General features: G+C 40.9%; 2 protein-coding genes across 3 annotated transcripts; one reads left to right on the forward strand and one right to left on the reverse strand.

The window, feature by feature from the left end:
• Positions 1–1,128: 1,128 nt before the first annotated feature.
• Positions 1,129–8,507, forward strand: zgc:91890 (solute carrier family 52, riboflavin transporter, member 3-B). 2 transcript variants are annotated; one of them, XM_040118690.1, is made up of 4 exons: positions 1,129–1,238; positions 5,237–6,317; positions 6,604–6,727; positions 7,906–8,507. In XM_040118690.1, exons 2-4 carry the CDS (start codon positions 5,284–5,286, stop codon positions 8,116–8,118), a joined length of 1,371 nt encoding a protein of 456 aa, XP_039974624.1. In that variant the 5' UTR covers positions 1,129–1,238; positions 5,237–5,283; the 3' UTR covers positions 8,119–8,507. The 2 variants fall into 2 exon arrangements, with proteins under 2 accessions (XP_039974624.1, XP_039974625.1); XM_040118691.1 differs by lacking the exon at positions 1,129–1,238 and adding an exon at positions 2,924–3,195.
• A 13,071-nt stretch (positions 8,508–21,578) lies between these two features.
• LOC120784675 (nuclear factor of activated T-cells, cytoplasmic 1-like) lies at positions 21,579–80,897 on the reverse strand. Its single transcript, XM_040118657.1, is given in 11 exon segments — positions 21,579–22,357; positions 41,320–41,985; positions 48,625–48,757; positions 50,756–50,811; positions 60,295–60,435; positions 61,549–61,721; positions 64,933–65,135; positions 73,920–74,079; positions 75,950–77,054; positions 80,337–80,398; positions 80,400–80,897. Coding segments are annotated over 11 exon segments (2,805 nt in total). The 5' UTR covers positions 80,450–80,897; the 3' UTR covers positions 21,579–22,301.
• Positions 80,898–106,746: the final 25,849 nt, after the last annotated feature.

Below are 106,746 nucleotides of genomic sequence, written 5' to 3' on the forward strand. Positions count from 1 at the left end.
CAGTCATGAAAACTATGGGAAAATACAGCACTAACAATATCATCAAGTAAGCAATCTGGGGCCCTTTTTGTGGCCAAACTGCAGACCCCAAAATACATACTTTATAAATCCTGAGAACTAGTGCAACTATGTCAGTGAAAATGAGCTGAACATACTGAACAATTAATCTAACTTTAAAGAGTTGTGTGTGACAGCTGCCATATATTAGCCACTTGAACAAAGAGTACACTGAAGTGAGTTGCATTTCTCCAAAGTGACAAAATACAACAGAATCTGTGAGAATTTAAAGCAGCTGCAAAGGTGGCAGATTGTCCTTTTCAGTAGGTTTGCAGTTTTGTTTAGTTTTGTGAAGGACACTGGAGTAGTTAACAAAATAAACCAGGTTGTGTATATCGAATTACTTTGCTAAACGTGATGTATAACTTAAAACATGACAAAGGCCAAATTGCAAACAACATAACAGAATATTTTTGATATTTGGCAGCAACAAATTTGCCTTAATCCCGCAACTAGGAAAGCTCCTTTCATTTTTATTTACTGTATCAAAAGTCATTTGCTTCATCACAATTTCACAAGCCTGAGCAGCCTAAGAAAGACTTTGTTGTTGTGATTCAGGGAGGGAACATGTAGTACCAGTCAATGCAGAGGTGGGTGCAAGGGCACTCAAATAAAATACCATCCAGTGAAGTTACTGCCCAACAGGGGTATCCCTTTGAGCTGGAATTTGGGCTGAACAAAAGCCAGGCTGACCCCGACCAAACACCCACTCAGAAATCCAAGAAAGCTGTCCAAAGTCATCTTCTGGTTGGCTAAGCTGCCCTCACTAAAATTCTACCAAAATGGGGACAACCCTCATGTTCATGTAGTAGAGTTACATAGCAGATTCAGTCTTTTCCTGCACTATCTTCTACTATTTCCCCAACATTTTCCAAGCTCCCCCTCTTCCATCCTTCTGCTCTCCTTTCTTCCTTCCTTATGTCCTCGTTCCCTTCCTCCACCCACCCCTGCTGCCGAGAACTTTGGTTCCCGAACTGGACCCCTGGCTCAGCCCTCAGTAGTCACATGATACAAGTCCAGAGATTTAGACTGGTAAAGTACAAAGCATTCAACTCAATGTTTTCTCCCCCCTTACGAACTGGAACATCAGAAGGCCACTGTGTTTTCACACATCTGAGAAATCTCTGGCGCGGTTTCCACTGCACTTGTGTAACTGACTGCACTTTTATTCTCACAAGCAGGTAGGTGGTATCTTGTGTAATTCGGAATGATGAACAGACGTAATTTATAAGGTTAAAAGCAGTTCAGACAGTTTAATTGCGTTATCTTATAATGACGAAATTTGTCACAATATTTAGTATTTTAGAAACACAATAAAAGACTACATTTTTTCGCTTTTAACAGCTAACGAATGGTTTGGCAGATTTCCCACTACACTGTCTTTCAGAATTTAGCTTGACCATAGCAAGTGTCTCTCATCTAACCCAGTGTTATACGATTTTTATCTGTATATGTGCAGTATGCGTTTTTGATGCTTTTGTATTTCAATCATATTCTAGGACACAAAAAAAAAGCATAATTTGACAATGCGTATTCAGTTTTATCATACAACTTTAACTTCAGTTATTTGATTATCTTTGATTTGTTTAATTGCATGATGGAATTGAGGCAACATAATTTAATATGCTTCAAAAGGACTAAAGTCAACATACAGTCCGTCAAGAGAAGAATATTTTAGTGCAACCCTAAATAATCCTTTAAATACATATTGCTCTGTAGCAGTCTGGTATATAACATGGTTCCTACATTCTCAACCTTGTCCAGGCAGCTCCTAATGCTCCAATTTGATGTGGGCAACCTTGAAAAAAGGTACTGCTTTGACTAGGGGCAACATTATCACAGGTTCAAGTGAACCTGCAGAACAGACTCTTGCTGACTCCTTAAGACAGCGCAGTATAGTAAGAATAGAAATGACTTGTTCAAAATGGAAACTTCTGACCTGATGAGGGTGCTACATAAAGAGGATAAAGGATAACCAATAAGGGGACAATAGTTGTCTTTTCACTCAAACTCAAGTTGTGTCCACCCCATGGTGGCACTGGGGGAAAAGTCATCAGAATTCATCATCTGGGAATCATGAATGTCTCAAAAAACAACAGTTTTTGAGATTTTCAGTCCGGACCAACATTGCCATCACTGGAGCCACGCCGCTACCATGGCTAAAAAACACAGACAATGTGCTCCCTTTCAGCCAGGCTAATGGTCATCTTAGCCTGTGCTGCAGTGATGACGGGAACCACGGAATCACCTCTATCACCGCCATATATCATTTTAACTATGTTTAAAAACACTCCGTACCTTAACTAATAATAAATCTGTATTGAATAAGTTATGGCCCTTTTATTTGGCATGTTCAGAATGGTTAAAACTACCTTACTAAACGTTATGACTTTTTCCAATTTAAACCATTTTAAATTGGAACCATAAACTGCAATGTCATGCCTTGGCTGTTGGAGTCGACAGACTCGTTTTTACAGTTGAGTAACTGTAATTACCAAAGGGGATTGTGAAACTAGAGAGGGCAAACCAACCTGCAACAAGATGGCTTTTGCAAAAGACCTGCTTGGACAGGGAGAATCCAATAGAGGCTCTGCAGGTCATAATACATTTGTTAGGGCAGGGATAGGGGAACAGAAGGAGAGTCAGTGTGGTATTTCTAATTTATAGTACATAACTTGGCATAAATGGCTTTACTCTTCTCAGTAGCACTGCAGCCTGTGTGTTTAAATGAGGGCAGACCACAAGGTCATATGCTGGTTGGGGGAGGGAACAGGAACAGGAGGAGCTATTCTCTCGTCCTTCCTATTGGTGAGCTCCCAGGGACAGAGAGAGAGCACATGGCTGTCTGATTTTGAAACCAACCTCCAATAGAAAGACGATCCAAGTATCATGGAGGTAGAGGACATGTGCGCCTGTGTAGTCCCTCCCCTGCCAAGTGCAATGCAGACACGGAAGCAGATTTTAAGCCTGTGGGCACTCAGTGTGTGTGTAGAAGAAAAGGGGGAGGGAATGCATTCACACACATACATACTTTCGGCTGATGTAACAGAAAAAAACAAAAAAACATGATCACAATACAGTGAAAGGTTTTTGAAAGAAAGAGGAGAGTGGTTTCTTCCTGGCTGTGGACTGAATGAGGTAAGATGATTTATTCTGACACCTTACAGTACAAAACTGATGTATGAAGGGAGTAAGGGGCTATTGGATCACTGGGTTATCCTAGAACCACAAGGCTCAAGTCTTTCAGTCCATCTGCTCCCTGTTCTAGTCCATCTGCTTCCAATACTATGTAACACGATGAAAAGAAATCATTGTACAGTTTTGGATTTGAGAGTTACAAGCAGTTATGAGGAAGTGTCATCATGTTTACCTCATGACATAGTCAGCACTGCTTCATTTTTTCTGAATCTGACTAATATGATGAGTTACATTTTTTAAAAGTTTGATACATGATACGTATTTTATTTTTTTTATTAGTATTTTTTATTTTGGCCAGCTTCTGGTTATTTTGAATTTAGTCCTGCAGTCCTCTTGCACCAAAAGATTGCTGTTAAAACCACTTTCCAAGTGGGAGTCTTTAAAAATGTCCTATTACAAGACATTAGAAAAAGTTTCCTTGTTTGTATAACAACATATCAACACACATGCCAATTTGTTAGTATTGCATTGTTTAAAGGATAGTTTGCTATTTGTATATGTTTTTAAATTGGACAGTATTAAAGTAGTTTTATTTCAGACCTTCACAGTCATTTCCCTTTAATGTGTTTGTTTATGTCACAACCAAATGGTACTTTTTATGGGAGCAGTGTGTCAGTGTGTGATAGGTTAGGCATCCATTGCCAGAGCAAATGAAAGGGATGAAATTAGAGGCAGAGCAAAGGGACAGACTGGGAAGGTCAATCCCAGCCACATGGGCACATGTTTGTGTTCTCATTACAAATGTGTGACATTTAATTGTGGAATGCATAGTGAAAGTGTTTATAATTTTTCTCTTATGTAGTTACCAAACATCATCCCCAAGGTACCTGTAAAGTATCTTTTGGTCTTTTAGCCATACTAGTACGGCTTTAGGGATGGCAATGTCAGTATGTTGGTCAGACTGAAATATGACACTGGTGTCCTCCTTGTATTTACTCTGAATATCTTTTAAATTTCCTTTTTCTACTGTCATCAAGTCACAATTAGTAACCAAGTCCAAAACTTTGGTTTTTGACCAATCACCTCAGCTCATCAGCTTCAATTGTACTTTGTGTTTAGCGCCAATTAGCAAATGTTAGCGTACTAAACTAAGATGGTGGACATGGTGAACATTACTATAATTTTTAAACATTAGTAATCATGCTGCTATTGGCATTTAGCTCAAAGCACCACTGTGCCTGAAGTACAGCCTTCACAGAGCTGCTAGCATTTAGGGCTGAAGGTACTTTTGTCAGTATTTTTGCTATTAAGTGCCATCTTGAAATACTATTCTCACCCCAAAGCACTTACGAAAACATATTCAGTTTCCGTCGCTTCATGGTATAAAACAGCTCTTATAGTATTACGGAACACTAAAACTCATCAGTAGGTGCATTTCCATCCACTGGTTTTAGCGCATTTTCAATTTGTGCATTATAAAACCTGACCATGAGCACCGGAAAAAAACAAAACAAAACATAGAAATACATGAAACAAACATAAATGTCACATTTACGTTAAGTTTTCCACATTGTTTTCATTCATGTGAGGTTTGACTAGAGCTCTTTTCAATACATCATTTCATTGTGCCCTGGTCCTCAGTAATGGCTTAAAGGCACCTGACTAGAGCATTACTACCACCATCTGTTAATCTCAATGTGCCCAACCCCTAATATTCACATAACAGTAGTTCATGAAATAACACATTAATTAGCAATTTATTTTGCTGATTTTCTGCAAATTCAACTTAAATTTGTGCTATATTTGAATGGAAACTAGGCTATTGTGCTATTACATCCAATTCAGGCTAAAAAACTAGTATATTACTAAGAAAGAACACACAAAATGTAAATGTAACTTATCCATGATAGAGTTGGATGAGTTGGATTAACTTTGCTTCATATGAAAAAACATTTTACTATCTATATTTTTCAGATTGTAAGGATCCCTCAAGTTTTACATTCTACTAATAGAACTGACTTATATTGTTTCTTTATTTCAGATAGTGTACGTCTACATTTCCTGATTTACCTCATTCCCGCCTCCATCATGTCGCTGCTCACTCACGTGCTGGCGTGTCTGTTTGGTATGGGCTCCTGGGTCGCCATCAATGGGATGTGGGTGGAACTCCCCCTGGTCGTACCAGAAATCCCAGAGGGGTGGTACCTACCCTCATACCTCACAGTCCTCATCCAGATGGCCAACATAGGTCCTCTCTTCATCACCCTGATGCACCGCTTCCGCCCAGGGGCGCTGGATGAGCGGCCGGTCATCTATTGCATTGTCGGTTTGGGGATCATTGCTACATTCCTGCTGGCATTCTTCTGGAGGCACACAGTGACAATAGGGGGCTCTTTGCACAGTGTGCCCCTGCTGGTGTTAAGCTTCCTGCTCTCTGTAGTAGACTGTACCTCCTCTGTTACCTTTCTGCCCTTCATGATGCGGCTGCGTCCACAGTACCTCACGACATACTTTGCAGGTGAGGGCCTCAGTGGTCTGGTGCCTGCACTGGTTGCTCTGATTCAAGGTGTTGGTGTAGTTCACTGTCAGAATGCCACTTTGGCTGGTGCAGCCAACATAACAGCTGATAATTCCACTATGGTTGGCAGTGCAGAGCTACAAGCCATTTACCAGCCGGCTAAGTTCTCCGCCCAGGTCTTCTTTGTGTTCCTCAGTGCTATGATGATCGTGTGTCTGGTAGCCTTCATCCTACTCAACCATCACCCAGCTGTGGCTCGAGAGAGGAAGAATGACCTGTACTTCAGTGACGATCTAGCTCTGGGGAAGAGAGAACCAGGTCTGTCTCTGCACACGCAGACACCAGAGCAGAAGCCAATGATCAGTCCCCTGGAGGCAGGGAGGGAACCCAGGAGCTCTTTTGGGAAGGGTACGTACAGCACTCTTGAGGTGGTGTTCATCTTTGTGGTGCTGGCCTGGGTCAATGCTCTGACAAATGCAGTGCTGCCCTCAGTGCAGTCCTACTCCTGTCTGCCTTATGGGAACAAGGCCTACCACCTAGCTGCCACCATGGCAGCCGTTGCTAACCCAGTGGCCTGCTTCATCGCCATGTTTATGCCGGTCAGGTAAGAATGATTACTGGAACCACCTCTGTACACAAAGGCTCATTTTATATAAAGACTAAGATTTTTTCACTGTCCTCTAATAATATGAAAGTCAAAAACCATGAAAGAAAAGATCAGTGATAAGTGCAGCTTCTACAGGTTACTAGAGTTTGTATAGGTTACAGCTTAAAAGTTTTGCCTTGAATGCAATATAAACTTTCATATTTTTGTGTTTTATGAATCCAAGTAGTCCAATGTGTAACAGAAAATTCACAGTTTTACCTTATGCATGAAACTTTGTTTTCAGGTCTCTCATCCTCATGGGTTTCTTGACCACATTTGGGACTGGATTTGGAGCCTACATCATGGCCATGGCTGCTCTTAGTCCCTGTCCACTGCTGGTCCACAGTGCTTCTGGAACTGCGTTCATAGTAAGACTCTTTCTCCTAATGAATTCAGACGTAAACCTTTTTTCTTTAGATTGTGAAATATTCTACATTCTACATCAAAATTCATTTTTGATCACTTGTTCTATCATTTACGCGAGGTTCATGCTACACCTTATAAAAGAATGAAAGTACTACTCACCTTTCTGTTCAGTGATTGGCAGGTTTTAAGATAAATGCATGTCAACTTAATCCCATCTGACTTGATGAAGACAATACTGTCCAACCGTGTTTGTGAAATATGCCTTATTAGCCTGAAATAGCTGCCCGGGGACGTTGCCAAGATGGCTGCCGAATGCTGAGACTTGCCTACAAGGACTTCAATTATAGTGTCAACCCCCTGTATCTGCCAGCTATGAATTTTGTCAGCATAATGAAACTCAAAGAAAAATCATGCTGCTATTAAACTGCTATAAAGGTCAATGGACAAAAATTTTTTTTTTTTAAATATAGGTTTATAGTACAGAGTTGACAACTTTAAAAAACATAGGGGAAAAATCCTAATAGCAAGTGAGCAGGGTTTCAGTTAGCATGTTTCAAACTTTGAAAACATGTTATCCCAAGAAGCTTGAAAGTCTATTTCTCTTCAGTTGGGCTTCTGACCCTACAAATCAGATTTTTTAAAATCACAAATAATAATAATGCTAACTTTATTTATACAGCACTTCTAAACAGAGTTACAGCGTGCTTTACAGTACAACAGAGTAAACAATAAAAATAGCTAAAATAATGACAACCAGAAAATTTTAAAAAATGAGTGGCATGCAAATATAATCAAACTGTTAAAAACATAGTTAAAACAAATTCAGTATGTTGTTTCAAGCACAACGCAAACAAACAAACAATCAAAAAACCTATTTGGTGTAATAATAATCATGACCCCCTAACTGCAGCCAAACAGTTCAGCAGTAGATTTTACAAACTGGTAGCACTTCAACCAGAGGGGCGGAACTATGGGAAAATCTATTCTGCTTTTGTCTAGACTGAAAACTTCCTGTTCCAACCTGTTCATGATGGCAAGACATTGAAAGCCACGGAGTTAGATAACATGTTGGGGTCAAACCAGGACACATTGCAGTCTTAGTGGTTCCTGTTTAACAGAGAACAGATGTCAATTGTGACTTTTGTTCTGATACGTAACCTTCACCTCCTCTGTGCTGCAGGTGCTAGCCTGGATCCTGTTTGTCCTGTCCCTGTCCTATGTGAAGGTCATCATCGGGGTGATTCTGCGGGATGAGGGCCACAGTGCCCTGGTGTGGTGTGGGGCAGTAGTGCAGTTGGGCTCCATGATGGGTGCTATATCCATGTTCCCACTAGTCAGTGTCTATGGACTCTTCAAGTCAGGTGATGCTTGCAACACCAAATGTCCAATGTAGACAGTAAATACATTTAAGTTAAACACTGCTGTATAAAACTGAAATACAAATTGCACTTGCCTTAGTAGCACTGAACTCGTGGTAGTTACAAGCCTTGTATTCCAACTTGTGTAGTCAAAGGTCTCTGACTGCACAAGACTGTATTACAATTCCCTCTCAATTCAGAGGTCAAAGCCATTTTACTTGAACCATTAAAGTGAAGGTATAATTCTTTGATGTTGCTTTTATAAGAACCTGTGGTACATTTGGCTTTAAAATGTGCCTTAATTTGAGTCTCTAAACTATTTATGGATTTTAGTTGTTCTACATTATAACCTGCTTTGTGTATGTTACTAGAGCGGAGAAACTGTAATACATTACCAAATAAAGCATTTCTTTTTGTTGCTGAAGAAGTGTTTTATACTGCAAATGATCTTTAACATTCCCTTTATCCTAACCCATCTGGGGAAAAAGATGCTATGCCTAGGAATAGAGAGCGGACAGGGGGCAAAAGTGGCAGAGCAGGGTCAGTGATAGATATGGCAGGATGGGGAGACTCAAACAGCATGAGCCCATCTTAAATGTCTTCTGTGGAACACATCCTTTTTTTTAGCCAAAATGTTACAGTTTGGGAAAAATGAAGTTGAAAAGGGCATTTTTGCACCAAAGATAAAAACATCCTCCCACCCACCTATGCTGAGCACACGACTGGTGTTTTTACAGGGTGCGAGGTGTGTACAGCACAAGCAAATATTAAAATAATTGACAGACAAACTATAAATGAAGGATAGGAAGGAAATTATAATAAGATCAGAGGGAAAAACAGAGAAATAAGAGACAGAAATGAAAACGTACAATTCGTCCCCCCGTGCAGTCCAGCCCTCCTCTGTTGCCACTTTTCAACTGGTAGAAAGCTGACAATTATCTATTCCTATCCTACGTATGTTATCAAAAAGTCACAGTCAAACTTTCAAATATATTTTATATCATTCATACGACATAAAATGTATATCAAGTGTAAATCTATTTAAATCATGAATGTAAATACAATTACATTTAGGATTTAACTAAATCTGGAGCTGCCTTAATAGCAATCACACAATCAGCACTTCTAAAAGGTAAAGACCATCAAGAGAGGTTTAATATATAAACTATGCAGGGGATTCCATCTTACAGTAACAGGTCCCTTAGCTGCAGTCAAGCCATAAAAAAGGACCTTCTTTTGGTAGTTTGACGGATGTCATTTAGCATGATGCTAGGTACACACTGCATTTGAACCCCAATCTGCAACATTTGCTATACAGTGGCCTCAGAAAGTATTCAGACCCCTTCAGTTCACTTTACACTTTATTGCGTTGATTTAATTTTGAATGGATAAAACTGTCACCATTCTACATTCAATAACCCATATTGACAAGGTAAAAACATGTTTTTAGAAATTTTTAAAAATCAAAAACTGAAATCTCTCATCTACAAAAGTATTCAGATCCTTAATTCAGTAGTTTGTAGAAGCCCCTTTTTCTCCATTACAGCTCCAAGTGTTCTTGTGTAAATCTCTACAAGCTTTGCACACCTGGATTTGGACAGTCTACAGTAAGTTCCTTGGATTTCATGGCTGAGTTTTTGCTTTTACACGAGGTGTGAACTGTTAGACCTTGCATACAAAAGGTCTGTGCCTTTCAAAACTATGTTCAGTCAATTCAGTTTGCCACAGGTGGACTCCAATCAAGTTCCAGACACGGCTCAAGGAAAATTAAAGCAAACAGGATGCACCTGACAACAGTTTGGAGTGCCACAGCAAAGGGTCTGAACACTTTTGTAAATGAAAGATTTCATTTTGATTTTTAATAAAATGCAAACATTTCTAACAACATGTTTTCACTTTGTCATTATGCATTATTGAGTATAGATTGATGTGCACAAATGGCAATGTTGTAGATTGCACAAATGGCAATCTACAACACCAATTGATTGAACACTTTCTGAAGCCACTGTATATTGGTCACTTGAGAGCAAAATAATGAACAGGGGCGCTTAAAAAACGTGGCTATGTATGCCAATGTGTTTTTGATTACACAAGAGCATATTGGACTTGGAACCATCTTTAAATGACTTTATACTGTCATACCGCTGGTGATTGAAAATGTATGAAATCATAGAGACATTACACCAAAACATACAATACAACAATGCAATTTCTGTGGCATTTTTTTAATTATGAAATGAGAGGTTAAAGCCACTGATTGAACTTAACATTTCAACCATGGGATGTGATGACAGTGGCTGATCCCAGCGTACTTCTTAGGTTGGCATGTCAGTGCGTAATTCTGAGTGAAACAAAAAGGTGACCCATGTAAATTTTAAGTAAAGTCGCAAATATTTTGCTTTATAAAGTCTGAAAAGGTCATGTATTCCTCAAATTTGCCACTGAGAAAAAATAATGGTTTTAGTTCCAATACATAACGATTTATCATGAAATGTTGGTGTATTTGTACGCTAGTTTATAAATTGAACAAGCAAGTATTTGTTCAAATAAATGCGCAACGTCTTTACATAACGTGCCAATAAATAGTGTAATTCATCAGCACTGGTAGCCTGCACGTCTCTAAAACCAACACTAGATGCCACTGTATGATTAAAAGATCATCAATGGGCGTCACATAGCCGCAGGCATACTTCAAGATTCAAACGCTGCTACAGTTTTGATCTGCCGCACTAAATAGCTCAAAATTGGTTTGATCAAGTCACATTAGCTAAATGAGACAGTAAGAAAATATTTAGTTCTTGCCCTTTGAATTAAACAAAATTTTAGAAACACCAAATTTGATTGAAACGCTAAACATAAATCTAAACTTCACTTCCTGTCTTAATACTGCTGCTACTTTTACTACCCCCCCCCCCCAAAAAAAAAAAGTAAGTAATTATCGCTCAACCTCACTTAAAGTGGAGGAGTGATGCATCTCTCAGGGGTGTTTGCCCAGGTCCCCTTTGTCATCTCTGCATCATATCCTCCTCACACTAAATCAGAGAGAGAGTATGTCTTATCCATATAGTTGTGTGTTTGTGTGCCTCAGTGTGTGTGTGTGTGTGTGTGTGTGTGTGTATGTGTGTGTGTGGGAGTGTGTATTCATCCTTCCCCCAGTCCACGGGGATAAATAGGAATGAGGAACTCATGGCCAGTCAGAGTCTGATTCAGATCCCGGTGGTTCCTTAGAGAACGTCTGGGGTCATCATCATCCTCTCTCATACTTTACCTCTTCTCCTTATCTCTTCCTAGTTTCTATGACTTATGGTGTGCTGAGTTTTAAAGCTGCAGACCTGTTTGGAATTATTTTAGCAATAGCTTAATATCTGTGAATGGGGAAACATTCGAGACCAGGTGCATTTTTAATATGTTTTTCTTGAATTGTCTAATAAAAAAATATGAACAGGTCCCTTTAAGTGTTATGAAATCCAAATCAGAATGCACTGAGATTCACATTGGTGGGCAGTCTTGCCAGTATGAACGCTGGTGGCCAGATGACACAAGTAAGCTAAAGAGAGCAAATGGGAGAGTGCAGTCTTCCTTATCGTTCTGCCTGCCTCTCTCTTTCTCTCCTTCAGTCCAAATATTTTGATATCTCCTTTTCCCAAAGCTCCTTGTCTTCCTCGATTCATGCATATGGCAGACTTTGTGACCATAATTTCAATTTAAAACACATGAGGGGAAATCCTAGCCCATGCTGCTCTTTAATGGGCCATCATGGGATTGGAGTATGCAGAGAATGATTGAATTTTGTGAGAAGGCCAGGAACGATCAAGTCTCGCCTGCCGTTATGCAATCGACCATTCCCCTCTCGCAACGCGACGTCTGGTAAAAGCTAGAGGGGGAGGGGAGGGGGGCTAAGGGCTGGAAACCTCAATGTCTAGACCAGAAGAGAGAAAAATATTTTTTTCTTCTAAATGACTCAAGGCTTTATAAAAGAGAAAGTAGGCTATCATATATAAAAAGAGCCAAATGAGATGTGACCCACCACATCAAACGCAGATCAGCTAAATTGGGCTGCTTTTAATGGTTTTAAATGAATCTTTTTACATTGTAATGCATGACATCCTATATTTCCTCACAGACAGAAACATATGGATCTTATACAAACCCTGCCATGCTGTTTGATGTATATGATGGTGACGTGTCTGTTTTCTCCCTTGACTCTTTCCACCTGCTCGGCCCACTTTGAGCATGTTACGATAAAAAAATCTACTGAGCCCAAGGCACTGAAATTACCACATTATCCAAACTTTTTCCCACCTACTGTGGTGGATTACTCCACCTCGCTACATCCTTTCAGTGAAGAAACAGTGACTACCTTTCCCGTTAAGTCCATTATATTCAAACCGCCCAGTGCCTTTTTCTTTTTTCTTCTTCACAACAAGACATAAAGTGATCGAAAGTTAAAAGCAAACACTCAAGGAGGCACTTAGCAAAAAAGAAAAGCTTTTATGATAAAACATTCATATACAGTACAGGAGACAGGTAATCTTTGAGGATGATAGGGTTGTCTTGTGGTCAGTTTCAGTATAGTATGGCTTGGGGAGCCTTGTAGATGAATGCTCCTAATAACATCCCCACCCACCCATCATCTAGCAGACTATCCAGGCAGAATAACTAATACCTGAGTGTATTTCTTCAGTGGTGTGAAGTATGCCTTAAAGAGCTGTTGGAGGCGGCAGTAAAGCAGGGTTCATTACCTTGACAGCCCGATGACAGCTAAAACTATCTGAGATACGCACACAAACACACACACACACACACACACACACACACACACACACACACACACACATAAACACTAAAATAAAAGCTAAATAACCTGCTATTGGTGCTTTTTGAGTCGGATTTTATATAAATCCGAGTGCCTACACTGCAGTCAAAGAGGGAAATGTTTTCCGGAGGTCTAAAATGTAAGATCACTTTCTTGCAAGTCCTTTTAGAGTTATTTGCTGAAGGCAAATCGGTTTGTGTGGACTTTTTTGGAGATACACTCATTCCTTTTTTTTTACTGATAGTTAGATGAGCAGATTAACATTATGTCTGTACGGTAATTATGTACTGTAGCTGGAGCCAGTGGCCCATTAGCTTAGCATCAAGACTGGAAACAGAGGGAAACTAGCCTGGCTCTGTTCAAAGGTTAAAAAAAAAATCCAACCATGTCTCCTAGAAGCTACGTTTATATACAGTATAGTATGGTATTACCTACCAGGTACTTATCAGGACCTGTTAGGCAAGACACTACAGGCAAAAACATTGTTTTTTTTTCGTGCACTGGCCAATTTTGAGTATTTGGGCTATTTTGCTTCCATAACATGTCTTTTGTCAGACTAGTGGAAAGAAAATGTCCAAAATACACATTTAGTTGTTTAGGTGTTTCATTTCTCAAAATGAGTTTTTTCTCATACTCTGAGCCAGAAATCTCCACTCCAGTAGCACTTACGTACACCAAACTTTCCAGTTTATTTCCTGTCTATATTCTGAAGGTTTTTTTGTGGAGGAGTTTGTTATATATCATTCACAGCCTGATTTATATAACATTTTATTTCTAAAAACATGGTGAAAATTGATTTTTTTATGGCTGGTGAAAGTATTTTTCCGATTTATGGGGTGATAAAAAGAGATATCCAAAATCCCCTCTGTAAAAACCTTTGGCTCTAACGTCATCAAAATGAAAAAGAATTTTAAACCTGGCCTTAGCCAATTTTCCGAATTATGTCCTGGAAATGTAGGCAAATTAGCACATATTTAATTATTTGCATATATTTCATTTGCATATTTCAACATACATTTTCAGAAAATTTGTAAAACAAAATATTGTTGTCTTAATCTAAGTATCAATCAACTGGGGGAGTTTCAGGGGGATATCTATTAGTTAAAATTTTTACCCTGTAGTGTCTTCCAAAGTGCAAAAACAATGAGTCGTGGTTTCATGGGGCCATTTTTTGCCACACTATTTCATGGTCGGATGAAGTGACTTCCTGCGATTTTTGAGATATAACAAGACATAATGTGTTAGTGTTGTGTTTTTATTACCTTTGGACAGAGCAAGGCTAGCTGGTGTTTCTTCGCTATGTGGAGTCTTGTCATTATCATGAAGTTGTCAGCAGTGTTGCCAGTTTAGTCATTTGCTCACTACATTTGGTACTTTTCAGACCCGCTCAGTGACTTTTTGCGGAAAAACGACTAGCAACAAATCTAGTGACTCTTTGGGCAGACTTTAACTCCTCTCCCATGAGGAGAGTTGCTAATATTTTTCTGTCAATGTGATCTCATGTGGCTGTGGCTCTCTGGAGTGACCATGTTCAGTGAGTGGCAGAGGGCAAAAGCACATTCAGTCCACAATCAGCAGCCAGACAGAAGCATGAATATAAATGTTTCTTAGCTAAGAACCGATCACTGATCCTCATTGTTTGTCCGAGGAACTACTTTGACTTTATTTTAAGTTTAAGTGAAATTTAATTTGACTACGTAAGTTTTATTTTTTTTCCAAAATACACAGTTTACTAGATTGAGTTCATTCCAGCGTTTGGATCCTCTCTATTCATAATACTTCCAGAGCAGGGCTGCCAACTCTCATTGTGCGTGAGACTCATGCAATTGACACAGATCTCATGATCTCACACTGCACATGCCTTTTATCATGCAAACTTTTTGTCTTGGCTTCCTCAGATGTAAAATGTGTGATTCTCAAGGGAAGGAAAAGTAGCGCATGCAACAACAAATCACTGCAATGCGCGCTCTGGTGGAGCCGCCATTCACAATGTTTCTTTGGTCGAGCAACTATCCCGCAGAGCATGAGTGGAACAAGGTTGGAGAGAGCCAGACCCATTATATTGAATGATTGCCCACGCCTCCAGCACAAATCTCACTTTAAGCTGAACTCAAAAGTTGGCAGCCCTGTTTTACAATCTATATACAACAGCCTATATAAAAGGGTTTTTGAAATTCGAACTATAGTCAGTTAAGTTTAGTTTGACTTCTTTCTTTATTATAATTTTCTAAAAATTTTGGATTTATGTAAATATGGTGTTTGCATCATTACATAACATCACTCATATGCAAATCAGCATCTGGCATCATCTAGTGTCATCTAGCGACTCAGAGGTGCTGGCAGGTGGTTTTTGGTACCTTTGCACAGAGCTAGGCCAGCTGTTTCTCCATTTTCAGTCTTAAAGCTAAGCTAACAGTCTGCTGGCGGTCGCTTCATATTTAATGTACCGACATGAGAGTGGTATTGATCTTCTCATTTTACTCTCTGCAAGAGAGTGAATAAGTGTATTTCCCAAAATGTCAAAATATTCTTCCAATAATTTGAGTTTAAAAGCTTTCCCAAGATCTTAGCCTCATAAACATGCTGTCTTCTTTTTTAAAAAAAAATCAATATTTACAGACCACATGGAATTTGTGGTTTGACATTTTTTAATCACAATACCTCCTTCTAGTAGCACAAATCATAACTAGCTCAGTTTAAAAAAGAAGAAAAAGATATTACAAAAGCAGCAAACTCTTGCTCCCTCATGTTGGGAAGTCAGTTTGCATGCGTTGCATGTGGGGTCAGTTTTAGGTCACACTGGGCGTCCATTAGTGGCCTTATTTAGAGTCTTATTCCTTTAAGAGGAGTGATTGGCCAGCAAAGACAAAGAATCATTACCTTTGCCCGCCCCCTCCCTGCCAGCAGTCAATAATGAAGGATCATTAAAATGAATAGATGGACATTCCCCTTTTCTCCGGATCCTTATTGCAAAATCAGTGTCAAGGGAAATGAAGATTGAGCTTGGAGAAGGCGTCTAAAAGCCTCACAGTGATTGTCGTGAACTCATCTCCAGTGCCAGGCTCCTTTATCTACTGTAAGAGTCTGCACCTGCTTGAACTCTTGACTAGCCAGGGCTTTTACTGTAGCCCATTAAGAGCATCCCTAATGTGCGCTACAGTGTACTTCACCATAAACATTCTGCATATGTACCGAAACATTTAAAGGCAAAGTTTGAGTTTAAGTTTTTTTGTTTTTTTTTTTTCATGAAGAAATAGAGCTCTCAGGCTGAACTGGAAAGGGATATTGAATACTATTGACTTTGATGCGGAGAATAGAGAACTCATGTGTTGTGATCGTATAAACACACACTTAAAGATAATTCTCAATTTTCACATTTCTTAAGCTCAAACATCTGCCCCACCACTAAATTTTATAAATCCTTGCACAACATTTCACGCATCACAAAAGAAAGAGTGAATCAAGCTGAATGATTGCAGATGGAGAGTAAAAGACGGCACAAGATTTTCCAGGCTCCATCTGGTTGCCTCTCTGAGCGTCTCTTAAAGTGTCTTTTAAAAAGGTGATTTGTCTGTGTGTCAGCAACGATGTGACCATGTCAGCATGTTGGCGGATCATCTGCTGGCTGGTGCTGTCACATGTGAACAGTCCCATGAAAGGGTCTGTGTACACCTGTGGAGCCCGACAACCCCACCCTAAACAGATTAAAAACACACATGTAAACTAGACACACATGCTCGAATCCACACACACATGGTCCTGATCTTCTTCCTTTATCATCCTAACTGATAAGACGGCCTGTTAATAGTCATCTGACACATGTTTCTGAAGAATAAAAAAAATCCCCAAATCTGTCTCAAGGGACCAAAAAAGATCAAATGTGGAACTGGCTTATGGGACACAGCTATCAAAGGTTCCTCAGTATGTTCAAGCAATTATCTCTTAAAGCATCTCTTAAAGCCACCCCTATGGTTCTCTCAACATGCCCTTCACAACACAGGTATATTGAGGATTTACTGCCTGCAGATGGCCGATGAGAGACAAGAGCAGGAACTCCAGCACTGTGCCTATGCACTCACTTTATAAAACCCCAAATCAAGGGCTCTGTGGGAATACAATTGGGGAGGAAGTGATGCTGTAAAGACACTATAAATCTGTACAATGAAACCTCTCAGTTGTGCCCTCTGCCAGGTGCTGTGTGCATGTGGACCTCGGGGATAAAAATGGCACGTGCTGCAATCCTTCTGATCGGGGACTGACTCTCACTTAGTCCAGCACTCATTCAGTCAATCTGTCTCTGTCACATCATCAGTGGATCAGTCTTCAGTCGACCATTTGGTCAGCTAATCAGTGGGATCCTTGTACAGCTGTCTTTAATGTCATAATCTTTGACACTTTATACAAACAAATATATATTTCAGTGAGTGGAAGTTTATTTTAAGCATTTTTTCCTCTTAAACATCCAGATTTCAAAATCTTTCCTCTGCAAAATCATTGAAATCCTGGAAAAAGGAAGTTATACACACACATCAAATTTCCAGCAGAAGAAATATCCATTTTCTAAGAGTTAAGAGCAGAAGACAAATCTTGCAGATAAGAAAGAAATCATTTTCATACCATATCGGTAGCTAAAGCCAAAGAGGCCCTCTAGCTACCTACAAATTTCAGATGCCAAATAAGAAAAGCCAGCATGACTATTTTTCCTAAACTGCTTGTCAGTATCAGATAAGTGCAATAAAAGACTTTTCCTGGCACACTGAAATACAAATGCTGCTGCAGAGCTATAATGTGACTATCAGTTTTAAAATGAAAACACAATGCACAGGCCAATGCAAGCTCGTTGGAGCCATCTATTTTCTAGCAAACTGTGTAAGCCAAACAAGCACATCATATGAACATATTCTTTAAAACCTAAACACAAACCAATTCTGTCAGTGTTTGAATCCTGCTTTAAACTGTAAGGCAATCCTCCAAGCTTTTAAATACACTTATTTTCTTACTTGCCCACGGTTACATGAGAAAATCAATACGACTCTCATGTTTTCTCTGTTAAATACAAACCTCTGGCCAAAGGAGGCTTAGCTTAGCATAAAGCCTGAATACAGGAAGACACAGCAAGCCTGGCTATGTGAAAGGTATAAACAAAAAAAAAAAGAAAAAAAAAGTCCAACCCTTTCTCCTAGAAATTATATATAGCCTAATTGTTTTCCCAGTAACGTTGTGGTGACAAACATAATCACTGGATTATGTTCAGAGGCAACGTTTTTTTTTGAATGAATGATGCGCTACATTTATGAACTGGACCGGACTCGCTGCTGGAACTGATGGCGGATGTAAAAGGCGCTTGTGACTGTGAGCGTTTTTTGAATTAGACCAGACCATTATCTTTCTCTAACCTTAACCAAGAGCTGTGAGCACCTAAACACAACCATTAAAACATTTAGTAATGCTGTGCTCACTAGATCAGATATTCCTGTGAAAAACAAATACGCTGTCTGTGAACATTGTCTGACAATTTCAGTATCAACTTTTTTGCGACTTGCCAATTACGTAAATTAACGGCATTGTGGTAACAGAAATGTAATGTTGTCGGCATTACGATTCCTCTAAAACGTTTTTGCTATTGCAAATTAGTTGAATATAAACATAATTTCTGGGGGACAGGGTTGAAAAAAACCTGCTTACCAACACCTCTAAAGCTCACTATCTAACACGTTATATGCTGTTATATCCTCAGGAAGTGACTTTGACTGACTAGGAAATAATAATATAATACAACAGTGTGAAGTGTGCATTGAGTGCTTTGAACAGTGTGAATATTTAAAAAAAAATAAGTTCTGTATATCTTCACAAAAAAAATATAGGTGCTGCTAATCTTTTTACAAGTATCAATAAATTCCGAAGCTGTGTTTGTGTTCATATCATGGATATTCCACTGGTTCAGTTAGTGTCCCTACTTGACTGCTGCTTTGGCAGTGGAAACAATGGCCCGGCGTCATCTCTCCACTGTATCAAAGGATACAGAGCTGTCAGAGGAGGACTAAGGTAAGAAGACCAGGGTGCCAGGAAAAAGGGGCGTGACTGCAACTGTAAATAGGGGGGCTATTTTGGGCTTACCACTGTCGTACAGGGGAGCACCGCCTAGGCCTGCCTCCTGTCACTATAGGGATGGGTGCTTCATAACTTTGCTGGATGGAAAAAGTCTGGAGGACTGGCAGGTGGTACACAGGAGTGTGGCACAGCTCCCATGGCGAAGAGCTGTTTCACTCATAACTACCCACCACTAACAATACTCACTGGAAAACACACAGGCCTCTGCTTGTACTTGGCACATCAGCAGCTCTTTGCGTTTTCGCCCGCTAAAGAACTGTGTAGGTTTGCTTGCATTTCAGTTTGAAACTGGAATAGCACGCCGTAGAGAACATTTCTCCGCCAAGGTAACAAAATAGCGAAAATTCCAGGATCTGCCCTTTTAACCGGATCTGCATCAACATTTAATGGGTTCTTCCCTGGCCCATTCCTCATCCCTTCAACAAGTTTGCTACGGCCCAGTACTTTTTTACGTAATCCTGCTGGCAAATAAAACTAACAGACACTGGCGAACATAACTTCCTTGGCAGAGTTAACAAAAGAGGAAGACATGATCAAATACCTTCTGTTGATTGATTTACAAAGTGCCCTTTTTGCTGGCAATGGCAAAAGGAAAATTTGTCAGAATTTGTAAAACTGTTGGTAGCTACCTGTTGTAAGGCACTGTTGGTAACTGTTAACCTCAAGCACTATTTCGTAGAAATCACTATAAATTAATAATAAAGGAAAACAATACCAATAGGCTTAAAAAGTAAAAAAAAAAATGCATTCAAGAATAAGTGTGCACTATTTTGTTTTTGCACTTTACTCTTGTCAATGTCCAACTGTCTCCATTTCAGGTTTTATTAGGGATAAAGATACAGGTTGGAGCAGTCTGAGGTTTATTAAGGTCAAGGTATATAAGACAAGAAAATCACACAGCCAGGTTAGAGGAAAAGCCTTAAAACTAAAGCATAGCCATATGGGCCATGCATGGATAGTCAAAGGTGTCTCTTAGCATGAACTGGGGGGAAAGAAGAGAAAAGAGACAGAAAACATTATTTAATTCAATATTTTTTGATACAGATGTATTTTTTTCTGATAAATAGAACTAGTGGAGATTCTAAAGCAAAATAATTCCCCACAGCGAAAAATAGTTTTAAAAATCTTTAAAAATGGTAGTTTTACTTCAAACAAAGAATATGAAAAGTCTCACAGAATCAGTAGTATTTGCTCAAAATCATTTGGAATAAAGAAAGTGATTCACACATTTGAAATTGCCAGTAAGAGAAATGTAAGTTTGTTTGGAGCAAAAATAAAAACACAAATCTTGCATATAATCAAGAAATGGTTTGGATACTACATCAATGGCTACTGTAAAACCAAAATGACCAAGCAGTTACTGACAAATGTCTGATGTCAAATTCCCAACAGTAAAAAAATATTCTAAAAATATTTAAAGATGTTACATTTTACTTTAAAAAAGTTGTCTGAAAAGGCTCAGAATCAGTCATTTCCTTGCTTAAATCTAAGTATAACACCAAAATGATTGAGGGCTTTTGATGTGTATGGTCACCATTATGCCATTTATTAATTAATTGCTGAGAACACATTAAATGCACTTAAAACACATTTCATTTTTCATAAATATTTCATATTAAAGAGAAATATGTTCCACCTTGTGCCTACACAGAAAAGCATTATAGAATTGCAATGATCCAAGAAAGAGAGTAAGGCACAAAAGAGAAACCTTATTCATACAGTTTATTCATGCTATTATACTATATGTCCAAAAATGTATTAGGAAGCTATATGGGAAGCTACTGTCAGCTAATTGATGCCCAAGATTAGTATGGTGAGCATGCTCTAAAAGACATAAAATGGAAAGCAGCTGTGTCAGAGAAGAGTGGATGCAGGAACATTTATGACACGACAGTGGAAATCAATCTACAATATTTGGTCTGGTGGCAAGAAAAACTGCTCTGTTTCTATGGTAAAGTGCATAATGTTTTTTTTTCTTTTCGTTTTTTTTTTTTTTTTTTGCATGGGGAACCATTCTGCGCTAAAGTCTCCGACAGAAAAAGGAAACTTGGACAATAAATTCACCAAAGATAAAATCCTTTGGTTTAATCAGATCAGCGGTAAGTAACAGTCCTGCCAACTCCTCAGTGGAATCTCCCAGATGACAAATTACACTGAGCCATGCAAACCTGCAGTGCAAGAAGTAACAGACAACTATATATTGTCCTGGGGTGTTCTCATTTAAATTCAGCAGGTAAGCATACCATTGTTCAACTACAGTATCTTACAGGTGGTGGGGGGCGGGGTGGGGTGGGGGGGGACGACTCATCTACCTGCCTTTATAAGCCCCTGCAACCAGGAACTGTTGTCATAGGATATGTATTATATATTTCTCTGATTGTCTGTGCATCGTTATGTCATGGTCTGGGTGGAAGACTGGAAGACTGGGACAGGATGATTAAAAAATAGGCACTAAGGTGAAAAGCATAATGCAGGCTAGTAGAAATGGTACAAGTCAAATCAGGGGAAGACAGATGGAAAAAAGGAAAGCTAAATAGCAAACTGCACGATAAAAGCATAAGGCATACATATTTCCAAATACATGTTTTATACAAAAGCATATCATACAATAAAATTCAGTATAAATGAACAATGGGATACTACAGAAGCAAGAAAAAAATACAATTCTACAATTCACATACTCCCTACATATTTTCTATCCTTTTACTCTGTTTCCCTGTAAACAAATAATTGAAATGATACAAAAATGTCATATAAAAACTTCCACTTCGGGTTACCATGAACCATTTGCATTTGTGTGACTGCTGCTGTTGTTTGCTGTCAATATCACTGTTGTAAGGCACCGGTTCGGTTGTTGCAGACTGCACAAACAAATGAGCCAAAGTGATGAAGCATGACACTTATTGTCCCATTAGTTTGTCCATGCATTAACATACAGATCACGCTCAAAATGAAGATTGTCATTTGTCAACAATAGAAGAGTAATTCAGTCTCATTGAGCTGTTTGGTCCACTAAAGAACATCTGCTGTGAATTATTAAGGCAAGTGTAGTCGTATACTTTGCCCCTGATATCACTTCCCTTTTTTGTAAATATAACATTCATCTGTTTATTTAAATGGAGCTTGCCAGTGATTGTCTTTGATGGCAACAATGGTCCAGTGGGAGATCCTGGTCAAAAATGTGTTCTTCATCATCTGGATCTCTAGGGTTTTTTGTCCTCTTTTTGTTTAATGATGCTGCTGTTGTGCTGTTGAGTGTGTGTGCTGCTGCTGCAGAAGACTTCTGGACGTCTATGCATGAGTATGCACGGAAATGCTGGAGAGGTCGTTCCTGATGATCTCGTTAACTGCGGAAACACAGGAGAAGTTGCAGAGCATTATTAACCAGTTGCATTGAATAATGATTCTGATCATCAAAACACAATTTCGTTTAACGTAGAGAGGCGGCGTAGAAGTTATAGATGCAAGGCATGTGATAGGAAGGGCGTTTTGAATCCCTGGCAAAGTGGGCAACTGCCCCAGGGCCCCAGAACTCCAGAGAGGAAGAGTGAATTATTGGAAGTGTATGAGGTTTTTAGTGGCATGATGAATACTAGGGGGTGAACGGTCAGGATATATTGGCCTCTGCTGCCTCAATTTTGACTATTCTTTTGTTAAATCTGCATCTAATGCCTCAGGGATGTTTTGTTGTGTTAGAAGTTTTGTGTTTTAGTTCAAATTTTTCCTCGATCCAATGACATCACATCAAATGTGGCATTTACTTTTCTTAATTCAGAACACTTAAAACTTCAACTGAAGATGATGTAACTCTTCAGTGCTTGCAGCCTGCAATAAATAACATCACGTGTCGTAATACGCCACTGAATACTTGGCACAGATATGGGTGTCAGTACTTGCAATCCAAACATATCAATGTCATTACCAGCCTTTAAAACTCATATCAGCCCCATACACCCATCTCTGTTTTTAAGTCATCGTCTTGTCTTTCCTGCACTAGTTCCTGTGCCCGCGCCTTTCCCACAGTCAGGCAGACACAGATCAGTCCCCTGCCTTTATCTGCTCTGTGTTCTTTGGCAAAACAGAGGGAAATGACTGTGAAGATGGCGAGGACCCTGAGCTCTGTGGCTTAACGCAAACAAGAAGCTCCTCAGTTAATAGAGCTTGCCGTGATAAAGCAAGCTGATGCAGACAGAGAGAGAAAGAGTCTGGTGAAACTGCCATCCGCTGTAAGGAGCCAAGACAGGAAGTCCACCCACTCCGAGGTTCAAAGTGGGCATGCAGTTTGTTATCACTAGATACTGTTTGGTGAATGAAGCATTGGCACTAACGAAGACGAAAACATCACTCAGAAAAAAAAGATGGAGTCTTTTTAATAACCAACCATTTCAATGCATTGAATGGTTATCGGTACAATGAGATATTGAAAGGCTACAGTATGGTGCTGATGAAATATGAAAAAATGCGGTTTTTCTGGTACAACAATGGTACTGATATCAGCTGAACGATCTATGGGAAGAGAAGTATAGAAATACCAGACCAATATGTACAGTTAATGCCAAGGGTGGAGACAAAAATAAATATGTAAATAAATAAACAGATTGCAGTTTTAAAAGAAGTAGGCCGCACAGCATGCCCTGCTTACTATCTGTAGTCGAATAGCCACCCACGTACACACACGCGCACACACACAGCACATGCATGTGCACACGTGCACGCACACACACGCACAGGCACACGCAAACACACATACAGGTTGGTTGGGACTCACCTCCCTAAACAGGAGGAACTCCCATTGGAAAAATCCAACCTGTGCCAACACTACTGGCTGTTTTCAACTCTATTCTGCTCCGGGCTAAACAGGCATTTACACGCTGAGGATATTTTTAGCGCTGCCATCCCCGGACATAAAGGAAGTGCGAGCACATGTAACAATTAAATGATTAAACTTTGATGTTGCTGCTTGTTTCTGTTAGCTGAGGTGAGAAAAGAGCTCCAGGAGGGGACGGGAAAACCCAACAAATGTACTCTTTATTTTTGTCTGAGGGAAAGCAGTGGCTTCCTTTCTACTTTTCAGTCACTGTAAAAGATAGTGACGTCTCCTCCACCCACGTTAACTGTGGTGTTATTTTGCTTTATCAACTAATATTTTCCATTAGCAAATTCAATTATGTTCCATTCTTAAGAAAGAAATGATAAAGTGAAGAAAGTTAAACACTAGCTCCTGTGTTTTCATCTTTGGCAATGTGTGAATCTCAGAAACAGGATGTGGCCAACTGTTAAACCACAAGACAACACCAAGATGCTATTGTTAGCTGTTTAATGGGGTAACTCTTGTCACTATTTAGTTGCAAGTTCTGGGAAATGTAGAAATTTTACAGAACAGTTGATGAAACCTCAAAGACAGATAAACACATAGACACGCAGGTAATGACTGTAACTAAATAAATGGCCTTTGTCCACAAGCTATACCACATTTTATCAAATGCATTTAGTTGAATTTGGTTAAAAAGTATTCTGTTCATTGAAGTGATTTTCAAATGTAGTTTTGTTTTAAATTCTATTTTGACAAAAAATATATGTTGATGAATATTTTTCTTTTTAAGCCAAACTCTTCCACATGACAGCATTTCATTTCTGAGTCTGTCTCACCTTCCATGAAGTGACTAGATAACCACAAATATGCAGCGCAAGGGAAGGCAGTCTCACATGCTGGGGAACATTTTGTTCAGAGTGGAATTTGGCTCTAAAAATTCACTTCCCATGCATAATGTGGAAGGGCAGGGGTATAAGTACAAGATCTCCTCTGCAAACCGGGCCTTGTAAAGCTAGTTTTACTGTTTTAAAAAGCATGCCAGGCAGTTATTTTCCACATTCATGATCTGTACATGCTATTGTAAAAAAGATTGTTATGTTATGCTACACAGTAATGATGCAAGTAATAGGTTTATTGTGAGATATGTAGATAAACGAACTCTCAGTGGCCTGGCATCCTTCTCAACAGTATTGGAAACTGGCTTTGTTTGTTCTTTTTTTCAGTTTCCCAGGTTAATAATGGAAAGCTGATACTGGGAGGGTACCCTCTCATGAATAAACAAAAACAGCGGAAAACTGAACTCCAAATATTCCCCTGCTGAAAACGAAAAACAAAACAAAACAAAACAAAAACGTGCCCTGCTCCTCTGAGCTAAGCAGAGTGACATGCTTTGTAAGCTGTAGTGCCAGTGCAATCACTAAACCACAGTCTGAACCTGTCAGGACTTGGAGCTGGGAGGTTGGGAGATCTATTTCAGGCAGGTGTGAGTGTGACGCTAAAATATGACTGTGCTTTACTGTGATGCCAGTCATGTTGAACAAGTTCAATACACAATTCAGCTCCTTTGTGAAGGCCTACCAGTGTTTTTGGCAGTGGCTTATAGGTCACACCATCGGGTGTGACTGCCGGCTGAATGATTGTTGACCTCGCCAGAATTATCTGTCTGTATCAACTGTGATGGAAAATGAGTTGCTTCTGCCTCCTAGAACGGTTGGTATAGTGCCTCCAGTGTACTTGCTGCCAGCGTGGTGCATACAGGAACAATGCAGGTAATTGCAGCTTTTATAAGATACATAATTCCGATGATCAAAACAATACAATGTAACACACAAAGATTGGCGACAATCGGCTTATTGTGTGACAGGTTGTCTAAGACTAACTATACCAGAAGGTCCAGACTAAGTGGGTGTTCAGACCAAAAATAGCACTCTAGTGCATGTGGCTGCCCTCTGCTGCTGCACTGCTATGGGTCATATCTGAAGGGAGGGACAATCCACCTATATGGTGGTTTAGGTTGGAGGACTTGTTGGTTTGAACTTGCTGTTTATAATATTATGAGCCAAGATTTTACAACTGTGGAAAGTTACTACAGCAAGAGTCATTTAAGCTTCTGTCTTGTTGATCACAAGCTGAACAGCATGTTTAGCCAGGTTTAACTTTTTTGCCAGAGACATCTATGGATGAATAAGGAGGATGTTTATGATGCAGTGCTAATGTTTAGTGCAATTTTGCAACTACAGAAAAAGAGAATTAAATACCCAGAAGTCTTTAAACATTTTTTTGGTAACTTTACAGAAGTGGAAACAAACTGTGATCACAACACTGATATAATGTATTGTCACCCTTTAATCCATGAATATCCACCCCCTTTTAGCTCTGTTTTTGGTCACCACCAAACCCTAAGGGAAATATTTGGGTCTTTGGCGGCTAAATACTCTGCTATGTTCACCAGCTAGGCTGTGAATTTCTTACTTTGTCTGTCAAAAAAAAGCCCAAAAACTGCATCAAGCAAGTGTTTATAACCTGCTGGTCTGTAATGCTGTATACAAAGGGTGGATACACCTCCAAATATCCATTAGTCCAGCTGTTTCTTGACTGATCAACAAACAGGAGACAAATAGTAGCCTGATTATCACATTCAAGTTGTTCTTTTGTTTTCACGTCATATTTCAGCCTGACATCTTGCTTATGTTAATCATTTTCTGCAGATGAGGGGTTATTTGCCCTAATTAATTAGTAGTGATTTGACAAATCAATTTGATCTGCTCATGTTTGCTCTGTTGAAGTTACTGCATTATGCTGTTAATACATACTCAACACTTCCTGTAACCATTTCAATTAAAAGCCCTCTAGCATTTCAATGCACAGAAACCCTTCATAAAAACAAAAAAAAAAAACAAAGGTGAAAATAGCACAATTGTATTGTTGAATTTATTCAATTAAAGTGGTAGAAATGTATGTTATGCTTATCTGGCATGCACATTATATGACAGGCACATGGCATTTATCCACCTTTGTTTTTTCCCTGGCCTTTATTTGGTGGCCGCCCTTTATTTGTACATGTTGACCATGTCCAAGGCCATTATCGGAGACTCGTTTTTTAATTGTCTCCTGGTTTTTATTTGAGGATTTAGGGTAGGTACTTTTGACTCTCATAAAGGAACAAAGAAGTTATGGTGTAGCAATTTTGTCCCTTTTTTATTCAGGAATCCAAGCATGGGCGTCAGTACTTCATTTGGCTACTCTGAGAGTTCAGCATTAACCTGACCTGCACTGGGGATTTAGGTAGTATTGTTAGAGGAGAGCGCTGTGCATTGGGGTTCAATAACAGGCAGGCTTCTTCTGAGAACAGAGCATGCCCTGTGGTCTGGTGAGACACAGAGCCTTGAGGCCTGAGAGCCGCTCGGAGGTTCCTGCTGTCGTAACATGATCCCCTTCTGCCAAATCAGGACTGACTGGCAATGACCTGGCAGAGAGTGACTTCACCTTCCCCTGGCTTCCCTCAGCTGAGTATCCAAAACACAACCTCTGAACTGAAGGTTGTAATGGAGGCTTCCTGCCAGGGACTTCTGTTCTCACTTGCAGTCTCTTGATACTGAAGAAGCAGAGGGCACCTTCCTGAACTTCTCTCACTTTCACTACATGAATAAACTGCAGCTGAGTTAGGGTCAAGGACCTTCACACTGTAGCAAAGGGGGTGTTTCCTCTGCTTACTTGTACCTCCTGTAGTAGCACAATCAGGTTTGTGAGAAAGAGGAGGTAGCTTCCGTCAATTGTGGCACTCAGACTCTCAGCAGCATGTCAGGAAATATGTCATAGAAGCTCTTTCATATAAACAGATAAACACTGGCATCAAATCTGTGCAGGAGCTCATACAGAGAAAAGGCTGCATAACAGTCTCAAAGTTAAACCTTATCTGAACTCAAGCTTTCTGGGGAAATTGATTTGGTGGGGAAGCTAAACTAAAGCTCAAACTTGCTGGAGAGACAATTGAATTTCCTGGTACATATTACTTTTGTTTCCCCACTATATCAAATCTTCTCTTGGCCTCAGCAGAAACACTTAATGGACAATTTGCTTCCTCCCACACACGGCTCAAACGGCTGGACATAGAGGCTTGGACAACGTCACTTATCATGTGCTAGTAACAAGCAGCATCAAAAATACGGAGAGGTCAAAGGTCAGAACACACACATATGAATACCACAGAGAGAGTGACTGAAAAGAGAATGAGCAAAACGGCGGGAGACACAATCGTTATTCCCACAGATAAATACAAATGGAAAGAGACAAAGCATTCCACTAATGCTTCATCATGATAAAGTGCTTCATAAATTCATCTGAGCCTTGCAGGTAGACAGCTTCTAATCCATCTCAGGGATCCCTTTGGGCCTAATGATGTGATGATATGTACAGACAGCATATTTTATCCCCACAGCTAGGCTGATATGTGAAGCCCTGGGCTTTCCCATGTGGAAACACTCAGTCTCCACAACTGACGGGGAGATGGAGGACAAGAAAAAAAAAAAAGTGAAAAAGATAGGGCTGCAAAGTGAGAGTTTGTTTTAGAACAAAGCTGAGGTTTTACAACTGCCCTGCAGCAGCTGTGTGGTACTGTGAAGACACTGCTGTGCCATGGGCCGCAGCCAATCACCTCCTCATGCTGCTTAGGTAAACAATAATGCCATGAAATTTATGATTTAGGTGTAGACTCATAGGAAAGAGATAACAACGTGAGAAAACAGTTGATGAGCAAGGGCATATTTTCCACTGTGGTGGAGACAGTGGAGACGTGTCCCCCTCAAAATCCTATTTTTGCCCCCTTACTTTTCAGTTTGATTTACTCTCTCTAAACTGAATCTTTTTAGTTTCCACTTGCCAAAATCCAGAAGAGAGAAGAGAGGAGCTGATTAGAATGTTTTATCATCTTTGTTTGGTGAGGGAGAAAATGACAGAGAAGAAGAGCAGTGGGACAAAGGGGGCATAGAGGGACAACGAGACTGATTAGAACAAAAAGGAGGAAATACTGTGTGTCATTGTGCGTTTGTAAACCAGCAGCAGAATTTGAAAGTTGATGCAACAGCTTAAAAGTAGCCAGAGCAAGGATGCCAAGAGAGGAGTGTCCTAATCCCCTTTTTTGGAGAGAAAGAATAAAGAAGGAAGAACAAATAAAGTATGGGGTGTAAACACTAAGTGCTCTGATGTCACTGAAGAGATTTCCAATCAATACGTCTGCTTCTGTTTTTAGAAGGCTCCTGGCTCGGTTGGATAAGAGCGTAGCAGCCTTGAGAAATAACAATGACATACTCTCTGAGCCTCATGTGGAGAGACGAAGTGGAGCTGGGCTCTACTCTCCACCTGTGAGTCTCTGATGTGCCTCACTTTTCGGAGGTCATGCTTTATGGCTCCATGTAGCCAGTTAAATCAGACCTGTTACCAAACCAAATGACCTGACCCAGGCGTTAGCCTTTAGGTGTTGTCCAGATTTACATTAACTAGAAATGCTTTGCTCCGTCCCAAATTAGAAATCTAAAGACAACAACTTTCGCTGAAAGCCCCACCACTGATGTGCTTATTTTGGCGGCAGCGGAGCGTTACCTTCAGCTTTGATCTTGCATTGTGTGCCGTGCCTCTCCCTATCTCACCTCACTCTGCCTCTCTTTGTGAGCCTGCCACTTCCCTCTCCCTCCTCCTCTTCTCATTTCCTCCCGGGCCCAGGAGGCCGCGGGTGTGCTCGCTCGAGGTCAGTCTCCAGGGAGGATGAGGGGGAGGTGTTTACACGGTTGGAGCTGCTCTCCAGTGCCCTTATCACTGACTTCTTTGAAATCGTTTCACAATTTGTACAGACTGTATTGCAAATAATAACAAATAATAAAAAAAGAAGATTTTTGACAGTGTTTGAATATACAGTGTGCTCTATGTTTACAATGGGGAAATAGAATATGAATTATACACAAAATTGCCAGCAGGCATACAAAAATCTCAATTTTTGAGTGAACTGATGTACAATTTTGTCCCACAATGCAATGCGTGATAGCAATAAAGGCTGGACAACAGTAAAAAATGTGGATGGTGCTTATAAAATAAAGAAAAAGTGCTTCTAAAGCTTAATTTCAAAGCTGAAAACTTCAAATTCATGTGAATTAGTTGACACGTTGCTATCTTATATCAAACCGGTAAAATGTAATCCTAAAATCCTAATACAGTGGCTGCCAAGAAAGTAATAATTATTGATACGTAATACTTGTGACCCATAGTTAGAGGTTATGGCCTTAGTGTGGACATGATTGGTCAGCCGTTCAACAGGATTTTTCACTTCCTTTGCAGAATGTTTCATTTCATTGTTTCTTCAGAAAAAAAATAAACTTTTTTTTTCTCTGATAGACTTATCATCTTGTGACCTCTCATACTTATATTTGGACCCCTTTGGGAGGTTTGAGCCCCAAGTTAGGAACCACTAATCTAGTATAATAACTGCAATAGGTGCACATTAACATATAGTATGTACATCTCAACAGAAAAAGAAAACGATCCTGCCCACACTTTGACTGATAAATGATGTCAGAAAGTGCAGATGCTGAATGCTCTGCACCACAACGGTGCTTTCAGTTATTTAGATTACACAGTTCAGTTTGATTGCATTGAGCTGTAACGTATTTGTTAAGTTGCAGTGGAAGAATCCCACAACAAAACTCGACAATCAAAGTTTTTATCAAAAGCAAACATAAAAGTAAGAAGCTAAAGAGCGCTTGACATGAAGTGTGTATAAGATGACTAAATACTGTGAGAAATCAAAAGCTCGGTTTCACACAACTAGTGAAGCATAACTGCGTATAGCAAACACCAGAGCCTGAAAAAACACCAAACTGAGTGAAACACACAAATCTTTGTGATTGAGATATGAAAGGAGACAGATTAAAACTTTTTGCATGGCTCATTACCAATGGGTTTATGGTAAAAATAACTCAGCCATCTGATAAATGCGCTGTGATTGATTCAGAATTAGAAACGTATGGTCCTGCTGAGGTTGATGCAGACAGCTCGAGATTTCACCGGTTTTCAAAATGGCACACAGTGAAAAAATTATGAGCATATTGAAACAATCATACTTCATTGGGTAGCAGCCGACTGAGTGAGAATTTGGCGATGCACCTGCATATAATACGATTTACAACTGCATTTGTATTGTGCTTAAATCACCTGTTGACTGTCGGTCGTAATATGGGATTTCAGAATTGTTTTCTTTCATTTATATATAGAGAAACTATGTTCTCCGTGTCCAAAGAGGCTTAAATCAGTGAAGCTTTATTGTTCACTATCCATCACAGATAGATGGCTCAGAGACACTCCTTCCTGTTTTTTTTACTGTGCATGTCTGAAGTGTGTGTGTGTGTGTGTGTGTGCGTGTGCGTATCAGCACATCATGGCCTTTGTTTAACCTGTCTGTTTGGTCATCGATTAAAAAGCATGGGTTTTGCTCTCTGTCCTCTGCTAGCAAGAGTTTTGTGCTGCAAGGATCCTGAAGCTGGTCATTTTCTCGCACAGTTGGTCTGTTAGTTCAAACTAAATTGGTTCAGTTAGGTGTAAGGAGCAACTAGGCCTCTGGGGGACCTTAGCATGGCTTTTAAACTACTCTCCTTTTTTTTTTATATATATATATCTATCAGAACTGCAACACTGGACACTTCTGAACAGTACTCTTGCTCAACCTGGCAGGTCTAGTCTCTTATGGGTTGTTTGTTTTACAGCTTTGAAAAGCATGCACTGGTGAAGGTAACATTTCCACCGATCCAGCATTGTGGAGATCTTGACAGACAGCCTTTGCAGGCTTTGTCCTAAAGTCACAGAAAAGGCACTGAATAGTACACTAAAGGTAACTAAATCTTAAAAAGCTCCTGCTGCGCACAGGAACATGGCCTCTCCCTTGTCAACATCCCCACTGAGTTCTAGCGATCTAACACTGCACTGAAGCTGAGTGGGATCTGATCGACACTCTGTCTGCTGACCTCGAGAACTGCCCTACAACTTTAAATCCTCGATGTCTGCGGGGATTCAGAGACACAGAGGAGGAGGCCACCTCAGGGCACATCATGGACTTATTCATGTAGACTTTGGAGGTGGGAGAGAGGCGATCTCGGCAAATGTTGCACTTATCTGTTTTCCAATACCTTCGACCCCACTTTGATTTTTATCGACAGACAAATTTTCATCCTTGTGAAGACTGTATAGTTGTCAAGAAACCCAGGCTGTGTCAGAGTCAACGGTGAAGACAGAGCTACTCTCACAGAGATAGTACATTAGACAGAGACATTTTCTGTCACTCGTATATCATAGAACCGCATTTTCAGCTGCTTCTGTTTCTGCTGTTTGATTTCTATCAGATTTTTTTTTATTGTTATTGTACTCTGTCATGCAGTAAATCTAACTGATCTCATTAAAATCTACATGACAGCTTAATTCACACAATGTTTAGAAGCCATGCTTTCCAACTCAAACTCAGGTGCAGATTTGACATCGCTGATTTACAACGTAAGCGTAAAGATTTGTACTGTCTTCTACTTGCGCTTCTTTTACGCCCCAATGGATTTAAGGAACGTAAAAGAAGAGTAAGTTGTTCATTTCAAGGCAGAAAATCAATGGTGCCACGTTCTAATTAGGCCCTCTTTATAAAGTGTTTATATTCTGTAATTAACGAGTATATTAATGGTTTATAAATTATTTACAAATGCTTTTTGAGCCCATATAAGCCAATCATAAATATCATATTTCACACCAATGTTGCTGTTAATTACTTATAACTTATCTATGAAGCATTGGTAAATGATTTATAAAGAATTAACAATTCCATTAGTCCTATGAAGCATTTTCAACTGATGTTACATTTGTAACCGGCGTTGCATTAACTGATAACAGTTAATGCATGACTGATAACACAGTATAACATAGTTATTTTATATTTAATGATTACACACATTGAAATCCCTACAATGTGTTATAAAACATTTATTAACTGTTTGAACACATGTAGTGATCACTCAGAGTCAAATTTAAAACTGCTTATAACTGTGTTCAAAATTCATGAGGTCATGTTGAGCTTGAAGGTTTAGTTTGACAAAGAATCCTTAACTCAAGGCCCACTCTCTACATTTCTCCTGGGGCTTTAATATGGATCTCACGGCTTTTATCAGTGGATGAAATTTGCTTAATTAAGAAAAAGTGTATACTATAAATATATAAACATTTCATCAAAAAATACTATACATATAATTATAATAAGTATGTCACTAATAACTATAATGAATAATGTGATGACTGACGATTAGTACTGTGTCATCATATTGCATTTAAAAAAAAGTCTTATTATACTGTGAATCCTTATCTCTCTGAGGAGTTTAGTTGTTGACAAATATATTAATGCATACTTAAAATCTCCTTATATCCGCTTACAACTAGATTAAAAGTGTGTTATAAAGAATATATTATGTGTTTATATACTGCTTTAAAATGCTAAATAAGGGATGTGGGTGTGGGGCTTGGGGGGTTGGTTAAACTAAAGGGTTGTACCATTACCTTGAATTAATTTGAAAAGCTAAAAAGTTAGTTAAAAGCATCTTGGCCTTACTCGAGCTAAAGCCCTTAATTTAGAGGTTTGTGTGGCGCCACTGTAGACTTTCATTATTTAATCTCTCAATGTATCTCACTCTGTAAAAAAAGGGTTAAGGAATGTAAAGGATCTTTCTATTTGTTAGCATGTTGTTTTGAGAGGAATTCAGCTCAGCTGAGTAATAATGAGAGAGTCAGGGGACCCACTGAGGTTTATAACTGCAATGGGTCATATGTCAACAGTAGGACACTTACAGTTCAGTGGTTATGATCATTCCCTCCCCTGAAGTAAACCCATTCACCCACTGCGAGGTAAGTCTCTGCACTGCAAGCGGCCACTGGTGGAAGAGGAAGAAAATGTGATCTTTAACTTCAGCAGTGTTTATCTTCCTTTGACTTTTAGTGTTTTCGTTTTAACAGCTTTAGCTACAAAAGGAGCACTTATTGTGTGTGTGTGTGTGTGTGTGTGTGTATGTGCGTGTGAAGAACAGGGGCAATGGGAGAAGCTGCCAGGGAAAATCACCAAGATTGCATGCTACTTTCTTCCACCTCATATTTTCCCCTCTTTCTCTTAGTCTGTCTGTCTCTCTCTGTCTCTGTCTCCTTTATTTCTATGGCTGACCTGCTTCTTCTCATGCTCGCTGAATATTCCTGGATGTGAGGACATGATTAGAATCTCCTGACCCAAAAATCTCAAAACCCTAAAGTACATCTCATGGCTTATGTCCCTCCATCTTAGGCCCATAAGCTATGATAAGAAATCATGTTAAAAAGGAACAAAGTGTGGCGTGAAAGCAATGGCTTATGGACGCCATGAGTATAATCTTTTTAGATAGATTGATTATTTTGGCAGTTGCATTTTATGTTAACCCGTCTTTGTTTAGAACACTAAAACAGGGGACATGTACATTTGGTTTATAGTTTTTTGACAGATTCTACCGGGACTCACACTCTTTCAAAGATTACAACCCCATCTTGATATCACACTCTCTTACACTTTCCATCCTCATGCCCCCTTCTCCTATCATTCTCTCTTCATGATTATCTCTTAAACCCTATTCTTTCTGAGGTATCTGCACATGGAGGAGACCGCAAACTCTGCCAAGAGTTGCAAAACCCAACGGCTTTCCCCATCCCTCCCGGCTGGATCAGACTTCTCTGTTGACATCCGTCGCTGCAGGATTCTATTTCACTGAGCTAACAAATTTCAGATGGGGAGCTGTTATTAAGTGGTCTGGGACGGAGACCTACTCCTGTTTACTGGTGCCGCAGGTATTTACTTCCCCTAAATAACAACCAAAAACATTGCAACTGCAAGGGGCAAGCATTTCAGTGTGGTTATTATGTTCAAATGGAGGATCCCATCTTTGAAACACATTCAACCGTCTGTGACTGGACCTAAGTGTCCTTGAGCACGACCCTTTGAGCTCCAGGGATGCTGTCCTGAAGCTGAACCTTACCTCTGACCTCAGTATAGTCAAAAAAGAAAAAAAGTGTCTTTCGGCCAATCAGTTGTCCTTGTTTGGTGTTTAGTATGTGTCTGGACTGTATGAGTTTTCCATGAGCTCATATTTTTTTAATGCCAGCAGGAAATATCCAAGATTCAAGGCAAATTTATGGTTTCTGTGACTGTGCAGCAGTTGTGGTGTTTGCAGCAAGATCAGTTATCTTCACAGAGGAACAGTGTTTTATGGTAAATGCAGTGGTGGTGTAATGTTTATGGATATTATATTGTGTTCTTTAAATCATAAACAAACCAACATAGTAACCGCCATCCAATCATAACCTCTGAAATGAATGAAAGGCCTTGCACTTGCCACAAAGACTTTTTACCTTATGAACACTGAATGCCAAAACCAGCATAAATTGACCTTTAAAATTAGAAAATGTAAGCCAGAAAGTAAGTAGATAAGAGCTTGGGTCATGCTGAAGCCACAGTTTAAATGCAACATTCACCAAGGCACAGATAACGACTTTGCAGCCTTATGGGGGAAGGAGACTTACTCACTGATCATCCTGTCAGAGTCGACCACACTGACATTTGTCGTATTATGATTCAGTAATGAGAGTGTCTGGCGTGAGGTGGTAGCTCCATGATCACAGATATACACAGGAAGATCACGGCCAAGCCACAGGCTATGTCTGAGTCCTGACCTGCTGTGATCTGTGTGGCTTTTCAACGCCGTTTCCTAAACCTCAGAATGTGAGCCACATCAACCGAGTCTCTAAACAGCTGTGTCAGGAGAAAGTGTAAGAAATACATGACGTATGATGAACTGAAGGAATATAGCCTTAATGAATATACTCAAATGTGTCTGGAGAGGAAAGCGTGTACTGCACCTTGTGGCTTCACTCTGCTATATTTGATTGAATACTTTGTTCAAATCAATTTTGCTATTGATGCCAGGTAACTGACTTCCATACAAAGTCTACATAGTGTGTCCACTTTTTACACATCTTGGAGCAATGGAAAAAATTAAGACACAAATTTTTACAGTAGCAAATCTGCGTCACACATTTCTGACATTTGGGCAAAATAAACACAAAACCCATTCAAAATCAGAATCAAAGTCTCCCATCTAAATGTGTGCATATATCAGATCCTAGACACAAAAGAAATCCAATTTTGTTTTGATAATTTAGGTGCAGTTTTTCAGCAGACGCATTCTTTCTCAGTGACTGTGGATATTATGACGGAGCGACTGAAACCAGAACAGATCCTCTGGCTCAGCTGCCAAAGTTTGGGGTGCACGCACACATGCACGTATAAAAGCCAGCACATTGCGGTAATGAATGGATTGAATTCTTGCAGATTCATCTTGCTGCACTTATCAAAACTAATAATATTCCCAATGGTTTTACAAAGAGCTAAAAATCAAAGCTCTAATACAGTGACCCCATTGCCACTGTCATATGTAACCACTTAGATCCAATTATTTGCTAAACTGCAAGCAATCTTGGACAATAGTGTCTATAATTGAGTGGCTTTCATAATATGTGATCTGATCACGACCAGGAATCTAAAGGCTCTTATGTTCAGCCAATGGGAAAGAGATAAAAGAGATGTAAGAGGAAACAGAGGGTGGTAAGGTAATCCAGAGAACTTCCACTCAACTGCAAAGGTTTTCCTCTTCTATGACGAAGATGCCACGGTATTCTCTGGGTTCCATTCTGTACTTCCATTGTAACTTCCATACTTTATATTACAAACTAATGTGTTTAAACAGACTGTTATTCACTTTACAAGAGTGACTTCACCTCTCCAACTGTGTGCTGCTACAGGGTGTGAAGATTTTTTTAAACCACAAATTTTGGCTATGCTCATCTTTTCCAATGTTATACGACTACAACTAACAAGTTTGCAAGATCAAGCAATAAGTTGGTCTTTTAGTTAAATTTTATAAGCCAATTGATCAATTAATATCATGCACAACCTCTACCCCTACCAGATCTACATAGATCTTCATATTTACTGCAGAGCAGGCTCCTTCAACTGCTTGGTAAGGACTGTAATATCTGATAATGGGTAATAAGAGCCACAGCTGTTCAGTTTGCACAGTAAAAATAATGGTTTTGAATCAAATCTATTGCTGATCCCAAAAGTGCAGTTGTTGATCCATAGTTTAGGCGGTCTTAGGCCAAACCAAGAGTGCAGCCACCTATTAATTTTTCCTGTGACTATAAAACTTCTCCTGCGAACCCAAGCTTTTACTTATACCTCACCATATCAGGGGCTGCCAGGAAAACATCTTATATGAGAACGCAGCAATAACAACAATAGTAAAAAATCCACATCCTCTTTGTAGTCATAAATAATAAAAGGGCTATCACCCTTCTTCGTGTACCCGTCAATATCACTAAGTCTAGAAGGAGACTATGTTCTTGGCATTGCACTTAACCACAAGACAGCCTTTCTTTCTGTACGCTATTAGCTGGGGCTTGACCTGCCCCCAAACGCGAGAGGGTCAGAGGTGGAGTGCTGTGAAAGCACAGGCTGTCACTGGCTCTTACAGTGCTGCCACATCTAGCTGACTCTACCAACTAAAAGAGACACGCACGCACACAAAAACATACTATCTAAACATACAGGAGCAGCTCTGCTTTAGTGAGACCCATATGAGATTTCAACCTCCACTCTAATGAACACCCTCCCCCCCAAATCCTCTCTCTGTTCTGCCCCCCTCAAATCTCAGAGCCAACCTTGCGGCACACACCAATGTTAGCGACTCAGCATGTTTTCAGTGCGGTGCGGACGTGCTCTCAATCATCATTAGGGGTTTTGCGGAGTCCTGGGGTCTGGGCAACTTGCCAGGATGTGTAAAAGTTTCCATGAGGAAAGCCTTGAGTTGCCTTCAGAAGCATTGGTGGTGGACGGAGATCCTCGGGAAGGCTAGAATGTCTCTTTTGTTATTGGAGGGAGGGAAGGAGGGAAGGAGGAATGGAGGACCGACAACAATTGTGTTTTCAGTTTGAGAAAACAAGCCTGGGAGAGTTTAAAATGCACAAACCTTGAATTGAGGAGGAAACAATCACAAGGAAAACTACCCAGTAACACGATACAATCAGAGCACATATGTCAAATGTCAGAAATCGGCAGGGGCTGCATTGCACTCTGTGTTTTTCTTATTTTGGGGAATAAGGGCCCTCTGTTTCCAAGAGAGGCAGCTGGTAGAAATCTGGCTCTCTGATTAGCACTAGTTCCTTTACTGTGTGCTGTATTCAGCTGCATTTCATGATATCACCCATCACAGGAGCAGCTAATGAGACAGGACACACGGCAGCAGCCTCACAGGACCAAACGCCTAGCCCAGCCAGCACACTGCTTCTGCTCTACACACACACTCACATTCCCCTGCAAAATACCTATAAACACCAGGAATAGGGTTCCAAGCGAAGGGTTTGTGATGCTTAATGTGGACTACATTTTCAAAAAATGTCTGTGTAAAGTCTGACATCAAAGTGTATGTATGTTTGTTTGTGTTTGTGTGTGTGTGTGTGTGTTTATAGATGGACGTGTGTCAGTGGTTGTTTGAGACAAGAGAGGGTATGATGTCACCACAATTGCTCCTTCAGACGTGACAAAGCATGCCGTCATTTTAAAATTCCTTTGTTTGGCTTAATTAGTACGGCTAACAAGGCAAACGTAATTGCTGCAGACCGTGTTTTTCATAAATTCTATCGTTACATGCACTGATGTCATTTGACTGGCGTCTTGCTCACAGTCATGCGCCTTGTAAAGTATAGATAGTGGGTTGTGAGTGAGTACGAAATGTCTGAAAACTTTGGTTTTATGTGAGCCCCACCATGCGTTGTTTATGACAGTGAGTCAACAATACAACAAGTCTTCTACGAGTGTTGGCTGTTTCTTCCTCTTCTTGCTTTGGTCCCCCGAACCATGCTGATGTTGCTTTACTTACAGGAATAAGAAGGGAGACTAAAGCAGGTAAGAGCCAACATGCCACTGAGAGAAAATGGCTGCTCTGACATAGATCTAACTGCCAACTGGATTCAGCCTACAAAACCTCATTGCAGACAACCATCACCTCATGTCTCGTACTGTAGTTAGTAAGCTTCTATCACAGTAGAGGGAAGAGTTTAGCAGATTAGAATGGAGACTGTGTATGGCAGTCAGGGGGCTTTACATCTCAGACTCACTGTACACTAACCAAGCTCCTTGTGGTACAGTAGCTCACCGTTGATAAGTTGAGTGATTTCTCAGGGGCTGCATAAAATCTGGGCCTGGCCAGAGAGACACATTTCCTCTGGCTGACGAGAGCAGGAGGCCTCAGCGTTCGAGTGTGGGAGGCACTCCACTCCTGGGGTAGATCAAGTGTGCTCCCGCAGACTCCAAATCACCAGCCCCCAATTGCTGGGGAGGAACGCTACTCTACATGGCTGGCGTTAAATCATTGCTGCTGTGGTGAGGTCATCCGCTTGTCTTCCATCTCTAATGGAGCGCTCAACTCGCTAACATACGGCAGTAATGTGTGTGGACGGGGAACGGTACGCCCTGTGAGCTGCTTTCCAATCTTATTTATTTTAGCTTAGGGCTCATTTGAGGGGTTTGAGATAGGGCTGGGCCTGGAAGCAGCAGATGCCTTAGGAGTATGCTGTTACCACCACACACTTACCAGGACTCCAGGATCTCACCACAGATGCTTGCGCAGACGTTAGGTGATGCGAAACGGCAGCACATTGAGGTTTTTCAACGGGCTGCCTCACATTCCTTGGTCAATCAATACACATTCCTGTGTGTCCCTAATGCAACTGTAATCACTGGCTGAATACATTTGGCCACCCTGCCGGAGGAAGATCGAGCCCGCTAGTGACAATGGATTGAGTAGCGGGGAAGAAAAACAAGGTTACATGAATTCCCCTTAGCATTGCTATGTACATAAGGCACGTACATTTAGTGTATCTTCATACTCTTGGTGTAAACGGACCTCTTGCCATCCTTACTGCAAAATGCAAAATAAAGCTTCAGTTTCACTTTATTTAATTAATGCTGAAATTAAAGCCTCTGCCTGCCCAAACTATTAAAAAGTGAGAGAGAATGTCAAATGAGTTCCGCCATTGCCGTTAACTCGAAGAAAGAAGACAAGAGAAAAGGAAAAAAATATAGGAAAGAGAAAAGAAAAAGCTGAAAATCACTTTATAGAGCTGATACCAGACACCCTCCCTATCTTTGTATTGTGTGTTTATGAGGTGAGGACTAATGGGACTCATCAGGACTGACAGATATGCTGACAACTGCATTTCAACTCAATTACAGTTCCACAGCAAAACTCCCCTGGTCCCCTCATGCCTATCACCCCTCTACTCCCAGAGCTGTTGAGTGAAGTGTGCACTCTCTTATGCATGAACACAAACACAAACACAAACACACACACACACACACACACACACACACACACACACACACACACACACACACACACAAAAACATCAGTTTACTGATCAAAAGGTGCACAGGAAGGGTGATATTCCTGGATTCTAGGTGGAGTTGTCTAACTCCTCATCTTTATTAGGATGCAGGGGGGTTTTAACATTTTAAACTGGCACAATGCCATTGCTGTGTTCTATGAATATATATCATAACAACAAGTGGAGCCTCTGTTAACGCAGATAACAGGTTGGTGACCTGACAGACATAATGTGAGATGGACACAGGAGGCAATAAACTTGACCATATGGTCCCTTGGGTGTGACTGGTTTCATTGCCAGAGGGAGACCAGTGACCCCACAGTCTCCCCTGATGACGACAGCCACATGCTGTCGACTCTGTGGGGAAAAGACGGGAAAACAAAAGCGTCTGCCTCCTGCCTCCCAGCATCCCTCCCAGAAATATGGGGGGGGGGAATGGCTTGGTTCAGGAAACCCCTACCCATTGTTTTGCTTCCTTCATTAGTCGTTGTGTCAACAGTTTGGTTCGCTATGCGTGTGCCACTGTTTTTGTTCTGCTGCACCCCAGCTGACCTCAGTGCTCTGATGTTTTGACAGATTGCTTCAAAATCCCATCAAGGCAATATACTGTTTAAAACCAAAGCAGCCACTTGGACAACATAAACTGGGCCACACATTACACCAAAAGCAAATAAAGTGCTGGGTCTAAAATTAAACAAATCTGACGTAAATTTTGCTGCCAGAATTTCATCAGGAAATATTGAGAGGTGCAGCAGGGTGCGGTTATGTGTGAGGGCTTGCAGATAAGCAAAAGGTGTTAAATAAATGTGCTATGTGTAATGTGCTATGTAAACAGCCATTTTTGGCATGGACAATGAACTCATAAAGAGAAACTTTAATCTAGACAAACAAAGTGGCTCTCTTTATTAAAATAATTATCAAATGGAAACTTGCAAACAATGTGTATACACCTTGTTTCTGGTAACTTACCATCATCTAAGTACATCTGGTCCAGCTCCTGTGGCTCCTGTTTGACGGTGATGGCCATCGAAGGGGGACTGGCATCCTCAGGTAGCATGTTGGGTGGGCTCCCTCTGGCCTGGGCTGAGCCAGCTTCTGCCTGAGCCTGACTGGGGCTGTAGGCCTGAACAAACGGGCTCTCTGCAGGCCCACCGGGAGTGGAAGGGTGGGATGCCGGGGAGGACGAGGGGCTGCTATTGGCATAGATAGGATGGTAACCATGGGGTCCTGGGCTGTTGAGGTGGCTGGGGCTGCCCTGGGAATGGAGCATCCCTAGGCAAGAGTTGTGGTCTGGCGAGGCTGGGTGGGCGAGGTTGGGACGGATAGGGGTCTCCTGGATGGGGGGCACCACAGGGCCTGGTGGTGCCGCATGGGTGGGGCTGCTGGGGAGGCACTTACTGTATGCCCCGGGGGATAGGTCATGCAGGGTGGGGCTGGAGCTGGGAGACGACGATGGAATGGCAGCATGGCGAGGCGGGCAGGGAGGGTACGCACCAACCAGGCAGGCATCAGGATCGGCTACAGGCATGATGGGAGTGAGCCTGGGCTGGCTGTAGTAGGGCTTTGAATGCATGGGCAACCCTGCAGTCACCAGAGAATCATATTCATCACTGGGTTCTGTCTTTATTATCGGCACTGGGAAAAAAGTAGAAAGAAAGGTGGAGATATTAAAAAACGTGCTGGGGATCCACGTGGCATAATGACTCCACGAGCAAGGCTGAGTAAAGCAGTAAGCAGGCACAATTGTGGCCACAGTATTCTCCATAATCCAAACAAACAACCACCAGTGGATATGGGCTCAGTGTCAACTTGGCCAAGTCCTCTAACAGAGAAACCTTCACGTCTTCCACTCGCCACTCCTCTTTACCACACCATGAAAAAAGCAAAAGAATGGGGGGGGAGAAAAATGGATGAGTCATCAGTGTGGAAAGCCACAGCTGGCTCTAATAATGAATAAGACCTATTTTCTTTGGACTGTTCTCCAGCTCTGATATCCAATAGAAGACTAGTTTAATGTACTGGGCTGCCGCTGCTGCTGTTGCTGCTGCTGCTGCCGTAGCCCGGGACCCCTAGGTTTCCTCTACGCTCTAGAAGTAATTGTTTCTCTCAGGACCAAACGATGGGGTAGAGAGTGAACAAAAAGGAGATGATTTGATTTTGATTACGCCGCGGGAGCTACTTAAGAGGTTGTGGAGCTGTGCCTGTGGTTTCAGGAACTTTAGGCCTCAGCTAATGCAGGAGACTGCAAAGACCCCAACTGATCATCCTGCCTCCTCACTTCTAATTTCTAATCCAGTACTGACTGTCTGTGCTATTTCCTGATTAGTTATGACTCACAGGTATCACATGCTTCCTCTTCACTGTCAAGAGTAGTTGTTGAAAACAAGAAAGGTTTTGTGTTAATTGAAAATTTCAGTCTCAGTCTAAAACTTCCACAAACTGAAATATATGGCCTGCATTGAGAGATGGGGAGGGATCCACAATAACAAGCTCACTGTTGTTATTATATAAGTTCACATGTACAGGCTGTGCCAGCAAAAATCTAATAGGGCAGTGTTAAGACACCCAGATGCATAGGAAAGGCTTCTGAGTCACAATGGACACACTGTTTTTATTTCTACACATTGTTAAAAGGTGTTAATGGGTGTGGTGAGTGTTTGATGCCAGCCATTAAGAGTTTTTGGCTAAATTTGCTCCAAGTGACATTTATTCAAAGGCATACAGATGTCAATATGAATAAGATGTCTGTCTAAACTGTGTGCTCGCATTTGTACACAATAGAACCTTTCAGTGATAGTAAAAGCAAAGGGTGCAAATGAAATGTTGAAGCGTTAGTGTGTGAAATGAAAAACAGGCTGTTTTTCAATGTGTTATTATTTTTGTGGGAGCTGGATTTAAAAAGACATTAATCGCGCCTGTAGCCTCTGGGGTGCTGAGCTGCGGCGCAGTGATAATGCAGCAGGGAGCACATTTACGTCAGCCCTGTCTGCTTTCAGAGCCCAGAGACCAGGCCTGGTGTCTGGGGGAGCATCGTAAGGCGAGTCCCATGATGCACGGGCCTCCTCTTCACAGCCTGGGGAATAACAAGCGAGTCACATGGTGAGCACTACATCCACAGTCGCTTCCTTCAGCGATTCTGTTGCTCTTCCCTGCCTTCTCTTTAGTGTGAAAGGATAGCACAGTGAAGCCATGGAGCCAACAGAGTTGTCGTCTGGAAATGTCATAACCAAATTTGATTATTTTCATATTTTAGCTTCAGTTCAGGAACTGCTTTGTCATCTGAGTTGAAGCAAATTCATGATGTTGAATAAAGTCAGAGCATTAAATTATCATCACGCTTGTTGGATCCTGAGAATGTATATACTGTAAGTGTGTAAGTTTATATATATGTAAATGTAAGGTTTTCTTGCAGCCGATAGATCAGGGAAAATATTAGAAAAAAAAGGTAATATTTTTAAAGATGTCTTGGTTTTGAGGTTGTACTTTAAATATTCCAAAGGAAGCCAGAAGTTAAGTTTGATCCTAGCAAAGCACGGTCATCTTTACAAGTCCTTCTGGTTAATTAGGATTTATACCAAAAAAAATTAAAAGGATGAACGAGGCTGATGTCAGTGACTCTAGCTTTCTCTGGGTGCCCTTTTTAAGACTCAACAAATCCGATGTTACAAGTCATAAGATTTCCTACCTGTGACCATAACCAACAGAGAACTTAATTTTGGGAATAGGGTGGAGCAGCAGTGTCTCAGAAGGGATGGGATGCGCTTGTCCTTTGCAGCTAAGAGGGTGTATTTTAAAGAGGAATTTGGTTTATTGCAGCTGAAAGTATTTTTTTTTTACAGTGAAGTAACTTGTAAACCTAATTTTCCTCTACGTCTTTTGACTGTGCACAAGACAGGCAAAATAGGAAATCAGATCACATTGGACTAATAGCCTTTCTTCAAAGTTTCAAACATTTTTTCTGAGATTCTCCCTTCTCTGCTAAAGATATAAACAGAGGTCTCCCTCCAGCTTGATCCATCTGTGTGTCTCCTTTTCACTTTGTATGTGAGCTGAAAAAACAGATTCACCAGACGAGTCCCAACTTCAGCTGGCTTCTATTTCCTCCCAACCTGTGGGTTATGGCCCGCAGACAGTTGATGCTCTGCACATGGTTTTCTCTCCAACTCTGTCTGCTCGTATTAAACTGATCAGGCGTAATCTGCATATTTTATTGGGAATTTGTTTCCTCTAAAGGGAATGATATAGGTATCATAGACATAGTTGTGTGCCTGTATCAGTGTATTTGATTAGGAAGGGCAAGCAAACAGGGCTCATATAGATTTGTAAATTATCTTCAGAAGGAGACCCTCTCTACTTGTAGCCATCGGGCAAGGGGGTTCCTGCAATATAAAAGGCTCATTTCTCATTTCTGATGCTCAGTGGCTGGGATATGACACTGTCATGCCACTGCGGAAATATCAGGGCTAGTCTTGTTGCAGAAATGCTGAACTCATCTTGTCCTAACTGCATGAATCTGCAGTGACATTTAACATTGAGCAGGTGGTAGTTCATTAACTCAAAGGTACCTGGTGCACCATGTCCTGCTGTGTATGCAATCTGGTCACCCAGCATACTGTGGGGCTTAGTGTACCATAGGTGAGTCTGACAAAGCCCAAAGCTGTAGACATGACAGAAACAGTTCAGTCTTTGTCCAATTTTTGTAAAAACATGACTGTGCAAATATTTACAATAAAAAGAACAATGTGTGGTTCATTAACTTTTCGTGTATGTGTCACAGAACATGGTTCTAGCTCTCCCCTCCCCAGCTCCAACCACAAACCAGTGCAGCAGGGGGAGTCAGCACCCGTTTGCGTTAAGAATAGAACTTGATATTACAGAGGAATCTCCAAACGGCCTGTAAAAATAAAGGGGTTCCGAGAAGTTCTTCATTCGAGCGTCGGTCACTGCCAGCATTTTTTGGCGTTTGTTGTTTAATGTGGTTGGTGAAAACTGTTTCTTATTTGAAGAGCAACACGTCACGTCTCTACTCACGCAAGAATGATTGGAAGGGAGCTTGGAAAAGCGAGGCTCATTCCGGGAGCCAGAAAAGGACACTTGTACTGTTTGCACATCTCAGCATCACAGAGAAGCACTTAGATGATGTATCTCATCTGCAAATGTCTTCTTGATCCATTCACTTTAGCTCGTATTCTGTAACTCTTGAGCAGCAAAAAAAAATCGGCTTTACTTTTTATGTATTTAACTTCATTAATTCCTTATAACTAAACCTTTTGCTTAATTTTTTTTGTTTCTTTTAAAACTAAAGGTAAAGTTCCTTTGTCCACTGAAGCACAACTAAATGATTGCTCTGTTCATAAAAACACTTGACCTATGTGCTCACTGACAAACTGTACTGCACAGTGCTAGCTCAAATTTCTAAATCCTGTTTTAACTTCACAATGCATTATTATGGCAATGTTTCAGCAGGTCTGCAGCGCCCCTCCACTCATATCACTGAAGCTTATCTTTGTCTGTCAGCTGGTAAGAGAGAGAGCAGCTATGTTTTCATTACAGACTGCATCTGATAATAATATGTTATAATTCTGAACGCAAGGCAAGGCTGAGAGAAGATAACAGGCTCCTTACATATCTGAAACAATACAGTCTCTATTGAAATAACATGTCTGATTTGAACTGAGGAGAACATACAGCGTAATGAAACTTTTATCCGAATATATTTAGTTCTTCAAATGCAGGCATCAGTGTTCAGCCACAGAGTTCAGACACATTTGCATTAGCGTCAAAGAATAACAAGGTGGTCACATGACCTGAAAGGAAAATAAAGGTGGTTTTCACTAGCATTTGTGTCCAAGAGAGTGTTTGCTTCATCCTTCCGGAGTTTCAAACAAGTCAGGTTATTTTAAGGGTTGGGTTTGCCTTTTTATAGATGAGCAGACACCAGAGTGTGAAAGAAATGTTCTCTATAAACAACGTCAGTGACCACAACTGTGCTTGAAGTTGGACAGCGGGCCGGAAGAGTGTTTTCATACGAGTGAGCAAAAAAGTGTTGACAACGGTGTGTGTGTATGTGAGTGCGTGGGTGTCTTCCTCCCCAGCCCATTCCGAGTACCTGGCCACAGTGTTGGTTGTTTCTCTCAGTGTTGACACACACACTGAAACCCTCTAAAGCAAACAGCTTCACTAGAGTTTCCTCATTCTTTTTTGCTGTATTGAAACCATGAAAGTAATACTGTCATCTGCTCTACAGACCATCTGTTTACACTCAATATAATCTTTCTTTATACAGTATTCTTTGTGAATGCTTTTCAGTCAATGAGAACTCATTAGTCACTATGCCAGCTAGCATCAATAAGAAATAAAAAAATGACATTATTGCTATGTATATTGCTATCTTCATTTATAATTGCAACCACAGCACTCAAACTCTGTAATGATACATTAGACTGATACATGTTAGGCAGAGCAAGTTGCAACTCTGCTTGGTGTGTTTTGGTGTCACCCGTGGAGTTTACCTCACTGAAATGAGATCCTGCACCCAGAGGAGTTCTGCCTCAGCTGTAATCCAGCAGAGTTGTATTAACAGACTGTGATTTAAATACTGAATTTTTGGTTCCTAGAAAGATGCTGTGTTGTATATTTTAACGTGTGTCTTCAAAAGCATGGTAAATCTCAAAATAGAACTCAATATCCTGTGATTCATGATATCTTTGGCCATAACACTTGAGTTAATTATGCTCCTTTGAGATGAGATTGGCCCTGCTTGTGTGGTCCACACTGTACTTGTGGCTTACTTGGCAGCAAAAGAGAGAACACAACAAGTCATCTTTTAATTAGAGCTGTGTTTATGCTCAGGGAAATTACTTAGAGATTCATAGTGGAGGCTGATAAGCCTCTACATCTTTCTCTTTCTTTGTGGCAGTACAGTATATGAAATTGATATTCTATATATGGCCAAAGTTAGTATTCCCCACATCGGTACAGTTACCCACAATGCACTCGTTCATCATAAAATCAGGCATCTCCAAATATGGCCCTGCTCTACTTTCTTTCAGAGCTTCATCCAGAATCCCAATCACTTATCTCCTGTGGCTATAAGTACACCTGCTGATAATCTAAATGTCACATCTTATTAACAGCTGTCGAGCTAAAACACAATGCAAGCTAACCCAGCAGCATTAGTACCCAGTAAACACTGATCAATGAAAACATGATACCTCTGTTTTGATCCAATGGATTTCACAGGTTATCACACAGAGCGAGGCCTTGTAAATGGAAGCTTCTTGTTGGAATCCTTAAAACCAGCTGGGACAATGTGGGTGGGGAAATTTCACTAAAAAGAAAAATCACTAAACCCCGCTCTAATTGTTCAGGTTCCAGAAAAAGTGTTTAAATCCTGGAGAAAGGCACTGAGTTCCTGACTGCTTGAGTAAAGCTCAACAGCCAACAGCAGAAGACTGTGGCTCCACGTAAAAATGGGAAGCATTGTTTCCTTCGCCAACCTTCTTTTGGATACGTGAATTAAAATAACAGTATCCTAGTGGGATGCTTGAAATTGATATCACAGCTGATATTTCACCTGTGTCCACTGTGAAAAGTCAATAGCTCACAATGTAATTTTCAGGCTGAACACTTCTCCAAACCCTCACCGATACATTCCTCAAATTCCAATGTGAAAGCCATCTATAAACACTGAGGCCAGGGACACATGATAAACGCACACAGAGGTATTCCTGGGTTTTCAGGTTGCTACATGAATGACAGGGCAAAGCACTGCCTAGTAGATACATGTGAGTGTGTGTGTGCGTGTGTGTGTGTGTGTGTGTGTGTGTGTGTGTGTGTGTGATTGTGTATTTGTGTGTTAATAGGTGTGCTGGTGAACCAGGGGGGCATTGTGTGAGGCAGGGTGTGAAAGTCAGTTGGCTAGGGGATTGACTTCTCTACATTAACAGCGCTCGGGGGCTCTGTCACTCAGCAGGTACACCTCATCGCTGGGGAACTCTGGTCTCACTACAGAATAAACACATCTCACATCTTCTGCGCTCACTCACAGGCTACAGCCAAGCAGTGCCAGGCATAACGTTAAAAACACTGACTGAAACCTGGGCCACAAATTTCACATGGCATGTTGACGGCTGTGGTAAACTATAGTCGATGGATGTCAAAACCTGGAGAAATACTCTACATGATGAATGCAGCATGTGCAAATTCTGAAAAGCATACATGTCTTTAGATGTCACTGCTAATAAAAAGGCGGGAAATATTAATAATGATTACCATTAGGAGGCAGGTAGGTGAAGCGCTGGCACTGGCTCCTCTTCCTCTTGCCGTTGCAGACGTAGAAGTTAACATGCACTGGGCTGGATATTCTCTGGTTTCTGTATGGTGGAATCTCCACAACAAGAGTACTCTAAAATACAAATAAGTTACAATAAGATATTTCAACTTTATGAGATAAGATAGCTGTTGATACCGTCATATAATAATGTCCATTATTTGTATTCACTCATCTGATTTCATGTCACTCTCCAAATGTAAAATTGTAGTCTGACTTCCTGCAGCTTTTTGAGCAACTGCTATGTTTATTTTGCAGCTGGCCTGCATTTAGGGAGGCTGGACTGGGATCTGGTCTAAATGAGCTCGTCTGAACTGTGTAGCAGTAGAGAGCATGAGCCTGGTCCAGTGCCTGTGTTTGTCTCTTAGGAAAACCCCAGGGCTTTAGCTATGTTCCTGTACAGCGGGAGAGGAGAGAGGTAGCCAGCTTATTTGTTTGCACAGCCATGCCTCCCTGTGGAGAGGCTCGCCTGTCCCCCTTCACCCTAGGCCAGACTTTGGCAAGTCTGGACGGATGTGAACTTTCGACTACTTACTTTCTGACAAGGGAACATGGAGAGGATTTGTCTGAGTGTTTGTGTCTAGTTCCTGGGATGGCTGTCGCTCTCGTGGGGTTATAAACAGGCCAGAATGGGGCACTAGGACAGGAAGCAGGTTTTTGTCGGTCATCGCTGTGTGTGGAGGAAGGTGGGGAGGTCGAGGGGGGTGTTGGAGCTGAGGGGTCTGCATTCTCAGCCCCAGTCTGCCCTCCAGATGACGACAAAGAAGACATGCAGGTGGCTGATTGTGTTAAGTGCGTTCATGCACATGGCTTTTCCTCTCCATCCTAACCAATGAAAGTTAGAACGCTCTGGACAGCAATAAAAACACAGTCAGGAAGGCAGCCTGGAGCACTTTAAAGCAGTCTTGTGGCAACTGAAATAAGAAGAAGGCCAGTGCTCACTTGCTGTCTCTCCTCATTTGTTTGTTATATCTACAAATACACACAATGTAGTATTTGTCTTTCATCAACCTTGCCTCCCCACACCGCTGCCCCCGGCCAAGCCTTGCATGACTGCTAATTTTCCAGCATCTGGGACTCCAGCCATAGCACATCAGCCAGCCCTACAGGCCAATTAGACATCAGAATCCATATTTACCCTTCTGATGCAACCAAGTCATTTACCTGAGTGAAATAACAGCAACAACAAGGAGACAAACACCTTCAAGTTGCAGCATTTAGATGCAAGTGGTTTATTTTAGACCCCTTGCAAGTGTAAATTTTCTCTGTTAGTTTACATAACAAAAAGGGGGAGATGGGGAGAGGATGACATGCCACTGATGAAAGGCTTCAGCATTTCAAAACATACTGTCATCACGCACAAGCAAACAGGTTCTTGCAGATCCTGTACTTTACTCTCCACACTGAAAACAAATCTAACGAACCTTGGTGAAAACTTAATTAACTCCAGAGGACAGGCAGCTTTCTGGGACACGTAGAACAACATTTGCTTCATTCCCTCTCTTGACGATTCCCTTTCGCTCCGTTTTCTATTAACACAATCTGAATGTGTGACTGAATGTCAGTAAAATGAGTGTGCTATTTTCTCATTACAGCTCTCATGAAAAGCAGCAGGTAAAGGCAAGGGTGTAATCCATTCTTGGCTGCATGATCCCAGCACAGATGAGGTGTTTAAGTCCAATTCACCACACCACAACACTCTGCTGTGAAGTAAACGTCTGGCTATGCTGGGAGGGTTATGGTGTGAGTGTGGATATACATGTGTGCATTTATACTTGTATTTTGTAATCGTCCTAGTCGTGCGTGTTTTTTTGGGGCGTGTTAAATGCAAAAACAATAGGGCAGCTTGTGTTTACCTCTGTGAGGGTACCGAGATTTTATGAAAATTCCATTCAGGATTGCATGGGCTAATCATCGCTGTCTGTGTTGCAACTTGTAATGCCTTAGCAAAGGTTACATCATTACAGGGGACAGATGAGGAGGAGATGAAGAGATGAAAGGAGAAAGTGTCAAGGGAGGGTGGGATGAAGACAGGAGCATTTCCAGTGAGTCATGTCAGTGGGGTGAACTTACAGATTTGATGGAGTCCTTGTCAACTTTGGCTTCTGTCTCCCACAGATGATGCCCATCTATTGACAAAAGAATAAAATACAAGAATTAGTGTGGCTCATTATAAACTGCATCCTTAAGCTGGACTAGAAATGGAGGGTGGCCATGATCTGCAGATGGTACTCATATTGGTACAGAAGAGGAGATGGGTTAGGTCAGTGCAGTGCTGAACAAATTCATGCTCAGCTACTTATTTGATAATTGATTAATAACATTAATGAAGCAAACATGCCAAGCATTTGCTGGTTTCAACTTCTCAAGTGTGAGGATATACTGCTTTTCTCTTTTTGACAGTGAAAACCTTTTTAAGACTAAAAAATGAAATAGTGATTTTATACACCACATTATTACTCAATTTATAAAAGTTAGTCTCCATTAAGTTCTGCACTATTTCTGTCCTTTCATTTAATCCTTCTATTTTTCTCCCTTATTTCTATTCTTCCCCTTTATTTCTATTTTTAACTCTGTTCTGTGAAATTACAAAAAAGCAGCAGCTTTCGTTTGTTCTCTCTTTCTTCTCATCTCCATCTTATTGTGGTAAGAAGGTTTCCCTTGCTGCCATGCAATAAAAGGCCTGTGAGCTACTGCAGCTGTTGGAAGCCTGCAGAAGCTCAGCTCACATTCTTTGGGTTTTCTCTGTGATTTCATGCCACACCTTAGCGAACAGACGCTCTGGGCTCTGCTAGTGCAATCAGCACTGACCAAAGTGCCATTTTTTCCCCCTTTTTTTCAGAACCGATGACTCATTAGGGCTGTCAGAAATAGAAGTGACACAGAACAGCCTTTGTGTCAGTGGCACACCATGTGAGGCAATAGCATGGGCACTGTGGCATTCCTACTGTATGATAGTGGGGCGAGCAGCAGCTGTGCCTTTATTGATACAGCAATGAAGCCTATGCTTACAGAGTCGCTGCTGAAATGCTGCACTTTGCCTCTGGGACAGGAAGCCATCAGATAAGATAATCACAGTCAGTTCCAAATAGTCCAGCAGCTCTGGAAGATGTAAAACCCTTGTTTTTTTTCCAAAGCATTATGTTTTTCACATCATGCAGCGAGCAGAAGAATAAAGGATCCAAGTCACGGTTGGCTTATTATTGGTGAGCTGTGATAGTGGGGGCGGGTGGTCAGCTTTATTATTCAGAGAGTGAACATCAGTAGATATCTCTTTCCAAAATGGCCATATTAAAAGTCATGGAAAGGGAAAACAGACGGTGAATGGATCAGATAGGCTTTTCTATTTTAACTGGGGAAAATAAGAGTTGCATATGGAGAAATTTGCCTATCTGTGATGGAGATGATGTGGATGACTGAGGAACAGAGGCAGGGTGATATGCCTATAGATCTGCCACAGGGTACAGAAATGACACTGTTCGTGTGGCAGGTGATTGAGATGCACAAATGAATGAGGCCTACGTAATGCTGTGAAGTGGCAGTCAGAGTATGGAAGGGCAATTAAAGTAAGCACAGACAGGGAGAAGGTCAGAGAAAGGGAGAGAGACAGAGACAGACAGAGATGAGCGTTCCTCATGTTACGTCTAGGGGAACCAAGAGGGAATCTCACCCGCCTCCGCTCTGGGAGACACTCCAAGAGGGAAACCTTAGACTACGACGTCAACCCCAACCTCCACTAGTAAACATGTTTTTCAAACTTTTCTTCCTCTTTTTTCTCTCTTTACCTTCCTCTTGATCTTTCCCCTCACCTTTTATGCCCTTAAATCACCTTGTTCCACTAAACCTTTCAATGATTACTCAGTTAGAAAGCAAATCTCAAACTAAGACTAAGTTGGGATGGGGCCACATGTAGCATACCTTTGCAATTCCGAGAGAGCTGTACGACTGATAACCACAGAACTTTCCATTCACTCCGTCTTCCCTGCAACATCTGCAAAATGCTTCTGTTCCCGACAACACCTCCTCCTTCACGCAGCCTCCACCCACACACACATGCACACACGCAACCACAGTATCCTCTACCTTTGTTCTGGCCATCAACTTGAATGATAACACGAAGAAGCACAAAACAATAGTTAGTGTATAGGAGCTTTGTCTGGAGAAGTCTTGGTATAATCCCGTCACGATTACACAGAGAAATGAATGGACATACGCAAGCAAATAGCCACACAGTGTGGAAACACACACGTACTCTTAGGCTTTGTGCTCAAAGGTAAGATAACAATCTGTCCCACTTGTGCAAATCCAAAAACACCAATAGAGACAACTAGGGCAACACACTCATTCATCAGGCAATTAGACACCATGTAGGGTGAGGCGTCTTGGAGTCATCTCTTCCTCAGCTCTTGAAAGCACACAAAGTTGTGTACATGGTGACAAAACAGCAACACTGTTGCTGTTATAGAAATCTCACAAAAACAAGTACTCTCATTTCTCATACTTCTCATACATTTCTCATACTGAAGTTTTATTAATGATAAAGATGGTTTGATTTCTACCACATATCGATTAGACTACTAACTTTCTTTTACAGATCCAAAGATGGTTGAGTAGTGACATCTTTGTCCTCACACTGACCTTACAGGCTTTGGCTTTTTCTCTTTTTAAAACTGACAAGCAGAGGTGAGTGTTCTGTTGTGCAAAACAGCTTCCACTGCCCAAATAGAGTTCACTTTAATATTTTTGAGCATGGAAAATATGATTCATTGCTTAATTGTGGAGGTTGTCTTGTGAAACAACCTTAGAAGTATTTTGCAGCTATGCTTCTCATCCAGAGATGATTCAGGAGTATTTTTCTCTCTTTCCTGTTTACATATGTCAAATTTATTTTCTGTTTTAGTACCACTCTGCTCCTACTACCTGGACTGAAAATGCTTCAGTAATTTCACTGTAAGAGTCACTTTACTCATATTTCAACGGTGATTACCTCGTTGTCTAATGAGGAGCAAAGCCAAAAGGCCAAAGGAGTTCCCCCATGACTGATCCCAGAGGTACAGCTGGTTTCCCCCTCTAAAGCACCTGGCCTCTGCCAATCTGAAGATTGCTGAAATTGGAGAAATGTGGGTCTGCATTGAATCGAGAGGCTTCTGTATAAATTATGGTCTGGCAGTAGATTTGAGATGGGTTTATAGTCAGGAGGTGAGTTATTATTGGTGTATAACAGGGAAAGCGTGAGCTGACTTGACCTGTGGGTGCAGGCTAAGGAGGATGGCAGCCAGTGGAGTCAGATTTCATTCTTTTATCAAGACTCCAGCTGTGTAGCATTGGAGAATCTTCCAGACTTTTACATTAGTATAATATTTGTATAGTGCATAGGGTTCACAAGGAGAATATTATGGTTGGTTGCTTTTCATGGTGTTTTGCACAGTATATCACAGCCAGGCAAGGGTCACAGCAAGACCCTTACTTACAAACCCTAAACTGAATGTACTGTGAAAAAGAGTGTAGGCATATGGTTTTTTTTTTTTGGTATTTGTGCAGGGACTCTAACTGTTTTATTTATTGTAAAATAGGTCACATAATCCCATGCAGTGAGCAACATTTCATCAAGATATATCACTATTCTTATCATAGGGTGAGGGCATTCCTTAAGACCTGCCTCAGAAAGAACAATTGTCTCTCTCTGATTTGAACCACTTATCTGTCTATAACATGTTCAGACAAGTCAGATGAAAGGGTGGAGGCCACAAGACAATCTAGACATCTTTCTCTTACACTGTTACACTCTATCTGTTATACAGCTATCGTCCAACTGATTGCTTTGATGTATATACGTGCCCAAAACCAATCTTTCTTACACAAATGGCACGCTGATGAATCATTACGTTATTAAAAAAAACACATTTAAGGGTGAGGCAAACTTTCAGTTCTATTTCACATAGGCTTCACCCTATAACAGGACCATACAGGTTTAACTTTGCATCCCCGTGGACACTGAAAATTTATATCATACAGGCTCACCTATCCAAATCATTCCTATTAAAAAGGTGGCAGCAATGTCTCCCCCTCCAATACTGTATGTTATGGTTTTCTCTTTCCCATAGGCCTGGCCTTAGGTGTGCAGTAGCTTCATTTTTTGGCAGATGGCAAAATAGGATGAGAGGTTAAGCCCCTATAACTCTGTCAAAGGGCTTCTCCTAGAACTACAATAATTATACATTATTATTGACGGTGGTTCGATATGCCATCATAATCATACTGTAACTCATATTTCTCTAATCTCTAGCCCGAAGCAGGGGTGGAAGTTGACTTTACACTGCCATAGGGCCAAAACTATGAGCAAAGATTTTGCAGGTTATTCTTGCCTAAAGCCAAAGGGCAGTCTAGACAAACCGCCAGAAGTACAATACATCGAACAGGTTGTCTGGTGTTTTGACTTGCCCAAAGTAGAAGCGTTGAACTAAGTACAAACAGACTTTGAATGAACTCTAACAGTACAGATGACAGTCTTTAAGGCCTGGGTTGCTCAAACTATGAAGGAATGGGAATCCAATATTTCAGCCTGTTGCTGAGGAGTTTTCACATGACAAGAGTAATAGCCTAGGGGTATTATTGTGGACCATACTGTCCTAATGTTACAGATTATACTGTAGCTCAGAATTCTCTTAGTCTTGGCTGTGAGCTCAACCAGCCTGAAGCAGAGGTAGAGAAGACCAGACTTCTCCCTGCTGCAGCCCAGGCTGTGTGGTGCTGCCGAGCTCCAGGCAACGCTCCAAACCGACCAGATGTAAAAACTATCCAGCTCACCAGGGAATTCCCTTACCTCCCCTCTGAGTCAGAGTGTAGGCTTTCCCCAGCTCTCTCTCTCTCTCTCTCTCTCTCTCTCTCTCTCTGTTTGTCTGTCTGTCTCTCTCTCTCTCTATTTTCCCTGCCTCTAGCACTCATTCCATCCATGGAAAGCAGGGCAAGCCAGAACACACACACTGGAATAGGTGCGCCAGGTATGTCTTCCTACACCTGTGCCAAAAAAGTGGTTTGGGCGAACCGAAACACTGACACAACCTTAACACATACATATAATAAAAATAACAGAAAAATTGAGACATGCACAACAATGCAAAAGAAGATGGAAAGTTTTATAAATGCCCACATTGTGGCTATGCGAGAGGTACAGCTCTCCGCTCTCTGCACAGGAAAAAAAAAATTATATGGCCTATTAAAAATACATGTCAACAATAATTACTGCTGAAAAGAGTATTCAAATTGTTCAACAAAAATGTGGACTTGGAGTTCTTGAGTCTATCATTGTCTAGCTATAGTCTGATTAACTTGTTCTCACTGCTTTGTGTGGCCTGAGATTAACTAAAACACTGGAAAAAGCAGTTATATCGATTAATCCACTGGTGGAATGAATAAAGTTTATCTATAACAGTGACATGAATACATAAAACCCTTTTGTTGGGACACGGAGAGATTGACCCTACACTTTCATTCATTAAACGAGAGTCAAAACTGGGTCAGGATATGATCGTTTTTATGCTCCAACATCTCAGTACACAAGGTCACAAGAAGGATTTCTAAGGAAACTCGTCTTTTCTGCCTCTCCGCTTCCTCTCCTCTTCCACTCCCTCTTCTCGCTCTCTAGCCTCTGAGGGTCTTGTCTTTTCCGTTTCACGCCTCCACAGGGAATCCCTCACGGATGACTCACTGAAAACACTTCCTACTGCACAACGCAAACAGGCCTGGAGGCTAACAGCAATAGTAGGCACAAACACACACACACACACACACACACACACACACACACACACACACACACACACACACACACACACACACACACACACACACACACAGCAACAAACATGCACATGCAGTGGATGCATAGCGTTTGCATCAGTTATCCTGTGAATGATGAAGTGGAGCAGTGGGGATAGATGTGGCTTTTGAAATGTAGAAGTAATTATTTTTCAAGTCGCGTTAAGGTCTGCTACAGTGGGAACAGCTATGAGCTCTGCTCATTTGATACAGGGGGCATCTCAGACGGGGAAGACAGACAATCAAACAACATAAAAAGAAAGATTAAAGTGGCAGCAAAAGACTGGTGGAGGGAAACTATGATTTAACAGTACATCAGGTGAAAGGAATACATGTAGATTTTTGGAAGGGACTACTACTTTCCCACAAAGAGATAACACCAAACTATTATTTGCACTGGTGAAACATGTCACTATCATAAAAAACACAACTGTATGTTCATAATAGAAATGCTAATATTAGGCATATCTATTAAGTACCTTGAACAAAGGTATGAATGAACAAACAAACAAAAACTTAAAACTCGTTTTTGTTACTAACTCTTAGGTGTAGCCAGCTCATTTGCCTTTTCATTCATTTCATTTATTTTTAGCTGTAAATAAAATCATTCATCAACCGCATTTCCAAAATTGTCCCCGGGAACTTTTTCACAAATCTTCAGTTAAGTTTACTTGATGTTTATCATTAGAATAATCTTTCTTAATAATCTTTTTTTTTCACTTATATATATCAAGATATATCCAGTGCCCCTGGTCCCTACAGCAAGTGCAAACCTATGTGATAAAATGGAGCACCAATGATTTGCAAAGGACAAGTGGATGTTTTTGGGTGTCTCTGTTATCATCTCTTAACCAGAAACTTGTTAATGGGTGAGTCCCTCAAAAAGTGATGTCATAAATCATTCACTCAATGAAACTGATATTGCGTCTCATTGTTTTCAAGCAGGCAATTCAAAAGCAGATAGTGGGCTCAGTTTATACTAAAAGCAGCCACATCATTGAGTGAGTGAAGGCAAATGGAAATAGTGAAAAAAAAAAAATGCATGCATTTATGATTTATGGCTATCTCATTTGTGTTAATAGGCTTATATGCTGTGTGTGATCTCCCTCTGACTCAACTTGGATGATTTTAACTGTATAATTATTCACACAAGTTGAATTGGGACTCGCAAAAACCGTCTGTTGCTTCTTAGGATTGTGGAATTTTCTGGAAGGTGTTTATTGGAGTCAATTTTGGAAAGTGAGCAGCCATCGTGACCTTTGATGGCAGCAACAGTAATGGCTGTCGCCATTGTGGCAAAAGCAGTGATTGGTTTTGTGCTGTACAAAGAGCTAGGCTGTACGTGTGCATGTGTGTGTCCCACCGTGTGTGTAAGCACATGTCTGTGAGTGGTAATTATTTCAGTGTGATGCTCTCTATTTCATGGGTGTATTTAGTCATGAACTTTTCCAAAGGAAAATAAAACCAAAGTTATAGAATAAATCTGTAATATAATTATAATTTTATTGGTTTCTTTTTTTCCTCATCCCAGTTTGGTCCTTCTAAATCAACAATCAGAGAAATTTTAAGTCTGAGAACCTTCATGAAACAGCAGGATTCTCTGGTTAAAATGCCAAAGGACAATATTTTGTGGGACAGAAGTACTTTTCCACACTCACACTTGCTCATAGATAGTTGCTATTAGTGATTGATGTATGTGTTCCTGTATGTGCATGTGTGCGTAGAGTGTTTGGGTCTGTCTGTAATGGACTTTTTGACTTATGGAGACCCTGGAAGTGGTGGGTCATTAAAGTTTACATAAAAGCAGACTAAGTAGTAGATAGACAATCTTTCTCTCAATCTCTCTCTCTCCTTCTCAACACCACAGAGACGGAAAACAAAATACTGAAATGTTGATAGCAGGCAGGAGTGTGGGGATCCCGCTAGGGCAGACCTCCACATGCCTAATGTCTTTAACGGATATCGAGGACAGAGGTAAGAAGAATCCAGGATGAGGGAGTGAAAGGAGAGAAGAGGAGGAAACAAGGTACCAAAGTAGACAGAGAGGAAGAGAGAGGGAGGAGGTAAAAGGAGGGAAATACAACCTAGAAGGGGTCATGAGTCTTAAATAGAATGGGGTGGAGAGGCAAAAGGTGCTGTGCATGACTGGGCTTTCCTCTCCAGGGGATCCCCCTCCATGACTGAGTAAAGTATTTTAAATTTTTATGCTTGTCTCTCTTTTGAAGTAATTTTTAAGAAGATTTTTATAAATTTTCGGGGAAATTGAGCAATGATTTAAGCCTGTTTTTTCCCTTCCAATGTTGAAACTCAATTTTGAGTGAGCTTTGTTCAAGCAGTGATGAAGGGTTCAGGAATTTTCTATTGATTCAGGCTATGACCAATTTTTGCCTTCTAACTAAGTAGAAGGTCACCCGAATCACCTGATGGCCCATAGGGTATTGTTGGTACTTTCAAGGGTAAATAGTCAACAAGTAAACAATAGAAATGTGATTTGGGAGAGGTGGAATGTGAGTCCCATTTTCTTTTGTACTATACATACTATGACGATTTAAGAATGTATATTTTCCATGAAATGGTGTGACACAACCCTGAAATATTCTGGTGATCAAATATAGGAATGGTTCATTTTGTTGTATTTGAGTTTGCTAACTGTGTCTAAAAACCTTGGAACAGAAGGCAAATTGGACTATTTAATTAGTATTTACTCAGATTTCTCCAACAATGTATTGTAATTGTTTTTTGTTGGTAATTTAAAAATCAAGGTCTGGTATTCTTCATTTTTGGACGATTTTAGTATTGATTGAAAATGCATTCACAGCACTGGATCTGGTCTATATGAATTTGTGTCTTGTAAGCCCATGTGAGATGGAGATAGTTGTATGCATGAGACTATAATAAAAACTACTTTCATTCACTCTTTGACACATGCAAAGAAGGTTACCTTCTGTTATTCTGTTATTCTGTTAAAAACCTCTTGGTGACTTTGGTCTAGGAGGGGAAAAAAGTGTAGATGAGGTAAAGGGTTGGTAAGTATTTTTGTGTATTACATGGGTTTGTGACTACAACCAACGTCAGGAACTATGAAATCTGTGATTAATCAATTGTGGTTATTATCAGAGATAAGAAATATCTTGCATCTTATTCCCTATTCTTTCATCACTCATTGCTCATCATGAATGTCATAGCAGCAGCAACAGTGTTCCGAGGTATCACTTGTGCTTGACCTTTGCATTGATTTCGTGGGTACAGTCAAGGAAATGATCATTCATGCAAACTTGATCAGTAGTGTTTTTACCATTGATCCCTCCCACACAGGGAGGAAACACATGGTCGAAAAATGTGGCCAAAGAAAGGAACAAACTCTTAACCACAAGTCAATGAAAGATAACAAGGATGAGTATTCAGCAGAATGGGTGGAAGAGGGAGCAGGGAAAGTAAGCAAGGGGGTTAAATGTCAAAATCAAAGGAGTCAGGGTGGGAAAGAAAGCAAGGGAGTGAGAGAGAAAGTGGGAGTAAGAGACGTTGCACATGCCCTGGCTGTGATTCATCCCTTAACTTGTGGCGAGTACCAGTGAACAGGCAATGGAAACTTCAGCAAATGTAAATACGCTTTGGTTAAAAATATAGTGGCTTAATGCACACCACATGTGGCTCTCTGGCAAGCCCTGCTCTATTTTGACGGGAGGAGAGACTAAGGAAATGCGACAGAGGCAGAGAGGGAGAGAGACATTTGAAAGAGATATTAAGAGGGGAAATTGAGAGGCAGTAAACACGGTCTGTTGACTGCAGCTTACCCTGAGCCTTCTCCACGAACACCACCTTTGAGTCAGGGAGGAAGTTAAGACCATTGAGGAGCATCATTTTGCCTCCTGTGGCAGGGTAACTTTCGACACTCTGCTTCTCCACCAAGGGAAGCTCCTGTGCTGAGCGCTGGGCTATTGAAAGGATACACAAACACACACATTTCAATATATTCACAACATTAGCCACAACCTTAAAACCAGTTACTGGTTTTAAGGTTTTGGCTGAATATATATATATGTATATATATATATATAATACACCAATCAGCAACAACATTAAAATCTGTGTATCCGTGTATAAATAAACTCACTGCTGATCTCCATCCACTACAAGCCCAGCCAGCTCACAGCCAGTAAAACAGCAGTACTCGATTAGTTACACAGCCTTATCAACTTTATTATGATGATTTCATGACCCCTAACTAAGAGGTTTTAAGCCAACAGCTGCTCTTTAAATGATGTCGAAAAGAGCAGACAACTGATCAAAACAATATTTTCATGGTCAGAGATCCTTAATCATTATTTTCCATCAAGATGCCTGTGGCCAACCACCTGTCTCTGCTTTCTATAAATGTGGTTAGCTAGTCACTTTTGAACTTTGGGAATTGGTGACCAGATTCACAGCCAGAGTAAGATATATTTATTATCACATAGTTGTGCATTTCATTTGTTACCCCACTGCATAACTGAGTAGGCACTCAGTAAAACACTAAAAAAATCTTCCAAAAAAACATCTGTAATGATGAACAAACTCGGATTAACATCCACTTTGGACCATAAACTATAATGCCAGCTCCATCTCACCATGTAACTTTAATTGGCTTCCTTGGGTGCAAATAACATCACACCTATACACACAAATGAATGACAAAGAAACAGAGGTTTCTTTCAATGCACTCATTCAGCCTTGCCAAAACAGGGGCTGGCAAATGACCTTTGTGGAACCTGTGCGAATGGGGTAGTCCTACCACAATAACTTGTGCACTCAGTCATAAAATGCAAATTGAGATTGACGCCACGTATGCCTGGCATCATTTACAATACATCGATTGCCTTAGCAAATTGCTTTGATCATATAAAGCTTATCGGATGCAGAGGCACCCAATTTGATCCAGAAAGTAATAAATAGCAGCTCACTTTATTGGATTACAACAATAGATACCACCTTCTGTTTAAGTGTAAAACCGAGAGAAAAGGCATGCCAGTTTGTTAGTTTATTTCGGTGTGTTAGTGTTTCAGACTTACAGCATTCAATGGGGTTGGAGGCAGTCTGTAGGGACACTGTCCTGCCATTGGGCTGGTTGATGTGCACTCGGAACACCAACCTCACACGTGTGTTTTTACGTCCGATGTCTGTTTCCCCTTTGCGGAGCTCAATGTCCGAATTACGCAGCTTCAGGATCCCTGCACAATCAATTCTGGGACAAAGGCAGGGAAGGGCAAAATTTAACACCATGTTTCAAAGATTACATTATATATACAAAAAAGGGGGAGTTTAGTGTTCTTGTATTTTTGGTTTCAAGGCAGACCTGTATGCATTTACAAAGGAACTTTATTAGGAAAGCATCTCTGCTTTGTCTGCTATTACACAACGTATAATTACAAATGATACTTTCAACAGAAATTTTCAACAGAGAGATATGGACAAAGACTGAAAAAGGCAGATTTGATTATTTGACTGTTTAGCTGAGACATTGAGCAGAGTTGCTGTGCATTAGGACCAGCAGTGAAGTCCCCGCTGGTGTTACAGATCATGCACTGGAGGTTCACTGTAGCATGACCGTGTCATTATTAATCCAGCATGTCATCACTGACAAAGCTAGACATTAATGACTTCACATCACAGTTTTGAAAGGCGACAGAGGTCCAAGACTTAGTAGTTCTTTGGAGGAATCCTCTGGACTGAAGACACCATGGCTTACCACTATCAGACAAGGTCCCATCAGCTGCAGTCAGTATATACAAAGTCATATACTTCATATATTTAGGGCTTAGACCTCTGTTAATCATTGCCACATGTTGCAGTAGACCCTTTTCTAAGCTGTCTCTCTTTATTTATTTCATTTCACAATTTGGGAGGTAAAAGGATGAATTTTCTTTCCCTTTTCTTAGTGGAAAAAAGCATTCATTTTCATACATGGCATTTCATGAATTAAAATAAAACTACAGTGACTGGTAAAAAGTGAGAGAATACAAATAGGATACAGTTTGGCACATCAATTATTTTACATGGTAGCTATTTGAGCACTAGCATGTAGCATGTAACGATGACTTATGACTTAATGAGTCCTTATCAGCCTTGCATGATGTATTCATGAAGTGTTCTTTTATGAATTATGTTTTAAAACAAACATGAGATGCTGAATGTCATGGATTGGTTTGAAGTCAGTTTTCAGTCATGTTTAGATTAGATGAAAGTGAGCTTTCTCTGCCAGAAATTTAATAAGGCATGTTCAATATGTGAGTTAAAAAACACTCTTTCATAGTAACTAAAATGATAAAAGTTAAAGGGTTATTCTAAATGTTTATTTACTTATGCTCATACAGTATACTGTACTTGTTACGATTTGCAGAAGGTAATATCCTTCTTTAAATTAAGCCACCTAATGTATATGAGATGAATTTTCCTCAAAGAGAAAAGAAAGACAGATTGAAACTGGCTGAAAGTTTGACTGCAGTTCTTGACTGCCTGCATCCCACACAGTGATCGAATGGCATGAGAGCAGCGAGATGGATGCTGTTTTATCAAGGCGACTGTTTAACAGTTCAGTGGAAAGAGACAGTTAAAGGCTTTGCTTGCTTTTTGACCTTTCAGATAGTTGGGGAGGAAATAGAGAACTTTCACTCCTCTTCCTATAGCATGTGTGCTGACAACAAAGGGGAAAATAAACTTCCTCTTGAATATTGTTTACATTATCATATTCATCCTAAGGGTCACATTAAGTCAAAAGGGTGAGAGGCGTCCCTAAATATGATACCATATAAGGAATTCTGTCGTATTTTTGGAAATGATTTTGTAAGTTAGTACAAATGTTAAAATCATCCATGGAAAGAAGGCCACTGTCCAATCTGGAAACTCCTATTTGAAACGGTGAAGGATAAATGTGAGGTGCAGCAAGAGGTAATAGCCTTATGTAACCTATGTTCACATACAGTGGTTTTATCCATAACACAGGGTTCTGGGCCCGAGTCCAATAAATTCACTACTCCCTAGTCTGAATGGAACCCCAGGACAGTAGCCGCTGCCTGGACACACTGCAGAGAATAGCCCCTTGGTTTACTGCAAGTCTGGAGGGAGGACAAGAGGCCAAGCCTGATTTACCTCAGCCTAGCAAACGTTTTCCTAAAGGTAAACCAAGATTATATTTAGTTGCATGCTTCGTGTGATTCTAACCACACTTTCACGAAGTAAAATATGTCCGTTAATTTCTGTCAGTTGAGCTCACAGACCACCAGAACTCATAATGAGTGGAGAGTCACCCAAATTATGAAATTAAATTGAATAGTTAGCGAAACACTAACATTAGCTAATGTATTTGGTAGCAAATTTAAGCAGACAGTGTGTAGTTAGGACAACCTTTAAGTGCTTCAGAGTTGGCTAACAATGCTGCTGTTTGTTAGCTGAAATGGATAGGAACTAAACACAAGAGCTTATTCCTGTAAGAAAGCTTTAGACTTATTGTACCACAATAAGCTAAGTAAGTCGTCAGTCCTTTCATACTTACTCTCACACTGTCTTATCCTAGAAGTTTCTGTTTGGTCATGGTGCAGGCTCTCACTGTCTACCAGCTGTTAATTTAGATACAGGCCTTTTTCAGGCAGGACTTTTTGACATTTCACAGTGGGAAAAACATGGGTGAGTATATTAATGGTAATGATACCTGAATACCATTTAGCTGTTTTTCAGTTTCAGGATCCTGGTATTGTGCACACTGGCTCACGCTATTAGTAATATTTAGGCTTCTTCTACTATAAAAATGTTTACTATCAAAATGTCTGCTTTAAAAAAGACATTTTTATTTGGGTTTTACTAAACATATGAATGCAAGATTTAAATTATGCTAGAAGAGTAATACATGCATTTTTTTATACCTTTATACACTTTAATTGTCATCAACTGACATTATTTTGCGATTGCTTAATGGCTACCATAATTGCCAGTTCTGTCCGTCATGAATGCAGGTTTATCTCATTGCAGGCTACAGGAACCATGGGACTCTCAATGTGTCATGGCTCTAGTGTGGTTGTTATTTTTTAAGATATTATTTGTACTTTGAACTTCGATTTGGGCTCCTGGTTGGACATCTATTTTAAAGCCTCTTGCCTATAGAGTCCCTCCGCACACTGGTCAGAATTAAGTCACCCATGAACTCAGTGAGTTGAAACTGACTACTTGTTTCACCTCCTTAGAAATCATGCATCTCTTGGGGTGAAAGCACTAAGTTTTGAAGGCCTATTTAGAATTGTGTTCTGTACAGTCCCTATCATCAGGCATTCTGTTTGTACACTTAAAGAGGACAGAAAGAAGAGTGTGTGTTTTTTGTGTGTGTTTTAAAGTAGAGGTTACCAGAGGAAAAATCTGGGAAAAAAAGATGGATAGGTGACTTGTGGAGGTCTAAGAGCACTCACATGGCTCTCATGTTGTTTTCAGGCAGCAGAGGGATCTCCAGAATTTTGGTGTTGGATTGCATGACTTCATGGCTGGCAGTGGAGACGGTTTTGCCGGTGATGCGGTGGACCTGGTAGAAGGCATGTGGTCGCAGGAGGCGGTCGTCTGCGGTCCCTATGAACAGCTGCAGGGTGAGCGGCTCGCTTTCCATGTAGCCATAAAGCTGGCGGGAGAACAAAGGGACCCAGGTGAGAGGCAACATCAGGTTTTAAGACCCCCATCTAAGGCAACCCCTCATTTAGTGAATAGAGATTGAATGCACATCGGCTACTGATAGTTAACGGGACCTTTAATGATAGCCCTGGCAAGGTTAGAGAGGCTGCGAAAATAAGCCCCTTTTCTTTGTTTGCTTTTTAGTTGGGTTGTAGACCCTTTTCAGTGGTCTTTACTGTTCTTTTTTCAGCTAGTTCTACATTCCTTTAGGGGAGGGTGAAGAAAAAAGTTTTTTGATGTCTCTGAGTTTGCCTGGGGTACGGATCTCCTGGGTACAGAGATATGGAGGCTGATAGAGAGGCTGGCTTCCCATCACTTCAGTGTTCATTAAAGTCTCACTATTGCTATTAAAAAAGTGCCTACAGAGAGGCAAGCAGTCTACAGCGACAAAATAAGAAACCAGGACAATAATCTCAGGTCTACTTCAACGTATGATGCTCACAGTCTATAAAGTTTATGAAACTGATGATTGAGCTAATACAAACTTCCCTGTAAGAATATGAGTTGCATCTATAGGATGAAATCAGAATTTAGACATTGACAAAACATACATTAAAACCTCTGTGTAAGTAAAAGGAAACAACATGGCATGCACATGTTTTCAATACACTAATTGTCCAAATTCCTGTTTTTTCCATCTTTCTGTGATGAGTATCAACATAAATTTAGAGTGGATTAAATGTTTCTGTATAAATCCCTTTTAAAAGTAGTTTGGCAAACTTTACACACAAATGTGATAGGTAATAACACAAAAAAACTTCATGGAATTTGGCATGCAGACGGAATCCAGCCCCTTTGCCTTTGGGCAGTTATGAACATGCATTATGATTTCCATTAAAGCTCACAGACTGTGTCCCACTGTGATGAAAGAGACTCCTGTATCAGAACCACCACTTCAAACAACTACCATTTCCGTTAGCAGGCCTCCATTAGCTGCAACTGCTCAACTAATAAAAAGATCAAATCTTTAAAAAAAGAGAAGAAAAACTCCATGGCCATGCATAGTTTGAAAAATACTGTTGTCTTTGGGATCAACAGCACTTCAAGTATAAACCGCCAATTTACATTCAGCATCCCTGGATCATTTTCTGACAATGTCTAAAGCAACGAAATTTGATGATTTGACTAAATGTGTAATGGCTCAAAAATATGAACATGCAGACAGGGTTGCAAATTTCAAAGTGTGTTGAAGGACAACTGATACTTTGTGAGTGATGTTTGACCAGAATAATTTCCCAACCAAATGTGGATTTCTGGTGGAAGTCTTACCCTGCAGACCTCCCAGGATATGCTTTCTCTTTGCAGCCCAAAGTAGTCTAATGGTCATATGGGTGGATGTTGGTGTGTGCTTAGAAATCTCTCCAAACCTACACACTCTCAGGAAGCTGCAGAATCCATCTGGTACATAGAAAACTGAGAGGACCAACTTCTCATCAAGTGGACCTCCGTGGACCTGACCAAGTGGGTCTCGAGACTAGGGCTCAACAAGCCATGTCCACCAGAAGAATCCTACAAATTGGTGAGTTACCCCAGCACACAGCAGCACATCGCTTCAGACCAATTTTCTTTGAGCTCTGTCCGAGTGAAAATAATGGTACCATCGAATGGGAATAAAAGACCCCTGTTGGTTATTTAACAGACTGAGTCATATAACAAAATGCAGACCACATGTAACCTATGACATAATCTGATTAATGGGTTTATAATTACCTTTGTGAGGGTTTTCAAGGGTGGGGTGTGAGGAAGAGGAAGACTGGTGGAGGACTGGAGAGCTACGTCATTAGAATTCTGTGGAAATTAATGCTACAGTGTCATGGACACCTAATGTCTTTGGTTTGAGAACAAATTTGTCTGGATATTGTGTTAAAAGTTGCCTGGCCTTATAATAAACAGGAAGATTGAATGCCTTTGGTCTGTACTTGATGACAGATCGTTTGGATTTGGGACAAGGTGGAGGATGTGTTCTTTTTTTCCCAGTTCCACAATTTTCAGTATTAATTATGTTGAATAAAAATAGGTTATGACTAGTCACGGAAATAGAGCAAACTGTATATCCATATGTCTCAATAAGCTAAGCACCAGTGATTATCTGCCTTTGCTTTTTGATTCAGACATCAAGGGAGTGCAAAGGGATTGGATAAGCTATGGCTGTCATTCATCTCCATTTCCAACCGTCCTATTTTCTTCTTCACCTCCACGTAGTGTCTCTAGCAGCTGTCTTGACCTGTGAGCTAGTCACACATGCTAGTCATCAGTGAGTTAGGCCGAGGTCAGGAGCTTCTTGAAGTCTTGGTATCCCAAGGGACCACTTCATCTATGCAATGATCTCACCAGCAGACCCAGCTCTGCTTGTTATATTTTACTTATGGTGTCACCAGAGGTAATTATCCATAGCCACACATGCTACCAGTTACTTGCGTATTGACTCTTGAGAGGGCTATGGTGGAGCATGAGGTACAAATCTGAAACACCGGAGCATTAAATTGCATGAAGTTTCCTTATGATTTAATAAAACGCAGCCAGCCGCGCTACAAAAGCAGTGTCGTCTGTCACTTTTGCCTCAGCAGACTTCTTTGGATTTCTCAGTGACCTCCAACCATTACCTCAGCCGCCACGTGGCTGTAAGGGGGCCCGCAAGAGAGGGAAGAGGGAGGGGGGGTCTTTATCCCTTCACTCATCTTGTGGTAGTGCATGATGATGGTGGTGTCCTCACTCAAAGTCGTAGTGACCTCACGGAGGAGAGGAAGTGATTAATGAGGTCAGGTAGTCCTGTTGGTGACGCTGGTCTCCCCGGCAGCAAAGGAGGGCGGTCTAGTCCCCCTTGGGCGACCTCCCTCGATTCTTTTACCATATGTGCACCCTTGACCCTCTACCTAAGACCCCCCCGCTTCGGTTCTGCTAAACTCCTGCGATGCTCACTCAAATGCACACCACAAGCAGTGTGCAAAACTTACTTCTTCATTCTATTCTCAAAGGGGAAATAAGTTGGGGGAGAAAAGTCAAGATAGTGTTGTAAACTTTAAGTGTGGGCCGACGACAGAGGCTTCCCACACACCTGTGACCTAAGCTTCGTATTTGTGTCTAATGCTGCCTTTGAGGTTGGACCAGAGAGCCACTAATTTTGACCAGATGAGCTTCCCTTGCTGTAACTGCAGCCTATCTGACATACGTACTCTGTATTTATTTTGAGATAATCTAAACCGAGTTTGAATAGAGGCTTGATTTGCAGCTGTTTCAGGGTGCCAACTTCTGCCACTGTGTCAGCTAGATCCATTTACACCGCAAGCCACTGTTGCCCGAGCCATTTTTGATAGCTGGGGCTCAAGTAAAACATTGCGGATATGGCAGCTGATGCATTAATTGTGTAATTGTATGCAGCTGTATTGTCTGGGTCAGTTGTGATGATGTGGGGGGGGGGTCGAGCTAAAAAGGGAGAGGAGGGTGCATCCCAACCACTTTACACCATTCATCTCCCTGTCTCCTTTGGACCAGTGCAGACCCATCATCAGTATAGAAATTTCGGTCTTTGGGATACAGCCCCAATTTTTATTTTTTCCTTTTCTCATTTGCGTCAATGAGTATAGATCAGTTGTGATAAAATAATGACGGACGTTGTTTTTCAACTGATTAATATTTATTTTTAGTGTATATTCATTTTGCTGTATATTCATAGCACATTTTCTCTTCAGGATCTCTTCGGAAATAGTGACATTCTCATTGCTGCCTGCACCTGGCCAATAGTTCAAAGAAAGGATTTGAGCATGTAATGTTTAATAATGACTTGCTGGTAAATTAGAAGTGTCTTGCCTGGCTAGAAATTGAGTGTGAATACACTCCACAGGCCAGCAGTGGGCTGCCTTCTATCCCTTTGCAGTAATTTCATTTCATCACTGCCTGGAGAAATGTCATGACTCGCAGAAGTCCACGTGGCGCAGAGAATTGAGGAGAGGAGAAGCAGAAGACGACTGGAAGCAGCAGAGGAGGGGGGAGACTGAAGCAGGGGAGGAGAACTACAACAGCAGATTCAGGCTTTTTCCCATTATCATACTCCCCCCTCTCTGTCAAGTGCTGACAGTCACACAGCCAGCCTTTGCTGTACCCAATTAAATGTACACTCATCCAAGTTGTCTCTCCTTGCAGACTTTACTTTATCGCCCTCCTGCCCTGCTAATGTCTCCAGTGCCTCATACTGAATGCACAAGGCAACATATGCAATCCTTTAATGTGCTGCATTTCCATGGCTCCAAAGGCTGCTTCTTTTATAAGCACCCAAACAGTTATATCCCTCAAAGTTTTTGTTGAACTGAGTACTTTAGTGTTATGTCATTGAGGGCATAGTTTCAAGCACTACCCTATGTCTAGACCAGTGAGGGTCCAAATTCCATATAAAAAGAATGGCTTTGCTACCAGCACAGCCTGCCATAAGAAAAATCATCCAAACCTACAGAGAGTTTGAGTAAGATGATGCACAGACAACTGCCGTGCCCCCCCAGTAGCACCACTACCATCAGTGACTTACTTCATAAATCCTTGGGCTCTCTGGTTATTACCTCAAACCAGTGAAAAAGATACACATTTCACTCCATTTTTTCCACTTGTTATTAACTCGTAATTAGTGGTAGCCCAGTACCAGTGTAAGGGAAGTCCCACAGATGGAGTACCACAATTTAAGAGTTGCATAAATACTTCTTTGGGCAATGAATAATAGCCCTGACTAAGTTCTAACATCACTACATGGTACGCCAAGGCTTTTGAATATCAAACAACAGGCAGCAGTAAATTTAATGAGAAATTAGCAGCTACAGTATAGGGTACTGTAGATCAGGAGTATTCTTTGGGACATTACGCAGCCAGCAAGCACCGGATCCCAAGGTAAAACTGCACATGCGAAAGAGCCAAGCACACGTTTACTGATGTCTTTCATGTCGTCACCTCGGAACCATACCACAAATTTGATGTGCATACAGTTGCAGGGGAACGGAGATGGGTATTAAGTCATGCACACGTTAATAGGGATGATGACCACATCCTGCTGAAATTACACCATGCTTGAGATTTAATGACAGAGTTGTTGAGAGAGTTTTTGTATGTGTGAGGGAGGAAGCCCTATAGGCCAGTCATTAATCTATATGAACTAGCCATATGGAGGACTGCGCTGCGTACTCGTCGATAGGTTTAACCCTCCACAGGTGGCGTTCTCTGCTGTTACCATGGGCTTGGCGGATGTCCATGTGTTTCCCGGCTGAGTCTGAACCTGAAAGCCTTTGCAACATCTTCAGCTCAACCCACATATCAGATCAGAGCTGGGTCACATCCTCGGTCACTACATTCTCAATGAAAATAATCCGGCACAATTTTACTTTTTTCCCACTGTTCTCCCCTGGAAAACCCATCAATCAATGTCATGGTAGTATTCTGAGTAAAGTTAGACCAGGTTGTTGGTTTTCCTGAGCACGGTAATGAAAATCATCCTGTAGACGTTTTGGCATAGCTGTGGTGAGAGAGGGGAGCATCTGGAACAGTGTGAGAGGAGCCGATAGAGTACCCTAGATCCCCTTAATGGCCCTGTGGTCTGCTGCAGTAAATAAAGTGGAAAAGCAGTCACAGGGGTCACAAAGTGGACCAATCATGAGAAAGGAAGGTAAAAGGCCATTGATGCAGAGGAGGGGAATGAGGGATGGAGTGCAAGTACAGAATAAATGAATGAGATTTGGAACAGGAAGTGTAGAGAGCCAGTGCAAGCAGCAGAGGGGTAATGAGTCGAAGTAACCCATAATCTAGAGGTTTTCACTGGTGTGCGGCTGGAGTTTAGACACTCCATTCTCCCCACGCACCCATCCCACAAGCTCTCCATCCTGCACTGAATGTGTTGTGGTTGATCTACTTCAGCTTACGATGATGTCAGACCATAGAGATGCTAAACTTTCCTATGTATATACCAAGAGAACACCTCTGCTTTTTACTGAATAAGAAGACAACAGCAGTAAATGAGCGGTTGAGTATTTTGGTTTGACTATCTGTCAGTTGCCATCTCACTGGGGGACATGGTAAGCTATGGAAACAGTATATCCCTTCATGTTTTTTTTGTCTTGCTGTTTTTTTCATCCAGTGCTGCTTTCCAACACATATGTCACCATCACTCATTGTGCGTGTGCCTGATCATCCATGAGCAAAAAAACAATAGAGCTGTGTATGACAGGGCCTGAACCAAGGGAGGCCTGCTGCTGAGGGTTTGGGAGATAGTTGAAGGATGAATGGTTCTTAGGGAGCGACATCCTCAGGCCCCACAGGGAGGGAGGGAGGCACCGGTGCGTGGAAAGGGGAGGTGGCGTCCGATGGGCGCTGGGATTCTGACTCCTATCCACCACCACCCCCACAACCACCATGAGCAGCCAACCTCAGGGCCACCCAGGCCCTAATCAGCAGGATACAGAGCATCTCTAGGGGCAGCTGAGCCAAGCCCCAGCTGCCTGGTGACTCCCTCTGCCCCTTCTCTCTCTTTCTCTCTACTCGATCCAGTCTTAAGCACAAACACACACACACAGACACTTCCTTAGCTGCTTCCTACACCCGTGCCCCCGTGTCATTATTGACTCATTCTCCTTGACTGCACCTCACCCATCCAGCGCCTGCCACTCATTACCACAGGGCACTGGGGACTACAGAATGCCCTATCCTCCAAAATTACAACAACACAATTTCACACAACACTATGACAAAGGCTAAGACATCGATAAAGAGTAAGACACTCAGATATATGACATATTTGGCACTCTTAACTATGCAAAAACTCCCTGAAGATACAGTACATTCTCTTCTTCTATATTTTAACCTCTAACATGTGCACAATTGCCTAATCCTTATAGATTTATCTTTCTGACAACTGCTATGCTTCCAGTGGTTTCCTTATTATGAAACCCTCCAGATATCCCAATTTACTGCATATAAAGAAGCATAAATCACTCCACACCAAAAAGTAAGAGTCAAATATGAGCAATGCTAGTGGGTGAGGTGTGACGGTAAAGCAGCTGTCATCATATTTTCTCCATGACTACTACTCACTAATAATTGCTTGACATACACAGCTAGACTTTAAAATATCCTCACAAAGCAATAAATCGGTGCCTGTGTAGTATGAAATAAACAACCCAAGTCATCAATCTAAATCTGGACAACACTGTGTATTGCAAAGACACATTGGACGCTGACTCATGACTTTTCACTCTCATCCCCGGAGTGACAGAAAGTGGGATAAACTAAATCCAAACCAGTGTCACCTGCTGCAGCTGTGCATGGCAGGCTGAGTCTGGTGAGCATAATGGGGAGGTGTGAGGGTAGAAGGTTGATTCACCCGTACGTTGATATACAAAGGTTTGTAATGAAGGGGAATAATTACCTGTATTTACAGAGAAAACCTGAAGGTTGACAGGCCTATTTATAACACTACGCTGGCGAACAGCTGTCAAGTGCGTTCGACGTTGAGCAGACCAGGATGTGCTGACAACATCTATTTACAAAACAACTGTGGCGCTAACATCTAATGCTTAGTGTGTGACAAGGGTAGAACACCAACCTGAAACTGCATTGGTCCAAAAACATGTTTTCTCTGGGTGTTTATTCTCTGTTCAGTTTATTCTTTAACAAAACTATCACCGATGAATGCCCTGCCATTATTTGCTTAAATACAGATTTAGTTTGAATTGATTGCATTACAGGCGAACTGACACTCAACCTTGAGGACACACACACATCGCTAAATCCCCACCTTGAGTCAACTAAGATGTCAGTGCAGTGTGATGACAGTGTAGCAGAGAAAGGAGCTCTGTGCTGTGCGGCTGGTGAGACTGACGTGTGCTCTTTAAGTGTTCGCCAAGTACAATAGTGAGAGGCGATGGTCCTGCTCTATACTAATTGAGTCAGCATGAGCTGCTGCTGGTCAGGGCAACCTTCGCAGCAGTAGATTGACTCCTGGCTTCAGGGAACATCAATAACACAGCATACAAGCACGTACACTAACATAGACTGTGGTGTGGATATATTGCACTGCTGCCATCAAAAGTTATAAAAAAGGCTTGAAGCCTTTTAAAATCTAGATAAGTAGCTCGACAAGTCTGCAACAATAATCTGATGTCACATTGAATATCATACATATAGTTACTTGTAGTTACTTTTTACAATGGTTTCTAAATTTCTGATGCAAACTTTAATAGATGGGGACAGGCTGCTCAAATCTCACTCTTTTGCTAATCCGATATGAGTCTAATATAATTTCACAAGAATGTCCAGTAAGATTTTTGCAGATAATAATGTTTTGAAAGGAAATCAATTAGGTCAAAAGTCAACTTAGTGTAACCATTCAAATCCGATTTTAAGATTCATTGGCAAAAAAATGAAATGAAATTAAAATATTAAAAAAGAAAAACAGCAAGAGATCATCAAAGTCTAGACAAATGAAATAAATTTCATGGCTTTGCTGACTTTGCTCTTTGACTACATAATAAAGTCTGCAACAGTCATTCATCCATGTCACTAATTTGTTGTTGGACAGAAAAAAGAGCTATTAATCAGCGAGCACTTGTCAGCCTGTTACCACTTATGCTGTAATGACAGCAAATTATTACACAGTTTAAACGCACAAAAGTAACCTTGTCTCTGGTAAACTGCAGTTTCCACAGTAGGTCTTACAGATTTGATTCAGTAAAAAATTGCTGTGCATATACTGCTGGTGACATACCTGTACTACAGGGTGTCCTCCAGAGAGCGCCTTCACCGCACCTCGGCTGCCTTCAGTCTCATAGTGGGCCCTGTGGTGGGACTTTGGCTGCACCTCGATCTGTAGGTTATACGGGCCGGAGCAGGACGGAAGCTGCCAGTCAAGAGCTGGCAGAGATGGACTGGAATAACATGACACATTGCTTGTTATTAGGATAAAGTAACAATACACAAAATATCAGCTCTTTTACTCTACCACTTATTGATATAATAACTAGTTAACTTTTATCTAGTCCATGAAAGATTTACACTCATGGTCTGGTTATTTTTTCCTGAGAAACAGGAAGTTCTGTGTTTTACATTTCCAGTTTACTTGGAATAAAAACATGGAGAATGACTGTCCTTTCAGTTTTTTTCCCACTATTTTATTCTATTCTTTTCTTACAACTGAAGTCATATTTGATTTGACACTGCCAAGGAAGTGTAGATCAAAAAGTTTTAAACTTGCTTTAAAATAGCAGTAGCAAATTAGGACACTTTAGTGTATTCCAACTGGCTTGATCCTTCTCCATTTCATCGTGGTCTATAATCTAATCAGTTGAAGTCATTTGCTGATGTGTGTAATTCCTTGGGCCTGGGTAATAATTAGTGGCCCTTCATATGAAAAATAAATGAGAGACAAATGTGCCCTGGTTAGAGAGCAGTGTGTTTTTTATTACGGTGTGACAGGTGGAAACAGAAACGGGGAGTTAAGAAAGTGACAGTGGGAGGAAAGACATTTCTAGGGCACAAAAACAAATCTCACATCAACTGGCATTCAGACTGTTCTTTGATAAATTATGAACGATTCCAAATTGATAACTGTAAAATAATAAAACATAACCACAGTAGTAATGCAGACAATGGAGTTATACAGTGGAATAAGGTCAGCAGCACACCCTGCCTTGGAGCAGATATCTCTTTCTAAGAGCTGCAGCTGGCCTCTCTTAACATCATTGTTCTTGAGATGGAGATTCAGAGCTTCCCACGTGAACACCGTGGAGATATCTAAACCAAAACAAACATGTGCAAGACAATATTTCTCTGTGCCGGATGCCTGGTAAACGCAAACCCCTGACCTGAAGGGTGGCTCAACTGAAACCAATCTCTGGCATCATTGTGGAACTTGCAGGCTGTTTGTTGACCCAAAACGAACTGATTTCCCCCTGCAGGGTTTTATCTGCCCATTCAGTGCATGACATCACGTTAGCTCCACAGAAAGAGATGGGCTGATGGCGCGGCAGGCCAGGGCAGCGAGCTGCCTGATTAACCCACAGACTGCTTCCCCTTCAGCCAGGCCTGTCACCATTACTTCCTGTTGCTCACTATCTTAATCAAACACTTGATTTCCGACAGGAAAGAGTGTTATTGGCTTGGAAAAAATTCCACGAGGGACACAATTGAAATTGAAAAAGCTTACCTTGTTCAAAAGTAAAAAAAATCAATGACATAGCTGAGTGCATGCGTATACTGTATGTGTGTGTGTGTGTCTGTGCCTGTATGTTTGTGTGCAGGTTGCTGTAGTAACAGTGGCACACACACACACATACACACACACACACACACACACACACGCTGGGCAACTTCTCTCTGTGAAATATGATTTATGAAATAGTTTTGATCTTCAAAGAGAACTCTTTTGGAAGTGAAGAGCATGCAACTTTTGGATTTCTGCCTTTTGATATGGCCTTTGAAGATTAGAAACTAAAACAATCTTGTCCTTGAAATATATAAATAACACTAAATGTGGAAACGAAAAAGACAACAACAGTAGTGGTGCTATTGGATGAACTGTTATGAAACCATAAATCTGTCTAAATAAGAAAACACTTGTTTTTGTTTCATTGTCTTCTCACAACAATTTAGAGGGAAGACTGCTGGGTTGGTTTTACACTGACTAGTTCATCATCTTTGAAGTCACAAGTGTTTCATCCTGTGGATTTGTATCATTACATTTGGCACAGGACTACTGAGCTCATTTGACACAACAGAAGCAAGAGCAGCTCCACCTACCTGAGGTAAGGCTTGGGTTTAGACCAGGAGTACGGATGCTGGGGAACATCCAGGAATCCTCCACAGTAGTTCTCCTTCTTGAGGGCCAGTCGGGAGGGGTAGTCTTCATGGCAGAGCTCCCCATCTGGACAGAGCTCCTCACCACCAGGCTCCACCTTCAGGCTCATGGAGGGTGAGTGGTCCAGCATCGTCTTCCGTGTCTTGATTGGGATTCCCTCCCCCATGTCTATCACTCCGTCTGTGGTTAGAGCGTTGATGGCGGCCACGATGGCAGAATTGGTGTACTGGTTGGTGTTGGCGAGCCAGTTCTCATCTGTAACGCTGACCCTGGGGGAGCCATGTGGAGAGGGGGTAGGAGACTGGTTGGGTGAGTAGGATGTCTGACGGTAGGGGGCCCCATTGAAGCTGTACTTTCTCTTGCCCACCCCACCTCCTCCGCCGTTGCCTCCACTGCCTCCACTGCAGGAAGGAGAGTTAGGCCTGGAGCCACGAGGTTGAGCAGGCCACCCTTCCTCAGCCATGGCTCCTATCTGAGGGGAGGTGGAGGGCGAATGGTGAGGGGAGCCTGCAAGGCCGCTGGCATGTGGGCAGGACAGAAGCGAGGATGAGCCTCTGGGAGAAACGCAGGGAGACTGCCAGGGGGAGTTCTGTGGGGAGTTGTCATAGTTGTAGAAGCCAGACTCATAGGAGGACGCCTCAGAGTTACAGCTGCGTGAGGAGATGCTACTCGCAGGGCTGAGGCAGCTGGGATCACGGTAGCCATCTGCATTGGGCAGTGTCAGTGTGACGATGGAGTTAACGCCTCGTTTGATGATGTGGTCCTCACTGCTGCACTCTTCTACCTCATTCTCAGGGTACTGGCTGTAGGCAGTGATCTCAATACGGGGGCTTTCCAGGGCTGGAGCCCCATTGGGTCTCAGGCTGTGGGGCAGGTAATAGCCTGATGGTGCATGGTTATCATTTTGGAGGCTGTAGCCTGTCTGGTGGCAAGAGGAAACTGAGATGACTGGGCTGGACTGTAACGTGTGGTACTGGGTGGCCAGACAGGGGTTTCCCATGCCCAATGGAAGGGACAGGCTGACATTTGGTGTGTAGCTGTATGCATCTGAAAAAAAGGAAATATATTTTAACTGTAGAGAAGTATAGTGCACGACTACATACCACTGCATATGTTCAGAACCATTACATTATGGTGGTGATTAACTCTGATTACATTTTAGAACAATACCACTACACAAGCCTCACCTACGTCTTGCAGCGAATGACTGCCTCCCTTCCTTATAAACATCAAGCTTAGCAATCAACTCAAAGCAGTTACTGTATGTGGTTGCTGTGTAGTTGCAAGTTGCACAGCCACTCTGTTTGATCGGTTCATCTAAGGCTCTATTTGGCACATCCTGCTGTCATATGTACTGTACAGGAATTCCACCAGCAGCACTGATGGATGCTTTATTTGATTGATTGCATCACTCACTGAGTGAATTAGGCCCTCCCCTATGGAAAACTGACTGCAATCGTGCATCGCTCTGAGCTTGTGATTAAGACAAAGAGAGCTCGCTACAGGGTTACACACAGATACACAGTGCCACACACGCAAACAAAAGGGCACACACAAAAAAAGAACACAATGAAATCTAAGGCGGACAAGTGCAATGACATACAAGTTCAGTCAGTGGAAGCATATATAGCCTGGCAGGTATGCGCTTCAGTTAGCCTTGTAGCAGCTGGCTGCTGTGTCAACAGTTGTAAACCTCACATCTTTTTATTGATAATGTCAATCAGGGTAACATTGGTCACAGAATGAATATCATTTCAATCTGAAACCCAGTGAAGGGCATTCCCCTCGATGCAGCGTGCTATATTTGTTAACCACAATGCTGTGCATCACATGAAATGATGAATCTGTCACACACCACATAATATGCGGGTAAGCAGTCTAAAATTAGTTTATGAGAATCTATTTTCAGAGGTGATTATGTGATGTGCATCAGACAAGTTCAATATACTAAGTTCAATGAGGCTTAGGATTTTTTTTATAGGCAAGAACTTTTTATAACCAATCATATTACAGACAATGCAATCTGACATCTTGCTTTTCCTTTTGTGTTGTGAAATTGATGATTATATCTACAAAACAGAGACTTAAGAAAGTTAATTCTTTTTTTTTAAGCCATGTTTTTTGGCTTGGAGAATGCTAAATGTCAGACCTTTTTACAGCCTTTTTACTCCAAAAAAAAAACACCCACTTGAGTCATTTTCCTCATGATCTAAGAATATAGAAAAGAAACCCTCCATTGCCCTTCAGTACCCACCTCTCCCAGGTTCATATTCTGGAAACCTTGGCTGTACTCAGACACATAGATGAAATCAAGCTCTTAATGTTTATGCTGGAAATGCATCTCTGCCCCAGTGATTATACACTAAGTTTCAACATAAAAACTAGTATGCCATCAGCTCACTCTCCTCTGACGCTTTTCTCCTCTGGCTTACCTTCTTTTATTGCTGAACAGATGATAATCTCTTGCCCACTCCACCCGTCAGACACACCTCCTTACTTCAGGCCTGACTGACTTTGCTCAGAGTTGCAGCTGTTATTTTTTTCCTTTTGAACATGTGTGTGATCAGTGCACTATGCCGCAACATACCTCACTCCTAAAACCCACTCAAACACACTGGAGCTTTCACTCTTGTGTGCTGCATGAACTTGAAAATTGGCTCTTCCAGGTCATATGCATCACATCTGCTGAGCTAACAAAATTATACCAGATCATAATTTGTGGGGTGAAACAAATGAAAGAAATATTAAAATGACTCAATCTTGCACTCAAGGCAATGGTTCTACAATTGTTTGCAATGCATTCAAATGCGGTGTAAGCAGGGCTAATTTGAAAACACTGACTATCACTCAGATTATAGCATGCTCTTTCTGTGCTCCACAATTTTTCTCAATGATGCCATCATGATCAAAACACCCTCTCCCGACTACCAAACCAGCATGACTAAAGAATGGATGGATTTATCGACGGGGACTGTGGTCTAGGCTGGGCTCAGACTGACGTGACCTCAGGGAGAGATAGGTGGTCGCCCACAGAACCCATCTGCAGCCTGTGGAACTAAGAACCCTGGGGCCACTTATTGCACATGGCCGACTATGGGCTCTGGCAAAACACCAGTAGAGTGTGTCTGTGTGTGCTTGTGCACTAGTGTGTCTATGCATCTGAGTTTATGTGTGATAATAAAGCAGCCCTCAGCATACTGCTGAGGCTGTGTGTGGCTATGCTGTGCATGTCTCCTTGTCAAGCAAGCTACTCGGCATCCCCGAATGCACAGATCACAGCTTTCGGTCTCTCTCACTCACACACACACACACAGACACAAGTCTGTTACCAATTATAAGGCTTAGTACTGAGGGGACTGAAATGAATAATAATATAGCCCGCACCCGACCATCTGAAAACCTCAAAGACAAAATGAAATTCTCAAAATCCACAAAAAGGCAGTGACTTCATCACTGGAAGACTCTGTAAATTAAGACAAGACAGACTATCATTGACTTCTGATGGACCAAATCAAATTTTGCTACCATAAATGCTGAATCAAAGAGTTTAAAAAAAATCAAACTTCCTCTCAGTGGCAATCCCAGGCTGAATCATCCTTCATGCTGAGGTGTCCCTGAGCAAAGCATAGACTCCTTTGCAACTCCTCGGGGCTGCTCTACAGTTGACCCCTGACCTCTGATCCCCCAATGCATTGGGAAATTAGACAATCCCCCTCATTTTTAATATCATAAAAAGTATATGAATTTGACATGAACCTCTTATCAAGAGGAGTGCAGGGGACAGCAACAGTGTAACCCCCGTCAACATTCATTGGACTTGATGAGAAGCACCTGCAAGGACAGCTGGAGACACCTAATGGTGTGGATGGAAAATGGGTGCATGCCACTCAATATACTTGAGTGGCATTCATCCATGTTACATTTTTTGGTGGCGTCTTTAAAAAAGTAATGTCGTATTAAAGCAGTATTTACAGATGTTTCCTTAAACTTTGTTTTTTTTTCCACCTTTAATAACTAGAAACCATTTATTAAAGTGACCAAATAATGATATATTGTCAGTCAGTTAACAGTTACTCAAGTTTGTACCCAGATAATTACAGGTGTATGTATTATTTATTTCACAAAATAGCAGATTGTATTGCTGTACTATCTGCTTACCAGACACTTGGCGCAGACTTTACAGTAGTGCACAAGGTCCCTATCAGTTTGCATTAGCTGCAGTACCTAATTGCAACACATCTGCAAATCAAATGGGTACAGCAAAGAAAGCAAATGCATGTCTGAGCTCCTGTTAGATAATTAATTCGAACTTTGAGCATTATGTTCTACCTTCTTCTGCAGACTTCATGTTGGCGGCGAAAGAGGTGAGAAACTGGAGTCCGCGCTCCTGTTGCTCCAAAGCTGAACTTGGATTTGACGCTCAGGCAGAAGGTATCCTGCATTCAACAAGCGAAGCGCAACTTTCTCCGGTTGCGAGACTGCAAAAAAGCAACACCTTCAGCGATGATAGTACTGCAAGACTCGGTTCACTTCATACACCATTAATTAAACGCATAGTTCGCAAAAAAATTCACGGAAAGCGACTGCACAAGGTGGAACCACAACGCGGTGGACTGCGCGCTCCACGTGAACCGGGATAAATGTTGTGCTAATGGATCTGGAGACCGGCGCAGGTAGGAGCTGCCGAGGGGACCGTGAGTGAGGTGAGTTTGGCTCTCTTCAGCCCAGTGAAGGTTTTCGAGAGTCTCCCCAGGTCGATGACGCAGCGCCGTCTGTCAGAGGGGCCGGCTCCGGTGCTTTTAAAGCTGGAAAACACCCTCCGTCCTCCCTTCAGTGCGCCGCCCATCCAGGGATGACGCGACCGGCTCCTGCAACCTCCTGGACCGCCTGATGATGTCTTCCACCCTGGGTTCCCACCGGGGGAGGTGGGAAGTGTGCGAGGTAGATGTGTATGCGCGTTTACACACACACACACACACACACACACAGAGAGAGAGAGAGAGAGAGAGAAGAGTGATCGAGAGAGAGAGAAAAAGAGCAGTTGGAAACCCTACCCCAAAGTTAAGTTTATTTCAACAGTACCAATTTTTTTTTATCATTGCCTGTCAATAGCACCTAATACTAACATTCATGCTTAGATTAAAATTGTATTTAAATTCTAAAGTAATTTACAAAATGGCGCTAAGTTATTAATTAATTAATTTATATTTATTAGTCTTTATATTCCTACCTTACATTAATTGGAATAATTGCCAAAATACGTATAATACATAATATAAAATATATTTAACAAAACAATCTCGGTGAAAGGTCCATTAAGTTGCTGTTCTGGAGGTTTTGATTGTTGTAATGGAATTTTAGATTAGATTTCTATTTTTCTTTAATGACCTGTCTTAATGACTTAAATGTTGACACTAAATTGAACATTATGAATGAAATTATATGTTTAAATGTTATTCTTGATTTGTTTCTCACTAGATGGCAGTGCCTCTAGGATTACCAATAATACTGATGAATAATTCCAGTATTATTGTTAGTTTGCCTGCTATATAAACTCACCATAATTCAGTGGCAGCAACTGTATATTATTGAGATAAATGCAAAGAATATAATTTTTCCCGATGTTACTCTGTAGACGACTCTGGTATTTGATTTCCCTATAGAGGAAGGGGAGGAAGAGGGGTGTGTCCTACACGAACAACAAAGTATCATATTGCAGCACATCTACTGATATCACTATAATGGCCTCCCTCGTTAACATTGGCAATTGTGTTATTATATGATCATTAACATCATTCAACCATTGAACCCATTCCCCATGATTAAAATCAGAACTCAAATGCTATCAAATTTCATTCCAAATGTGTTTTCCTCGTGTTTGAGGGACATACAATTTCACAGTTTTGCCCAAAATAACCGTCCTGAACTACTGACAGCACAAACACGTCTTGTTCCTCATCTCTGCTTTCCACTAGTTTGTATCAAGTCAATCCCCAGCGAATCTGCAGGCACAAGGCCTAGTGCTTTTCCTATGTTAAAGGAAAATACTGAGGTTCACTTTACAGCTTATTTCCTTAATTGCACTCCTATTACCATTAATCAGAGTAATAGTTCCCATTATATGACTGTTGTTATATTCTGGGGTCATAAACTGATACAGAAAGGTGAAAACACATGAAGGTGTTGTTTTCTGACAAGATATGGTCAGGACATATGGACATATGTTATAGAATTAGAATATACATTGACATTGCATGTTTATATATTTATATGTGTGTGTGTGTGTGTGTGTGTGTGTGTGTGTGTGTGTGTGTGTGCATGTGTTTGTTTGTGTGTACACACATTTAAATATACCTGTTATTGCTGAGCAGTGAAATGCCACTTATCCTTGGCTGCCAACTGCAGTGATTACCTAATGGAGCACTTAAGCAACTGGCAGAATAACGGACACTGTAAGCTTACACTCATAAATGAAGTTTTAATTTGCAATTATATGTCCCATTATGATACTTTTTACACTTTTAAAATTAACAAAGTCTAATGAGTGTTAGAATTAGCCACTGAATGCATATCTTTGGCTTTTCACAAAGCACTGAAAATCTCCATGTGGGTTCCAAATAGTATGGAAATGGTACTGATGAGTAAAAAACTCCATATAACAAGCAGTGCAGGAATATCACTGAGTGGGGGTAGGTGCCATGAGTGCAATTAACAATAGCTTAGACAAGCTACAATGTAAATCCTTTTGAATGAGGGCCAGATTTCAAGAAAAAAAATGACTCCCATGGGTCTGAAATGTAACTGGCAAGCTTGAGGATGATCACACTAATCAGAAGCAGACTGCCTTTTGGGGGCAGGCAGGCTGTGGGGCAAACGTAAGCAGACTGGATGGGGGGAAAGTAATAGTACGCTGTGTTTTCTTTGCCTACAGGAGCTCTCTGGCGTCAGCTGTGGCTTGGCCAATGTGCACGTGTGAACCCAAAGATGAAAAAGCAGCATCACATACTTTAGGAGATGAATTATGATACAAACCAGCAGTAGGAAAAAAAGTAGCTGCACAACTGATTGGCACTGTCAGTCGGATGGGGTTGTTGAACAACTTTAAAGCTCTGTAGTGATTCAGTGGCAGCCTGAGAGCTTATCTTGATGGATTCTGTGCTACTGAGTAAACTACCATTAGCTACAGTGTCTGTCAACAAACGTCAAAGCACTTCAGATCATCTCTGCAATGACAAACATTATAGCCACATGGTCATCAAGCACTCTATACTTCATTAGAAAAGATGTGGCTAATGTAAAAACCTGACGGTGTAATGCTTCTCATAATGTATGTGTGTAGAATAACTAGGCTTAAGTAACTTTACCTTTTCTTCAGGATCAGTTCATAAGTCTGGCTGTGTCTTTCTTAGCAGTGTGATTCAGGCTCAGATTCAAATCCCCACTAAAGTTTAACTGTACATGAGGTAAGGATTTTGTGCAAAAGAACATCCATACTGAGGCTGTGTTGACTTGCCAAGATAAACCCTGTAGTGCTGGACACTTCTGCACTTGCAGGAAGGGCCAAATCATAACTTAACAGAGGTTCAAATCCAAATTGTGTCTTAAACAGCAGTGAATGAGAAAGCTGGACTCACTTAGGTGAGGTCTTTTGTTTTTCTCTTCTTTTGTCACAAAGTCACCATAGATGGGCCTAAAAATTAACTATAGATGGAATTTGGAGCGCCCTTGCATATGCTGTGCCACCCGTTAGTGTTAGGCTACTCACTATTAGTAATCCTTCATCCTTTGGCGTCATTCCATTTTCACATCGACTTGTGGCGAAGATGTCTTCCGGTCTATCTGACTGGGTTCTGTATTGTGATGTTAAGGTCTAAAATGGTTGTATGGAGAATTTGCCTTCAATTCGCATCTTCTTTGGAAATGTAAGATTATAATTTATCGGTCTACTACGTCTGGCCCTGTGACACTGCACATGCTGAGCAGCCACAACATGTCTGTGGAGAGCATTAGAGACACACTATGTCTTGCGCTCAGATTTATGAGTGGCTTGCTCCTCACTCGTGTGTTTCATGTCTTGTAAACAGAAACATGCTGCTTTTACATTTACACAGATTGAGATGTCGCTGTTGTGGGTTTTTTTTGTTGTAGTTTTTTTTGCACTTTTTCATTATGTAGTTATTCAATAAAGGAAGGCTATTAGTGATATACACACATCATTCTGTGCCAAAATCAAGATCCAATGCAAAGCTCAAACCTCACTCCTATTTTCTTGAGGTTCTCTTGTTTTCTGCTCTTGGTATATAGCTTCATTCTGGTGCAGGGGACTGGAAATCTTTGCCAACAGTGTTGATGATATAATAAGTGACAAGAGTGGGTTTTTCAGTGTGAGTGCTATTCTTAATGCCAGCTTCTTTAAACTTTACTACCAGTGGTTTGGCCCAGGAGTCAGGCTACATCTTGGCATGGTTAGAAACCGTTTCTTAGAACTCTCCATAAAAGATTTACACATAAAAAACTGACCAAAACTTGACAGGTATAAATAATCACATGTAAAGCTTTCCAAGCTATGGGCTTAGTCTTGTCATATTTGTTTGTTGAGACATCAGGAATGCTACCAGTTGGAAAAAAAAGTGGTTGAGGCAGATATTAATATGGAAATGGACACTAACAAGACATGTAAACCCAGAGACGTTTAGCAACTGTGGGTGACTCTCTGCGATACATGTAAATTCAAGGCTTCAAACCCAAGCTCTTCCCTCAAAGCTGCACAGTTAATCCTCTCCTTCTACAACATATAATTCATGTTTGACATATCCGGAGAAATGCGTACACTGGCATCTTGATTTCTCTACACTATTATTATCTATTTTCTAAGTTTTTCTATGTGCTGTAACTTGAATCAGGCAGCTTTTAATAGCTGTAAACAGTCATTTGTGCGCACTCTGTTGATACAAGTTTATTACTCAGCCACTTTTAACCCTGCAGCATCAGTGGTAGCTACTGCAGCCACAGACGTGGTTACTAGTCATCTCCTTTGATTGTCGTCTAATGTGAGTGGTGATGGCTTTAAATGAAGAAGTCTGCGGTTAATGAACGCAAGTTGTGAATGGCTGCGGTCATTTCCATTCTTCCATCTGGCATGAGTGTAGCACACACACACAAGTTGTACACACTTCCACACTTCTCTTTTTTCCTTCGTTAGTATTTAGGTGCATGGAGGTGCATACTTCAGTGCTCATAATGGAGAACTGCTTGGAGCTATCTTAGGCATGTCTGGACACCGCTGTATGTTTAGCTACTGGCTTTTTTCAGAGATTCCTCTTATGAACAGGAAGTAACGTACATGTCTGGCTTGTAAACCAAAGGAGCAGGGCTGTCATTGTCACACGGACATTGACTAAGATTGTGTGCTGGTAGAAAATAGGGAAGGAACAGTGTGAGGCTGTTACTTTGTCTTTGTTGTTTACATGACGAACTGAAGATAGATCTTTTCATTCACAGGTCCCCAGGGTCTAGTCCCATTGTTGCAGGTTTGGTATGATAAGTGAGATTAATACACCACTTAAAACTATTGCTACCCACTTAGTTCTAATATACTGCGACTGTGCTTTATCATAAAGTCAATTCAAGAATCGATATAACTTTTTAAAACCCCAAAAATGAAAGAAAAAAAATACAGATTACACATTGTGAAAATTATGGAAAAACTTAAAGAAACAAAACCCTGAAAATAGGCCAGCAGTGACAATGAGAGAAAACAAAATTATAAAAGTATAATAATGCCGTCCATTGTCTTATAATCTACATTAAGTAGAGCTCCACAAGGCTGAAATATCTGAACACTGTTTTTTTAACTAATGACCTATTACTGCACTCTGTCAGTGTTGTTTTCTCTGCGACTGGTTTTGCTGACAGTGTGAGTTGTGATAAGAGCTCCACCATGAGTACTGTATCTTACCCACATGTGTAGCTAATTCAAAACCTGTGGCCAATAACAGTTTCTATAGGTCAAAGACATATGACCCATGAGACAATTTTCCTACATCACTTCTAACAGATAATTACTCAGGCAAGACATCTGAGGAGGGCCATATTGTCAGTTTCAAACAAAACACTATGATATAAGCACTGTTTTTTTTCCCCTCCTTCTACTGAAATGTGTATCCATTCAGTTTTGTTGCAATCCCATTAATGGTTATGGGATTATGAGGGCGGATGGTTTTATTTTTCGAGCCTATGACTGTCACATCCAGGTCCATTACAGTGATTTAAACCCAAGCATATATGCCAAGGCCATTTTTACTGCAGGGCTCTCCAGCTTGGCTGCTCTACATTAAAACACATTTATATAGTCCAACACAGCCAGGGTCCTGGTTATTCGAAAGGGTCGCTCACAAATCTGAGCTCAATCTCCCTGAGTCTTGAATCATTTTGTCAACTAAGCACTCAGAGGTGATTTGTCACAGGCAGTGACTGTTTCCATTGCTATCCATTTAACTAGAAGATGACAGGGCAGGAGGTTTGGTGTTATATAATGTATTTTATTGAAAGAAATACACATAGCACTCATCTAATTCCAAATGCATACACACAGTTAAAAAATAACAGACTGGATAACATTGGATAACAAATATTCACTAAACTCGGGGCTATACATGGTGCTATGATTACAGTTGAGGATCAAACATTCCCCCGTACTGCCAGCTCTGCTCCTTCCCAATTCATAGTGACTTCGCTGCGTCATTTACTGGGCAGAAATTTGGTCTGATGTCACTGCTCTCTCATAATCAAAGTTGGGATAATACATTTTGCATATGTATCTGGGGCTGTTAGTGTGTACTACATCGTATTCGCCCATAGTGCTTTTTCATATTTCATATTCAAGCTGGGGTCCACCTGTCCATTTATTTGTTTGTCTATGATCTAAAAAATTTAAATTCTCCGTCATTAACGGCCTGATTGGCGTGGAATTTGCTTTGCACAACCAGCATCCCAGGAATAAAAAAAAACAACAGTCCATTTTGATGACCCACCGACCTTTCTTTTACTGGCACCATATCAAGTCAACCTTTCAATTTTCAAATGACCCCTGATCTCCTGAGCTTTTGCCCATAAAACACAGTATTTGCTGTGTGCTTTCCTGCTCACAATAGGAGGAGACCTATTGATTTTGGTGACCCTTTTCCTAGTGTTGCCAACAGGCCAAACTTTGACTAACCCAATGTAACTACTCTGTCATCTACACTTTTATGTTGACTGTAAAAGACCCAGAAGCCTGGCTTAGTTATTCAGCCCTTATGGAGGCCTGCATTCTATTGAGCTTTGTATTGTTTTGCTGGTTTGATTGAAGTGTTTTATTGGAGAGCCACTGTAAACCACACAATAGACCTTCATGGATTTTCTTGGTCATCTTTAATTTTCTTTTTTTTCCTTGTCAAATGGAAACTAATTCAAGAATAGATGCATATTAGTCCAAGCATTCTTTACCACTATAGTTCAGGTTTAACATGAGACATATGTGGTTCATGGAATCTATAAGTCTGACAACTGATTGACAGCAGGAGGATTTCAATTCAAGTTAGTGTCCTTCACTTCGGCCTCAGTGGTATGATTTTCAGGGCCTTTGTACAGACCTAGAAAAAGCTTGAAGCAGGTCACTTACACAGCTGTGTGATTCTATGACCTGTCCTTGGTGTTGGTATTCACATGTCATAAAAAGATTAAAAATAGCTTGATCCTGGCTTATAGCACTGCAGCAACTCACACTCTAGTCTAAGATCTGCCGACAGTCATTCTGTGTGAGGAGTCAAGAAAAATAATCCCTGCTGGGCATAATGTGGCGTGGGGGGGCGGGGAGGTGGCAACTGAAGGACCAACCCCCGTCTTCTTCCTCTTTTTTTCTCCCCTTTTCCTGTGTCTAGTCAGTGCCTTCCTTTTTCACAGCCCTGCTGATGGGATCCCCTATTCTGTTTCCTGCTGTTTGTGTGAGTTGCTCGGAAACCATGGCAGCTGTCCATTTGGGAGGGATTTTTTTTTCTTTTTACTGGTGTGACTTGGGGGCTTGGAAGGTTACAAGGTCAGCATATGGGTGGGATGCTTTACAGTTTTTATTTTGGCATTCTGATATACAGGCTAAAGTAATGTCCTGTTCCACTACATTGGTTTGTTCCCCTCTTTAACCTCAAAATAATGTGAAAATAACAGAATGTTATTGTAATAGACACTATCAAATTCATTCAAGTTACATAATGAAGGAAACTGGAAATACAAATCATAATTTTTGAAAAACAATTTATTTTTTGTATATATTTGTGGTTGCTTACCTTAAGATGTTACTCTTATGATATTATCAACTGTTCTTACTTTACCCAGCTTTTATGTACCTGTACATCAATGCCATATTTTTATATTAACAATGGGAAAAAATGGCCATGTGTAACATGAACGCATTGCCCACAGTGACAAACCTATAGAAAAATTATAACCCGAAATTGCAGTTCCCCTCAGTTCTACGAAGCATGTTTTGTTTCACTCTTCCTTCTCTCATCAACCTTGTTTACAGCCACAGCCACACCTGCTATCAGCAAGAAAGCTCTGATTATTCCGGTGTACGCTGTCTGTCCAGCACAAAATGACAGACTCGCAAAATTAGCGACTAGCTAGTCAACATAGTGGAGCACTTTGCATCTAAAGAGCCAGATAATTTACTCAGACAGTGGTGGAGACAAAAAACAGAACTACAAGGATGGGGAATATCGGGCTTACATTAGCTAGGTAGCTAGAAACATGACTTCAAATGGATAATAATTTTGCTCTGTCTGCTGGATGGGTAAAGAGGCTACTTTTTGCCAGCACATTTGCCAGATGAATTTAATAGGACGCCAAAGTCAGACATCACTTTCAGCCTAGCCTCACTAGCTTCTGTAAAACAATGAAATCTCTCAGTAAGTGCTTCCTTCATTAGTCTTTCTCAAACAAATAAAATGTTTACAGTGGTTACAGTGGTTTACTATCCATAATCTCCGATGATTCATTTGTTAGCATACAAAACATTACAGCTCCCAAGAAATTTACTAGCATGGCAGCAAGGGCACTTACATAATCGTAACCTGGTTTTGTCCATATCTATGATATCCACCAACACTCTCTTCTAAGGTCATTAAACAACTTTGTAGCTGTAACCTCTGCTGTCTTCAAGCAAATACAGGGTTCAGTCCTCCTTTTCCTGCTGTTACTAACTTGTGACAGTCCCTCGGCTCGCCTATGGACTCCCATCTTCTGTAAAGCTGGTGACATTTTACAGCCGATGGTCTAGGCCTAAATAAAGACTGCAAAATATAGAAAAAACTACATCAGATTGAAACATTATCATCCTCATCTTAGCAGATGGAATGCACCACGTGACATACTGTTAAGTATGTATGATTTTTTAGTTAATTTCAGTATTACAATTTCAATGGGATTTTTTTTTCTTACTTCTGGAAAAGAACCAAGGTTTCAATTGAGCTCTCTATAAGGTGTTAATACGTCAGTGTTTCGTATTCAATAAATGCAGGTTTAACCCGGAATCCCTCTTTCACTTTAATATTTGTTTGCCAGTCTACTTTTATTTACCCTTGTAACCATGATTACCATAACCAGTGTTGACAATACTATTCAGCTTAAATTTGATGTACTATAATGCTATGTAAGACAAAGTAATGTGTTTATTGTGTTTGGTAACATACTTTGTTCAGCACTTGCACACAGCGACAAGCCCTTGTTGAAAATGTTGTGTTTCACACTGCGTTTTTAGTCAGCCATCTCCTTTGATTCACCCCCATCTGTCTCTGATACAACTGGGACGAGAATGTATCACATGAGGAATAAGCTTGCATAGTGTGATGTTCAAGTGTTTGATGACTCCGCTGAGGCCGAAGCTTGACTTTAACATCCCTCACATCACCTGTGTGCTGATAGCACTGATAGATGCCAGGTTTACATAAGGCTGTTTTCTGCTTTTAAGGCCTTTACAAGGTTTAACAGCAACCACACACAGGCTAAAAAGCATGTGTTAAATGTGCCCGACACGGACACACACAGGCCGAATTAGTAGTGTGTGTTGAAAAATTCTGCAGGTCAGAATGACTCACTGGTGGCTGAATTCCACAAACTAACATTTTCATACACACATCAGCTCAAGAGGAGAAACAGCTTTCCCTCTCTTGCTCTCATTTTGCGCCATTTAAACACTGTTGATTTGAAACCAGACATAATAAAATGCTGCTTCTCAGGGAGAGAATGTGCTGCCCTGCTGTGGATCCATCTCAAATCTTTCCCTTCCACCCTGTAGCCTTAAGTGTCTCCCCAGGCTCTGGGAACCTGATCTGGCGGTGTGTTTTTCACTTGAATCCTACAGCGGTGTTCCTGACCTCAGACAGTGATCCCAATCAGGAGGAATACCCTGATGCTGCAGTTTGGACCCTCTGTGCTGAAACCAAATAGTATAATCGTGTAATGAGGGATCCCTCTCCAGGAAACATACTCAAGTAGGAAAACTGGCTGCTGGTCCTGCTGATAACTTGCATGGTTTATTATAAAAGCACAATTTCAGTAAGTAATAGTCTCAATTTACAAATTATTATTTTGTATTCAATGACTTTTAGGATCTGGGATTCATTTTTAGTTGTTTCTTAGTTGTGGCTGCCAGTGTTGCTGTCATATTTGCTACCCACAGTACAAATCAGCATTTTCAGTTGAAACATTGTCATATTTTCTAGCAGAGTGATTAAATGTGATGACTCATGAACTCCAATTCCTTTCCAACATGTAAACACTGACCAGTGTCTGAAAATCAAGAGCCTGATTTGGACTGTCTTGCGGTTCTGGGATGCTGTGTAATTAATAAAACATTCGGGGAAGAGCCTTGGTGAACAGCAATGCACATTTCTCTGCATGCAGACAATAAACAGGATACTATCCTCCTCTCCTGTGCAAGCAAATGAGTATATACAGGATTAGCCTTGACTGGATCGACTTTGAATGGGCAGGGTGTGATAGTGTGTCCACCTGCCGGGCGTTTTTTTATTGACATGACATCCATAAATTGTGTGCTCTAGTGCAGGTAACTCTACGCATTCTGTAGTGTTTTCTAACAGGGCATGGCAGTTGAAGTCATTTTTGTGTAAATAAAAATCCCTAAATGTACAGTATGATGCATGCTTAATTTATCCAGAGCCTTAGTTGGGATACAAAGTTTATTCAGAGAAAGAACGTTTGTTTTTCTAGCACATAGCAGGGTCGATCAATCACCCTCCTGCATATGGTATCATATTTGCCAGAGCATATGGTGTAATAATGCCTTACTCTATAGATGCATGATGAGTTTTGGGATTATGACGCACCCCCCCCCAGTGAAAGATGTGAGATTGTGAAAGCCTGCATGCCTTCATGGTTTGTTAGCTTGTCAGCCCTGGCAGCAGGAGGCAGTGTTACTCAGCAGCTCCCATGTGTCACAACCTTGCCACTATCTACGTAACTGCTATGGCTTCTGGGAAACCGTCTGGGCCCATAATCATCCTCCAGTAAAAGGATATCGGGAGCTGCCATGCTGCCAAATAAAAATACTCAAGCCTTCCAAGAAATGCACACATGTGCACAACCAAATGTATGAACTTAGAAAGCTGTGTATGCTACGCACACGACAGGTTTATTGCCAAATATAATAGCTCTCTCTACTCTTGCAAATGTGGCTGTATGTGTAAATACATCTGGACAACATAATTTCACACATCGTCACCTTCACACACCCACCCTCACATCCCCCCTTCCCTTTGTAAGAAAATAAAGCGTAGGTCTTGTCAGAGGGAATCCCTGCTACCCCAGCTGAGACTACACACTCCATACTGGCCCCTTTGACATAATTCTCTTCCAACAGTCTGAAACCACCCTGACCTATCGTCTAGCGTGACTCAATGCCTCGGCTTCCCGCACTTCCCAGAAAGCCATGCCAGGCCATGAGTGAAGAGATCACCAGATGAATGAGATTTCCCACTTTTGCATCGGTCCGGCTCTCGTTTGGTCTCCCGTCGGAACACATTAGCACTGTGTCTGTGTGTGCGTCCCCTTGTGTGCTTTACGGAGCTCCAAGATCCTTACGGTGGAAATTTAGCCCTGAAAGTATTTACATATCACCACAAAAACCAGGTCTGTGCCCCAGCCTCACATTAGGTACAGAGTGCAGACTGGCTGTCATGGTGGGTTTTTTAAAACACCGAGACGATGACGAAACTCACAGAGCCAATAGATTATTATACCTCAGTTATGGTTCCATGATGTGGTTTCAGAGTGCTCTTGAAGTCCCATGTTGAACAAGGAGCTCCTCCTGTGCTCATCATTGACCACTTCACTTCACAAATTTCTTTTTTGTCTGAGTAAACGATTTACTTAGCTGTAGCATGATTTGTTGTGCCGTATAGGTCTAGTGTATAATTTAAAGTTGACCAACAAGTCTGATAAATCAAGTCTTTATAAATCAATATTGGTCACGTGACAAAGACTGAGGAGAGAAGATTTAATGGCTCGCAGTTGGATAGTTTCAGTCATCCTTAATTTTGAGGCACATTTGATGTATACACGAATGACAGAAAATGAAAGACGAAGTAGTTCTGCGCTCATAAGTACTGTGTTTGCAGATTGCAGTTTTGGCTTTCAGAGTTTGGACCTCTGGATTTCTACACAGTGTGCTGTATATGCTGAAGGTAGAGCAGAAAGCAATTTTGTAAGTCTTTACAGAGACTAGTTTACTTGTCAATGCAGTGAAGCTCTCTGTCAGTTCACAGAAGGAATTAGGGCACAATACTCACATCATGTTTATAGATGTTTCGTTTATTCCATTTTCCTCCAACAGAAACTCAGTTTTAATTGACCCCTTTTTTATATGAGTTTATGGGAAGACTAGCCCCAACAGGAAAAAAAAAAAAAAAAAAAATTGATTTAATCATGATGTTGATGGCTCTTGAACTTGTACTTCTCAGAATCTCCCCAAATTCCTGCTGCCTGGAAGGGTATGACCCCAGGTTATACCCTTCCAGGCATCCTTCCTGGAGATTTTCCTTGCTGTCTGGAAGGGAAAATGTCCTGGAACCACTTTGCACCATTTCTTTCACATTTTGTTTAAACTTTTTCTGTCTCTAAATAACAAACACATTGTACCTAAAGCCTCCAGTAAATAAGCCTATTGTGAACTGGTTCACTCTGCCCAGGCGATGGTCATAATTGACTGACTGCGTAGTCTGGATAATCAGGACATTTGCTGCTCAGAATATCCAGAATGCATTCATATTTTATACATTTATACAAACTTTGATAGGGTGTCAGTAGTAGTGACCGATCTGGTAGAGAGTACATGAGGATTAGTCAGATAATAAATGCTTTAAAATCACCATATAAAGACTTGGGTGGTATTACTAGACACACAATTACATAACAAGGACATTTATACAGTACATCAGGAGCAACTATTCCCTAACAAATGTTCTGCTCTTTGGCAGCTCTTTGACTCAATTTCACATCAGGAAACAACTTCACATTCAACGCTTCTCTGGGTATTTTTCACCTATTACAGCTTTAAAGATACTAGTTCATGTAATGCTGAACTCTTTGCTTCGTGAAATTTTATCTGGTGTGAATCTGGCAAAATCTTAGACTGGTGTATGTCACTGAAAGGGTCATACACTTCATCAACATTTTAAAGTTCCTATGGTAAGACTATTTCAGTATATTGAATGTTTTACAATCTATAGCTCAGGTAAGACGTTAACGCACATCAGTTCCCCTGCCATCACAATCTTGCCATCGTTGATCATTATGGCATATTGATAATTTAAAGTGGCTGTCACTTTACAGATTGTATGACCTGCAAATTACTGAAAGAGATGACATCCGACTCAAATCAAATATGACTAATAAAAGTTTGTGTGTTTTCAAATGATGCTTGAGTTAATACATTCAGGTTTACATTACAGAGGGAGGATCAGTGACCGGCTGTAGGTATCTGCAGTGCTTTTTTTTTCAACCTAAATATCAAACTGTCAAACAATGAAGCTGGTTCATGTGTTGCTGCTGCCATCTGCTGGGATATGTATGTATTGCACCATTACTTTCCCTCTACATTGTAATGTGTTTTGTGCTTGGTAACAACTGGTGAACTAAAGCCACGCTGGAGAAAAATTGGGGAAAAAAAATAGGTAAATAAAATAAAATCCTCCGTTTTGTTTACAGTTTTTATAGAGCTTACGTAATGCATGTTATCTAAATTGTTTTCTCTTAAATGACTAATTTACAATGTCATTCACACTATGTAATACATCATCGCGCATATATCACATTACTCTAGGAGCGTGCACAATAGGAGAAATATCACAAAAGGAGTTATATGTTGCATAAAAGAAGACTTGAAAGGAAGGGAAACATAACTATCAGTTATGGAGCCTTGCAACATTTGGTGGAGTCAGTCATTATTACCTGTCACTTATATTACCATTAAGTGAATTTGGTTAGACTTAGCATTTACCAAGCACTCAACTCTGTCTTTCTCTTATTAGACTCTACCTCTGCTTGTCTACTATGGCTGGTGCAAACGCTGTAGAGGCTCCTAGCGGCATCAAGTGAAAACGTCACCATCACTGCACGCTGAGGCCTCTTATATAAAAAGCACTTGCTGCCACAGACAGTGTGTGTGCTGCATTTCTTCAGTCCGTGAAGGAACTGTACGCTACAGCCCTCTCCTTTCTGCTCTGCTCCCTCGCCTAATGCTCAGTGACTGATCCCACTGGTGGATATGTAGCAGTGGCACATTCCACCGATGCAGGGTGTGTGAAATAAGGGAAATGTGATAGTGATTGAAATTCAAATATTTTGCTCATATTTCCCCCACTGCCATTTTGTGTCTTTTAATTAAAAGCAGACATGGTGATGTCATGCATGGACGGTACGAAGGGGAGCTGATCTGCCTCTCAGGCCTGTTTATGTCACATTGCACAATTGCCAAAATATCAGATATCTCAATAAAGAAAAAAGGATGTGTGGTACTTATGCAGATGTAAGGGTAACCTAACCTACTGAGAAAATACCTGGAGAGGAAGGTAAAAGAAAAGACAGGGACATTATTATTAGTCAAAACTCTCACGGGAACATTCTGCACTGCTAGCACAATATACCTATTATTCTGCATCTACACTGATCTGATCAGGAGCATTTTTCTTTCCGTGAAAGCTGCCTTTTGATTCAGTTAAATATAATGTGCAGCATTTCCCATTCAAGTTCAACTTATGCCTCTATCGGGTCCATTTGCTCCTGAGTGACAACCCTCACAGTGCACAGATTGGTCTCTTCTGAAGCAACACTAACTGGTAATGAGCATCTGTGTCCATCAGCAGCTGGTCTGATACATGACTAATAAACATGCAGCAGACTATGTGGAGCTATTTAAGGGCCCAGAAATGGAGGCGTTGGAGAGAAGAGGGTCTTTTTCTTGTCCTGGTGTCAGTCTGTGTCAGCAACGTCGGCAGCATTCATTAGCAAGGGTCAGATCAGCGCTGTCAAATTTGATGGCATACACATGTGCATGCACATCCAAACAAACAGACCCACAGGGACACACACAGTGCATGTGAACACATGCAAACCCACGCGTCTATTGCTTTGCTGCCACCATGTGGAAACGGCATGGCACGTCTGCCTCTGTGAGCAAGGAGGGGATGTTGATGATCCATTGCCGCCTACACATGTAAGCCAGGCAAGTTGGAGCTTCATATATTATGGAATATGTAACAATTATTTTAGAACTGGAAATACTTTGATCAGGGCTTTATTTGTTTAAATTCCTACATAAGAGATTTACTGTATGTATGCAGAATAACGAGGAATTGCTTTTGTCACTTGTCAGACCTTATGTGATTATAACCCATGTACAAATTATAAAAAACATTAGACAGACATCAGAGAAGTTCTTCTAGTTCATCATGTCATGTACTTTTCAGTTATGCCTACATTTCACATTACCTACATTACATCATCTTTATTATTTCACACTCTAATTACAGTCAGTGGTGGAAGAAGAACTCAGATCCTTTTCTAAAGTAAAAGTGCCAATACCTTAATCCTGCATTCAAAATTCTATTTGAGTAAAAGTACATTATCAGCAGAATGTACTTTAAGTATCAAAAGTAAAATCAATCACTTTGCAAAGTGCCCCATTTCAGTGTGTTAAGTTATGGAGACCCTTAGCTCCTGAAAGGTGATCTTTTTTTCTTCTTTTTTCTTACCTTGTGTGCACAAATGATAATGATTTGTGCACATAACTAATTATATATTATGTATATATTTGGGGCTCTGTATACAATTTCCTATTCTTATTGGTGCATAATGACCTCAAGTAGATGACAGCAGACCTTTGCAAAACTCCAACCTGAGCAGGTCCAATCAGCCACAGTAACTGAAAACGACGGTGAGAATGTGCAGTACCTTTAATTTATAGTAATGCATCATAATATAATAGGTTTACTATATGTTTGTATTTAAATTAAAAGTAATAGTAACTAGTAACTATATCAATTAAATATATGCAATGGACTAAAATATACATGATGTCCCTCTAAAATGTAGTGCAGTAGAAATATAAAGTAGCATAAACTGAAAATAGTCAAGTAAAGTGCATTAAAATGATAAGTAAGTAAAGTAGTTACTTTCCTGTCTGATTAATCAGTTGTAATGCCCCATATATCAGCACCACTACCATGCATAGTGTAACCCAAAGGTCTTGTAATCTAGTTACATATGATGAAAAACAAAGCATGATAATCTTAGTGGCACCTGAAAAGGTGAAATTTCAGTTGAGGCCCAAACCCTCTCTGAATGACGAATGGTCAAAAAAAAAATTGTTCTTGAATATATTCAGCACATTTAACATCTTAATTGTAAATTGCGGTTTTGAGGGTGTCATTTATCACTATGGTTATTTGTATTATTTCTTTATTTTAATACAAACACATTTATATGTAAATTATATCTAAATAACATTTCCAAATTAATTATTTTGTGTTGTGTTTAGGCGCTGGGTTTGGGGTATAATCCTTAATTTAAAACAAAGACAACACAAATATTGACCTTATTAATTTATTTATTTTCTTATTGTAAGAAAATAACTAAATGTCAAGTTTGCTTTGATTGGGGTAGCTCATTAAGTCTGTGAACATAACGGAGCAAATCATGTCATTTTTGTTCCCAGCATGCTTTCAGGAGATATGAATATAGGAGCTCCGGGGTGTCATTTAAGCATGCCTGCGTTTACTGTCACATGTCACAAATCAACACAGATTTTCTATTCAGTGTTTAATGGGAAAGAAAGAAAAAAATGAAAAGTGGTTAAAGGTGTTTTCTCTATTTCAATATTCAGAACCTGCTGCAGTCATTTGTCTTTTTCTTTTTACAGTTTGTCAGAACCCTGTAAAATATATACTATTAATAATGATTTACCGGAATGATTAGCAATGACAAACCACAAAGGGCTTTTGCTTTGACCCGCTCGTCATTTGCACCATTGTTATGATTATGACATATAGTCTGTAGTTACTCCAGGGAAAGCAGTGTAATCAGGCTACTGGTGTAATTAAATCAACCTGCCCTGGGCTCATATTGACTCGTTAATATGGCCAATACAATATGACTGTTACGACCTGCCGCTCTCGAGACATCCCTCCATACACGTACAAGCAATAATTGCCTCAGTTGAATTAGATCATAATGTATGGAGCAGCCTGATAATGATGAAGCAGGGATGGAAGGGAGTTACGTACACACATACACATGTGTTGTCATACATACAGTAATTGAATGGATTAAAGGGAAACGCTGTGAATGCATCACCTGTACTTAGCATCAGAAAAGAGGACAGTAATTTCTGTATTTTTGCATGTGTAATTTCAACCAGAGATCTCAATGTACAATGATGTTGAAAACCCATAATCCCTTTAGCAGCTTATTAAACGTACCCATGCTGGAAGTGAGCTACTGCGAAAAGACCGCAGAGGCATGACATTGTTGTTTGCTTCATGGGAAAAATGTTGCAACTCAAATTTGTATGATTTTTAAATGACAGTTTTGTTGCAAACAATGACGCAAACACACCACAGATAGGGAATAAAACTGAATGTTAGTGTACCGAACCACGAGCGAGACACAGAGTCCACCTTTTACACATGTGCTTTACTACACTGCGACTGGTGACTTTGCTATAGCCAGTCATTAAGGCTCAGTAACAGTGAGGCTCTTATTTCACACACAAACACACTGTATGCTGTTACGGATATGTTCTGGACAAGACAATAGTCCTTATTCTGTGTGTCTCTCACTGGCTGTGGAGTGAGGGTATGATTGTCCTGTGGAGTTCAACAGCTGCTCTGTAGCCTGATGCTGCAGTGACACTAATAAGGACAGAATCAGTTTTGAGAAAACGCTCCTTCCTCTCTGATTCAACAGCTGCATAGTATAATGTGTGACTTAAACCATATTTACCTAAATCTCATCATCATATTAATGTCCTAAAGATTTCCTGTCAGTCAACATTACCACCTGAGATAACTGGGTAAAGGATAAAGATGATAGCTTAAAGGCCCCTCTACAGAAATTTGATTTTACTCCATTTATGTAATGTCTTTATACAATGGATTATTATATATTATAGTAACAATAATTAATGTAATATATAATAACCTTGCAGAGATATTTATTAAATTATATGTTTTAGCACTGAGGTCATAGTTAGTGGTGGTATTGTACTGCATCATATTGAGAAGTGTTTCTAATATTCTCCCTTCCCATGTATCTAAATACCGTGGACAAAAATTAGAAACACCTCTCAATATAACACAATCCAATACAATACCACCTTCAACTCTCAACTCAGTCATAAATAAAAATTTGAATTCACATTTGAATTCACACATTCCTGGCAGTGTCAATTGTAAATTTCATAAAGGTGTTATTTATGGCAGAGCTGCTGTATTGACTTGCAATAGACTGTACAGATGTAACTAATTCAGAGAGAGAATTTAGTTCAGTATATCTAAATTATGATTTTGCACAAGTTCAGTTTTGCTTGAGTGTCTAAATTTGAGTGTCTGGCAATCGTCTAAAAAGCTTTTCTCCCCTCTTCTTTTTTCCAGATTATCTCCCAGTGAACACATCCCAGCTGGACTTGATCATGACTGGCTCCCACCATCAAAGAATCAGGACAGTTTACAGCAACTGAACTGAGATACCTGCACTAAGCAGGTTTTATTTCATGAACTCATTTGAAGGCAGATGGTTTTGACCAATCAAGATCCACTACTTTTTGAATAAAATAAGGTTATATTTAAAACATAATGAGATGCATCAGGCATATCTTGAGCAACAGCAGATTTTAAACCAAATTCATAAAAAAACAATAATAATAGGACCTTTAACATTCAGGGCAAAGGATACTGAATCAAGCTCCATGTGCTTACAGATGAAGAATAAAGCATAAAGAACACACACATGCACACAGACAAGCTAGGAGGATTCTTAGCTGGAATGATACTTCTAAGGAGCGTGCCCTCACTCTTGTTTTACACAACAGCCTCTCACAACTGTAAAAGAAGCCTCTCTGTGTGGTGAACGGCGCACTCTTCTCCCTCATCACTGAGAGAATGACTGTGCGTCCGTGTGTCTGAGTGTGTGCGCGTTGCAGAGAGAGAGAGAAAAAAAGTGGCTCTGTAAGACAAATGGGAAGCAAAAGTGGCAAAAAGGAGAGAAGCAGCAGAGAGGAGAGTGAATAGAGACAGACCTCCTGCTTCTTTCCCCCCTCCTTTTCCCTCCTGAATCTCCTCAACATGAGCTCACCAGCATGCAGGCTGACATACAGCACAGTACAGTGCTTATTCATGTATTCAAAGCAAATCCCCAAATGATTTAATCTGTAACATGATTAACCATGAAGCAATTTAGAAATAATCTGTTAGCATTCAGAAATAACACTTCAGTCTTAATCATTATGGGAAAGAAAGTGGGGGCCACGTTCTTGAGCTTTGCTGCAGTCATGACGTCAGTTTTTCTTCCCTTTCTGTGTTTCGGACAGGATTAGACCTTTATGTGACTGGACCACCGAGAGGGCACAGCTGGGGTCAAATGTCAAACTGCAATTGATGTCACGATGCTCACATGGCTATGGCTGATGCATGATTAGTCAGATATGTACATTTAGATAATGTTTTTGTCCCCTAATCTATTAGGAGCCATTCTGCTCTTCGCCCTAGGACCCTAATGCACTCCAATGTATTTATGGTCAATAATTAAAAGGGAAAAGCATGCATTAAAACCAGTCTCTACTTAACAGATCTTAACTAATGAGATTAGGATAATGAATAGGCCACTTTACCAGCTTGGCCCGGTACAGTGGCCATTTCGCTGACAGCTGCTGAATATGACAAGGTTAGCATCATAAGCCTTTTCTTGCAAAGGGGGTTTAGGGCATGGATTAATGCCCCAGGAACACTGAAAAGAGGCCAGCCTATTTGTATAAATGCATTAATCCAGGAAGAAAAATACACTGGACCTTGACTCATTTGTTTTTGGATTTCATAATTCTATGAAAAATGAGTGGTATTTTGTTTTGCAAACAGAATCGTTTGGAAGTGTAACTCTCATACCTTATAGTCCCACATAAAAAAACTTGAAACTTACGATTATCAGAGCAACGGACTTCTTAAAAATGATATGCGATGGAAATAAAATGTGCTAACAAGGCAGCTGCAGAACTCAAAGACACCATTCCTCTCACTCCTGATTTTCTTGGGCGCAGTATCTGAAAATCAGTAGCTCTTAAGGATGGGAGACAAATTAGAGAAAAACCCCAGAATCATAAATATGATCTGACTTGATCATCATCGATTTCCCCCTTTTGCCCCTACAGCTTTTTCTGTGATGGCCAAAAAGCCTGCCATGCATGTACGACATCAGCTGTGAATAATTCAGTACCACCAAAGGTTAATTTTCAATTTACGCAAGGAAGGGTTACCATTACATTTTGACCTGCAAATTGTATCTCCCCTTTAATACCCTATCATTTCATTTCGGGGTCCCTTTGTAATTTGAACGGGGGCTGGCTATATTTGGTAGTGGCCATCTGTTTATTATTTAGCTGGTACTTGGATGTGCAGCCTGACTGCATTTAGGACCGAGAGGGGTAGCAGGAGAGCGGCACTACCTGGCCCTGGATAGGGTCTTTACCAGTCTCCCTGGACCTATTAAAATCCTGTTAACTTTGATAATCCCAGGCAAGAACTTGGCCCCTGTGGACCACTGAGCAGGAGAGGAATACTTTAAAGTGCCACTGTTTAAGAGGTCATAACATCTTGTAAAGCCATGTGTGGTCGTTGCTGAGGGTTACATAATGATACCTGAGAGAAGAGACAAAGGGCAAGTTGTCAAGGAACAAATATGATTTAATGTGCTTTTTCCAGAAGGAAAATTCTGCTTCCTAGATCTGGTTGGCTGTAAGTCAACTGTGTTTCAAGCTTAGTCACATTTCTGTCCTTCACTTTCATTCTTGCCTCTTCCCCCTCGCATGATCTGTAAACAAAAATATAGTGGTGTTCCAGTGTAAAACACCCCTCTGCTGTCTCCCGATGATGTCTATGGTAGAATTATTTTGGGTCTCTCCGAATGAGGGCAACTTCAAAACAAGACGAAGTTTTAGGGTGGATGACTTGGACAAAGTGTCTTGTGTCATGGCACAGATAGTGCTGCTGCCTTTGGTTGCCAACATCAGAGAAAGGATGCAAGCCTACCTGAACCCCGGTGAAGCTGGGATGAGCTTCACCCGATGAGCGGCACCCGGCATCTTCTTGCGTCGCAAACCAAACACCGACATCTCACTGCTTGGTGTTGGTTTCAGTTAATTTAGGTTAACGATATACTGTAAACGCACGTAGAAACTTAAAAAAAAAAAACCTTCAGGGACAGGGGTTACTATTCATTGTCCGTCATGGTCTCACCAAAGGGTCTCTTGCAATATCTGCAGCATGCCAAAATTCAAGCGTCTCCCTCCTCTCCGCTCTCTCTCTTTTCTTACTACCCCTGATGTTTGCCCTCTGACAGGCTCATATTAGGTAAGACCTGCCTACTTGACATTCGGCAGCCAATCGATAGGACAAATGACAACCTGTGACCGTGACACTTGCTAAAGGCCACTTCAGAAAATACAGCAAAGGGAGGCAAGCAAAACTGCCTTCACTAAAAAACAGCAATCTTGGTTGGGTGTTCAAATGCTTAAAATGACATGTGTGTCCTCTCAGCAACATACAAGACAAGGAGCCGTTTGCAGCCATGCTCATACTGACTGTCAGCTCACAGAAGGAAAGGTAGAAGCAGCCTGATTTTCTAGTAATACTGCAAAAACTCTGCAAGACAGAATACAAAGCAAATTTTCACCCTGGCATTATTCGCGCAAAATTGAGCATTGGACTGTTCATGTAGTTTCTATTCATTGGTCCCAAACCGCCAACCATGTGTGTTTGTGTGCGATCTCAGAAACTCACCAAGAACTCCAGGTCACTCTTATTTTCCTCCACTCTCTCTCCTTTTTCCTCCTGTCACTGTCTGTTCCCAAAGAATTTTTATTAAAGCCCCTTGTCAAGCACAAATTTTCCCCTCAAGTTGAATCATTTTCAACATGTGCAGATGTTTCTTCACCTCACAATCACACTTGTCTTAAATTTGCTTCATGTTCTATCTGAACACCTTTAGGGAGCAGGGTTGGGGAAGATGGTTGCGTGCACAAAGTGTCTTATTCTGGCACAGTTTGAGACTGTTGTATGTATCACGTCTCCTACCAACAGTCAACCATGATTTTCTCCAGCCTTGACTGAGCAGTTTTTTTTTTAACCATGACCTTGACTTTTCCTACTTCAAATAAGTATTTTTAGTCGCCTAAATGTAACCAAACCTTCAATATGTAGAGGTGGCAGATCAAAAAATGGTCCTATGAATTGTTTCTTCAATGGCCGTACCTGCCAACCATTAATGTTCATTCCTTGCATTCGAAACAGTAGTTTGCCAACACAAGGTTGTCTTGTAGACAATGTTATGTCATGGAGATATCTTAGTTGTCAGCAAATCCCATACTTAAGTCACCTGACGACACTGAGCTGAGCTATCCCCACGACAACTAAGCAAACTCCATTTACTGATGAGTACTTGCTGAGTATGATGTCCTGCCAATTAGGCTGCAGATCAGAAAACGCTCATGTGGGTCATTTTGGAAGGCGAAGGATCTACTTCTGTGTGGGTACGAGGACTTAAGTGTCCAAAGGATGAGAGCATGGCCTTCTCTCAAGGAGGAAACATTGCTACCCAGTAGGTCATCATGCCACATAATACCTCTGGGACAAGTATTCCTTGATTTCTAACAGAGAAAACAGAAGTTAATAGAAATGGAATTATCTGCTCATATTTTCAGAGGATATTAAACCATATGATTGTGATTATGAGAGAATGTCAATGCCTTCCCACCAGATTTAATAAAAATGTTTTATACTGGCATATGGCTTCCTTTGTAATGATTTATAGATTACTACATTTCTCAGTGAGAGTAAGTCAGGTTGGTTAAGCAGGGCAACCAGAGCAGATGACTGTGTGGATGCTGAAGTTGCCCCTAACAGGTGTTGTGAGGGCTCCAACATTAACACCAACACCTGGCCTGAAGCCCCAGAGACCACATGCTGCACAACACTATTAGTCTGCTATGTGGATCACAGATAGACAGAGCTAAAACTGGCTGCTGCCACTTCAGAGAGAGAGTGAGAGACCTATAAAAAAATAGCTCTCTCTTTTTTTTGTTGCTCTCCTGATAACATTTTATCACTCGCTTTCAAAGTCTTTAGAGTGGATATTTCAAAGCGAGCCAGACATTCTGAGACGGGAACAACTTTGCGAGAGCAATTTCTCCTAGCTGTGTATGAAAATTTAAATTCCTCGCCACTCAATGGGAAGCAGAGGTTGAAACGAGCCAGAAACCACCAGCATGTGCGGAGAAATTCCTGCACCCTTCTGGTGGCGATTACCAAGAGGGGCAAAGGAAAAGGGGGGCATAATGAGAGCAGCGGTGGCACTGCCCTCTATCTAGACTGAGTCTCGATGGCCTGCAGTCAAAACTATCAGCTCCCTTTCATGATCATCTACTGTACTGCAGCACTGATAATGCAAGGAGCAAAACGGGGATGCTTCGCTTTTTTTTTTTTTTTTTTTTTTTTTTTTAAGTAGCTGCAAGAATGTGTTCAATCCACAGAGAGCCATTTAACATTCCTCTGTAAAATGGCATCGGAAAGGAAAAAAATACCCTTCTTTTCCACAACACGTGTTCACTCCTTTGATGCCTAAAGTGAGCTTCGACTGATTTGTATCAAAACATTTAAAGCCATTTAACATAAAACATAGATTTTAGATTTTGGTTTTTAATCTTTCCACTGTGTAATTTCTGTGTGTCAAAAAACAAGAAAAAGCAAAGACAAGACTGAAGAAAAGGCATTAAATCAAATGTATGGGTTAATTAAAGAGGGCTTTAGGGTCAAGACAATGATGGCTTATGTCATTGACGACAATTCGCTCGTTTCAAATACATTGACAAAAAGACATGATTAGTTGAACCTGACTAAGCAGTTGTCTCAATGCTTTATTGGCAGGGCCAGGCCTCCAATTTTTCATTTTCAAACCACAGCAAGTGTCAGCATCTTCTAAGACTGCCACCGGATACAGAAGGAAACATACACAATGACAATATGGACAGTGCCTTCATTTCTGCCTCTTTTCCATTGTGCTCTTCTCCTCTGCTTATGGCATTAATAAGCTAGTCCTCCCAGTCACCAAAGTGAAAAATGATCCATTGATTAGACTGCTCAGTCATTAAAGGGCATATTCAAGCAATGGGCAATGACTATACAGGGTCAAAGGTCACCAAAGGGCCCTGTTCAGAGCAAGGTTTTCCTGCAAGAGGGCACAGCAACTCCCTTTATGATCCTTCATTACATTAAAGGTTGACCTCGGCCTTTTTTTCTTTTTATCAGGGGAAGAACAGGCACTTTTGTTCACCATGGAAAAACAGTGGTTAACAGAGTAACGGGACGAAGGTGTGAAGGAGAAGATGTTGGGAGACAGAGGAACTGGATGAGCCGAGATGATGGGAGGATGAGGAAAGGATGAGGATGAGAGAACGTAGCCAGTATGTGGTGGAAGATTTCCTGAGTGTCACTGCAGCCCTGATTCCTCCCCACTCCTTCTCCCAGAAAATTAAATATTGATCAATCTCACAGGCCTGCTTACAATGAGGGAGATAAAGAAGAGTATTAAAGGAAATAAATAAATGTACACTTGTATCACCTGTCCAAGATGGAGAGAGGGGGTAGGTTGAGAAAGGTGCAGTGAGGACAGGGGGATGGGTGTGTGTTTATGGGGAAGGGGGGGGGTAATTCCCAATCTGAGGAAATGCAGGCCCATCCATCAGGCACACCCTGAACATGGGAAAGGTTTGGCTGGAAAGGTCTACAGGCTGGGGTCTTCTTTATCGGGTTTCTTTGGCAAACAACCCCTCATCTCTGATCTGCTTTATCGCTACAGCTTCTGAGCCCGCTCAGCCCTTTAAATAATTAACAAGGCGTACCTTTCTATAGCTCTCCTGATGAGGGATCTGCATCTCAGAGCTGTCCTTTCTCTCTCAGGAAAAGGGGCAAAACAACAGGCTTTAATAAGTGTGCAGCTTCATCTATGTCTGACATTACTTCTGTACAGGAACATTACATCACTACAACAATGTATCAAAACAAATGCATTGTAAACTATGCAGTTTGATCCTAAATAGAAAATATTCACTTATAATTAAGATTATAGCATTTGATACCAGTAAAGCCACAAAAAGGAGAAAAGTTACAATCAAAATAAAATATTTTCAAAGATATTTAAATTTTTTTGTATATTTCCTACACATAATGCATTTCGTGGTATTGTGGTTTTAAAAAATACCACTTTGGTAGCACTTTATTTTAAGTCCCCCTATATTTATAAGCAGTATAAAAACATTTAATAAATGGGTTGCATTAAAACCAGTTACCGGTTTCAGTGTTTAATGTTTAATGTGGGTTTGTCACTGTCTTGTGAAAACCGTGTCTTTCTAAAAGGTCACCTTTTCAAGAGCTAAGACAGAGGCACCCTGTTTTTTGCTTCGTGACAATGTATTTTTTAGATAATAAAATTAGTTTTTAAATCCTGTAATTTAGCTGGGAGAAGTAAGAGAAGCAAGAAGGAGAATTTTCACTCATAAAGTAAAACTCAGAGATACATGTATTGTCATTGTATATGTTCAGTATATATTACTGTATATGTGTACCAGGGTATACAGTATACAATTGTTATACACGTTTAATGTATATATGTGTAAATAAATAACTTCATTTCAGCTTCTGGATTTTTTTATAGCTTGTTCATGAATTTTGTTAATTTTGTAATGTGGGGAAATCTAAAGAAAAATATGGCTTCAACTTAAAGCTGTTTGACAATGGTGCATCATTTGGTAACACTTCTGTTATCAGTTTTCATTACTGCTTTATTTTAGTGAACTGACTGACAAAGCTGAAGATCAAAGATGAAAATCATACTGAGGATAATCCCTGGCCTCCAACCAGTGGTC

This window comes from Xiphias gladius, chromosome 22, assembly GCF_016859285.1.
Source record: "Xiphias gladius isolate SHS-SW01 ecotype Sanya breed wild chromosome 22, ASM1685928v1, whole genome shotgun sequence".
Taxonomy (NCBI): Eukaryota; Metazoa; Chordata; class Actinopteri; order Istiophoriformes; family Xiphiidae; genus Xiphias; species Xiphias gladius.

Bases quoted from the DNA above. Each gene is read 5' to 3' on its own strand.
- zgc:91890 (XM_040118690.1), top strand. From the start codon at position 5,284: ATGTCGCTGCTCACTCACGTGCTGGCGTGTCTGTTTGGTATGGGCTCC. The intron at 6,318-6,603 runs GTAAGAATGATT...CTTTGTTTTCAG, and splicing joins GCCATGTTTATGCCGGTCAG to GTCTCTCATCCTCATGGGTT. The intron at 6,728-7,905 runs GTAAGACTCTTT...TCTGTGCTGCAG, and splicing joins CTTCTGGAACTGCGTTCATA to GTGCTAGCCTGGATCCTGTT.